The sequence below is a fragment of the Brachyhypopomus gauderio genome, chromosome 6, assembly GCF_052324685.1.
Source record: "Brachyhypopomus gauderio isolate BG-103 chromosome 6, BGAUD_0.2, whole genome shotgun sequence".
NCBI lineage: Eukaryota > Metazoa > Chordata > Actinopteri > Gymnotiformes > Hypopomidae > Brachyhypopomus > Brachyhypopomus gauderio.
The window spans coordinates 1,121,520-1,265,698 of record NC_135216.1 but is presented as its reverse complement, the minus strand read 5'-3'; the positions used below and the strand labels follow the sequence as shown (position 1 = coordinate 1,265,698).

Genomic DNA, 144,179 nt, shown 5'->3' with positions numbered 1-144,179 from the left:
TAGCTACTTCGACTTTGAGAGAAATGCTAGTCCTGCGAACGTAAGTTGTTGCCGGGGGGGGGGGGGGGGGGGGGGGGCGGCGAACGTAAAATGGACAAAAATTAAGTATTATATAGCGATCGATCGATCGCCAGTGTTTGCGCCAGAGCGAACTGGTAACTCATTGAATCATATATATATATATATATATATATATATATATATATATATATATATATATATATATATATATATATATATATATATAGAGGTAAATAAACTAGATTTTTTTTCGGCGTGAGAAATCGGATGTGTGGCGTGTGAGCGAAAAACCCCAAGTATCACATAATATTTGCTAGTTGCATGCCAATGAAGGTATACAAGTAAAATAAATCACTCCTAACATTCCAGAAACGTATGCTTACTCACTGAAAGCATCCTGACATTATGCAATTTTTGCTGATTTTTAATACAAAATAGCCTATGCCAGTAAACCAGTAGTTATATCTTCAGATTAAAATATCTTCAGGAGACAAGCTGTGTGTGTAAATGACAAAATTAATCCAAACTCCCTAAAAGAACAGGGAAAATGAGGCGTACTACTTCTATTTAAATACAACATGTGGTGTACATTATCGTTTAAAACTTGTCAAATGTTAGAGATTTGGCTAAAACAATTGAGAATCAATGGGCATATTTAACAAATAAACTCTTTATACAATGGATTATTACAATATACAAGCCCCTGAGCCTACGGCATGCATTGGAACTGCTGGTCTAGAACTGCAGTTGGCTGTCGTTAGCTACATTCCGAGCCACTAGGTGGCGCATGTCTAAAACTACCGCACGTCTAGAACTGCAGGTCTAAACCTGCAGGTCTAGAACTGCAGTTGGCTCTCCGGCTGTGCAATTGGATGCATCTCCAATTGTGTCTGCAAACGTGTGGACATTTCAGCCTACAAGAACTCAACATCAAATATGAGGAAACACGATGCAATAAGTTTGCTGTATGTATAATTTTGTGTAATGCTATATCTCTGAGGCATAATGTTTGTATGATGTAATTATTAAATGTAACGCAGTGCAATACTAAAACCCAGTTCTCACACTGATTGTACACACTAGCAATATAGGATGATTAAGTCTGCTACAAATTGATTCAGTTGGTGTCAAGTTGTATCTACACGTATTGGCTGACAGTCTCATCAGTTAGTGCCTTTGTGAAACACATTAAAGTTACACAGGCCTAATAATTAGGAACAAACAAAAATACACATTATTTATAATAAATAATTTATATATATATAATATTTATTTATAATACATTATTTGTATCATTAAAAGTCATTGTTTTCCGTAATTCAATTTCCTATGATGTAATTTACTGACACGAGACATGCATTTACTCACTACTTGAGTAGCTTTTAATCAAAGTACTTTTTAACTTTTACTCAAGTAAATTTTTGGGATGCATACTTTTACTTTTACTTGAGTAACATTTGGTTCAAGTAACTGTACTTTTACTTGAGTAAAATTGTTGAATACTCTACCCACCTCTGCTGGCGATCGATCGCGAAATACAATAACAACGTCCCCCCCCCCGCTCAACAACTTACTTTCGCCCCCCCCCCCCGCTCAACAACTTACGTTCGCCACCGACTGTCACACTCTGAAATGAATTCAAAACTTGAGAGCCCTGCTTAATTTGAATATTCCTAGCGATGCCTTTTAATTGCTAACATAAGTGCATTCTTTCTTGCTCGAAACTGACTTCTTACCTTTTATTAATGGTTTCAGAATGGGCAAGCTATGAATTGTAGGATCTGCTCCATGATTCAGTAGGGAATTGTGCCAGCGAAACTCAATGAACAAGATCTCCTGGCAGCATTGAAGAACTATCACCATACGATGGAAGAACTATCACCATACGATGGAAGAACTATCACCATACGATGGAAGAACTGACCACAGTGGCTGGTAGGCAAGGAGCTCACAGGGAGGGGCAGGAGAAAACGAGCCCAGAGGCCTCTGTGCCATGTTCTCTGGTGAGACAGATATCCTCTGCCTTTCAAAGAGATGTTGTGACTGCTGTGTAGTCTCACAACCATACCACAGCCAGCCAGCTGCCACACCGTCAAGTAGTGACGAACACGAGGCTGACAGAAGCTCAGAAGCTGTCCTGTGAATAATGAAGACAGGGCGACGTCCATTTTGGATGGTGAGCATTGAGAAAAAAGCTTGGTCAGATTATGAAGAATGCATTCTTATGAGAACTACTGTGGTGGCAGTGCAGGACAAACATCGCGTAGGATACCATTGCTGGCAGTTATTTCCTGCTCCACTGGAAAATTCAGAAGAGGCATTAAAGTGAGGGAGTGGTACACTGCCAAACTGCTCTCCTTGTATCAGATTCAGCCGTCACTGTGGGTTGCGTGGAACACCTGCATAAGCAAACTTTCCCCGTTGTATTGACTGAGCTAACTGCATAGGGTGTTTCATCTCTGTTATCATGATATGGCTGTTGCCAGGCACTGACTGCAGTTGAGGAAAGTGAGGAAAGCTGAATTAGCAAGCTTGTGTTAAGTCCAGCTTGAGTGAAGCCAGTCTTGTGTTAAGTCAGGTTTGTGTTAAGTAAGGCTTGTGTTAAGTCAGGTTTGTATTAAGTAAGGCTTGTGTTAAGTCAGGTTTGTGTTAAGTAAGGCTTGTGTTAAGTCAGTGTTATGTGAAGTCAGGGTCGTGTTAAGTTAGGCCATACAGATGTGGAGGCGAAAGGGCCTCAACCCTATGTCGTTATTCACCCATGTTGTTATTTTTAGCTTGTTCAAATTCAGGACATATATCATGGGGACCTGCCATTGATGGGTGCTGTGTTTGATGTGGGTGAGAGTGTAAAGGCAGCAGGTAGTGCAGGTTGAGATCTTGTAGTCATGACAGCAGGTGGTCTGTGGCCAGGGAAATAACATTACTGCCCTTACGCTGTTGTCAGACAGACGCAAACACCCAGCAGGGGCCAAGCTGTCCATGACCACCCACAATGAGCTTAGGAAAAGGGAGTTGCTATGATAGATCACTATATCAGCCCTGTTCAGTGGGACTGAGTGTGAGTGAATAGGGTAAACTCAAATAAGAAACACAGTCTTCATAGTATGTGGTGTAAGGTGCACTGCATTGACCGGGGTCAGATCTAGATCAGAACAGGCAATGCATTTCCAATCCTCTTGAGGCATTATAAGACATATGGACAAAATGGCAGGCACAGAGGAAGTGGCACTGGCAGGTTTCGTCATGCTCTCCAGTGGCCCATGGGTATCGACAGTCATCTTAGTCAAGAAGAAAGAAAACAACTGGCATTGTAGTGAAGGGGCTTATAAGAGTGACACATAGTATTGCATACTAGCTCTACTTGCTGGTGCACAAACCCATCTATATCTAAGACTACCTTGCATGTATTTTAATAGCAGGTGTGGTGGGTGGGGTTTAAAACTGAATTCAGCCAATTGCCACTCCCACCAGTAGCGGGCCAAGTTGCTCAGGGGTTGTGGTCAGTAGGATTTAACAGACCAAACACAATATGTTGAACCAATTATCTACTCTTAAGTGCACTGGTAAGCAGGGCTGTACACATAGAGAGTGTGAGGCTGCATTCCAAATATCTGTGTGAAGCTTTTATAACAGCTTAACACTCAGCACTGCCATGTCTTATGCCATAGACTTTATAACAGCCTTATGAAAACTTTACAGCAGACTTATATATACTTCATAATGGACTTATATAGACTTTGTAACAGATTTAGAGCGTTTATAACAGATTAACATTCAACACTGCCATGTCATAGACTTACCGTCCAGTTCACCATTATTGGCACCCATGAAGTTTAATAAATAATGTGGAATATCTCCTGGAAAAAATTAATCAAGCGTAACAGCTTTTTTCTATAGAGAACTTGTGTTTGATATAAAAGAGCAAATGATAAACAACATTTAAAACTACCAATGTTTTAACAATGGGAAAGAAAACATAAAAAAACCTAAAGCTTGCTTTGGCACTGGTATTGGCACTCTACAGTAAATCAGTATGGAAACACATTTTGACTCACCTGTGTGAGTGATAAATTGTCAGTGCCCATGTGACATTAATTACCCAATGAATGATGACTTCAGTGTTTTAAAAATCCCCCATTCCTTTGTCACAATGTTGACGACAAAGGAGCTGTCTGTGGACATCAGAAGTGCTATTATTAGCAAACACAAGATCTTCAAAGAGTATAATGCCATCTCCAAAAACCCTGGTATCCCTGTTTCAACAGTGCACATTGTTATTAAGAAGTTTGCTAAGCATGGAACAGTGAAGAACCTACCTGGACGTGTAGAACCTACCTGGGCGTGTAGGGAAGAGGAACATTGATGAGAGATGTCTTTGAAGGTTGATGTACAGTACTGTCAATGGTGGAAAAAACACCATGTGAAACATCCAAAGACCTGAAGGCCAGTCTGGGGTCAGAGTTTCAACATGTACCACACGGCGCACAATAAACCAAGCAGAGCTTCTTGGGGATTGGCCAAAAATACACAATTGCTGAAGAAAAGACAAAGAGGAATGACTCAGCTTTGCCAAAGAGTACCCGGACACACCACAATCCTTCTGGGAAAATGTTCTGTGGACAAATAAAGCAAAAATAGAGCTTTTTGGTAATGAACACCAACAGTTTGTTTACAGACAGTGCAATGAAGCGTATAAGGAAAAGAACACCCTATCTATAGATAAACGTGGTAGAGGATTGATAATGCTGTGGGGCTGTTTTGCTGCAACTGTTACTCTGGGCTTCATCCGTATCACAGGAATCATGAAATGCCCTACCTAATGTAAGAAAAAGTCAAAAATCATTTGAGTCCTCCAGCAATCAAAGACCCAAAGCACTTACCCAAAAGCACACAGGACTGGTTGAAAAGGAAGAAATTGACTGTTTTATATGCAGTATATTACTTTTTTATATTACTTTAGACCTCTAATTTAAAAAATCTTGACAATATAAATTTGGTACATTTCTATCTACAGTTGTGATCAAATTTATTCAACCCCCACTGAAATAAAGTGTTTTGGCCAGTTTGACATTGATTTTGATAATTTCAGTCATCTTATTTACAATTATATCAAAGAGGCACTTATAAATTAGACAAACATAACATAATATTTATGATGGAATAACCACAAATGTCTTTACTGTGCTCACATCATTATCAGTTTTATTCAACCCCCTAGTGACATTATTTTTTAGTACTTAGTACAACATCCTTTTCCAGTTATGACAGCTTTCAAGCGTGAAGCATAGCTTGACACAAGTGTCTTGCAGCGACCTATGGGTATCTTAGCCCATTCTTCATGGGCAAAAGCCTCCAGTTCAGTCACATTCTTAGGCTTGCGCACTGCAACTGCCTTCTTTAGGTCCCACCAGAGGTTCTCAATTGGATTTAAGTCTGGTGATTGCGATGGCCACTCTAGAATGTTCCAGCCTTTCATGTTCAACCATGCTCTAGTGGACTTGGATGTGTGCTTCGGATCATTGTCCTGTTGGAAGGTCCAACGTCTCCCAAGCCGCAGATTTGTGACTGACTCCATCACATTTTCCTCCAAGATCTCCTGGTACTGAAGGGAATTCATGGTACCCTGCACACGTTGAAGCTTTCCTGTACCATTAGAAGCAAAACAGCCCCAAAGCATAATTGACCCCCCGCCATGCTTCACAGTAGGCAAGGTGTTCTTTTGTTCATAAGCCTGGTTCTTCCTTCTCCAAACATAGCGCTGGTCCATTGTCCCAAACAGTTCTAATTTAGTTTCATCTGACCACAGTACACTGTCCCAAAACCTTTGTGGCTTGTCCACATGACTTTTGGCATACTGCAGTCGACTTTTCTTGTTCTTTGGAGTCAGCAAGGGGGTGCGTCTGGGCGTTCTGGCATGGAGGTCTTCGTTATGCAGTGCGCGCCTTATTGTCTGAGCTGAAACTTCAGTGCCCACATCTGACAGGTCTTTTTTCAGTTCCTTAGCAGTCACGCGGGGATTTTTCTCCACATTACGCTTCAGGTAGCGCACAGCAGTCGCAGTCAGGATCTTCTTTCTGCCACGACCAGGTAACGTTTCCACTGTGCCCTTTAACTTGAACTTGCGAATGATACTTCCGATAGTGTCTCTTGGAATATTTAACAACTTCGCAATCTTTTTATATCCATTGCCATTCTTGTGAAGAGCAATAACCGCTTCTCTTGTCTTCTGGGACCATTCTCTTGCCTTCACCATGCTTGGAAACACACCAGTAGATGTCTAGAAGGAGCTGAGTATCACAGTCCTTTTAAATCTGCCTAATTGGTGCTTATCATGCTTGATTGCTGCTCGTTGACATCCACAGATGTTTTCAATACCTGATGGAAAACACTGGAATGAACCTCTGTTCTTAGGAGTGGTAGTCGTAAAGGGGTTGAATAATTGTGTCAATGAAGAAATCACAAAAAGGCCATTTAATACTTTATGACAAAAAAAATTGATGCTATCTTAGTTGCATTGTAACGTGGCTCGCGCCACGGAGCGAGGAGACGGACACAAATACTGAGAGGAGCGAGATTTAATACAGGGAATACCATAATCGGAGTCGATGGAACAGGCAGGGGTCATAACGTGCAGGCTATCCAGACATGAAACGTAAACAGGCATGATAATAGACAAGGGAAACAACGAGGCGGGCGAACAACGGAAGGGCAGGCAAAACTCACGGAGGACGGGAAAACCAAAACGCAAACAACACGGCAGAACTCACGGCAAACAGGAACAAACCAACAGCATGAACAAACTGGAAAGACAAAACCACGGATACCAGACTGGGGCATGACGGGACTTAAATACAATGACATTAAACGAGGGGCAGGTGACGGTAATAACGAGGGCGTGGTAATAAACAAGGAATCACAAAGACAAACGAGCGGGGCGAGAGAAACAGGCACGGAAACACAGACACAAGGGAACCCAGAGTGACAGCTACGAGAGGGGGCGTTGCCCTACGTGACATGCATTTAGTTCTTTAACAAGTCCTTGTAAGATTTCATTATGAACACAATTACAAATGTGCACTGAATTCCATAAAACCCTTCGCAGCATTGGGGGTTGAATAAATTTGATCACAACTGTATTTCTGAAGATTGTATTCTATTTTACAGGTTATGCAAAATTTAGGAGTGCCTATAATGGTGAGCAGGACTGTATGCCAATTACATCTTGAAAATTAATATTAATTTTGTTTGCAAAATGATAAAATTGTATCAGATTTTTTCATGATGATCAGAGAACACCAACACATGCCTTCTGGAAAATAAAATTGACCATAAAAATATAATTACAGATATCTAATTTCCAAAAATTCCAGGCATAACTCACCACTGACATATCTCACAGGCTTAACTTACCTGGCAACTAAAGTTTTGAGGATCCTAGGTCCAAATGACAAGATGTCTACAGGAACTGTCATCCAGCAGTGAGCATCTGTATGCCAGTGTGACCTCTGTGCTGTGTCCCAATGCTGAAGACGTCTAATGAGTGCAGCTGGCTGGAGACCAGACCGGGACCTTGGAGCCACGAGGAGGCAGATCTGAAGGTAGCACAGTTGTGTCACTGGCTTCAGTGGGAGGAGAAGCCTGACTGGTCCACCCCCGTGTTGTATGTGCCAGCCCTATTTATGTGCTAGTACTATTAGATAAAACATTGTGGGTTTGACAATTATCCCAAGGCATATCATAAAATTATGCGAATATTCTTTTCGCTTGTTTTTGTGCTAGAAATTGATGTAATTGCAATATTCAATGTGCGCACCATATGCAGGTCCAACTGGTATCCTAGCTAGTAACTGGCTCAATATCCACGTTTGCTCACTCACCAAAAAATCCGGTTGCTTGTGTATTTTTTTTTTCTCAATACGCCCCTTAAACTGCGCACATTTCTCAAAAACCAACATACTATATGGGTCCTTTTTTGACCAATAGAAAGTCCTGATAGAATATAACTAGCAGCTTTCAAAATTAAAGGCTCCAAGAAATAACAATTCCACATTAAATCATCAAAACAAATAAGCACAAAATATTTCCAAACATCCTTTGTAATTTGGCTCTTACATTTCCAGCCCCTAACTGTAAGTCATAAAGACTGACAGTTACCTTTTTATTAACTCACAAAACCTAAGCAAATATTAGTTACCATGTTTCAAACTATACAGAATCTCTAGATCTATATAACCCAGTATTAGTATTGATATGGCACATGAAATGTATGCTCTCAGTCCTATAGATGTAATTGATTTGTATACATTTTTTTGAGGCCCCACTTATAAATAGGTGGTGTACACAGATGCTACAGCCTGGTGCTGTGAGATAAATCGTCCGGTCTCAACATGTGTTATGGGGACACATTCCTGGCTAAATAGAATACCTGGCTGTAACGCAGTCCCTGCTTTCTAACAAGGGAGTTTACTGTTGTTATAATCACAGGTATTTACATACCACCACAGGCTAATGCCAAGCTAGCCTTCAAAGAACTGCATGTTGCTATCAACAACCAGCTGAACATCCAGAGGGAGAGGTAATTGTAGCAGGATACTTTAATTATGCAAAACTGCAGGTAATACTGCCCAAATATCACAAAAATTAACTTTCCAGCCAGAGACAATCCTTCACTGAGGATCTTATAAACCTTACAGATATCCACACTTGATCTATCAGACCATGTTTGACTGGTACTGACCCTGTCCTTCAAACCCTGATATGCAGAACAAAACCAGTTATTAAACTGCTCAAGACTCCGTTAAAGCAGCCAGAGTCCTTACATCTACAGAATGCTACGTGATCTCCTGGATCAAGTAGTAAATTCTTCTTCTAACCTTCATGGACTTGCTCCTACCTATCACCCTGAGCTCATTCATTTATACTATATTCTGTACCTCTCACACCCTTTGACCCTTTTTACTGTTCCTCTCACACCCTTTCACCCTTTGGACCTTTTACAGTGCAACAAACTTTACTCACCATCATCAGTGGCAGATCCTTCAGTGTTGCTTGTCCTAAACATTGAAACTCTGCCACAATCTCTCCTTAACTGTTCTTTCTCTTTACTCCTGCTTAAACAGCCTGGTATGTATTTAGATAGGAGGTAGACATAAATGAATATACCTCATCTATCCTGGCCTACACTGACTTCTACAGTAGGATAGTAGTAACCACCAAAATCATAAAGGTGTATCCAAAGACCATGGCTGGATAAGAAAGGATGGTCTTTGCTTAAGGCACAGGAGGCTGCCTCCAGGACAGGTGACACGGAGGCGTACTGAAATGGCTATAAAAAACTAAAGAGGGGCATTAAAAAGCTGAAATGAATGTTCAAGCAGCACATGGAGGTGAACTTTGAAAGCAATAATCCCTGCAGCATGTTAAGAGGCATTAAAGCTATGACAGACTTCAATGGCAACTCCCTGACATCCCGAACAAGTTCTTCACACACTTTAGCAGTTAGAGCTTACATGATGTCACCCAAAGGGGAGCAAGCTCTCATCCTACAGTAATACCAGGAAAGATCTGAAAACAGATAACACCAAAGCAGCAGGACCAGAGAAGCTCTCAGGCTACACACTGCACTCATGTGTCAATCAACTGGCAGAGGTGTTCACCAGAGTTTTTACCATCTTCTTACAGTAAGCTACAGTTCCTACCTGCCTTAAATCTACCATAGATTGTCACTGTGTCCCCAAGTCAAGTCAGCAGCCAAATCCCTGAAATCTGCTTATGGAATTTAAGGAATTTTCTCATCAAAAGACTTCAAATGCAAGAATGGGCAAACGTGCCTCAACACTCATTCTGAGCACATCCAGTGCTCTTTGCTTAGCCCAGTCCTCTTCATTCACGATAGCACCACCATCCACTCTTCTAAGTCTAAACACTAAAGTCCAATTTAATACTGCATGAGGCCAAGTAAAATATTTACTCAGCCAACTAGGATCTTGGGGATAAAAAGTAAACATGAAAGCCATAATGCTTTTGTGTAATGTTTTAACCTGGGCTGTTGAGTAGAACTACCCAACAAACATTGGCACCAGGTAAATTCACTACAGGTGAATCTGTCCTGTAATGGCCCAGTGATGACCCAGTTCACAACCACTTGAGCAGCTTGTGCTTTCAATAAAGCCAGTTACTTCCTGTTTGAGCCAGTTGCTTTCGGTTTCTCTGTCCACTACATGGAGCTAGAAACATGGCTGATGCTACATATTTAGTTAGCCACACAGAAAATTAGGTAATAGTAATTACATTATAAGGCTATCCATTTAATCTACAGATAAACACATATTAGGCAGTAAAGCATTGGCAACATAAGTTAGAACAGGCATTCATTCGATTACATAAATCCTACTCTCTTTACATTGCACTGCCTTCCGGTTAAATATCAAATTGATTTTAAAATTCTTCTGTTGACCTCTAAAGTGTTAAATGGTTTTGCCCCACAATATCTGAGTGAACTCATTACATACTATAACCCATCTTGCTTGCTGCACTCTCATAGTGCAGGATTTCAAAAGCCTTTAATTAGGATGACCAAATGTCCGTATGTCCCGGGACATGTCCGTATTTCATGTCCTGTCCCGGATTTTTTTTTAAGTGAGGAAATGTCCTGGTTTGTAAATTACCTTCATTGGACCATTAAAATTTAAATGTTTTTAAAAATTTTAATGGATTCTTGGTTCATCTGTGTATTTTAGTCCTGTGTTTTGCCATTGTTTTTATTGGCCTGTATACATGTTTGCAAGTTGGTATGCTATATGCTTCTAGTGCTTTGCTCCTGCCTCTATAGATATTGTCATGCTCTATGTTGTTGTATTTCTAGTTAGTGTTTCTTGGTTTTCATCAGTTATAGCTTTTGGTTTGTCTTTGTTTGATGGTGCATGTGGTTGTAAGCAGGGCCGGAGTGGGACACTTTTTCAGCCCGGGAGTTTCATGCCAAAATCCGGCCCAAAATTATTTTCCCCTCCCAATCGGCCCAAACTAGAGATTGACATGAGCCGGCCCATCGGGAATCCTCCCGAATCTCCCGATTAGCCACTCCGGCTCTGGTTGTAAGTACTGTTTGTAAGTTGCATACCAAATCTGTATAGTTTGTGATTTGCTTCTTGATGTCTTAGGGTCTTCTTTGGCTTAAATGTGTCACTGTGTGATCACACTTCTTTGGCTTAAATGTGTCACTGTGTAAATGTGATCTATGTCTTGATGTTTTCTGTTAGTGCTATCTGTTGTTCATGGTTAGTGTTTGATTTGTCTTTGTTCTCTGTCAATGTACTGTCTGTAGCTTGGTTAGTATTGTCATTAAGTCTCTTAAACCCCTTTCTGCAGGAGTGCCCCTTGCTAGGCCCGCCATTTGACGTCAAATCATGTATTAGCTGTCCACAATTGCATCCAGCCTCCAATTCCCTATCGTTATGTGCCAATGCCACCAGTGGATGCACGTTAACTCCAGCGGATGTGCCCATGCCAACTCTGACCTGAGGCCCAACATCCACATTGGAGGGACTGCTCGGCAGAACTACAAATTTGGGCTTTAACTAGCTGGGCTGCCCAATGGGGCATGGGTACCCTTTTGCGTCTTCCCAAGGTTTCTTCCTAATCCCCTCCTATGAATATTTTCCTTGCCACTGTGTCCCTGGCTTGCTCTATAGGGATTTGGACCCATGCACTTGTAAAGCTGCTTTTGACATTTGTTGTAAAAAATTAGGTGTGACTAAGTATGTTATTTCAATCTGACTGAAAAGCCCAGTCAGCCCAGATTTCCTGCATGTCTCCATGCTGATATTGTCTAACCTTTCATTATGGATGAGATCACCAGTGCTTGTTGATGCTGGTGCATGCTTTCACCAGGTTCTTTGAGGCTATGTTCCCTTACAGTGGAAGCAAAATCTTAAAAAGCTATGATCTACAGTTAGCATAGATCAAGGTTCAAACTCCCCGTCTAAGGAATTAGCTGTGACAAAACCGTATGTTTACTCCTGAAAAACATGTAACGTTAGCACTTCATGTCAAATTCAATTTTTTCACCTCTGCAAAAACACACAACACAGTTTGAGTAAAGGAAAACCGTACTTTCTCAAGTCATCTAGAAATAAATCCATAAAGCAAACCCAGATGTCTCTGATTCCATATCATCTGTATTTAAAAATGGAAAAAGCTAGAAAAGAGAAATACAAACTGACCAGATTGCTGATTGCACTGATTGCAGAGGTAATATTTGGCACATTTTTATATTAGGTCTTGTGATGATTAGTGTCACACATTTTTACCAGGTTTTTTATTTATTTATTTTGTTGCTGTGGGTGGGGATGGAAATGAATTGTGAGGACTAAATGTTATGTATGTATAACAAATATTTTATGTAGGCTAGCTTTATATATACAATCACCGGCCACTTTATAAGGTACACCTTGCTAGTACCAGGTTGGTCCTTTTGCCGTCAGAACTGCCATAATTCTTCGTGGCAGATTCAACAAGGTACTGGAAACATTCCTCAGAGAGTCTGGTCCATATTGACATGATAGCATCACGCAGTTGCTGCAGATTTGTCGGCTGCACATCCATGATGTGAATTTCTCGTTCCACCACATCCCAAAGGTGCTCTATTGGATAGAGATCTGGTGACTGTGGAGGCCATTTGAGTACAGTACATTGTCATGTTCAAGAAACCAGTCTGAGATGATTCACACTTTATTACATGGCACATTATCCTGCTGGAAGTAGTCATCAGAAGATGGGTACACTGTGGTCATTAAAGGGATGGACATGGTCAGCAACAATACTCAGGTAGGCTGAGGCGTTGAGACGATTGGTACTAATGGGCCTAAAGTGTGCCAGGAAAATATCTCCCACACCATTGTACCACCAGCCTGAACTGATGATACAAGGCAGCATGGATGCCAAATTCTGACCCTACGCAGTCTTAATGCTTGGTTTGAACTGCAGCAGATTGTCATGGCCATGTCTATGTAGTAGTTTAACACTAGAACAGCGGCTGTTTTGATCTATCACTAATAGTGGCTTGCATCAATTGACACTCCACTGATGTGGAGTGCATCATGTACACAACACAACGGGGGGGGGGGGGGGGGGGGGGGGGGTCATACAGGCACGTGAAGGCCACACACACTACTGAGCATCATTTTAACTTGAGGAATTTCCACTGAAGTTGGATCAGCCTGTCATTTGATTTTCCACTTTGATTTCGAGTATGATTCCAAATCCAGATCTCCATAGGATACTCATTTTGATTTACATTGATCATTTTTGTTATTTTGTAATAACACATTACACTATGTAATAAATATTTTCAACTGGAATGTTTTATTCATTGAGATCTAGGATTTGTTATTTTTGTGTTCTCTTTATTTTTTGAGCAGCGTATATCCTTAAGGAACCATTTAGGAGACAAGAATCTTTCTCATGTTGAAATGCTCCCACCTATTCAGCCCCAACTAGAACCTTATAAATCTGAAACTCTTGTTTGATGTGTCATTATTGCAAATCTTTTTGTGAGATTATTTTGTGAGATTATAAGATTATATCTCTGGAAGAACCCTAAACATCTTTAAATGTCCTCTCTTGACAAAGGTGAGAAAAACACTTAGCATATTCATGGATGCTATCAAACCATAAGAGGTCTTCACTGTGATTGCAATTTTACAAAATCAGAACAAATCAGCCATTAAGAACTGAGCACTTAGCAATTAGGACACATAAAATCACATCCTGTGTCATCATCAGACAGCAGGAGTGTCCGTATAAGGGAATTCAGGTTTGCATCTGGATATTGTTGTTTTTTTCGTTAATGAAATACAGACACTATGTTTATGCTGCATTTTCTGCAATGCAACAATGATCAGAAATACAAAAATCTTGTATCTTATATCATCAATATCAAATAAAACTATCTAACTATAAATATATTTTTATTTCGCCTCAATGATGGCAACATATAATTTTACAATTTTTAAAATACATATTACTGTTTAATATATTAAAGAATGATAGACATTACATTCTCAAACCATGTTTCTTTATGTTGTATGGTAAATGTTATTTCAAAAACATTGTGGCAGAGGTTCTACAAGATACAATGGCTCTGATTCATGTCTTTTATAGCACATTTGCACACAGTCACTATTACTGTTTGCTAGGGTCACATAATAATAAATTGTCACAGTACAGACCCTGTCCCCTCCCTTCGGGTGTGTGTATATGTGGTCTGTGTCCGTTTATGTCCATATAGGTATTTCCTTTGGGTGTGGTTTTGTGTGTGTGTTAATCCATCACACCTGTTACTTTTCTCATTATCGATATGTGTTGCACTTGGTTCTTGTTGGCAACTAGCCAACATGAGACAAAATCCTTTAATATGCAAGAAGAACTGATAAGAAAGGTGCTAAAGCCCTGTGGCAGAAGTGAAATAACCCTCCAGCAATACAAAAGCTAGTGTAGTAGGTTCAGGGCCGGTGCTAGGAGGGGGGCATTGCCCCCCCAAATTGTGTCTTTGCCCCCCCAAGCACAATGCAAGCAACAACTATTTTTTTATTATCTCTGAACCAATCACAAAAATGCATTTTGCTTTACAGCGTGAAGATATTTCCTTGCTTATTCCTGATTGGCTCTTTGAGTCATATAAAAATCGTCAGACCGCCCCAAACAGTTCAGTTCAGCAGTATATGTTCTGTTAGTGTAGGTATGCTGACGAACCAACGTTCGATGCGAAAATTTCTGGCTCAGTAATGTGTTCCAAACTACGTTGTACTTTTGTAAGGGTGTCATATAACATCACTCCTCACCGCCTAGCAGATGTATGTTTTTTCCTGAATAATACTGTGAGTTCGTTAAGCACAACCCAGCCAGTCATCAGGCACTATTTATAGTCAACTCTGAGGCGATTTCAGGTCGGGAGACCAGCGATAAGATACTTTGTTGTTTTCAAGCGGTCTGTTTTCTTCATCAACGCTCCGGACACCATCGAAATATATGTGGACCTAAAAATACAGCTTTTATCTCAATACTGACCAAATTTAATCGAAATCCGTGCAGGCGAAAGTATTTTACTAGACCGCGGAAAATAAGTAGTCATGATTGACATTGGTGTATCGAACGTCACGGTAGCTAGCAACTTTAGGCTAAAAGCGGCGTCTCGGTTTAACTCGTTCCCACAGTGTTTTCTTGAAATCGGTACTGATACCAGTGTTGTGTAGTTTAATCTCATTGTTTTCTGATATAACTTGTTGTTAAATGGTAATATAGTTAACATCACTTTGAATTAGATTATGATTATGATTAATTAGAATTAAATTATGTGAATTTCAGTCACACGACTTCTATTGTAATTAATGTATTATATTTTAATGTGATACATGATATTATAAATATCATAACTTCATCAATTCTCAACCAATTTTCAAAATCCAGGTATCATTTTAAAGGTCTATTTCAGCTCTGTCGAGATACGTGATTCTTTTTAAGCTTGGGGCTGTTTGAAAATTTTGTCATCATACCTAGTTAGTGTGAGCGAAAAGCAGGTATAGCCTACTGGTAATATTAACTGTGGTTTATCGTTGCTTTAATGTTACTTACCTCTTACATAGGTGTTGCTTAAATTATTTTATTAGCCGTTAGCGGTTAGGCTAACTTGGTTCTCCTAAACCTGCGCGAACGGCGGAAGCGTTTAAATACTTGCCGCGTCGCATTGTTTGCAGTGTTGTCCGAAACGATATGTGGTAGTATAAAGAAACACCCCTCAAAAACAGGAAACAGGGGAAGGAACATTTACCTGATGAAATTTAATGTTGATTTGTGTTTCAGGTTTGAAAAGTGCTGGAATTTAAAAGCAAATTATTTCGAGTATATGTATAAATATTTAACTTAATTAAGTTTAACGTGCTGGGAAATATTGAAATGGACCTTGAAAGTGATGTACAAGTGCTTCAATTCCACCTTTTAAAGGTGTATGAACCCTGCAAACATGACTTTGTTCATTGTGCTGAAGCGCCACGTGAAGCTACAACATTCGAGAGGTGCACAACCTCGCGAATCGACAGCGCGCGAGGCCCTCGCGCACGGGCGGAGCCACCGGGATTACGTCATTTTCGCCGCGCGGACCCTCTCGACACGTCCCGGCTCATGGTCTAAACCAGGGGTGCCCAATATGTCGATCGCGAAGGAAGTGTGGGTAGATCGCACGACATTAAAAAGTAGTGGATGAATGACAGGCTATCGTCCATCTGCACTGACGGTTGTATTTTGATTAGTGGTGGGCCGTTAACGGCGGTCGTTAATTTGATACTCTTATCGGGCGATATAAAAATTATCGCCGTTAATCTATTCTTAAAGTTAGGTTGGAAACTGGGTCAAAATGGGTAAGCAAACTATGATGACTTTCACCTTGATAGTTTAGCTCGGCTGTATTCCTAACCAAATAGCACAGTAGGGGCGAGAACGAGTTTTCAAACCTGTGAATTACAAATCGTTCGTGTGTTTACACGGATGCAGCCACGAAGTCGCCAGGTTTGCTTCATGGAAAATTCATTTTTAGGAACGTAAAGTGTTACCGGAGCGGAGCTCGGAGCGGTCGTTTTCTGCATGGTCCTAGCGCTAGATTCGCCGCTATTTAAATATTTCTTTTTAACTGTTAAAACTGCAGAGGACCAAAACCGGATTTTGAAAAAGTCCCCCCCCCCCAAATTACATCCATGATGTTAAATGTACTAAATGTTGGCTTACATTTCAAATATCATGTTTAGCTAAATAAACATGTTATCAACCCCTTTTAATGTACAGTATGTAGGCTTACAAATTCATGTTTAACTGAATAAACCGTTGAACACGAGTAGCCTACATTTTATTGAGCATGTTTTTTTTTCAAGTATCAAAGTAGAACAGCTTTCTCAAGCAGTCATTGATGCATTTTGGAAACAGGAGATGAGCCCCTGGTCTAATGCACCCTCTGTATTAAGAAACCCTATCTCAAAGACTACTTACTTGGGTAGCACGCATATGAGCCATTTTAATATAGATTAATCTAGATTAATTTCAAGATTTCAGTGAGATTAATCTAGATTAAAAAAATTAATCTATGCCCACCCCTAATTTTGATTGACATACATGGTAGCCAATCTGACGTCTAGGGTTTGACACACGCCACCCCCCCCCCCTCCTTATTTTATGTACTTTCATATTTTTTTCTTTTTCAAAATAGAAATGTGACGAATACCCCCCCCCCCCCCCTTTTAATAAATATTCTCACTCATTCCTATTTCCACGTTTGAATATTTGTCAGCTTTGACTTAAATTTGTATTAAAGCCTTTCAAGAAATAGAGTTGTTAGTAATGGCAATTTAATTAAGGGGCGTATCGAAATGAAATACAATTAGATAATCTTTTTTCTCTATTTACTTAATCAACATGTATTTTTTAATCATTGGGTTTTAGGTTCGAAAACATGCATTTTTATTTCTTTACCTAATACATCACTTTAAGCCAGTATCAATAGTTTGGCTTTCATCATTCATGCACAAATCAAGCCTTGAATATATTTCTGGCTTCAAAAACATGACTATCAACATGCCCCCTCATTATGTTTTACTGCCCCCCCAAGCAAAGCAGTCCAGAACCGGTGCGGAGTAGGTTGTATAAAATTAAGCACCTAGGCATGCAGACTTTTATTTGTAAAATAATGGGTCACTCTCATGCCACCTGTGCAACAGATCCAGTTGTGAATTCATCGCTCTTAAATATTCTACAGTCAACTGTCAGCTGTATTATAGAAAATAGAAGTGTGTTGGAATGACAGCAACTCAGCCATAAAGTGGTAGGGCACGTAAAGTGACGGAGTGGGGTCAGCGGATGATGAAGCGCATAGTGCAAAGAGGTTGCCAACTTTCTGCAGAGTCAGTCACTACAGACATCCAAACTTCATGTGGCCTTCAGATTAGCTTAAGAACAGTGTGCACAACTTTGTGGGACCAGTTTGGAGCTGGCCCCTTCCTCTTCCAACATGACTGTGCTCCAGTGCACAAAACAAGGTCCGTAAAGACATGGATGGCAGAGTCTGGTGTGGATGAACTTGACTGGCCTGCACAGAGTCCTGATCTCAACCCGATAGAACACCTTTGGGATGAATTAGAGCAGAGACCTTCTCATCCAACATCAGTATTTGACCTCACTAATGTGCTTCTGGAAGAATGGTCTAAAATCCCCATAAATACACTCCTCAATCTTGTGGCCAGCCTTCCCAGAAGAGTTGAAGCAGTTCTAACTGCTTCAAGGGTGGACCAACATCAAATTAAACCCTATGGATTAGGAATGAGATGTCACTTAAGCTCATATGTGAGACAAGGAAGGTGAGCCAATACTTATATAGTGTATATGCGTGTGTGTTTGGGTTTGCTGTTAGCACGGAAGAAGACTATGGCTCACTGTTGGGGTCCCAAATAGATGTCTACTAACAGCAGCACCTGAATTACCTGATGAAAGGAGCTGCATGTGTATTTCTGAATGGAATTTCCCATATCTACTCACAACATATTATTTTCTGTAGTACATATGTACAGGTTGATACTTTTTAACAGGTTCTGTTATCTCAAGATTTTTACCATTCTGTCCAATGAATTCCATGAAATCTGCAGGAGGTAATGAGATACTGACCACCAAAGCACTTGCTTCCCCACAGAACAAGCCAAGCTTTTACAAAATGTGTTATCCTAATGAACTAGCACGGAGAATAGAGGCATAAAATACTGTTAATCTGACATAAGGACAGTTAACAGGAGCTTTTAAATGCTATAAGAGATTTTGTCAAATCTTTTAGCATATGGTCTTTTGAAGTCTTGATAGTAATCTAAGGATATCAATCCATAAATCAGTGTGCAGACCCCTCTGGTGAATAGGAGAGAGAAAGAGAGAGAGAGAGAGACAGAAAGAGAGGGGGAGCAAAAGCACAAAGTGCAAAAAAGAAAAGAAAAAAAGCCTTCCAGCGACTGCATCATGGTGATGACACATCCATGATTAGTTGTCCTTCCTCCCCATGCAGTTCTGGCCACTCGCACGCCCTGAGAGGATGACAGAGACGTGATCGTCTGGATCACAGGTGCACAGAGGTATATAATGACTCCGTTTCAATATGATGTTAATTATGATTAACGAGGGGAAAAGGCTGGAGTGAATGGCATCCAATAACAGGAAATTCAACACATTCAAGACACTGTAGTATGCTTAAGGCACAAGGATCAGAATAGCAATGAATGAGTCTTATAATTAGTTACACATTACTAACTTAACTTTAATGTTTACTGCTTAGCCAGAGCGGAAGTATGGTCAGAGCAGTAATCCACGAAGTGTAAATCCTTGACTGCTACAACTATTGATAATTAAAACTACAGTTCCTGTTTCTTAATAAGTTTTAATGTATGCTACATACATTGTAGAATTACAGCAAACATACAAGCTACTCTTTTTAGCCAAATGCAAGATCTTCAAGGTAACAAGCATGAAATCATAGCCAACACTATTAAAATTGGCTAAGACATTATATATATATGACATTAATGTTATGGTACGGCGGGCCCCCTACTGGTCGGCTCCGTATACAGCGGCAGTTGTCTCGTTGTTGTTGCGTTGTGTTCGTCCCTCAGGGGGGCGGGGCCTATGATCCTCACCACCTGAGGGTCGTTTGTTTGTCTGTATATGTCTTGTCTTTGTACCAGTTGACTGGGTTTTTGGTTTGTGCAAGTTTCTTCATTAAAACCTCCTTTTTCCCCCTGAGACTTGATGTGATCGCTTCCATTTTATTTCGCACTCCCTGCCCGTCACAATTAGAACACATAGCAGAGTAGATTGAATAAAATAGTACTTTATGCTAACTTTGTAAACAAGTACATTTTCTCAATTCATACCAGTCCACAGACTGTGTTAAGTTTGCCTCACTGCATCAGCACTAATGGATAAATTACTTTATTCCAAATGGTTGCGTTATAGACCATGGCACCTCACTACAATGCTAGCTTGAGATTCTGATGTAGCTCATTTACTACTGATACTACCACTGAAAGAAGACCTGCAGAGTTCATGAGACAAATCTCAGAATGGTTCAAAATGTCCTAATATATATATGTATACATGATGAGGAGGTGATTTTCCCAGGTATATTTTTATTATACTTTCACCACATTATTAGATTCAAATATTTTACAAATAGGTAAAAAACATCTGATTCACATGATGAAGAAGACTGAGAAGGGTTATAATGTGCATCATGTCTCTGGAAACTAATTCTGGAGTAAATCACAATATCAATAATGATTTTTTCCAGAAAATGTTGTTCAGTCTTGGAATATGTTACATTTGCTGGGAAATTGTTTTAAGCCCAGTCATCTCCAAAATGGTGGTCATTCCATCTGCTGTCTGATCCTCCCCTGTTGTTTGCCTCCAGGCAAGTGTGCTTCCAGTGAGATACGTGAAGCCAGCTATCACACCTTTTAAACTCCCACTCACAGCATTTACATCACAATTCTGCATATGTGAGGTGGCAGAGTGGTGGACACTCAGAGAGCCGTGCCATTTGATCAGTTGGGTTCTCTTTGATTCCCAAGCATGGATGTCTATGGCATTGCTGGGGTTTGATCTCGGGTCTTGGTAACTGGAAACAAACTTTGTAGTACAATACAATCTCAACCAATAATCTCTTACTGAAATAAGACTACTCCTTATAGGGAAACTGATGTTTACATACACAGACATGTCTGGACAATCACACACATTCACACATTAAATCATGCTGCTGCATTAACTTCCTAAGCACTTTTAGTTTTCATGCAAATGTCCCTGTCTTGCCAGCCAGGATGATTGCTGAGGATATGAGGTGGAGAAAAGGTTGTGAGTCATAAAAATGATCTTTCCATAGACAGCCATGTGTATCCCTGAAAGGTTGCATTTATGCTCTGTAGTAAAGGCATGTGGAGACTGAGGCCAGCAATATACTGACTCAGTACTCACTGTCAGTCACCAATTGAGCCAGTTTGTCAAAAGTAGGCTGTACGGCAGACAGTCAATTCAGCATTAATATATTTTTGATCCTATCACAAAAAAGTTCAGAGATAACTTTAAAATGTAAGCTTATATAATGTACAAATAAAAAAATCATCAAGGATGTTGACAGGGTATAGTCATGCCACAAATTCACTTTGTTTACATTAAACCACTCCTAAAGGTTTAGAGAAAAGGTGAATGATTGACACCTGAAATAGCAGATTAGATTTCAGGGAAAATACAATTTTCAGTGACTATGTTGGAATTGTGTGTTTGTTAGTTTTAATGGTCTGTGATTGTGTGTGTGTGTGTGTGTGTGTGTGTGTGTGTGTGTGTGTGTGTGTGTGTGTGTGTGTGTGTGTGTGTGTGTGTGTGTCTGTCACTGGCAGATGGTGCTTTAAGGAAAATTACTTTTCTCACACAGATGGAGGTCTAGGAAAAGAAGACCAGAAGAATGTTTTGAATATGAATTATACCATTTAGATATCCATCATTGGGCACCAATAAATTCTAAGTGCCGAAATCAATGTGATCATTCAATATGCATTGTCAAAATATGAACACAACTAAAGCACCAAAATATTTTATTCGAACATTGTCCTGGTGTTATGGATTGAACTTTATGAGTGACTGTTTCTGTTTATTTATCTAAATAAAAATACCATAACATTCCATAAAACCATTCTAAAATGATTTATGATCATTGATGCATATATTAATGTAAACTCTAACTTTGCCATTTATAGACCCCTCAACCTCTGATTCAACCTCTATTCCATTAGTATATTTATCCTTAAAAGCCGAATAAACAAGAAACACATGTAAGACTTACACAAATTGCATTGTATAGTTTCAGATATGTATGTTTGGATGGGTGGATGGTGGTTTTAGTTTCAGAAGTGTGTGTCTAGATGGGATCGTGGTGGTTTTGGGGGGAGCAGTTGTGTTGTGGCTGGTGGTTTTTGAGTGGGTGGTTGTTTTGGGTGGGTGGGGGTGCATGATGAAGCTGGAGTCTAGAAATATAAACAAAATGAAAACTATTTGATGCATTTGTGCAGATATGAATATATGAATATATGAATACAACATTGTGATGAAATTGGAAATCATGCTTTGCCTAGTCCTCAATTTTGCCTGCATCAATATCAGTTTGTACTGCCTCCCTCCAACATCATGTGGTGTCTGAATATTAACATCATCCACATAAAGATCATAAGGTTAAGATGCATGCAGCGTGGCTATCTAGGTTCAGAAGCAGGAGATTGTATCTTTGTCGTATCATCATTAAAGGTGTCTTTTAATTATCACTCTAGCTCACATTTCACTTTCCTTTCAAATGCTAGTAGTAGATTATCCAGGAATACAAGACAGGTATAAACTTTAGGAGCAATAATTCCATTTTAGGCCAAAAATCAAGTTCATTATAGCAGCAACTGTTACTTAGATAACTACATCATTCCAACTATTTATATCTATAGCTAGAAACCAGTAAAATTATACCCTATTATGCAGAAGCGCCCCCTAGTGGGCCCGCCGGCGGGCCCAGCTCCTTTACGGCGATATAAAACATATTAAACATTAATGAATCTCCGAACAAAAGCGCTTAAATCAAAATTTCCTATCCCATCTACATGCCTACCGAGTTTCAGCCGTCTACGTGCAGCCGATCGCGAGATATCCGGCTTTGAAGTTGACCACAAAAGTGCACCCCGCGAGGGGGTCTCCCGACATATCCGTTTACAAAACATATTTATGTTGTGAAATGTCTTAATGTTTTGTCACCTAAAAATCGTTTACTAATAAGGCTTTAATTTAAGACCTTAACAGCGTAGATCCGTTGTGGTTAAGTACCTTAAAAAGCTTGCTCACCTCACTGCAAAATTTTCCAAAATCCGCTTCCTGAATGAGACACTCCGACAAATCTGCCCCCTAAGCGTCACAGAAGCATTCTTAACGCTGATTTGACCCCTCATTACAAAGCTGCAGCGGTTTCTGCTTTGATTTTGAGTGGTTTTTATTGGTCTAAAGTGGGGTAGTGACTTTGAATGACAGGTTTTACAACCTCTCCCACGGCGAGGTGCGAAGGGGAGGGGGGGAGGGTGAACCAATAAGCCCACAGAGACAAGCTGGAGCCTCAGAAGTGATTGAAAGCTGTTCTAACCAATAGTGTACATCCTTCCGAAGCTAACCAGCCCTCATATGACATGATTGGTCAAGTATATTTTTAAATTGAGCCCTCGGAAACTGGCGCTTCATTTCCAATTTCGGCCGCTAGCATAGCAACATAAGCTAACCCTTTGCTAACCTAAGCTAAGCTCCCCAGAACACACTGTTCGGCGAAACTGAAGCAGCCATGGATTATTTTGTTCGTTTTTATGCGGATTGTGGATACTTTTGAACATAAACGGATTACTTTGTGTGGAATATATGAGCAATTTTCGGAATTTTCGCCAACCCGGAAGTGAGACGGTTACACCGGCTACGACGCGATTCTACGTACTGTGAGTAACAATGGATAATTTTTCATAAGCGATATTGTACAAAATATATATTCTAATACTAAACATTAACTAAGCGTTAGATTATAAACAGTTTTAGAGCGTTTGAGTGCTGCAGCACTCTGTATCGTGTCGGATGCTACCGGAGTTGGCTACGGTAACCTAGCTTATGCTGTCGGACTATATTGGACATAAATATGATATCATAACGTTCATATTTGGACATGAAATTTAGTCATTGGAATTTTCTGGTCTTGCTGTAATATGTGCAGCATTGTTGTTTGTCGTAGCTCCTCGGTTTCGTGTAAGGAATTTGTTGGCATGTTAGCTTAGTTGGCTAATGGTGTGTGTCGGGTGTGGCATATTTAGACATGGGTGTGGTGCACTTGACATACCTTGGATAAAGCTGAATAACTTTTCAATGCTTGCATGGATTTGCTCCATTTTTTCTGTGTTGTTAGAAAAGACCCTAGCGAAATTTATTGTAATTTCTGATACCACATTTGAATAACTATGTGAATATACATTCCAGTCATGTTCAAGTTCAAGTCAGCATTTGTGACATTCCTGGCATATTAGCATCTGCAATAGAGGCTCTAAAATAAACCAAATTATGTGAATATGATACTGAAGTGTATTAATATGTTCCCCCAACTGCCTACTTCAGTTTGAGCCATGAATGATAATTTTCCTATATGTACAACTTGAGATATCTAGTTTTAATGTGAACTATGTCAAAAATGTTTAAAAATGGCCACCGGGCGTGCGAATCTGCAGTATAAGGTTAATGCTGACAGATTATTCTCTCATCAAATTATATTTCATATATAATATGAAATATATTATATATAATATTTCATATATTTCTGAATCTTTATATTTAGTGTAATACCAACCAGGAAGTGTGTGTATGTGATTTGTAGATCTTATTCAGCACAATCTACTCCAACCATGAAAATGGATGCAGCCCACTTATCCATATATCAGTGGTGCTGCCTACATAAGACTGGGTTTTATGAATTTATGCTACATATTTTATCATTTTATTTCCAATATCCAGATTATTGCTAGGTATAGGAGTAGATTTACACAATATAACTCAGGAAGTAGCAAAAGTTCACTTTTTGCTCATAGAGAGAGAGAGAGAGAGAGAGGAGAGAGAGAGAGAGAGAGAGAGAGAGAGAGAGAGAGGAGAGAGAGAGAGAGAGAGAGAGAGAGAGAGAGAGAGAGAGAGAGAGAGAGAGAGAGAGAGAGAGAGAGAGAGAGAGAGAGAGAGAGAGAGAGAGAGAGAGAGAGAGAGAGAGGTGGATATTATGCCATGATGCTCTCACTGAGGGAACAGCCCCAGATCTTCAGCTGGATGGGCTAATCATGAAGCCTATCAGCCCTATTACTGCCGCAGTTACAGGTTCAAGGCCCTTGGGACAGTCTCTGACACAAAGATGTGAGTTGCTTTGACAAACATGGCAAAGCTAGCTTGGCCTTGGTTAAATATCCCGCTCCATTAGCACATTCTAATGCATTAGAGCACTCGACTGTGCTTATTCAGTCAGTGAATGTGAGTATTGATAATTACTTTATAATAAAGGTGATAAGTGCTTTTTTTCTTTTAGTGGAGTTGTGCTAGAACCATCCCTTTGTCTAAATATAACTGAAAATTGAAAGGTATGCTACAATACTGACATTATTTCATTAAATACCTAATTACGTCGCTTTAATAATGTGAACTTTTTCTAAAACCAACAGACAGCCACCAAGGCTGGAGCTCTTGATCTGTAGATTCAAGAAGCAATTGGGGAAACAATACAAACCCCTCCCTATAGATCCGGTGAAATTCTGATTCACCGTATTCACTTAGCAGCTCTGTCAGAGTCCCACAATCTCACCAAAACCTTCTTCTGCCAGTGGGAGGTCAGCTACCTTTCTCAAAATATTTTCATATTTCATTAAACTGTTAAGGACAATTCAGTTTAATAATGCAATATCAGTCTTCTTAATGCACCCTGCAATGCCTCAAAGACCAACAGCCCCCCCCCCCCCCCCCCCCCCCCCCTGTATTTCCAAGATTACGCCAAAGCCTAAAGAGCACTGCTAGCCCCAGGTCTCTGGAGCTAGCCATGCCAGAGACAGTGTTGCCAAATTAATGCTCTCAGTGTTCTAATGACTACAGCAAGACCACATTTTTTGTATATAAAAATTATAAATCAATCATATATCAAAAGTATAATGTACAGTCAGAAGGAGAAATAATTTAGTACACTTACCACACACTTTTTTTTTAAATACAATGGAAATGTCATATTTTTAACCCAGTATATTTGAACTATAGGGTTGCTATAGTAATGAGTGGAGGAGTGAGGCCGGATACATTTGCAGACACAAGTGGTGTTTATTGAGGACTATTCCATTCATTAGTCTTAGACCGGTCCATAGTCAAAGAACTCACAACCTGAAACATAACCTATGTGTATACATATCAAAACAGGAAACAAATTTAAAACCAAGAACAAGAAAACAAGACACAACAATGGGATCTAGAACAACAACACGACAAACAGAACCACATGGCATACAGTGCCAATGGGAACTGTGACACTCATGGCATGAAATAACCCATTATTACTGCAGTTTGGCTATTTTTAAATGTTTGCTTATTTATTGTGGTTATTGTTATCATTTTGACATCAGTCCACTCTACATTATAATGGTACTCTTTGGTATCTAAGGATGTAAAATACACCAATTGAACTGCAGTAAAATGTATGTATGATGCCTGTAATTTCTAATTATTGACTTGATATGCAGTAAACAATTAAGACATTTCAGTGCAATGTGATTTTGACTGTCTTAACACTGCTAAGTATTTGGACGGCCTTTGGTGAGTGTCCTCGGTGTGCTCCTGTTCAGGGTTTTTCAGTTTTCATAGTACTGATATTGGGTTCAAAGCTCAGTTCAGAGAGTTATGATTTTATATCACTATGAACTATGACACAAATTCACTATGAAAGAAATTCATCTGCAATTAGCTTGTTATTTCCAGTGCATCCATGCCACATGGGGTCAGTAAAGGGAAAGCTACACTATAGCTGTTTAAGTAAAGAATTCAGGAAGAGATATTTAAAGGAGAAAATGTATGAATTGTGCAGGTGACTAATAAATTAAATACAAAATACTTGTGACTATACACATATAGAATGTAGCATGCATGAGATCAGTAAAAATATATTCTGTTGCAGAATAATGTATGTATGTAACCTTTTCATTTTGTTCACTATTTAGTGTTCGACAGCATCATATAAAGCTTTGATAAAGAGCTTTAGCCTAAAACCTTCAAAGAGTTTTAGCTCTTCCCTGCTCTGAAACATAAGAACCCTCAGTGTTACTTAGTGATGTTCATCGATGGCGTGGACAGTAAGTGGGCCAGTCATGAAACTTTGAGACCAAAATATGTAAACATGCAGTGTAGCTCTTCATGTAAAATGGTGGTCAATATATAATTTACCCATAATGCTTGAAATTCTCATTCTGAGAAATTGTAAAAATACTACATAATGCTATATCTGATGTGTAATTATTTGAGGAAATTGTGTGTCCACGCCAGTTAGTGGTAAACCAACAAGCATATACAGCAGGAATGGCTGCAGTCACAGGTGAAGCCCTTATAGGCATTGCGATGTTGCTGCCAGATGACTGCAATACTTGAGAGAGGTAAATTGCACGAAGCCTTCTGTTTCCTAAACAGTACTGAACAAGTGCATTATCCCTGACACCTAACACATACAGCACAGGACTGTCCCCAGAACAGACTGAATTAGTCTGATCATACTTACTTGTTAGATGATCTTAACTAAGAAGAAAGTTTACACTCAGCCTCAACCAATCAGACAACTGCTTTCACTTATCAGAAAATACATTTGTAATACCCAGTGTATATTATCTAGGAAAGAGTTGGGCTGTACAGCTATAAGAGTCCACTCCAGCGTGGTGATTTCCCTGCTCACACTTGATCTCACTTCATCAGTTAATTAAGTTAATTACCCAATAATTGCATGAAATACACAGTTACAGGTTACAGTACAACAGTAAAAATGGTATTGTAAGCTTAATGGTACTATAAGCCTAGTTGTACTATAAACCTTATAGTACTATACGCCTAATGGGACTATATGCCTAATGTGTCTTCTCAAAGACATAAAAGCAACACAATAAAGGGGGTTTTCTGTAATGCATTGTAAGACCATACCATGAAGTGATTTACAGTGGTGTGGTGGTGGAATATCTGTTGTATCAAAGAGAGGTCAGTGCCCTGTCCTCTAATTTTCTGCAAGACTGTATAAACAGATGTGACAAAATCTGGGGTTTAAAATTAATTCATCTTATTTTTTACATTTGAAGTAAATGATTCCTATATATAAATGGTATTTATGCACAAACACCGACAGGAAAAAAAAAACACGAGGTATGCTATCCTTACTGAGAATGAATACACACGCCCACACACACGTGCATGCACAATACATACACTCCTCGTTTTTCTTTTCTCTCTCAAACACGGACACACGCACACGCACAGTTGTGAATGATTACCTCCAGATAAAGGCGGGCGCGTGCTGAGCGGGGTGTCGCGGCACACGCATCCTGCACCACTCTACACCCTGATGTCCAGCAGAGGACGAAATGACCGGCTGAGGGAGGAATACAATTGAACAAGATACGAATCCCCAAGTCTGTGATACTCACCTAGACAGCTCACCTGCGAGAACATAATTGCTGAGACTAAAGAATTGATACGCTACACAGAATTGTTTTTTAATACATTAGGCTGATGTCATCTTATGGCAGTGCGAATTTTGTCTACAATGAAACGGAATACTGAAAGATACTAGTATCCTCGAGGAACAGAAGCCATAGATAACAGAGGGGATGAAATTCTCTCTCTTTACGCTTTTACACAAGTTCTTCGCTCTTTCTTCTCAAGGAAGAGAAAGGAGCAGGTTAGCGGATGGACTTAAGAGGTCGTGGATCTGTTAGAGTTGCGATACATTTGGTGATTGCGTGCTGATACGCCGCGGTGGGACTGTATCGACTTCGTCGTTGAAAATATTCCACACCGACAAGTTTAGCATTCAACACGTGTCGCGGCAGTGATGAAGGGAGAGGGAGAAAGGTTGCTAGGTGACGGGGCGTATATACTGAATTTTAACAAAATAACTGGAGAGTGAGAGAGGGAGAGAGAGGGAGAGAGGGAGACGGCGAGAGAGGGAGGGAGGTAGTCAGCAACATGTAGGCAGGCTGAGTAAAGAAAGGTCGAGACTGTGTATACGTACAATATTTACCACAGACGTACCGGAGAAAACATCGTCAAAATGGACAGAAACGGGACGGACGTGCAGTGGATGAGGTGCCGCGGGAAGAACAGAGTATCTGGATCCTGAAACAGTGAGTATGGTGATTTTGTCGGTTGTGTTTTCGTAGTGTTTGTGAAGTGTTCCCGGCTTTGCCCTTCAAAACGGCGAAGCGTTACGCATGGAGATCGAAACATTTCTGCGTCGGCGACTGACGAGATTCCGCTTTGTGGTTTGGACAGACACATGATGGACAGGAGACACCCGGCCGGGGCTCCGGGGATTTGACCCTTCTGTCATTGATGCGCGTGTACTCGGTACAAGGACTCTGTTCCCTTGAGTGTCACCCAGACGGCCAGCACACACACGCACGCACACGCACGCACACGCACGCACACGCACGCACACACACACACACACACACACACACACACACACACACACACACATACCCTGTTGGCTTACACAGTGTCTGTAGTCTGGTGGGCTCCTAACTTTACCTCAGTGCTGGGGGTTTTAGGCTTCTCTTGAGAGTATGAGTATGCGTTCCGCCGTAGAAACAATATGACACAAGGTCAGCGAATTTTCCCCTTTTCTAAGATACAGTAAAAATATTAATCTTTTCAATTCACTCGCTGACAGCGGATTCCATTCTTTCTCTTCGTTTCTCCTTGAATATGCTACTGAGTATCATTGAAATGATTAATTAATCTTGTCATTTTGTATGTAGCAACCCGTTGCCTGACCGCAACAATGCGTCGGTGATATGTACAAGGTTTCTTACAGTGCTGGTGTTGTACAATAAGCAGAAGACATGACTCTAGCGAAATCCCTGCAAAATAAGTGTTTCAGGTAGAGCAGAATTGTCTTTATACAATGTTCTTGGTTAATAGCTATGATTTAATTATTTAAAAATCTAAAGTATCCTAGTGCTCAGGGTGAGGTTCCATTTGTCATTTGTTTGAAAACTAAAATCTGATAGCCTTTGTCTGCCACTTGTTACTGGGTAGTCAAGATCTTAAGGATCTTTATTTCTGAGGCTACATGCTAGCCTTTAATTTAAGGTTTTTTATGTAGCAATGTGAACCTGATTATATCAGATCAACGATATTATTATGTCAGCATATTTATTATCATTATTTTTGGTTCTCATACTTGAGACAGAGTCAAGATTTTATCAGAATCAATGACAGCATTAAACCCATTCTTACCCCACATTTTGAAGTACTAGTGAGGTCTTTGGCAACATGCCTTAGAAATTCATTAGTGGCCTGACAGTCCCAGAGAAGTCCCAGCGGGAGAGACAGTTCTGCCTGGGCCTACTGAGGGCTCGTCTGATGGGTGAGACCAGGGTGTGTGGCAGCTGTGGGGGGTGATGGGGGTTGGGGTACAGGCCTGGTTCTGGAACAGCTCCCCTTCAAAGCCCACCGCAGGATACAGCTGCCGAGAACGTGTGTGTGCCACCCAAAAACCCACACTTACTCGCCTCAGTAAATCATCTAACGTCGATGGAGGTGGAACCAGCTCAGCACGGGGTCATTTCAGGATTATAGACCTACAGGAAACAGGCTTTGAGGTCCCTAAAGGCATGGAGGGAGGCCACATCCTGTCCTGTTCTCCCCTGTGCGTTCGCAAATGTGCTCGCCACGATTTGAGGCTTGTCAGACCCCAGCTGCTCTGAGGAGTCACCTCCTACATCTAGCCCTGTCACTTAAAGGCCTGCATATCTGAGCCAAGTTACATCACTTGAGGCGCGGGAGGGAACAAGTGACTGATTGGCATTTTCCCCCCTTCAGCTCATCAGAGCTGCAAAAGCAGGCAGTGCTCTCTGTCTGGCTGGATTGTACATGAACCGTCCATGCACTTAGGCGCCGAGTCTAATTTCTTGCATTTTAGAACAATTTGGAGGGAATTTCCACAATTGCAGTAGTTTCTAAAAACTAGGGATGCACCGAAAATTCGGCCACCGAAAATTTTCGGCCGAAATGGCTTAAATTTGCATTTTCGGTTTTCGGCCGAAATACTTTCATCACCGAAACAACACGGCCGAAACAATGTGCTGTGATGACGCAAGCAAAAATCGCCTGCACGCGCTTATTTGGATAAAGCTAGCAAAAAAGTTTTCCAGTGATGGCGCCAAGGCAAAAGGACATTACACCAAAAATTATGGAACTCGTTGCCTTAGACGATCAGCCGTTCTCTGTCGTAGGGATTTCGTAGGCTAATAGAGCACATTGAGCCCCGTTATGTTTTGCCGAGCAGACGACATTTCTCAGAAGTGTGTTTACCTGAGCTGTTGTTGCAACTCACGTCACGTTTTTATGAGAGAATTTATATTTATCTTTCAGGCCAGTCAGTTATAATTAAATTTAACTCGTATAAAATACATATATTTATCCTCTCAGATAAAAACGGTCTGCAAGCGAGTTAAATTTAATTAGTGGTCGGCCGTTGTCAGCGGTATCGCCGTTAACGGCCCACCACTAACTTTACTTTATAATATGCATTACTGTAATGTCAGTGCTAAATAAATATTTTCAAATCAAATTTTGTAGTTGATTTATTCTTTGAATAGCAATGCCTTGATTTTAGTGAGGTTAGCCATAAATCCAATGTTACTAATAATTGGCATAATGTATTTCGGTGTTTCGGTTTTCGGCTTTCGGCCTTGGTTTCCTCATTTTCGGTTTTCGGTTTCGGCTAAGAATTTTCATTTCGGTGCATCCCTACTAAAAACTCATACACTCAATCTGCCTCCTTCAGATGCTTGTCATTTAGCTTACTACAGTAGCCAGTCATATAATAACAATAACCAAAAATGTGCTTGTGATTTTATGTACTTTGCCTTTAGTGGAAAGTTCATTGTTAGCTGTCACAGAAGGCAGTAAAGTAGCCTAAACCATCAGTAGCCTAAACCATCAGTTTTTCTGAGAATTTGAGATTGAAACATTACACTGTGTCACTCAGCTTTTGTTGCACTTTAAGTTTGACTTTCATCCCACTGCTGGCAGAATGTATGCACATTTCAGAGTCAAGCACATGGAGCACTTTCTGTTGCTAGGCAATTAAACAAACTCTCCTCCCAAAGCCTTGTAGTTAATAAGGACGTTATTTAGTTTGAGTTTTTCACTTCTGAAAGCACCAACATTTGCAACAGCGCACCAAATTGTACCATAGTACAAATCGTATTGTACTGAACATAAACATGTTTTTTGATAGATAACCAGTTCTGAGGCATTATGATGTATAGTCTACACAACTTACAGACAAATAGCATGTTTTTATTTGTAGATATATGTATATATTATGTTTAATAAGTGTGTTTATAATAGAGCCCATTTATACATGGTGAAACAAGAAGGCCAGGTTTTGACCTAAAGCTTTTGAGTAGAAAGCAATGATAGGTGATCATATGATTACTAGTTCTTCTTTGTGTAATGGAAATGAATGTGAAAACTGGAATTTAAAGGAAAACAAGTGAAAACGGCTAGGTTTACAAATAACTGGGCTCTTTTGATGGAGGATTTGTATGCTAGTACGCTAACATTTATCACACCAATGTTTCAAATGTGTGTGTGTGTGTGTGTGTGTGTGTGTGTGTGTGTGTGTGATTGTTTGGGGGAATGTCTTAATGGAACGGGATCAAAGGGACCTCCTGTGGAAAGTGAGAAGATGTTTCCTGCAGTAGTACACTGTTTCCATGGCTAGACTTACACGCTGACTGCTTACATGCTGTTATGTTAGAGCTTAGCTTCTTGTAGAATCTGTGCCACTGAGCTTCCAGCTCTCTGAGGTCTTTGTGGGTTTCATATTCTTTTGGCCTGTGATTTCCTCTGTACAGTGTATGACTGTTCAACTTAGAACTGATAAGAAGAACAAAAACCAAAATCAAATTCCTTTATTTAGGTTGAGAAGATACCTAAATCAAACTCGATATTGTCTTTATTTAATATGTCAGAGCCAATCAGCACAAATATTTGAACCATCAGGATTCAAAAGCATTCATTAAATTGTACTTGATATTGGATATGATTAAGATACCGTATTTAGTTAGACATTAATTGCAAGCACTTCAGTGCACTGTGGCAGACTGATAAGAATGCAGTTAAGGACAAAAACTGTATTCACAAATAGCCGTAGATATAAACTGCTGTCCACAATCATTATTTGAAAATGTTGATATCACCAATGCAAAATTGCTTACTAAAGCTAGAATTAAAACCAGATATGATTAATTTAATGATTACACTAACCTTACAGGACTACACTCATCCACCACACTCTTAGATACTGTAACTGACATGATGCAGGTTCCTGGTTACATTACTGGGCTCCAGATTAAACACAGCTTACCTAGACATTTCAGATCAGTGCTTGAAGGTTAATGACATTTGTTGGCATTCTTTATTTGTCCCAACATTCAAAAGCCTCATTATTTTTGTTATGTCCATCCCTTTATTGGTATGCTGCAGTAGTCAAGTCAAGTCAAGTCAAGTCAAATTTATTTATATAGCGCTTTTTACAACACATGTTGTCACAAAGCAGCTTTACAATCGTATGTGTCCAGATCCCTAATGAGCAAGCCAAAGGTGACAGTGGCAAGGAAAAACTCCCTATTATGGTGGAGATTAAGAAGAAACCTCGGGAGGACCAAGACTCAGAAGTCTGTGTTTGTAGTAGGGGTGACCTGCAATATTCGCTGATTCAACTATAGTCGACTATACTCCCTAGTCGACTATGAACGTCATAGTCGAATGTACCATTCTAACTGCATGGGGGTGCCCAAGGATGCTGCTAAGAATTAGCTGTTACGATATGTGCACTGCACACTGACGGTTAATGTTCTCTAACGTTTCATTAAAAAATAAGTAAACAAATAAAAGCTGAATAAAGCAAACCTACCATGTTTATTCATAACATGGTATATCCCCCCCGATTCGACTATTAGTCGACTAAAGGGAAAATCTGACGAATCAGATTCGACTATGAAAATCCTTAGTTGAATACACCTCTAGTGTGTGGTCCAAATGTAGTTCTATAGTTATAGTTGTGGTCCTTGTTCCACGGCCAAGTAGTCACAGTCCCTTCAGTGTAGATGGTGAGCCTCAGGTAGGAGCTAGCATTAGCACGTCCTCTTGCAGCAATAGCACATCCAACCCCAGCATCAGTACATCCACTGGCAAGCCAGACCATCTCCCAGGTGCTTGTATGGAATCATCTTAGGCAGTAGCATGTAAAAAAGCTATACATTACATGTTGATTATGTGGACATCAATTTAAACAACCATTGATTTAAACATACATAGCTCACATGCAAGTGATTAGCATGTGGCTCCGGCGGGCTAATCTACAGCAGCATAACTAAAGGGAGGGGTTCGGAGGTCACCACAGTCATTAGGGCTCACCCAAGTCATTGTCACAACTAGAGTGATGCCATTGACACAGCTGGATGACAGCATCAACATCTCAGATTACCAGAAGTCTCAACGTCTGGGGGCCCAGAGCCCCACACCTTACAAGTAGAATTTTAACTGAAGGCTTGATTAAATAGGTGAGTCTTAAGTCTAGATTTAAAGATTGTAACAGTCAGAATGTCTGATCAGAGCTGGAAGACTATTCCATAATTGCATAATATCAGTACCACACATCTTAAAGCAATTTTACATTTCTTCATATTTAAATGGTTTTGATGTAAACAATGTCATTAAGAGTGTTTTGGTGTAAAATGCACCTTCCAAGAGAAATTTACAAGGTCAGAATTGTTCATGGTTGTAATGCTAGGAACAAGATGTCCAAAGCATTTAATGGTTTTAAAAGCTGCATTCCATTAAGTCCTGAATATGCTGCTCGATGTCTGTGTTATGGTTCTTGTCTACTACCCCTCTTGTTTTGGTTTATATTTCCTGGATTCCCTTTGTGTACTCTTATTTTGAAATTCATTGAGTCTGGTTTCAGTGTTTTTCCGTTCCCTCCTCCTTGTTTGTAACCCTGCCCCTCATTAGTATTCCCAGGTGTTTGTACTTGATTTTCCTTGATTTCCCTTGTATTTAATCCCTGGTTTCTGTGTAGTCTGTGCTGGTCATTGTTGTTGTAACATCCCCGTGGTTCATAGTTCTGTCCAGAGGTTCTTGTGTGTAAGTCTGTTCTTGTTGGTTTTGTTTAGTTTTATTAAATATGAATGACTCTGTCCTGGATTTGACCCTTGCCTGTTTATATGACCCTGATTTTGGATTGCCCTTCAAAACACCTCGCTCTGCTTAGCACATGCGTCCACCTCATCACTTCCAGACGCCACGAATGTTACAGTCTGTGACATTGTTTTGTGACATTTTTGGCATTTGGGGTGAACATATGGCATCTTTTCCCCAGACAAATGTTGTCCAGGATTTGTCTACAAAGCTGAGAAGTTCCAGGATGTATTGACATATGCTTCCTACAGTCACAATAATCACAGTAGTCCGCCTTCTTGAAGGCCTTAAATAGTCGCTTATGTATATTCCCTACATGCAACCATCAGATTGCTTCTCAGCATGTGTGTAGTTTCTTCACAGACGCATATGGCCAGAGAGGATACATGAAGTTTATCTTCTGTCCTGTCTTTTGTATAATGCCTTAACAAGGCCTGATAATTTGGCTCATTGTGTCCGTGTACAGCATGTATGTAACAACATATTTTGACATAAAAAACTAGTCTCCCTATGCTCACATTCCACGACCTACACACCAATGACTCTTTAATAAAGCAGAAATTAAAATCAAATCTGACAACATTATAGACATGAAGTGGACAGAGTTTGTGTGGAAATCTATACTGGACTCAGTAGCGAACCGTGACCATTAAACCTGGGCCCGCTACACCCCCCCCACCCGAAAAATTTTTTTCCTCTCCTAATAAACTGCAATAAAGAATAAAGAAAAAACCGAGACGACAGTATAGCTTTAGAAACGCATGTAGTGCGTTCAAATAACATTTGTACTAGATAACTTGTTAAGCAAAATAAGTTTCCAAACAAAATAAGGTTTCACAGCTCCGTGGTTCTCGGAAGCGGAATATGTAAATGAGGACGTCAAAGGGACGAATCGAAACTAGCTAGCGGCGGTAGGCTAACGACAGCTAGCATCGCCACAGCGGGTGGAAATTATCATACAGTTAAGCCCGCCCACTAAGAGGGAAGATATGATTGGTCAGTTTTACTGTCATTTGAAACTGGTTTTGCGCTGAATTATAACTGCCAGGCCCTCTGTAAACGAACAGTGGGCATCACAGTCCTGATAGGGGGAGACACAGGCTCACAGGCTTCCACTTAACCCCTCACCTTCCAACACAGATTGAATAGACACGGTTGAATAATTTATTTGCTTATATTTTTGTAATTATTTAGATGTCGATTGTAAAACTGTAAGTAGATAAAATAAAATTGGATAATTATATATATAATGTTTTAAGAATATTTTAGGCCCTCTGAGAGGGCGTAGAGGGCCCTGACGGTTCCCCACTGACTGGACTAGATTCTCACATAGACTGAATTCCTGAACACATAGAATGAACGATGAGTATTTGTGAGGTGCTTAGAAAGTGCTCAGAAAAGTGAGATTTATTCAGGGCAAATGCGCAATCATTGTCATTTAAACGGTTCAAAGTCATAACTGGAGGGCGATCCGAAACAGAAAGGTAACCAACCTAGTGCTGGGCGAAAAAATTATTTCGATATGTTTAATGATAAACTCTTCCTCGATGAGGATGATAAGCTTTGGCAATCTAATTCAATAAACATATGTTTCCATTTCTATTTTAAGTAGCGCTGTCAATATAAGCAATCTGATGACATAGTACACTATCGTGCTGCGCGCTGAATTGCTACAGCAGCCCTGAAACCCATAGAGCTGCAAAAGCAAAACACGCTGCAAATACGCAAAGCAAATTCATCAAAATGACAAAGCGTGTGCTACATTTAGGAAACGCGCTGCAAAGTCACAACACACGTTGTGTTAAATGGAATTTTTATCATGGTTTTTAAGCCTTAGTTTCTGTCTAAAAACGTAGCTAGCTAGCTACATTTAAAGCGCATTTAGCTCTTTACCCGTGAAATGAAGTGATAAGCGAGTTTATTACGGGGGAGCTAAATGATGCAATATGCCTCAAAAAGATTCCACGAAATAGACTAAACATAACCTGGTAAGACAAAAGGAATAGCACTCTAGGTTTTTAACAAGAGTTGTGTTATACAGTAGCTATTTAATTAAGCCTGACAAGGTGTATGTATGTATGTATGTATGCCTTATTTTTCGTCTAATTACATAGCTAGCTACCGGTACATTTAAAGATCTGTACTCATGTATTTACGCCTTAAGTTGTTTAAGCCTTAGTTTTGTCTAAACAGCTAGTTATCTATCTAGTTATATTTAAAGAGCTTTACATATTTAGGGAATATTTGGCAAAAATCATATTAAAAAGTAAATGTTAGGTTGTATAAGATGTAAAGTTGTCAGTAATGATGAGGAGCTAATAAGTAGGAAGTAATGAAGTCCTGTGGTCAGAGGTGAACTTCAGTATAACAAGTATGTTACTGCTCCAAGCCTGAGAATTAAAATATATTAGTGCTGTCAATTCCAGGTGCCGCGATTAAAAGTCCTCACCAGGATTTTGCTCAGGCTTCCTGGATTGTGTTGATTCCACAAATTTTTCCTGGATTGCTAATTAGAAAATCTAGCAAGCTTAAGCAAAATCCTGTTGAGGACTTTTAATCGCGGCACCTGGAATTGACAGCACTAAAATATATGTAAAGTATTTCCATAACTCTTAGCATGAAAGGCACTCGATCTGCAAGAATGCTACGGTAACAATCAATCTTTGGTACATTACATTTTATTAAAAACATTTAACACCCACGAATCAGTGTCTTTGTTTGGATATAGATAATTCTGTGCCGTTTGCTATGATGGATAATTAAAGATTAGCTCTTATTTATGCATACAATTTATGAAACAATGAAAATCACGAATATCATCTATGTCTATATCATCTTTATGTGCATGCAAATGAGGGGAGTCGAATTCTGCCGAGGAGTCGGAATTCGGAACAGCGCCATTCACCGTCATAAGATACGGTATGTGAGGGGATTTATGATTCACTGTCTGTGACGCTCAATCAGAGCACTCTGACGTTTGGTTCATTTCCAACCTTTCATCTCTCTCTTCTTAATAAACTTTGGAACTCTTTCCCGGCACCCTTGAATTGGTTAACACACTGCGGATTGAACAAATTCATAATATTGTTTATGAACCCTGGTGGCTATGATCTATGTCTGAAGACAATATCAAAACCTTTAAGCCTGCTTTATACCTCCGGACACGGACGAATTTTGTCCGTCCGTACCAAACGTAGCCTCCGCAGGGGGCCACTATACCTCTTTCCGGTTCCAACGTTGTTATGATTTTTAAAAATACATCCTCTAGAGGGCAGTATAGTCAAATTTCCGGCACCGGTCTTCAGAAAAATGGCGTCGGTAAACAAGTTGGTTTTGCTGTGTCTTATTAATAGAAAAAGACAAAAGCAGAAAAAAACACGGTCTAGAGGTGAATGTAGCCTCTAACCAACTCGCAAAGTTTCTCTTCTAACTCGAGTGCCATTTTTAAAAGTCCAGTACTCTTCTTCATTGATTTTCCCGAATTGGTGTACTTCCGATGCTTCTGACTCTCTACTGCCCCCTGATTTCCGGTTTATATTGCTCCGTTACTACGGATTCGTAAGCGCTCTGGCAACGGACCCACTGACGGATGAAAGGACCCCCGGAACCGGACAAAAGGGTCCGTATCCGTAATTACCGTAGGGTGTGAATGGGCCTTTACACTGTATAACAACTCTTGTAAATAACAATCTGCAGGTTTTAGCCAGAAACAAGAGTTGTGTTTTAGTTGTGTTCACTTCTCACTTAAAGCATAAAGGAAATAGTGATTTGATTTATATCCTGATATATATTGATATCGACTGATATGAAAAAAAAAATTGTGATATGATTTTTTCCCATATCGCCCAGCCCTAAACCATCCCGAATGAAATGCAGTGATATAGTGGAAACACAAAGGTTATGCACAAGAACAGGCTAAAGTAAACATTTTGAGACATTTTTGAACCTCTTGTACTAGTACACTTTAACACTATCTCAAGTTGTAGCCTACATATAGGAAAATGATCATTTAGGGCTCAAACTGAAGTTGACAGTTGGGCCAACATACTGATTCACCTAAAGGCTTATATTTCCAGCTAAGCTAACCATGCTAGCTAAGACCCTATACCAGACATGGGCAAACTATGGGCCATATACGGCCCATTAGGCTTTTAAATCTGGCCCGGCAAATTTGTCCAAATTATAGTAAAAACCTCATTCATTTCCCCTTTTCACCCTTTCCCCTGCAGTTCACTCGTTTCCCCTATAGATAGCGCACTAGTCCAGACACATTGACCTCTGTTGGAGTGAAACTTTACCACTGCTGTCGGTAAAAATGAGCAGACCAAAGAAAAGAAAGGTGGACACAGAGTGCTGAGTGCTTAAAAAGTGTGTGGAGTGGGCAACAAAATATTTTTTTCAATGAGGTCCGATCAACGTCTGTATGTCTGATATGCCAAGAAACGGTTGCAGTTTTCAAAGAGTACAATATCAGCCGTCACTTTGCAATGAAGCTTGCAAACTACACTAGACAGCAGTCAACAGAAGGACAAGCGGCTACTGCTCAGATGTTGGCAGTTTCTCTACTGTGTTATGAAAAAATGCATATGGGAATTTTGGAGGAGCATCTTTTAATTAAGCGCAATATGCGCATTTACACACAGCAGGGGTTCAGTATTAAGGGGTACAGTAGCTTCATTAACACCCCGCACATCGTTCTCAGTTTAAAGAGCCCTTTCTAGTTTCTGCTGGTGGCAGGATATTTAATGCAGTCTGTCTCTCAGGACAATCCGTCCATGATTTTGCGAGGTTTAAAACAATTAGAAATTATTGAGCTTGAGTATTTCGTTAGGTAATATGTTTTGAATGTTGAAAGTGTTCCATTTATCTTTTCCCAGTAAGTGTTGATTTCATTAACTTTGCACCTTCAATTGTAAATGTAAAGAAATTTTAAATGTAAAGAAATAATATATTAAATTTATTATAATTTAGTAGTCCGAATGCTCTTGATCCGGCCCCTCTGTCAAATTTTAGAACACATTGTGGCCCGCAAGTCAAAAAGTTTGCCCACCCCTGCCCTACATAATGCAGAGGTAAAGTTTAGAGTATTTTAGAGTAGTTTAGAGTATTCAATTCTCTAATACTGTTTATCATCTAATATTAAGGTGATATTTAGTATGAATTCTCATATGCACAATTGTTTATTTGTACTCACAAACACAAACGAGTCATTCGTAGATACTACCCTTTATCTCATACTGCTTTGGCCTACTAAATAGGAGGGAAGTACGACATTTCGGACGGAGCCTCTGTTTGTTCCTAGTTTTCCCGTGTTGTGTATGCTACCTTGGTTCGTTAGATAATCCCAGTAATTGTTGCCTGTCCTCATCCCCATATTCTTTGTTATTGAGATTCATAGTAGCAGTGCGCATCCGTCAACATTTGTTGGTATTTCCCGTTGTGTATCGCCAATTCGCTGTCTTGTCGCTGTGTGTGTTTACCTATGTCTGGTTTCTTGTATTGTTTGGTTATTTGTTTAGTTTAAATAATAAACTCATCAACTCCTGCATTTGCGTCATGCCTGCCCTGTTCAAACGTAACATTGTGATAGTGTTTTCTATGTTAAGTTGCCATAATATCCGGAGGTAATATATAGTCAAGTAAGAACTAAGCCTTTGTTAACAGCTCATTAATTATAAAAGAAAGCATGAACTCGCCTAACTCGTATAGCCTAGAGCACTACTTATAAAATAATTATAGTGTAGACATCATGACTTCTTCCTAGTTATACAACTGCAAACAATTCTGACTCAGTACATTTCTCTAGAAATGTGCATTTCACATCAAAACTCTCAATGGTTTAGAAGTAAACAAAGTCATTAAAAGATGAAGACATTTTGTAAAATCAGTTAACTTAACCTTTTAACAAGGACTTCTGTTATAACATTTGCCTAAAACACTTTTGTCAAAGACTGTATATTTACCTAGCTTGTCTTTTGAGTTATATTCATTATAATATCTGAAAAGATTTTTCAACATTGTCTTTTGCAGACGTGCATCAACTGTTAGGCTGACCTCATGGCACATAATTAATTGTCCAACATTGAAAATTTTAACTATCAAGTAATTAGTTGAATTTAGCTTTGAAGTTGTATTTATAATTTAAATTGATGAAAGTGACCCCAAATCACACTACTTTGTCTTCTAAATAAAATGGTCTAAATTTGTGGTGACTTGAGAAGGGCAACTATAATTTGTGTACCATAGCTATCTGTGGTATCAGATTTAGATGAAAAAAAGTTGAGTATCATACAAGTATCATACATGGACTCCATATGTCTGTAGAATAGAGATGGTTAAATCACCATTTAGCTGGAAGATTATACCTGGCAAACTCACTGTAATGGGAGCGTATATTTCAGCGATTAAGGGAATCACCCTACTCAATATGCAGCACCTGGTATTCCCTGTGGTGTGGTTTGCACACCCTTTGTGCCTCCCTTACAAGTCTTCATGGATCAATGCTTGCAGGCATCGGTGTGGAATATACAAAGTGCATTAAAATCAAATCCTCTTGAGAGAATTGGACTGAGTGCTGTCTCTCACATACAGATGTATCTCCTATACACAGTGATCCTTAAAAAAACCTGACAGTGTAGCTTCCTTGCAGACAGCTAATGATCTTCATAGCCTTCCTTTCCTGCGTCTCCCCTCCATGGTGTGTTTAGGTCCGTGCTCTGTTGTCACCATCTGGAAGCAGTATCAGTGAAAGGAACAGCTATAGAAACAGCTAAAATTTTACATTTAAACCTTGTTTGTTGTATTTATATGTTGCTATGGAAGGTGACACGTTAAGCTGTGAGGCTGTAAATACGCTTTGGTGGCAGCTGAAGGTGTAGTGGGAATTATTTAAAATGAACAGTGCCAATTGGGCCTTTAATATATTCTTCTAGAGAGAACTTTGCATAATCTCAGGAGCTGAGAGAAAATCCAACATGTTTGCATTTGTTTCATGGGATACTACTAAACCATGGAAGTTCCTTGCTGCACAGCACCTGTTCTCATACTACAGTTATGAATCAGTAAAATTTGATATATTTTTGTGGGAAATCTGTATTGCTGCATTATCAAATTCTCCTGGAAGCCTTCCCTCAGGGAAAGCACGATTTAACGAACAGAACATCTTTTTAAATGGCAACTCTTGAAATATATAGACTGCACCTATTATTTTTTGCCTCTGCTCACAGACACCTGGCAGATAAATTCCCCAGGGTCTCTCAAAGCTGCCCACTCCTGTAGTATCTTCACCGAAAAACAATGGCTTTACTTTTCGATCCAGATTCCTGTCAAACTGACATGTCAGTCCATCCACAAGGTCATTCTCAAAGGCACACAGCAGGAAGCCAGCAGCGTGAAGGAGCACCACACCTTCAACACCACTTCTCCTGTGCAGTGCTCTCCGTGGCACACTGCTGATGGACACAACCCGAGCATCCTGGCTATCTGCTCAGACAAGTGCAGACAGTGTCTTTGCATAATTCAGACCTTTATTTATTAATTAATAAAATTGATTTTCAGTTCCTGAGATTTGCTTTTCTTTCTTTTTTTTTAACCAAATTCTATGCATAGCTAAATGTGTGTTGGCTACTGGGTTTATCTCCTACCTTCTGTAACTGATTTATCTAGGAGTGATGAGAAGCAGCAGGACCAGCAGCCTGATGCTGGTGACTCACTTATATGATATTTAAATTCTCACTCCCATCACACTGCCAGGTTCTGTGCAATGGCCCTCTCCTAGCTGGCTTGCAGCCTACATCAGTCACTACCGTTCACCATTTCTTTCCCCTCCCTCCACACCCTTGAAGAATTGTAAAATTGCACCCAGTTCTGGCACACTGTAGTTTCTGGGAATTAAACACACCCCCTCGATATCAACAAATGTTCATCTGCCAGGAATTTCTTGTTCAAAGTCATTGGCGGTGTTAGCTTTATTTGACGGCTTTGTGTAACCTTGGGTGCCCCCCCCCCCCCATTCTGTTGTTGTTTTCATGTGCATTTGCAGGCTTGGGCCAAAAGCAGCACAGCTCGCCTTAATAAGAGCATGGTGAGAAGATGTGAGGGTGAGACCCTGAGTGTGTTAACATCACCACTCTTAATCCCGCCATGAATTCCGTCTCACCCCCCCCGGCTATTGATCCTAAGTCCTCTTCTGTCCCAACGCAAATTGACATCTGAACGCTTTAGGTTTGCTGAAGTCAGCACCTAGATCAGTAAAGTCCAGGTCACCATCGGTGCCGAAAACTGGGAAAGTTCAACTTGTTCCAGGTACATATAAATATGAAGAGAAGTCACAAAAGGGGCGGGAGGCGGAGTACCAGAATTTCTAACTGTTTTATACCCTAAGCAAGAGAGACAGGACCTGGCTTCCTGTAAGCACCCAAAATTAAATCTCTGGGGATGCTGCAGATGTGATTTTTTTCACTTTAGAATAATATATCTCGCTGCTGTTGCTGTCACTTTTTTCTGTTTGGAATTCCTCCCCTTTTCTCACCTCCCACTGAGTCTGTGTAATTCACATTGAGCTGCTCTCCTTTAGATTTCACCCTACTGGAAGGTTTGCCAGCTTGGCTAACTGATTTGTTCTGTATTATTTCAGTTCACCTAACAAAAAAAAAAAACGGTCAGTTTACTGTAGAATGCATGTAATGCCTCTGGGTCTGGACTGCTCAGAACACAGAGGTTCATTGCAAAAAGCTATCAGGGTGATTCAGAAGGCCAAAGGGATCTTTGACAGGTCTGGCCGGATCTGGGGTCAGAATCAAGATGGCTTGTTTGCAGATGCTTAAAAGGATGCACACACAGAGAATCAGTGTCATGCTCTACCTCAGTTCTGTAGGTGGTCTGAGTTGGTGGTTGTGTATAGATGCTCAGAGGGTGATGCTGATGGAGTTCAGGAGTTGTGACCTCTGCAGGTTCAGCCACTGTGTAGTGGGCCATCTGAGAGAAAAAAACAAAATGAATTGCCCTTTTGAATTCTATGCAGTGTTTTCAGAATGGCCAGGAACGGAGGACATGTATTGAGCAGGTGATCTAAAACTGCTTAGACCCTGTCGTATCTGTTCCAAATCATTATGATTACATTTGGGTGGAGCCACTACTGCCCTAAGGAAACCTTTGTCATGATAGTGTAACAGCAACCTGGATGCTCAATCTAAGCAGATGTATAGCTCTCAATTATGCCAAGCTGGGAAATGCCCGTGAGATATTTCCTTTGAGATATTGACTTGATAAGTAGGTTACCACGCTACCACGCTGTCACGCTACAGCCCCTGACCCCTCCCCTTTGGGCGTGTGTTTATGTCGTCTACGTCTAGTCGTCTGCGTCTGTGGATCTTCGTGGGTGTGGTTGTGTCTGAGTGTGTTCATCCGTCTCACCTGTGGCTCGTCTCGTGATCACTCGGGGTTTATGTGGTTTGTCTATTTAATGTGCGTTCGCGCAGTGTCCTGTGCTCATCTTTGTCTGAGTCTTACACGTAAGTGTGTGTTTTGTTATATGTGCGCTATCTGCCCTATATTTGTGTATCTCAAAAAGTAACGTTGAGATTGCGTCGGACTTCGTGCCTCGTCCTTCTCCACGCACCCGACGTTACACAAACTACTAAAGCATTTATTAGGCAAAGCAAGACTAACTAAGTTTGAAAATGTGCTTATGTAAACTTATATATAGTATATATTAAATAATATTAATTTATAAATTATATATTGTAAGACTTTGAAAAGTGAAACACTTCGGGGACGAATTCCGTTTTTTCCTTAAACACACTCAGTTTGAACTTTGTGATTAATTTTGTTTTGAAAACTATTTATCTTTATTTATTTATACTAAAAATGAAATGTAACGATTCAAGGGGGCTGATGTGACGCAAATGCATGTATTAGTACAATTTATTAAACGACGCAAAAGCAGGACAAAACAAAGGAAAACAACTAAGCAAACGGACATGTACGCAACCGAAAACATGTGAACGATCATACAACTAACAGAATTATTTAGAGACAGAACTAAGAACAAACAGATGTGTAGAAAACCACATACCACTAATAAAGAAGAACCTAAACAAAGTAACTTAAAAAATGACAGAAGAGCTAAATGGGCATAAGGGATACAAACACACAGTGTGCTTAATACGGGGACAGCTAATAAACTAGACAGGAAACCTAAAACAGCTAATGACTTAGTAAGTATTAGACTAGGGTGAACACAGACTAGAAAACTACCAAACAACACAAAGCGACCAATGAACAAACTAAGGATCAACATAAACTAGGGAAGAGGGGGGAAAGAGCGCAAGGGAGGAGAAGACTATGTGAGATAATCGCAGCACAGGAGAAATGAGAGGAACCGACACACAGACAGAGAAACATAGTAGGAAAAATACAGGCACAGAATACATACAAGAACCAGGCTAAACCGAGATCCAATGGGCTTAATAATGCAGAGCAGGGAAAAGTATGGACGTACTCACAAAACACAATGACCGACAACGAGGGATAAAACAGAGGGGATTAAATACCTAAGACGGGGAAGTGAAACAAGGCACAGGTCTAAATACTAAGGACAGGGGCGTGACAGACAGAAGGAAAAACCATGGAAACGGGGAAACAAGGCGAGGCTAGGGCAGACTACACAAGATTGGGAAGGAGGGCGGAGCTGGACGTGACATTAAATGACATAGGAATCTTTGCGACACCCGCTGGCAGAAAAGACAATCTTGAAATGTAGGCGATGACGGCAAAATTACAGGGAAACGAGCGAAATCTATTTAAACTAGCCTGTACAGGGTTTCTTTTAAAAGGGATGCTATGTGAGGTGGACACCCAGCCTTATCTCATACAGCCTTGGTGGAGGGTATGGAAAAATGTAAACATGTTGCGAGACCATGTGACAACTGGCACTGGCAAGAAGTGTTTCAACATTGGAACTGATTATGAATCAGTAATAGGGCCCCCCACTTCTGATAAACTGTTATGAAGAAGAGGAGTAAGTACCACAGCATTATACCTGTGTATGCTGAAAATCCTGCCATTGCAGTCCGGACATGAAATGCCTGTGGATCATTATATTAGCTTTATATAAATAGCTTAATATATGAAGTGGTCTTAAAACAACAAGGTGTACTTTAAATATTAGAAGGAAGGAATTGTTTCTGAAATTTAAAGGCACGTCTAGGCATCTCCATAATTCTAACTGACCTCTCTTGTCACAGCACCAGCATATATCTCTTACATACTGTATTTCTCATACTCTACCATTAAAGTGGTTACATATCCAGGGACACACAGTATAACGACCAATAATTCTCTAGTTGAGGTGTCATTTTAGGACTATTAAACACCAAGAGAGACTGACAACAAATGCTAAGTAGTCATGTCTTTGAATGTTCACAGTTTTTGAATGTTCTAAGGTGTGATCATGTGACAAATTGAAGGTGAGCATGGATGCAGAATCAAAGATAAAGACAGCCCTGGGCTTTCTTATTTTTTAAAGGACATTGAAAGCCAACCAGTAACCTAAAACATTTTCCTGATTGCTAATAAAGTGTTTGTTCATGCGTAATGAAAGAAAGGGGTTCAGGTGTGTAGTGTGTTTTCCATTTATCATTCTCCATTTTATTACTAAGCTAATAATGCCCCAAGCTGTGACAGTATCCTTAGAACAGAGAATAACAATCACAGCCACATGTATCTACCGTGTTCATTACTCCACCAGCACCAAATCAAATGGTGGAAACAATGGTCTAGGTTTGTTTCTCAGTACACTGATGCCTTGTGGGAAGAATTTAACACAAAAGACATGAGCAGTTTTGAAGTCATAAATGGCCTAGAATATCTTACCATAGAATGCATACTGTAATACATACTAAAAATCCACGGTGTTAGAGAGAATGCCTGAGATATTAATTTCAAAGACATTAGTCGTCCCTGCAAGGAAAATCGCATACATTATGAAACTCTTGGTAAAAGTAAATATTAATGAGATTGGCAAGGTTAAGATTAAACTCAAACTGAAGTGCATTAATATTTGTGGTCTATTTGTAGGATGGTGACCAAGAAGAGAGGCTTTCTACAGAACATTCTAGGACTCTGCAAAGTGTTGTAGTGCAGTTCCTTTGGTCCAGATGTAAGCAGAAAAGATACTTCATAGCATTTTAGTCCTGGAGTTTGTATGTGTGGGGTTTGAATATGTGGGATTTATGTGTATATATTGGTAGTCTTACCAGCTGAAAATCAGAATTCCTTTGCTACAGGAATTTTGAGTAGGCCTATATGGGCTTTTATGTGGAATTTTTGGAGTACAGTACCTATACGCTCTATGGATCAAATGTTAAGGAGTCATTTCCCCTCCCCATTGCTGCACGTTTGCCCTCTGCTCTTCACTACCTCCATTCTGTTCTCTCATGTGTTTGATCCGTTTGGTGCTCACACTTCAAGCGAACTGCACCCAGTCCATGTGGAATCCAGTGGAGATGGACCTGTTCAAGGTCTCAGTCAGCGCATTTGGTGTGACCCAGAGTTCGAAAGCCAACTTTCTTACTTGAACTGTAGTAAAAGAACACAGGATTTGTTTTAATGGAACCAAAGCTCCCAAGTCTGAATGCACCATAAGAGTTACTGCAGTGTGTTTTCCTTTTGAGCTTCAGTAAAATTATGGAAAATAAAAAAAACATCGCGATTGTTTTCTGTGAAATGATTTATGTAGATTAAATTGTCCTCAGTTAAATAACCCATACGTGGTGCATGGGAAGTTCTTATCTTTTCTAATATTGGCTTGAAAGTGACAACAACCAGGCCCACTCACATATGTCAACTATAAGCATGGATATATATTTTTATCAATCCATTGGTGCTGTGTTTTCTGTATGTCATCAAAGGTGTCATTTCTTATACCAGCAAAGCCACTCACATCTGCAGATATCTCCAATTGTAGGCCTGTGTTGAAAAAATCGATTTGCATATGATGATCTGATTATCGATTCGTACGTCCAAAGATCGATTTTTTAGTGAACTTTTACCCCCGCCTCGTCACTGAATTCACGCAGGCGTGCTCGGTCTAACTAACTGTAAAACGACTTGGTGTCGGACAGTGCCGGTAACGACGATAGTCAAATCGGAAATGTAAAAACAGAAGGACAGTTTATCCAGTGTCAGTGACTATTTACAGTTAGTCCGTGTCACTGACCGTTTACCCAGTGTTTTTACAGTTTAAAAAAAGTTTAAAATGTTCTTGTAACGTTGGGCGCAAGGCGATGGACGAGACAGAATCCTTTGCACTTTCCAAATCGTTACGTTTATTACATTTACCGAAGCGCAGACAGCGCACATAAAACACATTTACATAGAACATGTGTGACTCAAACAACGACGAGCACAGGACGCTGCGCGCGCGCAAATTAAATAGACAAACCACATCAACCCCACGTGATTACGAGACGTTATAATTATATTCTCACTTTAAAGAAAAATACACGTTTACATTTTATACTTTCAGTTTATTAAGTGTGAGCACTTTAAAAATAAAAATGCATTTGGTAGCAACAGCTTTTGGGTGAATTCTTAATTATTTCAATCATAATAATAATGCACTGGTTAGTGTCCCAGTAGGAGCCCACTGTTGCAGATATAGACACCTCAAAGATGTCCTCTGTTTATTGTCCTGGATTACCTTTCTTGAAGGTAGATTTATGATGACCCTTTTCACCAGTCTTCCAGCCATCAGTAACTACCAACTACCAGTAACTATTTGCTGATTAATATCCATATAATACTAGTTTTAACATGTTGCTTCTGTACACAGTCAGGAAACAGCTCAAATACATTTTAAATAACACTAAACCCCGAATTGGATCGAATCGATTAAATCGGATTAAACCGTAAAAAATCGATTCTTAATCTTCAGAATCGGATCGATTCTTGGAATTTGAATCAATACCCAGCCCTATCCAATTGATCAACTAACTTGGAGAATAGCTAAAAAATGAATTGCAGTCCTATAATGGCATGGATTTACAGTGGAGTAGTTTGGTTCTTTTACAATCATCCACTTTTACTAAGTAGATTCTGTGAAGAAAATATTCATACTAGTGATCATTGTATTCATGGAATAGATGTGTTTGTATTATCATACTGTGGAATATATAAAACCACAGGATATAGCAGACATTTTATTTTGATGTATACATTTCAAATACAGTATCACAGGAACAACATTGGTTTAAAATGTATTTTTTTCTTTATTTTTTCAGATTTTGCTGTAAATTGCACCTGATAGCTCTGATCTAACAAACAAAAGGTTGAGGGAGGCATTTTCAGTCCCATGGCTAGAGGAGGTTGTGCTGTTGAATCAAGCAGGAGAGTGAACCTGCTCTCAGCAGCACTGTCTATCTTTGCAAAGCAACTACATTTATGTGGCACCTAAACCAGTAGGCAGGCACTGTACTGGTGCACATGTTCAACAGCTCTGATTAAATGGAAGATGTAAGTTGAATCTAAGATATAATATTAGGCTGAATACCTAATGGTATTTATCTGTACATGGACAATGAATACGAAAATAAAAACAAACATATTGTATGCATCAAGTCTAAACAGCGCCAGAGATCAGAAGTAAGCCTTTCTTCATTTATAGATCAGCCTGTGTGTAAAACTAACACTATATTTATACCTAATGGGACATACGGCAAGCTTCATCTTCAAAACCCCTCCTGTGTTCTGCTTATGTAAACATGTATATAGGAAAATAACAAAAACGTGATACATCCTATCTTATTACTTTTTCTGTTGCTCAGGTGTCCAGGTTATGTATGTCTGTGTATGTATGTCTGTGTATGTATGTCTGTGTATGTATGTCTGTGTATGTGTGTCTGTGTATGTATGTCTGTGTATGTGTGTCTGTGTATGTATGTCTGTGTATGTATGTCTGTGTATGTATGTCTGTGTATGTGTGTCTGTATGTCTGTGTATGTATGTCTGTGTATGTATGTCTGTGTATGTGTGTCTGTGTATGTGTGTCTGTGTATGTATGTCTGTGTATGTGTGTCTGTGTATGTGTGTCTGTGTATGTATGTCTGTGTATGTGTGTCTGTGTATGTATGTCTGTGTATGTGTGTCTGTGTATGTATGTCTGCCCCTTCCACCAAATTATGTGCATGTGTGCTCAATAAATTCCAACTTCTCTGACATATCGTTTTTGTTGAAACTGGGTCACAAATTCCATCTTGTGGTCATTGTAAGGCTATAGTTTTATGGTAGCTTTAACAGTTAAAAAATACAAATTAGATTTAATTTGGAACTACTGATTTTTTGCTGATGCACGTAATAATAATTTGTTAAACATCAGATCACATTTTATGAGGCCATCTAGTAAGGATTGGTGCAGGTGTGAAGGTGTGCAGGCGTGCAGATGCGCAGGTGTTTGGGTGTCCAGGTGTGAAGGTGTGCAGGTGTGCAGATGCGCAGGTGTGCAGGTGTTCAGGTGTTCAGGTGTGCAGATGCACAGGTGTTCAGGTGTGCAGGTATGCAGGTGTTCAGGTGTGCAGGTGTCCCAGGCTACTTCACGCTGTTGCCTATTATTTCTTTGACAGTTATTTTATAGCTAATACATATAAAATTGACAGTTAAGTTAAAATGACTCAGCCATGTTGTAACTGTGATTTAGTTTATGTATAACCTACTTCATAGGTTATCTTCATGTGGTGTTCCTATTTCCACTCTGTGTGTTCTAAATGGAAATCTGCTTGTAGGGCTACATAAAAGGAACAAACATAGAGACTAAAACTCTGCTAGATGTTGGAGGGGGAATATAGATCATTAAAATTGTTCTATTCTATAACACTTCTAAATTATTATTCACTTCCATGCTTTGACTTCTTTTTTCTAGTTTTGTTCCATTAATTATTCATAATTCACAATAGTTCTTAGAACAAACCAACTATCTTAATTCCCTGTTTAAAAGATAATTGAAGATTAGTTTGAGTCACTGTAGTTGCTGTATCACTGACTTAACCATATCTAACCATAACTTTTTAGACTGATTCTTTGCTTGAGTAATTAATTGTGTAGTTGGATGTAGAGAATGAATTCCTTTCTCAAGCTGTTTTCTATGTTCTGGCTCCTATGTATAGCCAACATGGCTTTTTTGTAAATTAATTGTGGATTGATTTCTCTAGAACCACATGACAGCAGGACTTGGCAATAAAACAGGATCACAATATAATTTATGTTCATAACAATGATTGTCTATTGCCATATACTGTATTTTTTTATCAGGATCGATGTATTATCCTATCACACAGAAGACAACAGTCAATGTACGCTACAATTTCCTTCCATAAAATACTGTTTGAGCTACCAGCCCAGACGAAAGCTCTGAAAACATTAAAAAACATAAGTGAAACCAGCCAAGGGGTGTGTGTCACGCTTGGCTCCGCCCTCCTCCTGTCCGCCACACGTTCTTTGTATTAATCCTGCCTTGATTTGCCTTCTCACCTGTTTCTTATTTGTTTCATTATTGTTCTGGTATTTAGTTCCTGGTTTTCTGTGTTCTCATTGTGGGTTATTGTGTGTGTTTGTGACCTGGTGGTTTAGTTCTTGTTACTCTGATTGTTAGCTCTAGTTTCATGTGTAAAAGCCTTGTATTTGCATTCGTTTTTGGTTAGTCTTGTCTCCTTGTCCGTTGGATGTTTTAGCTTTAGTTACTCCTAGTAGTGCATTCCCTGTTCATTCTTAATTTATCCTGGTGTTTGCTTTGTGATCTGTTACGTTGTCTTACTCTGTCTGTCTTAGCGTTTGTGTCTTCTTAGTCTAAGCTTCTGTGTTTTTGATTCTAGTCCCCGATGGTTTTCCCCTGTGTATAAGTATTAGTGGTCTGGTGTTATTGGTCGTTGTGGTTTTGTATATCTTGTTTACTTTAGTCTCTGCTGTTTCTCTGTACCTTGTATTATTTCAGAATTCCTATTTACATAAACGTATTTTCATTTCATAGTTGCTGTGATTCGTTGTATTCATTCGTTAGTGTTTCAGTTTAGTTTGGTATGCCTCGTAAGTCGCGCACTCTCCGTGTGGGCGCGGTTTCTTTAAAGGAGACTAGCTCCGCTAAGGTAGCAGTCCACTCTTCACCGCAAATGTGTCCAACCCCGACTCCCACCGCGTTACAGTGTGAAAGTGATGTCACTATATTCACCAAAGCTGAGGAGACTGACATCATTATGTCCGTTATATGGAAATGGGTTCTCTTTCTTAAAAGCAACGAAGCACAGATTCTTATTTGTTTGAAGTCTGTGCTGGTTAGTACCGAGCCCGGGAGGGGACATGAGTAAAAAATTAAAATTAAACGAGGGAACGTTTTCTGTAATTCGTGCGCACGAATTACAGAAAACGTTCCCTCGTTTAATTTAATTAAACGTTAATCGTTTTGTTTTAATCGTGCACACGTTTTCATTCATTCACTTGCAAACCCTACTGGCCTAAGCGCATACATTGCAGATACAAGGAGAGAGGCAGTAATGTAGTTATTATGTACATTTGCAATATCTACAGACCATTTAGCAATTAACTAAAACCTTTGTATAAACTTTAATGGTAAAACTCAGTTTACATGCTACTGTGAAACAGAACCCCCGCGTTCCATCATGTTTGAAAACGCTGGGAAGCTGGTGGGGTGGGCGTGGCTTGGTCCCAGAGGTGGTCTCAGAGCTCTGTGTCAGTCCGGAATCATTGACCAATGGAGATTGCAGAGGAACGCCTTCATCTAAGACCCTCCCACACGTGAAATGTGTTCCAAAAGTCAGAAGCAAAAAACGAAGCAGAAGCAAAGAGAGATTCCAGAAGCAAAAGACCTTACTGGGAAAATCCAAAAAAACAAAAACAATGGAACCAAAAACTTGTCAAAATGCAAACGAAAATAAGTTTCAAATAACCAATTATATTAAAAATATACTTTTGATATATATTTTTCTGTTTTGCATTCATAACATATACTTTCTGCTCTTGGATTTACTTTTGCTTTTGTGGAACTATTGAAACAAAAATCACTCCATACAATGAACAGATACGTTTATTAGGTCTTATTTGCTTATGCGTCATGAGGACTTTGTAGCTTTCCTTGCACAGCGGGGAATCCCAATCAGTAAACGGCATCTGAAGTGAATTCTAAGCCTTTTAATGAACATTTATGACGAATTTTAATGTTGCTTTGTGTTTCAGGTTTGAAAAGTAGGCCTACTTTAAACTGCTTGAAATTGTAACTACTTCGTTTCACAACAAATATCTGTCTAACTGAACAGTTCTCTTGTATTACGTTAACAAATACGAGCCTCGTAATTCCAGGACGAAACATGAGAGAACATGAAGATGTTAAGTTTGGGCGTTTTGAAAATAAACAACCATTAAATAATGTGATAAAAAGCAAATTATTTCGAATCATTTCAAGTATATATACAAATGTTTAACTTATTTAAGTTTATCGTGCTGGGAAATATTGAACTGGACCTTGAAAGTGATGTACAAGTGTTTGAATTCCATCTTATAAAGGTGTATGAACCCTGCAAATATGACTTTGTTCATTGCGCTGAGGCACGGCACGCGCGAAGTTACAAAATTCGAGAGGTGCACGACCTCGCGAATCGACAGCGTGCTAGACCCTAGCGCACGGGCAGAGCCACAGTGCGCGGACCCTCGCGCCGCTCGCGACGTGTCAAGTATAAACCAGGCTTGAGTCTGTGATCTCTACCAAGACGATATGCCATTAAGTCTTCCAGAACCTTGAAGCTGGTCAACAAAGTCAATAACTTCCTCTATGTTAGCTATGTTATAAACCAGGCTTTATACTTGACGCATCGTGAGTACTTTTCAAACCTGAAACACAAAGCAACATTAAAATTAGTCATAATTGTTCATTAAAAGACTTACAATTAGTTTCACATGCCGTTTACTGATTGTGATTCCCCGCTGTGCAAGGGAAGCTACAAAGTCCTCATGACACATAAACAAATAAAACCTAATAAACGTATCTCTGTTCATTGTGGCATAAATCTAAACAATCAAAGTATATACAGTTTCAGGGAACTGTTACTGCCTCTCTCCTTGTATCTGCAATGTATGCGCTTAGGCCAGTAGGGTTTGCAAGTGAATGAATGAAAACGTGCGCACGATTAAAACAAAACGTGCGCAATAAATCGTAAGCACGAATGACAGAAAACGTGCGCTCGAATGGTAAAATGTTCCCTCGTTTAATTTTTATTTTTAACCCATGTCCCCTCCCGGGCTCCGTAGGTTGGTGCAAACCAAGATAGAAAACACAGCGACCGAATCCACAGTGTGAAATGTTAGTTCATTTGTATTTTAACATTTGTATTTATGCTTACTATACTTAAATAATTGAGTCATATTTTTGCTGCCATTGCCACATACGAAAAGCTATTACAAAGGAGCAAGGATATAACAAAGTTTCATTGATGTAACAGGTACCTACACTAGATCAATATGGGAAAAAATATATTTTTGCTGTATCACCCAGCCCTGCATGGTAGATTTGTGGATCTTAGTGCATTGTCATGCAAAATCTTAATTTAAAGGATACACTTTGGCAATATCTAGCACTTCTTCATAAATGTAATTCTGGAGTAGCCTACTGTTCCCTTTTGATTCTAAAAGAACTCTGCACCACAGGATAGTTCATAGTGCATATTTTTGTTGTGCTGAGAGGCAGACAGAATGTTAACGTTGGTTAAATGTTCCATTTCCTCTGATGCTTTTAGTGAAACTGGAATTAGAAAATATAAATTAATGTTCCAATGTTTATTTTCCATACCAAAAATTTCTCATTCAGTCATCTGTTTTGCCTTCTGTACCTTAAGGCACTTAAAGATAAACACCTGATCTCCTAAAGTGCACAAATAAGCTCCAACCTTACTCCATCAAAACAAAGTGCAGATTGTTAAACCATTCTGCCCAGTTGAGTCACCGATAGTCTGTCTGTGTGTAGGACTGACAGCAGCAGGTAAGTTTGACTATCTGATCTGTTACCCCTCTCAAAAATGTCCAGCAACCACAATTAGAATGTGCTACACCATGTCTGCAGTGTGCCCCTGTGTTTGAATTGGTGGCTTGTGATTGTAATCTGGTGGTGTAGAAGTGTGTGAGCTCCATCTGCATAGTGGAGTGGACCCTGGAGACTCTGGCTGGCCTTCCATTAAGAATCCATGCCTGAGCCAACTAAATATCAACTCATTAGCTCAGGCAGATGGAACGGCTGCAAGAGAAAAGGTCCGAGTGAGAAGCAGCGAGTACACAAGAGGAGACTGAAGCACATTGCTGAGTGGGCTGACAGTTTTTCTCTAACTTGGAGCTAGTTGCTCTTGTCCTGTCTGTCCTTGTGTCTGCTCTTCATCTCTCACACTCTTTTCACTCCGCTCCTCCTCACTCCCTCTCCCTTCCTCACTCTCACTCCCCATATGTTCTGTTTTTTCTATGCTTCCTTTTCTCCATGGGCTGCTCCACTCTAACTCCATGTTCTCCTGTTCTCCCCCCACCTTCTCTTCCTCTTTCACCTTTCCACATTTCCTGGAATAATACACAATCATACTGTTGTTTGGCCCCAACCAACCCATCCTTCCTTCTTTTAAATCTAATTAAGTTAGGGATTGTTCAGAACGTTCAAAGCAAGGTCACTGTGATGCTTGTTGATTACTTTCCATATGCTGCTCAATATGTTAGGAACATGCAGTGTTTATGGGGATCTAAAACATTAGCTAGTGCATGCTAAGACAGGAAAATATTGCAGTAACCTCTCCTGGGTATTTCAAAGCCCACCTTATCCTCCAAAATGTGCTTCTCCGCATGTGCTAAATTGTTCCAGTGACCCGTGAACTGAATTATATAGTTTGGACGGGTCAGATGTATTTCTGCTGTTCATACAGTTTTGCGCCTTTTTTCTTGGCTGGCACAGTTGTGCACTGGTCTGGTGTCCAGCACAATGTGCCCAGCAGAAAATGACTCACATGCAAAGAATATTCATGAAACTGCATCTGCAGTGCTATAAACTGAAACACTCATTCATCCTGTTGGAGGAAGAGGAAGCTGCATTGTGGACCAAACGAAGACACCTGTTTATGAAATGACAAAACTGATTCTGCCACTTACGCATCTAATGGAGAAATGGCAGTTTGTGGCCAGTAGATAATGATGGTGGTTCTTTCAGGAAACAAATTGCAATGAAATGATTATGAGGCACTCTGAAGAGGACTCGTATGCTGAGCCCCAAGATACCACTGGATGAAAGTGTTATACTGGTATGTGATCCAGGAGCAGTATAGACTAATGCGAGGCAGCTCAGTTCAGACTGAGGGACACGTCTAGGCATGAATGAGAGGAAGTCGTCTTCTCTTGCCTGAAATTCTGTCACTCAGAGATATGAAGTACTCGGGGGAGGGGTTGATGTAGCATGGGCAGGTTCATGTTGACACAATGCACCCGTTTATGATTTCTGCTAGATATTTAGCTAAAAGCTTCTGCTTAGGAATTCTTCACATTTTTATTGTAGAAAATGGCACTCTTCTTTTTTTCCTTTTTCATTTTAATAGAGTAATTTAAGTGTGTGATGATATGGACGGAAATTTGTGAGGATAAATGATATGATATGTTGTGGTCTACACATGCTATATGATATGACATTAATAAGCTGGAAGACCACTGTGGCTTTTTTGCTGTTTTGCATCTTTGTACATTATCAGAGTTCTCAATAGAACTGCACTGTAAATGTGTGTGTCACCTCTGAGTGGTACGTATGTGGAGGCTTTTCTCATGGACCTCCCTGTGTTGCAGACATGCATAGGCAGACGCACAGGGATGCCTGGGGTAATTGTGCATTAGAAGTGGAAGGTCAGCCTGACTAAGGCTGCAGTGCAGTCATCGCTAGTTCCTCCATTATTTGAGGGAGAAGAGAAGCAGGATGTTGCAGGGAGGTTTTCATTATCAAACTCAGCATGAAATTGCCGTAGTCTTGCTCAAACACCTGATATAAAGTGTCACAGAATGAAGTCAATCAGACTAGGGTTTTCTGCACTGAAACAAGTTTGCCTGTCACTGATATAAGCAACCCATCTACTGGACAATACATGACAACAAAATGAAAGTAGTGGATGTCAAAATAAAGGCAATACATTACATCAAAATAAAACATTTTCAAAACATGTTGCAAGTTCACAGTGATGAAGAGTGCGCACCATGAGATGCCAAAGATTCCATGATGACTTGTTTCTGTACTGGTGCGGTAGATTATAGCACGTCAGAGCGGCGCTTTGATCTGCTCGTGTGCATAGAACTAGCTTGACTAGAAGATGGAGATGAGAGTGACCTACAGAGCCAGCAGCACTACAAGATCCAGCCAGCAACTGGAGCAGCCTTTCATACCGTGGGGCTTAAATCAATAGCCCGTGGGCATAGGAGGAGGCCAGAGGGCGTAAGGTGGCCCTTTCAGATGCTGATATATGCTAAATTGTGGCACGGGCTGCCCACATTAGCACTCTATGTGTGCGTGTGTATGGTATTTGTATGTATATGTGTATGTATATGTGTGTGTGTGTGTGTGTGTGTGTGTGTGTGTGTGTGTGTGTGTGTGTGTGTGTGTGTGTGTGTGTGTGTGTGTGTGTGTGTGTGTGTGTGTGTGTGTGTGTGTGTGTGTGTGTGTGTGTGTGTGTGTGTGTGTGTGTGTGTGTGTGTGTGTTTATTGAGTCATCTTGGATAAGTGGCCCTCTCTGGGGAACAATAGCCCACTGCAGACCTGTGATCTGAACAAGTGACCATCTGCTCATCTGTCCTTTCCTCCCAGACGCAGCCTGCCCCCACATTAAATACACATGCCAGTAAAAGAAACATACCCTCGCAGATGCGTTTGAGCAATGCAGTGTATTAATAGCCAGCACTGATTCGAGCTTGATTAGGGATTTTGATCACGATGCTTTGTAATGCTGTTATTTATTGACTGCCAGATTCTCCAAAGACACGTAGATTTGAGGCATCAGGGGGTCGTGTGTTTGTGTCAGACTGCAGAGCTGTGAGGGGTACTCAAGTTAATTCAGAGTCTAATCTTGAAGTTTTATAGAAGCAAATTTTGTCAGAGATGAGGGCACACAAGCCAAGTATTATTCCTCAGAGACAAAAAGTTCTGTTAAGCACTTAGTTTAGTTTAAAACGCTGAGAATAAAATGTTGTCATTTGCTGAAACTGAAACACAGTACGACTACATTTTGAGACACATTTTCCCTTTGGGAATTAATTCAAGGTAATTCGAGGGCCAAACAATGTGCATGTGAGCATTTGGAAAAGACATGCTATTATGGTCTACTTAATCGTGGATGTCCCTGGGAGCAGTCCTTTTTCTGTGTGAACAAGTAAATGGTACTATCAAAGGCTCCTCATGGGAATACCACACAGGGAAACCAATCTCTAGATGTAGAATGCCTTGGTAGAGGTCCCCTGAGCCAGCCAATCTCTTAAATGAGCCAGTAAGGGCCTTCAAAAATTCTGCTACAGACTTTAGCACCTCAGAATGAACCACCATGATGAGCTTCACAAGCAGCAAGTAGTTGTGGCAGGATTGCTGTTATCTTTTTTTAATTAGCAAGGCGGACACCACGATCTATTATGCTTAGTGTCACACACAAAGACCTGCAAGATGATACAAGAAAAGTGGCACCAACTAGCACCAATTAATTTGAATGGCACTTAAGACAGTGACTGCCAGTTCACATCACACACTGTGAATTGACAATAAACTATGGTATGTTGGACGAGTGTATGGTTACTACATATAAGCATGGCATGCAAAGTCAGGGTTTTTTGCCTCAGTTCTCCACAGACGCACCTGAATTTGCTTTCCAGCGATCGTCTAAAAAGCAGAATCTGACAGAAGCTCTTATTGACAGATAGCAAGAGTGAGCTTTCACCTGCAGGACCAGAGCCTGCTCGTTCAAGTTCATATCCCGCTGTAAGGTCGGGACCAGATGTACTTGTTATTCCCTTGCTCGCTATTCATTTGAGCTAATTCATGATTCAGCAGAACAGCCCATACCGTCCTCTGCATAATAACCATGAACATGGAGCGAATAATTCCAACAGAGCTATTGTGCTCCAGTGTATGTAATAGATCTGGGCCATTTGAGCGAGGGAGAGGCTTGGTCTCAGTCATCTGCTGCAGTCTGATGCTGTGTTTTTTCCCTGTACGCCGTGGGACAAACGGGGAACGACCATATGTGGATTTGAGCTTCCACAGCCCCATTTCCAGTCTAGCTATCGGGTGCAGATGTTCCTGTACTGCCTGCCCCCAGCAGGCTTTCTGTGGTTTGTGAACTTCAGAAAATTAGAGGCATTGCAGTGTTGCTGGAGAGTGACTGTGGTCTCCGTGGACCTTTTATTTACCTGAAATAAGCATCATATTTATCATGCATTTGATGCTATGCGGATTAAATCATCTGTGTTTTGAAATTAACAACCCCAAGACGTTTTGTGATGCAGTAACTGGCTCTCTGTTTGCATTTTGTATTCAGTCTACAGTGTCGGTTGGTGGATAAGGGTTAGCAGGAGATTCCTGTGTGTGTGTGTGTGTGTGTGTGTGTGTGTGTTACTTCTTACTGCAGTCTTTGCCCATAGGCCAACATGAGTGCAGTAATAATGCACTGAATAATGCATCAGTTCTCTGATAGGGTATTTTTTCTTTTCTTCAAGCGCCTTCATTTGAGCCTCTGTCCAGATCCTTTATTAAGCTTTCTTTTAAATAGTTGTACCCTTTGGCTTCAGTCCTGCTCCCTTTTCTTTCCTTCCCTGTCTAACTCTCTCATTCTCTCCCTCTAACTCTCTCTCCCTCTAACTCTATCCTTGTCTCCCCCTTTGCAATTTCTCTCTCTAGAACTTATTCCCTTCCTTTCTTATTCCCTTTTCTTTCCCTCCATCACTCCAGTTTTCTGTCTCCTTTCCTGCCTTATTCTCCTTTTCTCCCTCTCTCCTCCCTTTCATCTGTCTCTACTTACTTTCTTGGCTCTTTTACTTTATTTTTCTCTCCTCTCCTCCTCTGCATGCCTCTCACCTCCTAACTTTATTCCTCCCATCCATGGTCTCTCTTTCCTTCCCTCACCACATTCTCTCATGTTATTTTTCTCCTCTTTTTGCTACTTATTTTTTCCCCAGAAAATGAATCCATAGTGTAAAAAGATGATGGAATGAGCCAGTAAAATTAGGAGTGAGAGATGAGGGGGAATTTATGACGTCAGGTGCCTTCTGCTTGAAAGAAGAAACATTAGCATGTCCTGATAAACTGCCGGTATGATTAACAGACACAGACATGGTTATTTTTCTCTGTGTGTTGGTGTGTGCATGCATCAGAGCTCTGGATTTGAGTCTAAATGAATGTGCATGTGTGTGACTGAGGATGATTTGTGGGTATGGCTTTGCAGTATATCAGGATGTCTAGAGAAAATATATATGTGTGTGTGTGTGTGTGCGTGCGTCCGTGTGTGTGCCATTTTTGTGTGCGAGCACGCGGAGTCCATCTGTGTGCACGCGCGTTTAGTGGAAGGTTAATTAAAGAGAGTGCGTGCAGGGACCAGGAGTAGTAGCTGGTGCACAGAGTGACTCGAAAATGATTCATGAAGTTGCAAGTGCTTCACTTCGGTCGCCATTTATATCTGTGAGCTGTCTCCTGGCCCCTCCCCCTGTCTCCTCCCTGTACATCACTGTAGCAGCAGATCCAAAGGCACCAGCAGCCAGCCCAAGCTTGAATCCACCACTTGCTTTTGTTTTGCGTGTATTTGCTCGGTCTCCTTCATGCCTACCATGCCATAGATTGAAGGTTTATAGCCGACTGCTTACTGTGATTCGGGCTTCGTTTCTCCAGTGATGGAGCTAAACCATGAATCAGCGCTGGAGGTGGGCGCAATGAATTCTGATGTCCCTAAGGGAGTAGTGGGGTTCATGGTGGTGTGCTGCCTCTTTGGCCCGTGCTCTGGGACTCACGCTCTCCTGTCAGGTTGATCTATCTGTGTACAGCAGAATCTTAATTGGGATCCACTGACTTTGTCCTGACTGCTTCTGTCCCCCCACCTTTTATCTTAGTTCCATTTTTATGCTGCATCTCTCTCTCTCTCTCTCTCTCTCTCTCTCTCTGTCTCTCTACTGCTCTACACATTTCTTTTTATATGCGAGACTTCTTCTCTCATGCTGGTTTGATGACTTAACCTTTACCTTTCCTTACATGTTTGTTCCTTTTGCTCTAAGAACCTTTTTCCTTCACTTTCTTCCCTTCCATCAAGGTCATCCGCCTGAACAAAGCTTCCTGTGCCCCTACCATCGCTGCCCTCATCATGGCGGTGAGGCCCACCCTCTCATTCCTATTGGCTGTGCTGGCATGCACTGGGCCGGCCCGGCCGTCCCCCCCGCTGCTGCTCCGCCCCCGGGAGAGAGAGAGGGACTCGGGCGGGGCTTCGGGCGGTGTCAACATTGCTGTGGTCCACTCTGGCTCCTCCCACCTCCCGGAGACGAGCATAGGGGTGGGGGGCGCGGGTGGTGCCCCGGCAGCGGGCTCGGGTGTCGGACAGGGCGGCGGCAGCAGCGGCCCCGTGCCAGGCGGCCCGAGCGGCCGGGCGTGGTCTGGCCAGGTGGGCGAGAGCGTGATGACGCCGTGGGGGCCGGCTAACGTGATCTGGTTGGCGGTGAACGAGAGCAGCCCGGGCAGTCTGCTGCTGCAGCTGTGTGAGCTGCTGGCCACCACGCCGCTACAGGGCCTCGTGTTCGAGGAAGAGAAGCCACCGCCGCCCAACCGAGCACCACTGGCACCCATGCTGGAGTTCGTCTCCGCGCAGACCGGCGTGCCCGTCATGGCCGTGGGGGGAGGGGCCGGCCTCGGCAGAGAGCCCCAGGTAGGTGCTTTACTTTTAATGGCAATAAGTCACCAAAACATAGCGCACAGTAGAGCAGAGAGGTGCTGTCTATGCACTGAAACAAATCAAACACCACCGTGGGGGTTGGTGTGATTTCATGGAGACTTTATATGCAGCATGCTGCATTTTAATTGAAATTGATCAGGCTCCAGTCATTTCTGCCACTGCTTGCGGTTTGTTCTGGCTAGGAATGTTTCTGTTTCTCAGCTTAGATTTTGTGCCTTTTTTCTGCAGTGTTGCATTTTATATTTTAAATATCAGCTTGCAAGCCAGGGCCAAAGCATTATGTCAGCATTTTGATTTCAAACAAAATACTTAAATTCTGTTTGTTTTCTATTGTTATTTTTTTTTACTGTTATTTGTTATATGTTATCTGCTTTAGCTGTGAAAGTATATAATGTCCATTAACTTTAAAATCGCTGCCAAAGGCGACAGTGGCAAGGAAAAACTCCCTATGATGGTGGGGATTATGAGACTTGTATGTACACATATTAGAACACATTATTACTTACAAAAACATGTCTTACAAGTTTTTATGCCAGGTTGTTATAAAGTTTGAAACGTTAGCTAGAAAACAGTGAAATATTTTATAGGTTTTTGGAACAGGTCTCATGACTTGCAAGCATACCAGCAGAGGTTTGTGGGAGAGTGCTACTCAGTGGATAAATGTCCATGGTAAATACTGTGGAGGTCACTACATAATCAGTAGCATACAGCTGTCTGCCATGGGGGACATTATGTCCATTCAAGGTCTAAATTTAGCAAGACACTATCTACTTATTCAATTAATTTATGCAAATGTCCATTAGTCAATAACCTAGGTCATCTGGCCTGATGCTATTTACTGCCACCTGTGGCGAACTAGTGACCAGAGCAGCATTTTAAACACTGTAGAAATATATAGCATTAATGACATACACATTCATAAAGAGATCAGGTGACCAAAATACACAGACATATAGAGGAGAATACCAGGAAACATTAAGAATTCCATATAAGCAGAAACAGACAGATGGCTGAAACAATCCAGATAATGAAATGGCAAGACTTCACTACAAGCTAACAAAACCAGAAAAATAATAATTTTTGTATTGATTGTTGGAAATGAGCAATAATAGGGATGTGATGGTAGGGTTGTGCCTGACTCACACCCACACATACGTTCAGGAGTACTCCAGGAAAATGGCCCCAGTGCTTAGTGAACACCTCAGGCAGCAGAAATCCGAGGAGGATGAGAATGAGGTGGCTCAGGAGCTATCATGGAAAGATAAACCCCTGCACGGTATGTACCACCAGCAAATAGTGGAAGAGACAGATATGGACAAATCCTACCGATGGCTGGAAAAACTCTGAAAGACAGCACAGGTGCGCTAATCATGGGAGCACAGGAAAAGTTAATCAACAGAGGCTGGGATCTACCACATTAGGCAGGAGCCCAGGTGCAGGCTGTCCACAGATGCCCCTGAGAGAGTCCAGCACATAACAGAGGGAAGCTTAACAGACAGAGGATACACAGAAGTGGCATAGTATACAGAAACATCTAAGCCAAGTTTGGGCAAAGTGGCATGGACCCCTGAGAATGGTGGAGAGTGAGCAAGCTAAGATCTTCTAGATCTTCTTCTAGACTTCTAGGTACAGACTGACAAATAAAAACCATAATAGACAAACAGTAACAGCCAAACATAAACAGAGGGTCATAGCAATAGAGGAACAATCTGAAATGATAGCAGCATTGGAAACACGAGACAAGAAAAGCTCAAGAAATGCCAAGAGAGAAGACCTGGGAAAGATGTGAAAGGTGAAGTGTGGAACAGTGGTTCGTGTGGTTATCAGAGCACTGGGGGCTGGCAGAATAGCTCCAGCAGAATAGCTTGAGTGTTGTGGATTGTCAGGAGAGGGTGGGTGATCAGCAAAGGAGTTAACACAAGCAGGGCAGGGCACCTCTCCAGAGATTCATGGGCCACCAAAACAAAGTGCTTCTGATTATATATATCAATTTTATATCTCTACTTATCTGCTTATCTTGCCTAAGTACACTGCAGTTACTTATCTCGATGTTGATACATGTGTGTGTATAGTGCAGCATTTCCAATATACATTCACAGTCACAACAGGTATTATGTTTCAGTGGGACCAGTTAGGTCAGTTGCTTGAAAGCAAACCTCAGTGTACTCGTACATTGCCAGTAAACGCTAAACATTTTTTGACGTCTGATCTTTCTACTGTATTTCACACTTGTTTGCCACTCTGCACAAGTACAGCATGGCTCATCTGTAAGAATTCTTCTGTGAGTGTTGAATAATTCATCTTTTGCCTTCCTGCCTCATGGCATTGTTTTCTGCTGCATGCTGTTTAATACAATTTCAGCCAATCTGAGATGACCAGTTAAATGCAAATATGTGTCCAACCACCTGTCTGGTTTTATCTGGAGCAAACTGTAGGCTTTAGTTAACTCTACAGGGAGGAACACTGCTCTATTGTGGATTGTCAGGAGAAGGTGGGTGTTCAGCAGAGGAGTTAACACAAGCAGGGCAGGGCACCTCTCCAGAGATTCATGGGCCATCAACCAGGGCACGGAGGGGTTGTTTAATTGTGATAATTAATGAAATCATGTGGTTAAATACTGTTGTGCAATGATAGGATGGTGGATTAGTCATCTGAGCAAGTAAAGGCAGGACATCATCTGTGTTATGGAATAAAGGTATGGGGTAAAGTTGTGGAGTACAGTCATAGAGTAGAGATATGGAGCACATTTATTGAGTAGAGTTATGGAGTAGAAGGTCTGTTTATGTTAGAGTAGGCTCTGACATAAACAGAAATTGTAGCTGAGATTTATCTTTGTCACTTCAGTGCATGAACAGCTGTAAAGATTAAACCAGGGCTTTTTTCTATCGATTAACTTTAAGAATTTATGTAATGTCCTTAAAACATCTGTGTACAGATTGCTTTTGTTCCATCTGGACTTCAGTGTGGTTCACAATTGTGTTTCAGCAGGCTATATCTCAGCAGCACAAGGCTATCAATCACAAAGCTTCTGGTTCAAGTCTGGTGCAATGTATTTTTTAACCAGAGGGTCTGCTAACACAATTATGGTGTAGAGCTTTAATGGCTTCTACACCTGTTTCCAAATCACTATCTTGGAGTCTGAGGGTTGCCAGCACCTTTTCAATTGCAAAGTGAAGTACTACTGAGTGCTTGGAGTAAACAGACTACATGATGGGAGCTTATGATTATGGCAGCCTCATCAAAGGCAGGATGTCAACCCTGGGGGCCCCTTCTCATACTTGCATTTGATCATCAGCTTTCATCAGCCTACGAAACAGGTTTCAAACCTATGATATATATATATCTATATATATATATATATATATATATATATATATGCCCCTCCATTGATCACCATGGTGGTGGTTTGCGTGCCTGCGGGATCCTAGGAGCTAGGTTGTCGGGTAAGGTCTCCCAAGGCAAATTGGTCCTAGGTGATGGGCCAGACCAAGAGTGACCCGAAAAAACCCCTATGGAATAAAAAAACAGGATCCAGATACCCTTGCCCGAATCAGGGTTACCGGGGCCTCACCCTGTGAGGCTGTACAGGAGGTACAAACCCAATGGCACACACCTTGGGTAAGGGAGGCTGTACAGGAGGTACAAACCCAATGGTACACACCTTGGGTAAGGGAGGCTGTACAGGAGGTACAAACCCAATGGCACACACCTTGGGTAAGGGAGGCTGTACAGGAGGTACAAACCCAATGGTACACACCTTGGGTAAGGGAGGCTGTACAGGAGGTACAAACCCAATGGTACACACCTTGGGTAAGGGAGGCTGTACAGGAGGTACAAACCCAATGGTACACACCTTGGGTAAGGGAGGCTGTACAGGAGGTACAAACCCAATGGTACACACCTTGGGTAAGGTAAGATTGCGGTCAAAGCCGTCACAGAGGCAAAAACTCGGGTGTGGGAAGAGTTCGGTGAGACTATGGAAAGTGACTTTCGATCGGCTCCAAGAAGATTCTGGCAAACCGTCAGGAAACTCTATAAGATGTGGCTGGGAAGAGGGAAACCTGGGCCACTTTGCTTCTAGTAGTTTCTACAGCAGTTTTCTGGAGGCATGTGTCATGCTCTAGTAGCTAGCAGTCTGATGGACAAATCTAGGTGGATCCCAGGAATGCACTACCTACTGGAACATATAGTGCCAACAGTAAAGTTTTGTAAAGTAAGTTTGGTGGAGGTGTGATAATGGTTTAACTGAATAGCCATTACTTTTTTTGGATTAAATAAAAAATTTGTTCTTGAGGTTATCTTCTCTCTTCCTTGGGGACTGTCAGTTTTACAGTGACCAGGTCATGCATTGTACAATGTTTCATTTATTGTGTTATGACCTTTTAATTTTCTTTATAGTAAATCTGTCTATGCACAGGAAACTCCCCCTATTGTTTGAGAAAATGAATGTGCTTGAACCTAAAAGAGTGTGTAAACTGTGAAGCGCGGGCAGGGCGAAGGACGAGACACGGGAATCCTTGCTTTGCGAAGCAGACGTCACTTTTAATAACAAATATTGCGCAATAGCGCACGGAGAACATCAAACAGACACTTGTAACGTGTAAACTCTAGACAACGACGAGCACAAGACACTGCGTGAGACAAGACACTGCGACGATGGGCGGATCCGACGCGCCCAGTCCTGCGTCTGGGAGGTGATCGCCCTTGGCGAAGCGTCCTTCACGAATCGCCTAGCACACCCTCCCTGGGAAGACCGGGGAAAAAACGTTAGACCCTTCTCTGGGTTCCGATGGTAGAAGTGTTGAAAGACCCTTCTCTGGGACTTCTAGTGTTAAACGGAACTGACACGAATACACACACGGGTACATTAACACATAGAGGAACGAGAGGGAAAAAGGGGTTTGGAACACAAACGGGCAGACTTACGAACACAGGCACACACAAACACGACACAGGCGCCAGGCTGCGCGCCAGGAGTAGGGCGATAAGGGGAGAGAGATCGGGAGCTGCAGGTGCTGCAGCGAACGGTCCTCCTCCAGCCTTTGCTGCAAAGCCTCTGCCCGGTGCAGGGCGGCTGGCGGACGCGCCGGGTGCAGCACGACTGGCGGACGCGCCGGGTGCAGCGCGGCTGGCGGGCTCTCCCCCCAGCTGGCCGTTTGGTACGCCCATCTCGCCTCGCGACCGCCCTCTGGAGTCGACCGTGGGCACCTCCACTTCCATCTCCTCCGCCTCGCTGCCCCGGCTCCAACTCATGGGCTGCTCCGGGCTGCCACCCCGGGAGCAGTCCATCCTCTCTCCTCCGGAGCGATCGGAGGACAAACTCCACCTCCCCTTCACAGTCCCAACAGAACACTCAGAGGGGGGCGGACTGCCCTCTTCCTCCGAGTAAAGTTCATTGTCCGTGCACTCGGAAATGCCCGAGCGCACGGACAGAGGACGATCCTCCTCCTCAGGCCCTTCCTCTTCCTCACCGCAGTCCGCGGGGTATGCGGAGCGCTCCGACAGCGGGTATTCTTCGTCGTCGTCCTCCTCCCCCTCTTCTACGATGGAAGAGGGACCTACGGGCGGAGGGAGGTAGTCCTCTTCCTCTGACTCCTCCTCCTCCTCTTCCCCGTAGTCAATCGTGGACGCGTCGTCCATCGACGGAGGGTAGGCCTCCTCCCCCTCCCCACCGTAGTTAACGGTGGAGGCATCGCATAGCAACGGAGGGTATGCCTCCTCCTCTTCGCCTTGCTCCTCCTCCTCGGAGTCCCCCTCCCCAAACTCGCTCTCTGGGGTGGACCCGGTAGCTCCGCAGACGCAGGAGCCCACCCTCAGAGGCGAGAGAGCGCGGGATGGAGGAGAGTGTCGCTCCCTCTAAATCCTTGCCGCGCCCTGGCGGAGGGTCTCTGCCAGCTCGGGGTCCCTCTCCTCTAGCCGCCGGGCTGAGGCCAGCTGGAAGGTGCACACCGGGTCTTCTTCCAGTTGCGCCAGCGTCGGTGGGTTCTCCTCCTCTCCAAGCTTGCCCTCTGGTGGCGTGCCTGCCTCGTAGAGCTCAGGGACGCTTACCCTTATGGGCGAGCTCTCCCGGGAAGGAGCGGGGTGCCTCTCCTCCCACACCCGCGCCGCTGTCCAGCGGTATTCCTCCGCCAACTCTGGTACGGAGGTCTCCTGTGCCGCGCACAGCAGGTAAGAACACTCTGGGTCCTTCATCAGCTGCGCCAGAGTTGGCGGGGTTTTGCGGCGAGGGGGAGAGGAGGAAGAGCGGTGGTGCCGCTTGCTGGGGCGAAGTGCATTCTTAGGCCGAGTGGCGTAGCCTGGCATGATTCTTGTGTCTCTTGTGTTCTGTAACGCGCGGGCAGGGCGAAGGACGAGACACAGGAATCCTTGCTTTGCGAAGCAGACGTCACTTTTAATAACAAATATTGCGCAATAGCGCACGGAGAACATCAAACAGACACTTGTAACGTGTAAACTCTAGACAACGACGAGCACAGGACACTGCGCGAGCGCACATTAAATAGACAAACCACATTAGCCCCACGTGATTACGAGATGATTCACAGGTGAGACACATTATCACATGACATAGCCATAACCACGGAGATCCACAGACGCAGACAAAGCACGTGGACCACGTATTCACACGCCCAAAGGGGAGGGGCCGGGGTCCTCAACATGACAAACATAGACTCCCAGACACAACCAGACCCCCACCCCATTTTTTAGTACCCCAAAGCAGTTTAGAAACTGCAATTAAAAGGCATAGAAAAATGTTTGAAATTAGTTTTATAAGAACTTGAAGTTTATCCATGAGAAAAAATAATTACAAAAAGAGACATCACTTGTTTCAATTTATTTCCTAAGATCAAAGTCTTTTTTTATTCGTTGGTTGTCAAGCCATGCCATGTCAGAAGTCTGCCAATGACTTTGACAAGTCATTGCAAAGGCCCATCAGAAAGGGTCAGCACTGAAGTGGGCAGCAAGGCTACCTTCCTTCTCCTAGAACATCTATCGACAGCTCGGTTTGTTATGGTGTAATTGTTAACCTCCTAAGCTGAGTCTTGGGCTAACTAATCAAGTAAACCAAATTTGACCAAGTCTAAACACAGGTCAACAACAAGTTCAGACCGAAGGACCTGTCAAAGTAATGCAGGGTATAATTACTCTGACCATATGCAGAGTTGATGCCCTTGATTACCTGTAATTCTTTTAATCAGAATAAGATTAGGGGGTTCTTTCATTCCTATATTTGCTGATTCATCACTCCCCATTGATTCCCACTCATGTGAGTGGCTTTTTTAGCTGATTCACCATGAATCATTTTGGTTCATTTTTGTTTTAGCTCCATTTTTAGTGAATTTGTTCACCTATGCCTAATTTGATTCATAATTCAATGCATTATTTCACCCTATTTATTGCTGATCAATTAATAGGCCTAAACATTATATTAGTTGTGAAGCTTGTGTTTCATGGGTGGTGTTTCAAATTTTTGTTAGGTGATCAATGACAATGTTAGAGTGTAATGCTGCAGAGTTAGAAAACGAACATAATTGCTACAGAGAACTACATTTATTTTGTTCAGGGGCAGGACTAACTCTCGAGACCTTGAGCGTGCCAACACGTAAGGTGCGGTTTCGGTGTGGCATTTTGACCAGACACTTACACAGAACTGACAACCATATTAATTCAGGCAGGACCACAATGAAGGAAACACAAAATCAGAACGTAATTCGTACGGAGAACTGACTAACACTACAAGGACTGAATTGAATATACAATAATTACATCGAACACACCAAGACAAACCAAACCAGTAAATAAGCGATAGCTATTACAAAGAAAACCAAGCTGAGAGCACAGACAAACTTCAACAAATCGAAGGCATAAATAAACACGGAAAACCCAGAAATAGAAGCGTCAGGGAGACGGTTCTGTGAACACACAGAATATATCCCAAACTAATCTCAACCCAATAAACTTGAAATAGCTGATATGAATAACCTTTATTCCTATATGAATATGGATATGAATTCCTACCTTTATTCATTCCACTTAGGAAAGTTAATACTATTATTAATCCCCTTAGGGAAGTTCATATCATTATTAATCCCCTTAAGGATGTTTATGCCATTATTAATCACCTTAGGGAATTTCATACCATTTTAAGCACTTTGAATGACCGTTGTGTATGAAAGGTTCTATATAAATAAACTTGCCTTGCCTTTTGATCCCCTTAGGAAAGTTAATACTATTATAAATCCCCTTTAGGGAAGTTAAAACCACTATTAATCCCCTTAGAGAAGTTCATACCGTTATTAATCCCCTTAAGGATGTTTATGCCATTATTAATCACCTTAGGGAAGTTCAAACTATTATTAATCCCCTTAGGGAAGTTCATACCATTATTCATTTCTGCATTTAACCCATCCAGATTGAACATGCACACAGAGCAGTAACCAGCCTGCTGATCAAGGACCTTGAACCACCAACCTTAGGGACCCAAGCCCAAGGGACCACAATTTGACATTATTTGACAGTAGTGCCATTTCACATTGTTTTAATAAACAGTTTAAATTCCCTGTGATTGGAGAAGATCATCTGGGGATGGCAATGAACAATTCAGGGCTTTAGGCTTGGAAGGCCCACTACTAATGGTTTGGGCTAAGATCTTTATTTCCTGATTAATGTTAATATGTTAATGCTACATGTCTGCATTCCTGTGGACAAAGTGAGAAAGTCCAGTGGCCATCACAGAGCTCTGAACTCACCTCCACCTCCAAGTTTGAGAAGTAGAACGTGGGCTGCTGCTTTCCAACATCATTCCATGACCTCACGCTGTTTTGACTGAATGGTGCACAGTTCCTGAAATCCAACAGTCACACTCTAAACTCCTGTGGGAAGCCTTCCTCAGAGATGTTGTTAGAGGTTGTTATAGTTGTAAAGATGGGGCCAACTCCATATTAATGGCCATGGCTTTTGAGAGGGATGTCCCTAAAGTGTACAAATACACACACACACACACACACACACACACACACACACACACTATATGTAGCTTTATGGCTTTATTCCTAACATTATTCTAATCTACACACATCAGTTTACAGTAACATCTGATCTATTTTAGTTGTACATCTTTACAAGATGTAGCACTGCTGTAAGCTTGGGGAGATTTTTATGCTAAGTAGATTTTGATTTAAATGTAGAGGAGAGGTGAGGCATTAAGGATCTGTTAATGATACACTGCAGGCACAAGATTTTCCTCTCGGAGTTGGAGGCACTTTGATTGAGTTGGTATTTGAAATAGACAAATTGATCGCCTTGGTTCATGTCTATGCCACACCCTGTCTTCACTCATGTAAGGTCGTAAGGCAGTGTTTGTGTGATCTTCATGCGATGACTGCTAAACAGATTTTGTGTTGTGACATTTAGAATTTATGTATGTAGCATCCAAAAAGGGTGTTAGAGTGGTTAAAATGGGTGAAGCAGGTCCTTGTCTAATTTGATTTTAAATCAGACAATACACGATAGGATTCTGACAATGATAAAATGGCATGAGTCATATTAAGGGTAATACAGGAAGTTGTTGAGGCAATTAGCTTATCTCTTGTAGGTGTGTAATCTGTAGATAAGATAAACTCTTTATTCATAGTCTCATTGATTTGATGATCACCTTTCTCTCTCATCAAAGCATTTGCTAAAATATTTTGTTTCAGCTGCTTTGCTTTGCAGACATGCTGTTTCAGGATAATGATCTTCTATAGCTTTCAAGAACTCATGTGTAAAAAAAAAGGTTGCACTTAGAAAATACAGCCGCTAATTGTGTTTGTGGTTAGTAGGGTAACCTGCCAGTAGGCAAGCATTCTTCTGCAGTCATGGTGAATCTGCTGATGGATGTACGCATTTTACATTACGAGGTGTCAAGGCAAGCACTGCTGTTTTTCACCATCAAACATACAGACTTTGTGTCAGAGTAATAAATCTCCTCCATTACGTACCAGAACAGTCACCTTCCTTCACAACCCCAAGCTGAACTGTCCTTGAACCAGGCAAAGCCACATAATGTCACCTGAAACCTGGACTAATGAACTGCTGTAAATACCTTGTGTCACAGTGTTTGGGCATTAAGAATGGCTGTACTAAGTTCAATAAGTCGGAGGGGATAAGAATGAACATAAGAGAGCGTAAGAGTGAGGAATAAAGTGAGAAGAAGGCAATGAGGGAGATAGCAATTCAAGTAGAGAAAGAACAACAGAAAGTAATAGGACCTGAAATAAAGAGAAAAGCTAGGTGGCTAATAACAAAAAGTGCAAACTAGACCTGGCATGCTTCATCTTCAACAGACAGCATCCTTTGTACTGTTTTTGTTTACAGAGGCATAAGAAACACTTATAAAGTTTTCATGAAGCTCTAACATATGCTTCTGATGTTCTCTGCCCATCCTCAGGAGAGCGGCTCTGTCTACCTGCAGTTCTCCTGCTCCACGGCTCTGCAGTTGGAGGTCATCTTTGAGGTGCTGGAGGAGTTCGACTGGACAGCCTTCTCTGTGGTTACCACCCGTCACCATGGCTATGAGGACTTCTTGGACATGGTGGAGGGCATAACGGACGGTTCCTTCATTGGGTGGGAGAGGAAGAACACAGTGATGCTCAACATCACGGATGACCCTGGTGGAGCACGCACACGCAGGCTGCTAAAGGAGAATGAGGCTCAGGTGAGGAGGATACAGGAGCAGGTGAGGAGAATTAGGCTCAGTCGAGGAGAATACAGGAGTAGGTGAGAAGAATGAGGATTAGGTGAGGAGAACATAGGAGCTCATGACCCATTTACCTGTTGTGCTTTTTTTAAATACTGGTGTTGACCCTTTTATTTGTGTCTTTTTATAAAGACAGTTACTACTGTCTCTCTCCCACTTACCCTATTTACGTCAGGTTGCTGTGGCTTCACAATTAACAATTGCTTTGTCAAACTGGTCATTGTTACTAATTGAAATCTGAATGTGAGAATGAAAAGGTAATAACCCTGCTGCTGTAATGACACTATGCCTGTTTAACACCATCATTTTCTATATTAATTAATGTCAGATCATTGGTGCCAGACTGCAGTCTTTCAAAAGTTTCCTCTATATGCTGCTTCCATAACTCTCCCTCTCTCTGTCCAGTGAGTGTAAACTTGTTCACGTCTTTCTTTAATGACCTTTTCCATCGTCTCATGTTTCCGTACTCTTTGTACTTCTCTGTGTTATCAGCTGAGGTTGTATCGTTGTATCAAAATCATTTCCCACCCCCCATCCTATTTTTCCTCCAGCTGGTTCCTTTTTTTTACTCTTTTTCTGACTTCCTTTCTTTCCCTCCCCATGTCTTTCTCTGAACTCAAACTGTGGCCTTTATGTGAAGGCTTCAGAAGAGATGGGAAGATGGCATCTGTAATGTTACTGAGCAATGTGACATTAAATGACACTTCCCATCTGACCCAAAGGTGGCCAACTCAATTCTCCACCGGCTGGTGGCACAGGCGGGCATTTTCTGCATTCAGTGACTTGACTGATTAATTCTCCCCAGTGTCCAGGCACCTGGACTTTCAAGACCCTAATCAGTGTTTAATTTGGGGAACAAACCAAACTGCAAGTCACTGTGTCTCCTATGTAGTCAAACAGATTTGCAAAAAATTACAGTGGCAGGTTATTAAAGATTGAGGTCCAAATTGGGGTCAGTGCTGGGTGAATTACGAGTGTGATGGAAAGAGGGAACTTACAATACTGCTGTTACCCTGTTTAAAATCATCTATGACAACAACATTTTTATTCCAAAATTTTATCTTGGATGACAATACCAAGGGCTGTTCTTAGTACTGTAGTTCTAAATGTGATGATTTTCTTCTTTTAGGAAAGATTAATATAGCATCTTAATACAGAAACAAATAAATGTTTTGAATGACATGATGCTATTCTCACATTTGTTCAAAAGGCACTGCTCTGTATGATGGTAGAAGTGTAAACATCAGTTCTGCTACAGGTTAACCTCTTTATATATAAAGTATTCTTTTAAACAAAGATTATTCACATTCATTCAAATTAAAAAAATCATATTAATGTAATCCATTTAATCTAAATGCTGCTTTAAAACCATTGTAAGTGGTCCATGTTCAACTAAAGTTTGGCTTTTTGTATTGCTTTCCATCAACTAAGAACTATTTTGAAAGTACCATAGTAAGTACATTTTTATACATCTATACCTTTCAGGATAATATGTTTGAGTGCTTCTGTTTCTGGGAACTTTATTGTGACCCACTTCCATTTTAAGACACCAATCTCACTTTATAGTCTGCTACATTTGAACTGTTTTGACTAATTTGTTCAATCCATCAAAGTATGTATATTATACAAACCTAAAAGGCCTTTTATAGACTTATTTTTCTTTCTCTTTGGATAGGATACTGAAGTATATATATATATATATATATATATATATATATATATATATATATATATATATATATATATATATATAAATACAGTCACTGTGGTACTCTAATGTGAGTAAATGTTACAGGTTCACTTTGAAGTAAAAAATGTCCATCATTATTTGTATATTCTAGCCACTGAGCACTTCTTAAGACTCAATAAAGTCTTATGTGATCTCTTATTAAACTAATGATGCATGTTGATAATCCTTGCTTTTGGTTACTATGGGCTGGTTTCCCAGACATGGATTAAGGTTGCAGCGCACTGCAATACAAATGGCGAATCACCATCAGAAGTTCTATTTAGTCTAGGTTGAGACTTAATCTGGGTCTGGGAAACTGGATGTGTAGAAAGCCTTTTATTCATGCAATTATTCTGAGAAAAGCAAGTTGAGTTGATAGATTACTATATTGTATTTTTTGAAGATCTTCTTTGTGTATATTTCCATATTTGTAGAAAGAACACCTTTTCTTTTTGATTCTTCATTGTTGCCCTTCAATTCCAACATTGCCTGTAACACTGTACTCAACATAAGCAAATCACTTTCCTCTCAATAGGTGGTTTGTTAGAAACCTAAGGTTTTATGTCTGCAACACTGATAATCAGCCATTATATTGAAGAACTACTCTGCTTCTTATTGAATCCTCTGGATGGAGGTTCTTCAAGATTTTCCTTTTCTGTCTGAGAAGGCAGTGAGCATAGAAACCTACACAGACCTCTGTGAAGCAGTTTCCCACTACAGATTGAAGAAGGCGTCTTAAAGGACGTTCACAGCTCATCTTACTTGTCAAATGCATGATGAGACCTGAATTTTCTGAGTAGCTTTGGCCTTGTAGATGTGTATAACAGCAAACAGTTCGAGATAATTAAGTTCAGTTCTGATGAACACTTGCTAACGCCATGTAACACCCGCCATCTTGTTTTACCGTTGTTTTGTAGGTTCGGCTCCTGTACTGCTCGCATGAAGAGGCGGAGCAGATTTTTAAGGCGGCATGGCTGTCAGGGCAGGCCACTCCCTCACACATGTGGTTTGCCGTGGGGCCAGCTCTGTCGGGACTGGGAGTGGAGGGTCTGCCTAAGGCTCTGTTTACCGTTCGACCGCAGGGATGGCGAGACGAGCCCCGCCGCCGAATTGCTAAGGGCGTGTCGGTACTGACACATGGTGCCATGGCCCTACGCAAGGAGTACGGGGGGGCCAGAGGGACAAGCTTTGCTGGGAACTGCATGACGGATGGCAACCAGACACAGAGGGTGCCAGACAGGATCAGGTAAAGTGGGAATAGATGGTTTAAGGATGTGAGCTTCACATGCCATTGTCAGCCAGTCCTTGTTGTTAGGAGAGTGGAATGCATTGTAATGCACATGATCACACTTCATTATCATTAGCTAATAAATGTAATCATCTGTGAGTGAACAAGGACAGTGGTAAACTGTATGACGTTGTGTGATAGCCCTCAGGACTTGGGTGAAGAACCACTGGTAAATATCCACAGATTAAAATAATATGCTTTGGATGCCTCATATGTTGTGTGTAATGGCATCTTGATGCATCAGACGCCCCAAGGGTCCAGCCTGACAATGCAGAGGGAACTATTGAAAGGACCCGAGATGCTGTTTTCACATGCTAAATTACACATAAACTGACTGATATTACCCTACTTAAATATGAAATAAAGTAGGTCAACCGTGACAGAAAATCAAAATCAACTTCTGGATTAATATTGGAATGCATTGAAAACCTATTCAGGATGAACATATCAAACAGTGCCAGAATATCTTTTATGTTCAGCATTTATCAAGCTAGATATTGATCTGCTATAGGAAACATGAAAAAATTCAGCCCAACTCGATCAGCCCAGAAAAGAATTTCTTGGCTTCAAGAACTCGATTGTTCTATTTTAGAATGAGGTTGATCATGCTGATTGATTTTGTTTGTTTTTTTTTTGGGGGGGGGGGGGGTGAGTGGGGGGATCTTGCCTTGAAATTTCCTAAATGACATTTAGGTTTGATAAATGATATGGAAAATAAAATGGTGGAGGGAAGCATTACATTGCTCTAAAATCAAACACTGCTTTGACTAATGGCTTGAACTGATTTCCACCAAGTTGCAACCTCCTTTGTTACCATAGGTTCCTGAAGGACACTCCTCTTTCAGGGTTCTTCTGCCTTCCTCCATCTCTCTTCCTCCCTTTGTCTCACACAAACAAGTTCATTGATTTGCATTTGACAGCAGGTACTGCAGGAATTACTGCTCTTTCTGCTTGTCAGTCACAGTTCTTGTAAATCATTCTATTCCAGCAAAGAAAATGAGGGGCATTAAGTCAGAGCTCTTGCTGGTCTTTTAATGGGGAAGAGCTGTTATGGTAGCATTTCTGTCACTCAGTCCTAAACTGAAAGGATCATAACTGGTCTCAAAAGCCAGTCACTTTAGCACATCACTGGGAGACGCTGAGCTAGTCAACGGAAGGTTCTAGAACAGCACAGCAACTTCCCCACTTTAATATGAGAGTTATTCATTCTTGTTCTTTATCAGACAAACTGTCTTTTGTCAAATCAATAGCCTTTTCTTTTTTTATGGTTACTCTCATTGACTGCAATCCCATAGTCCACACACTTGCTACAAAAATATCTTCATTTGAGTCATAGGCATTTACACTACTCTGATGTTACTGTGCCCTTTACTGTTGGAACACCTTATTTGGGTCAGGTTTAACTGATTGTCTCATTATTTAAGACAAGTCCAGCTGTGAAGAGAGTCATTAGACACAGACAGCACTGTGTATAAGAGGAAGAAAGCTGGTGAGTGGAGTGGGGCTAATGCTACAGACTTGTTGCCCTCTACTGCTGGCTCTGTGCTACTGCAGAAGGTAATGGAGTGTAATAAATGCTAACCTGCTGCCTCTCTTGCATCTCTCTGGCCAGATTACTGCTGTTATTCACACTCTGTTGTCTGTCTTCTCTGAACTCCCTCTCTCTCTCTTCTACGTATGTGTTGACATGTTGCCATTTTATCTCTTTTTTCTCACCCTGTGCTTGATTTGATATTTTGATGTCTGAATCTGTCACTATTTCTTTGTCACTGTTTCATTCACTGCTCTCACCTCATCTCGGTCTCTCTCCCACATGTCTTGCTCATTTCTCTTTTAATCTGTACATTCCTTCATCCTATTACCATCTTCACCTCCCCACCCCACCGCCACGTCGCTGCCTCATCTTTGATCTTGTCTCTTTCTCTCTCTCCTGGCTCCATGTCTCCTTCAAGCTCTCCTCTTTTGTCAGTTCCGAGTTCCGTCTCATCCCCCTGTTTCTCCTCCTCTCACGTGTCCCCCATGGGTGACTATAAAGAGGTGTGCATTCAGTGTCGTTTTGCATGTAAATAGGATAATTGGTGACGGTGGCAGAGTGCATTGGGAAATATCGCAGGCTGTCACCAGCAGAGCATAGATCTTCCTAACCGTCTGAGACGTGACATCACATATGCACATGTGCAGAAATTTTATATTTCTCCCACTAAAAAGGGAGGCAAGTTCCTGTTTTATTAACTACCTGTCATGCATTAGCATAAGGTGGCTTAGCATGCTGGATGCCTCCATGCTGGTATATAGTTTTCATGGTGAAGGTGAGAGGGACCATGTCACGCTTTTCTCCCAGTGAAAGCAGGACCATGTGCACTGGCAGAGACCCAAAGCCAGAACAGCACATAGTGCACGTGGGATTCAAACCTGTTGTTGTTTAGTAATGGTCCTGGTTAGACCACTTGTTGGTTGTAGTCGGGGGTAGGATGGCAGTTTGTGATACTGAAATGCACAGTGAAGTACAGTTTGTTTAATCAATAAAGGTGTATGCTTATACACCCCCCTCCAACACACACACACACACGCTCACACATACACACACACGCTCACACACACACACACACACACACACGCACACACTCACAGTCACAATGAGTTATTACTAATGTAAACATACAGTAATACTGGAGTAAGCAAGTGATGCAGATCAGCAAGCCTCCCCCTCTCTCTCTCTCTCTCTCTCTCTCTCTCTCTGTCTCTCTCTCTGTCTCTCTCTCTCACTCTCTCTCTCTCTTTCTCTTTCTCTCTCCCTCTCTTTCCCTCTCTCTGTCTCTCTCTCTCTCTGTCTCTCTTTCTCTTTCTGTCTCTCTCTCTTTCTCTCTCACTCCCTCTCTCTCTCTCTCTCTCTCTCTCTCTCTCTCTCTCTCTCTCTCTTCTCCCACACTCACATAGCAGCAGAGGGACTGCTGCTCATCACCATACTAATGCTGCCTTAATTGAGACATTAAATTGCCTCAGTGTTTCTGATGTTTAAATACTCCACCCTGCCTCTTCCTTACCACCCCCCACTGATCCATCTATACCCCCCTCCTCCAACATTTGTCTGCTATCTCCGCCATGCCACTGCCTTGTTATGGGCTGTCTTCGCCCATACTTCCTGTAAATTTGTCACTGCTGTTCCTTAAAGTGATTGTGCCAATGTAAGTGCCAGGTGGGCGGGGCCTGTGAACACACACACACACACACACACACACACACACACACACACACACACGCACAAAGACCAATAGCTGGATAACTGCTGGCCCATGGTGCAGCCAATGGGGCTGAGCTGGTCCTGTCGAGGCGCCAGTCACTATCTTTATTTCTTCATATCCTCTGGCACTAGGCCATGTCTCCTTGTGGTCTCTTATCACCTCTTCCTCGCGCTGCAGTTTTCTCCGGCTCCTCACCACTCTTGCGTCTTCGTGCCTTGTCTCTGTATCCCTTTCTTTCGTTTCCCTTAACCGAAGGACATTTCATGTGTCAGTCCATCTATTCCTCGGCCCCTGGCCCAGGTCCCCTCCTTCCCTGCACTGTCTGCTTGCACACATTCACTCAGTGCCATTGTGATCGAATGACTGACACCTGTATTCTGATAGGACCTCTGTATTCTGTATTCTGATAGGACCTCTGTATTCTGTATTCTGATAGGACCTCTGTATTCTGTATTCTGATAGGACCTCTGTATTCTGTATTCTGATAGGACCTCTGTATTCTGTATTCTGATAGGACCTCTGCTTCAGGCTGTTTCTGCAGCCCACAGTGTAAGGCATTAGCAGAAAACATGTAATGTCAATGGCTGTGTCACTATGACAACATTGCAGGGGGCGAGAGGGAATCTGAGCGAATGAGACGGAGATACAGGGGTTACAGACAGTGTCACAAGCTTCTTGCTCATTGTAAATGCATGCAGGCCAGATAACGTACTGTAATTATTTTATTGTTTCATGTTCTGTTGCTGCGATCTGTCTGATGCTGGTGTGGGTGAGGGGCAACGCAGACATATGTGGTTGTGTGTGACTGCACAAATCTGTATGTGTGCGTGTTTGTATGTGTGTGTGTGTGTATGTATGTATGTGTATGCGTGTGTGTGTGTGTGTGTGTGTGTGTGTGTGTGTATGTATGTATGTGTATGCATGTGTGTGTGTGTGTATGTATGTATGTGTGTGTGTGTGTGTGTGTGTGTGTGTGTGTGTGTGTGTGTGTGTATGCATGTGTGTGTATGTGTGTGTGTGTGTGTGTGTGTGTGTGTGTGTGTGTGTGTGTGTGTGTGTGTGTGTGTGTGTGTGTGTGTGTAAGGATGGGATTTGGTGTGCTTGAGAGGCTGTGATAGTACATTTCTTCACACAGGGCGAATAAAGAATGTGTGACATTAACAATGTTATTCATCACCTCTTTGTCATCTCCACAGCCCTCTAACCATATCAACTGTGATGAATGGGAGTTCTTTCAATAGTAATACCATTGGTTTCCCATCCCATTAAATGGGCATTAAACCAACAGCTGACTTCACCAGTCATCCTGACCAATCCATTGGAATGAATGTAATCTCTCGTATGGGACCTCCTGAATTATGGATCATGTCTCAATGAAGAGTGCAATTTCTTGCAAGGATCTGAGTAAGACTTAAGACACAAATCTCATTAAAAACAGGGGGCAAGCATCCAATAATATTATGGGCTAAAATAAAAATGAGAAGCTACCAAAAGAGTCTTCATCTGGCACAAAGTGTCTCCAGCCCCATTTGTGGCGGGGAGCAGAAAATGACCATTTTCTACTTTTTCCCTTCTTCTCAGCCCCCTCCTCCTCCCCTTCCCCCTCTCCTTTCAATGTTTCGGCATGGATCTTGGACGCTCAGTTGTCATGGAGACTCATGAGAACATCTCAGCAGCATCCTAAGAGCCCTAAACACTGGAATAATGAAAGCACTGGCAAGGTGACGGGTGTGGCTGTCGATTGCGTGATGCGAACCCCAGGCAGAGTGATCCTTCCAGCCCTCCTGGGCAGGTCACTCTGGTTTCTCTTCCAAAGAAGAGCTTGTTTACTGTTTGAGTTAGCCAGCATGATAATGTTTTCATTCATTCTGTCATACATTCATCCATTGAAATATACCATGATTCGTTTCAGCGTACGTGATCTTTCACCTTAGGCCTGAGCTAATTTTCTCCTTTCCTTCCTACTACATGTGATTCAGCTCCACATTCATGCATTCATATTCATTGGGAATCCAGGACTGCCTCACTAGTTTTCAATGGCAGCATTGTCAAAAGGTTTATATAAAGGTCCCTGAAGCATTCAGCACAAAACACACACAATATCCAGAGTGGGAAGGTGACTAATGACACTCCTATCTATCTCTCCGTCTATATCTCTCTCTCAATCTCTGCCAGCTCTACTTCTCCCTTTCTTCATTATCCTCCCTCTACCTCTGTCCTTCACATTCCCTCTTTCCCCCTCTTTATCACCTTTCTTATCCTTAATTTGTTCCTTCACTCACCCTTTCTCTCTTCCTCTCTCTGTCTGTCTTCCTCTTTGTTTTTACTGCTTTGTACCTTGTGCAGGTTCTTCAGTAACATAACACTATCAGGGCGAGACTACTCCTTTAATGATGATGGCTATTTGGCCAATCCCCTAGTGGATGTCATCTCCTACATGGCTGGACGTGGCTGGGAAGAGGTGAGGGTGAGAGCCTTGGTCTTGAACATTCATTCATTCATTCATTTGTTCACTGGATTAACACATTAAATTCACAAGTGTAATGTAATGTGGCACTAGTGCAGTCCAATAAATACAAACTATCCTCCTTTTAAATCCTCCTTTTTTAATCAGTTACATTTTTCAGATTTTTTGTGAAGTAGATTAGCCCTGCTGTTAATAGCATTTGTGAGTTATGGGGCTTTAATAATGTATGAGTGATGTGTCCCGTTATGAAGGTGGGCTGGTGGGAGAATGGCGTGCTACGTCTGCGATACCCACCCTGGTCCCGCTACGGCCCTTTCCTCAAGCCTCTCGATGACAGCCAGCACCTGCGGGTGGTCACGCTGGAGGAGAGGCCCTTCGTCATCGTGGAGCCAGCCGACCCTGGCACAGGCTCCTGCATCCGTGACTCGGTGCCCTGCCGACTGCCCCTCAACAACAGGTCTGAGCTTGACTTTAAGTTGGACGTTCCTGTCAGATAACTGTCAGACCACATTTTATATATATATATATATATTAGGGGTGGGACGCGATTAAAAAAAATAATCGAATTAATTTGAAGAGTTGTAATTAATTAATCGAAATTAATCGCATTGTAATCGCATTTCAATATTTAACATGAGAAATATTAATTTAAGTTTGAATGATGAATGAATCAATGAAAATAAGCATAAACTTCAACATCTTGTTTATTTTTCCACCAGTCTACTACACAGACCAATAGATGAGTACAGAAAACAGAGCAATCAGTTTTCAGAACACTGGAAATTCTGACCAAAAATGTTGTTTAATTTTGGGAGTTTTGCTCAGGATATTGGAAGAATTGAAGTAAAACAGAAGATGTTTTTAATACCATTTTAGATGGTATATTTTTCTTTAATTCCCCAGGCCTCTGCCACAGGCATCTCCATAGTGCCTAGAAGTGGTCTTCTGCATGGTCAAAGCAAATGACAGGATCTTTCATTTATCATCTATAATATGAGCTGTCACACCAAGATAATTCTTGTTGCTAACAGAGGTCCAGTGATCCCCAGTCAGAGCCACATTTGTGGCGCTCTTCACAATAACCTGTTTTACTTCCCTTTCCTCATCACACCGCTGCTGGATTTTCTTCGACATTGTCTTTCTGGACGGCAGTTCGTAACTTGCATCAGCTGACGCAATTTGCAGCACTTCTACATAAACCGTAGCGCTTGACTCCGCAAACGGCGGATGTGTTTAAACTCGCCGCATCTTACTTAAGCCTTCGACTACAGAAAGCGGTCTACAGTCCAGTGATCCATCTGAATTGGTCAATTTGTCCGACGTGGACTTTGACATTTTGTTTCTTAATTTGAACCCCGACATGTGGTCGAGTGTTGACTGGCGACACTGTTTGCTCGTACTAGTAATACATTTAGCAGTTATCATTACTGACCTGCGCATTAGCACCAACATGTTTTGCGTTGAGGTGGTAATGAAGGGTGGAAGTGCTCCTGTGATAAGCGAACTCCTTCCTACATAAAGTGCAAATAACACTATTTGTGTTTGTACTTTTCCCATCCACCAGCGTAGCCTCTTCAGTCATCTCCATCATGATCTTATTGTGCGTCCATATAATCTGTATGTCTGGAACTCGTGCACCGAGAAACATTCCATGGTGCAAAAGTGTCTCATGTGTTAAATGCGTTAAAATGTGTTAATTTTTTTAGTTCGTTAATTTCCCTGTAATTAATTAATCGAAATTAATGCATTAAAATCCCACCACTAATATATATATATATATATATATATATATATATATATATATATATATATATATATATATATATATATACAGATTCTCTAGAGATATTATGTCTTAAGAGCCAGCTTCAGTAACCTATGCCAAAGCCCCCACCTTCTGCCTCCACTCGATCCATGGGAGAGTGAACCCACGTGTCTTCTTTAGTCCGTGCCTGATTGGGCCCCATGGGTAGAAACCCGGTCACCAGGCATTCACCAAGGAGCTCTTTCCCCAGGCCTGGCTCCAGGGTGAGGCCCCGGTAACCCTGATCCTGTTATTTGTAAATTCCATAGGGGTTTTTGGATTACTCTTTGTCTGGCCCATCACCTAGGACCAATTTTACTTACTTTACTACTTTACTTTACTTTACTTTACTAGGACCAATTTGTCTTTGGAGACCCTAGTCGGACAAGGGTGGAGTGCCCTCTCTGGGTCGTGAGTGAGTCCTTGCCCCAAGTGGAGGAGTTCAAGTATCTCGGGTTCTTGTTCACGAGTAAGGGAAGGATGGAGCGAGGGATTGACAGGCGGATCGGTGCTGTGGCTGCAGTATTGCGGGTGCTGCACCGGACCATTGTGGTGAAGAGAGTGCTGAGCCAAATAGCAAAGCTCTCGATTTACTGGTCAATCTATGTTTCGAGTCTTCCCTATGGTCACGAGCTCTGGGTAGTGACCGAAAGAATGAGATCGCAAATACAAGCGGCTAAAATGTCCGGGCTCTGCCTTAGAGATAAGGTATGGAGCACGGTTATCTGGGAGAGGCTCGGAGAAGAGTCGCTGCTCCTCCATGTAGAGAGGAGCCAGTTGAGGTGGTTCAGGCATCTGGTCCGGATGCCACCTGGGTGCCTCCAACTGGGTGGAGACCTCGGGGAAGACCCAGGATAAGCTGGAGAGATTATATCTCTCGGCTGTCTTGAGAACGCCTCAGTATCCCCCCAGAAGAGCTAGAAGAGGTGGCTGGGGAGAGGGAAACCTGGGCATCTTTGCTTAGGCTACTGTCCCCGCGACCCGGATAAGCGGATGAGAATGGATGGATGGATGGATGGAGACCTTATGCACTTCACTGCTTCACTTCAATGCTGTCACAGTTTAACCACAGTGATGCAGGGACTCAATTTTCATAAAAACAAAGCTTCTCTCCCTTGCCCTCTCTTTTTCCCTCTTTTTTAACAGTGTGGTTGTGGAAGGCATACAGTCCATGAAGCACTGCTGCAAAGGTTTCTGCATCGATGTTCTCAAGCGACTGGCTAAAATAGTGGGCTTCACCTATGACCTCTATCTGGTGACCAATGGCAGACATGGGAAAAACATAGACGGACAGTGGAATGGAATGGTTGGGGAGGTCAGACAGTCATTATTATTTTAGATTGTCTTGTTGACATGCATCACATACTCCTCTGAAATGGGCGTGACAGCCGTCTTACAGATGACTGAGCTCATCCCCTTTTAACAGTAATTATACCTTTTTTCAGTAAGTGTTTGAAGTGTATTACACAAGGTACTTATCACCCAAAAATAACTTTTGTCAAGACAAGACTTTCACATGTGCTTTTATTTAGTCAACTTTTGATAGCATAAACTGTGGCAGCGCCTGTGTAAATGCGAGTGCTTTTGAGTGTGAGTGGAATGAATTTGAGCAGTTTGAATGTGAATGGTTTGAATGTTCTTTTTTCCACCTATTTGTCCTTTTGACCAGGTGGTATCCAAGCGAGCTGACATGGCCATTGGCTCTCTGACCATCAATGAAGAGAGATCTGAGGTTGTGGAGTTCTCTGTTCCTTTCGTGGAGACAGGCATCAGCGTGATGGTCTCTCGTAGCAACGGCACTGTGTCTCCTTCTGCGTTCCTTGGTGAGAGAGGCAGACATTACTGTCACGGGGCTTCAGATTTCTGTACTGAGTTCTCAATATGATGCTGGAGAAAGGATCCCAGAAATGTCACAAGTGGTGCAGCCTACAATGTGAGAAACCAGCCTAATCACATAGTCAATTCAGTGCTGATGATAGATTGCCTTTTTTCCTCCTGTCTATTTGTCTTGCTGTCTGGCAGTTTTCTGTATTGCTTACAGGGGAACATGAATGCAGGTCCTTATTTCCCAGTGAGATTAGTCTGCACATGTTGCACCACCATGGAGCAATGAGTGGGGGGGGGGGGGGGGGGGGGGGGGGGGGGGGGGGGGGGGGGGGGGGGGGGGGGGGGGGGGCTGGGGTTGTTCAAACACAAGTCAGTCATGTTCTTCTAGTCAATCAAATAACCGCAGAACTCCAATGACACAAATTTACTTCTATCAGCCAATCCCTTTAATTTTGCTGTTTTGATGGTGAAGGCCATCAGACTGAGTTATCCAATACACTGTGATACTGCCTAATTAAAACATCTTTGATGAGCTCAAGATGACTGAAAACTGGTTGAATAAGAATTTTTTGAGTGTTTTAGAATCTTTAATTACTTTTTTGCTTACATAAAAATTAAATTTTCTTTAATTAGACTATATAAATATTAATATATCAACTCCTTTAAAGTACATAAATCCTTAAAAAAGTACATACAGAGAGTGAAAATTGGATTCATCACACTCCACAACTTCATGGATACATTATGTATAGGTTATCATATTATCACTTAACAGATACAGTGTTGACATGAGCACAGTAGCTGACTAAATATAACTAGTTTACAGCAGTACACATAGACAGAAAGACACCATGATAAAAAATGTAAATAAATTAAAATCAGGATTGATTCAAATATGTGCAAAGCAGATGGCCATTCTGTAGCTTTATATATATATATATATATATATATATATATATCAGGGTGGCCGCGGGTCCTTAAAAAGTCTTAAATGGTATTAAATTTCATTTTTGTCAAATAAGGCCTTGAAAAGTCTTATTTTGTCTTAAATTTTCAACCGAAATGTCTTAAATTTGCGGAGCTAAATTTAGTGAGGAATAATTCCGTTCTGTGTTGAACCTCGGGGGCGGAAATCGGTAGCCATGCAGGGCACAACCTTCGCAGTATTGCTCGGTATGGTTGTTGGACTGGCAGGATGTGTGTAGGTTAACGTCTGTTCGGAGAGATGGGGAAATGCAAATTTAGCCAGGGGAAGACCCGATATATTCTTGGTGGCTCAGAGCTGTCAGATACCATCAAGGCTCGTCAGCAGCAGCCTGCAATATTAACGTTTTGCCCTGCTGCTGATGTACCCTGGTTGTTACTTTCGCGAGTGACCGTGACCGACTCTGCCCACTTCGTGCGAACCTCCGCGAACGGCGGAAGCGTTCATACTTGATGCGTCATGTTCTGTGCAGTGTTGTCCGTAACAATATGTGTTAGTATAAAGAAACACCCCTCAAAAACAGGGGAAGGAACATTTACCTGACCAATTTTAATGTTGCTTTGTGTTCCAGGTGTGAAAAGTGGTGTAATTTAAAGAGCTAAAGTAGCCTACTTGAAAATGCTTGAAATTGTAACTACTTCGTTTCACATCAAATATCTGTCTGACTGAACAGTTCCCTTGTATTACGTTAACCAGGGTTGCCAACTCTCACGCATTGAGCGTGAGACACACGCATTTGACCGTCTTCACACGCTCTCACGCCACACTTCCGATATCTCACGGCGAAAAAAAAATCCAGTTTATTTACCTCTGATCCACATCTATGATTCAATGATGATTCAATGAGTTACTAGTTCGCTCTGGCACCAACCACCGGCGATCGACAGATCGCGATATAATACTTAATTTGTGTTCATTTTACGTTCGCTACGTTACGTTACCCCCCCCCCCCCCCCCCCGCTCAACAACTTACATTCGCCGCCACCCCCGCTTGACAATTTACACTCGCCACCTTAAAATCTCACTCCAAGCGAACGTCAAAAGTTGGCAACCTTGCGTTAACAAATATGAGCCTCTTGTAATTCCAGGACGAAACATGAGAGAACGTGAAGACGTTAAGATAGGGTGTTTTGAAAAGAAACAACCATTAAATAATGTGATGAAAAAGCGAATCATTTCGAGTATATGTATAAATATTTAACTTAATTAAGTTTAACGTGCTGGGAAATATAGAAATGGACCTTGAAAGTTACGTACAAGTGCTTTAATTCCACCTTGTAAAGGTGCATAAACCCTGCAAATATGACTTGTTACATTGCGCAGAAGCGCGGCGCGCGCGAAGTTACAAAATTTGGGAGGTGCACGACCTCGCGAAGCGACAGCGCGAGAGCCCCTCGTGCACGGACGGAGCCACCGCGATTGCGTCATTTTCGCCGCGCGGACCCTCGCATTTTAAGTGTTCAAGCAGCTAGATAAATAATGTAAATAATCAGTTGGTTTTTGTGCTTTATTTGAACGTGTATGATCTTCCGAGTTGGTCTTAATTTTATTTGGAAAAGGGTATTAAAAAGTCTTAAAATGTCTTAATTTTCACTTGGTCAAACCTGTAGACACCCTGTATATATTAGGGGTGGGACGCAATTAAAAAATTAATAGAATTAATTGGAAGCTTTGTAATTAATTAATCGAAATTAATCGAAATTAATTTTAATTGCATTTCAGTATTTAACATGAGAAATATTAATTTAAGTTTGAATGATGAATGAATCAATGAACATAATCATAAACTTCAACATCTTGTTTATTTTTCCACCAGTCTACTACACAGATGAGTGCAGAAAACAGTTCAGAACACTGGAAATTCTGACCAAAAATGTTGTTTAATTTTGGGAGTTTTGCTCATGATATTGGAAGAATTGAAGTAAATCAGAAGATGTTTTTTAATACCATTTTAGATGGTATATTTTTCTTAAATTTCCCAGGCCTCTGCCACAGGCATCTCCATAGTGCCTAGAAGTGGTCTTCTGCATGCTCAAAGCAAATGACTGGATCTTCATCTATAGATTCATCATCTATAATATGAGCTGTCACACCAAGATGATTCTTGTTGCTAACAGAGGTCCAGTGATCCCCAGTCAGAGCCACATTTGTGGCGCTGTCTGAAAGGGATGTTCCGGTGCTAACTGATTGTGCTGATTGTATCCAAAAAACATAAAACCACTGCTGCCCAAATCACGACAGAATTAAACGTGCACCTCAACTCTCCTGTTTCCACCAAAACTATACACGGTCTGCTGCTATAGCCAAACCTTTGGTCACTTGTGCCAATGCCAAATTTCAGTTTCAATGGTGCAAGGAGTGCAAATCTTGGGCTGTAGACAGTATGAAACATGTATTGTTCTCTGATGAGTCCACCTTTACTGTTTTCCCACATCCGGGAGAGTTACGGTGTGGAGAAGCCCTAAAGAAGCGTACCACCCAGACTGTTGCCCAGAGTGAAGCATGGGGGTGGATCAGTGATGGTTTGGGCTGCCATATCATGACATTCCCTTGGCCCAATACTTGTGCTAGATGGGCGCGTCACTGCCAAGGACTACCAAACCATTCTGGAGGACCATGTGCATCCAATGGTTCAAACATTGTATCCTGAAGGCGGTGTCGTGTATCAGTATGACTGCACCAATACACACAGCAAGACTGGTGAAAGATTGGTTTGATGAACATGAAAGTGAAGTTGAACATCTCCCATGGCCTGTACAGTCACCAGATCTAAACATTATTGAGCCACTTTGGGGTGTTTTGGAGGAGTGAGTCAGGAAACGTTTTCCTCCATCAGCATCATGTAGTGACCTGGCCACTGTCCTGTAAGAAGAATGGCTTAAAATCCCTCTGACCAAAGTGCAGGACTTGTATATGTCATTCCCAAGACATTATATATTTATATAAATAAATAAATAAATAAATAAATAAGAAAGGTACAGAATGGTCATCTGCTTTGCACATATCTAAATCAATCCTTATCTGTATGTGTATATATTAGGGGTGGGCATAGATTAATTTTTTTTATCTAGATTAATCTCACTGAAATCTTGAAATTAATCTAGATTAATCTATATTAAAATGGCTCATATGCATGCTACCCAAGTAATCACTAAAAGTCAGTTTTTGAGATAGGGTTTCTTAATACAGAGGGTTTATTTACAGATTTGAAAACTCGTTCTCGCCCCTACTGTGCAATTTGGTTAGGAATACAGCCGAGCTAAACTATCAAGTTGAAAGTCATCATAGTTTGCTTACCCATTTTGACCCAGTTCCCAACCCAACTTTAAGAATAGATTAACGGCGATAATTTTTATATCGCCCGATAAGAGTATCAAATTAACGAACGCCGTTAACGCCGTTAACGGCCCACCACTAGTATATATACAGACAAATATGTGTATACAGTAAACAGTCCCAGTATCAGCCTCCACCATAATTGCATTCATGCTGCCACCAGTAATTTGTACTGCCTTTCAAACTGTGCACCCTGCCAATGAGCAGCTTGACCTGATGGAACCAAGAGCTTACTGGGTTCTGGTGAGCTCACAGACACCAGGACTGACATTTACATTGCTTACCTTAGGAAGAGAAGGGTTTTGTCATGCAAAGAACAGTCTACATACAGAAAGAGAAAGAGGCATGTCATACATAGAACAGTTCACATACAGAAAGAGGAAGAGAAGAGTCTTGTCTTACAGTATACAGCCCACGCATAGGCAGCATGCTCGATCCTTGAGAAACACACTCAGAGCCTAATGGTAGACTTTCATTATATACCATAGCACCAAGACCAGATGAACTTTTCTTATTGGATGTGCTTCTCTCTTATTTCACTCTGTGATCCAGACTGTTTTGTGGTTTGGGGGATATTTTACTGGCACACTTTAGGCCCAGTAGTATCAATTGAGCATCATGTCAAAGTCACAGCCTACCTGAGTATTGTTGCTGACCATGTCAATCTGTTTATGACCACAATTTACATTTACAAAATCCAAAAATTATAAAAACTCTGTACATTTGCTTTTGGTACTTAAGGAAGGATATCACAGGTTGCACAAGCCCAGCACAAGCTGTACTGTTTACCTACTTTATGTGTGTTGCTTTATAATTCTGCCATAACTCATTTAAAAAATGCAGATGTATTGGGATGAGCTGTTTTGTGGATCTTTACATTTGCCTTTTGACCCAGCTCTTGTCTCCTGTGTTTCAGAGCCATATAGTCCTGCAGTGTGGGTGATGATGTTTGTCATGTGTCTGTCAGTGGTGGCTGTAACTGTGTTCATCTTTGAGTTTTTCAGTCCTGTTGGATACAACAGAAGTCTACAAAGTGGGAAAAGTAAGTTGACGTTTCTTGCTGTGGGCACATGTAAAATACATTCAGCGTTGCAAAGCTTTGATGATCGCCAAGCTGCAATGTGAAGTTTTTATTATGATAATCCAATTCAGCAGCCTGTGAACACTCAAATGCTCCTGCATTTTGTTCAGTCTGTTTTCTTCTCTCCCTCCAGTCCCGAAATTTCTATATCAACCTCTATCTCTTTCTGTTTCAGAGGCGGGAGGATCTAAGTTCACCATAGGGAAGTCTGTCTGGTTGTTATGGGCTCTGGTCTTTAATAACTCAGTTCCTGTGGAGAACCCTAGAGGAACTACCAGTAAGATCATGGTACTGGTCTGGGCTTTCTTCGCTGTCATCTTCTTGGCAAGCTACACTGCTAATCTTGCTGCCTTCATGATCCAAGAGGAATACATTGACACAGTGTCTGGTCTGAGTGACAAAAAGGTAATTGATGCATTTTGTATCATACGACAATTATGAGTAGGGCTGCCTAGCAACACTAGTCATGAACTGATGTATTATGTTCTGTTCTCCATAATATTCTCTCAAACCAGGTTAGATGATTTAAAGGCTAGTGATGTGATTATCACCGAAGATATCTTAGGGGCTGATCCTTTGGGATGATAGTGTTATCATACTTTCCAACAGAGATGCAAAGCGCCCGTGAACTGTATTTGGCATAACTCGAAACGTTTGGTCAGTAATCTGATCAGCAGTTTGCAGGACTCCCCTTCCTTTCCCACCTTCAGTTCCAGCAGCCCACAGAGCAGTACCCACCCCTCCGCTTTGGTACTGTACCTAACGGCAGCACCGAGGAGAACATTCGGAGCAACTACCCCAACATGCATCAGTACATGGTGCGTAATAACCAGAGAGGAGTGGAGGAAGCCATCGATAATCTCAAGACTGGGTGAGTGGACGACATCGGTAACTGAAGAGCATATTTTTTCCGAGCTACTATGATCGTAAAGGACAGATTTCTTCATAATTAACCCTTCGGTTTTGTTGACCTCACGTTTTTTACTTTAGTGTTCCCGGTCTTCAGAGACCGGTCTGTTTTAACACACAAAAAACCCTTGCAAACACCACCTTGCAAACACCGGCATAACGTGTGTGTGTCTGTGTCTGTAGGTGTGTGTGTAGGTGTGTCTTTGTGTCTGTGTGTGTGTCTGTGTGTGTGTGTGAGTGTCTGTGTGTGTTTAGGTGTGTGTGTGTGTGTGTTTAGGTGTGTGTGTAGGTGTGTGTGTGAATGAGTGAGTGAGTGAGTGTGTGTGTGTGTGTGTTTAGGTGTATGTGTGTAGGTGTGTGTGTGAATGAGTGAGTGAGTGAGTGAGTGTGTGTGTGTGTGTGTGTGTGTGTGTGTGTGTGCACGCGCGCATGTAAATTCATGCACATGAGTGGCATGTCACACTCAGATCACAGTGTGCCTTGCAAACATAGGCATAACATGTGTCTGTGTCTGTAGGTGTGTGTGTGTGTGTCTGTGTGTGTAGGTGTGTGTGTGTGTGTCTGTGTGTTTAGGTGTGTGTGTAGGTGTGTGAGTGAGTGAGTGAGTGTGTGTGTGTGTGTGTGTGTGTGTGTGTGTGTGTGTGTGTGTGTGTGTGCGTGTGTGTGAATTCATGCACATGAGTGGCATGTCACACTCAGATCAGAGGGGCCTTGCAAACATAGGCATAACGTGTGTGTGTGTGTGTCTGTGTGTGTAGGTGTGTGTGTGTGTCTGTGTGTGTGTGAGTCTGTGTGTGTTTAGGTGTGTGTAGGTGTGTGAGTGAGTGAGTGAGTGAGTGTGTGTGTGTGTGTGAATTCATGCACATGAGTGGCATGTCACACTCAGATCAGAGGGGCCTTGCAAACATAGGCACAACATGTGTGTGTGTGTGTCTGTGTCTGTGTGTGTAGGTGTGTCTGTATGTGTGTGTGTCTGTGTGTGTAGGTGTGTGTGTGAGCGAGTGAGTGAGTGAGCGAGTGAGTGAGTGTCTGTGTGTGTGTAGGTGTGTGTGTGTGTGTGTAAGTGTGTGTGTCTGTGTGTGTGTAGGTGTGTGTGTGTGTGTGTTTAGGTGTGTGTGTTTAGGTGTGTGTGTGTGTGTGTGAGAGAGAGCGAGTGTGTGTGTGTGTGGTGTGTGTGTAGGTGTGTGTCTGTGTGTGTAGGTGTGTGTGTGAGTGAGTGTGTGTGTGTGTGTGTCTGTGTGTAGGTGTGTGTGTGTCTGAGTGTGTGTGTGTGTGTGTGTGTGTGTGTAGGTGTGTGTCTGTGTGTGTAGCTGTGTATAGGTATATGTGTGTGTGTGTGAGTGTGTATGGGGATGTTTTCTGTCTGATAGATGAATATATTCTGAATACCCATTCATTTCCTGTGATGGTCACGCTTGACCGGCAACAACACAGATGTAAAACGTTGGTTTAAAACACTCAAAATTCAATGAAAAAGATGATCATCACTTTTATATGTTCCAGTGCATAGTGTGGAGGATGGCATAAGGCCTTGCAGCAATCAGATGTAAAACACAATATTTATGAGTGGTTTAAGTTGTAAATCGGTCAGATTTGACCCGAACACGACAGGAGGGTTAAGAACAAAGACCATTTTTCACCTCAAACTGAGACACCTCCTGAAGAGCGTCAGCAAGAGCACCTGAAATAGCTCTAGTGTACATCATGGTCTAGTGTACATCATGGTCTAGTGTACATCAAACTGCAGTGTAAATGAACAATAATAGCAGTATGGTCACTTTGGAGCAGAGAAATCTTAAGTGCTGTTACTAACATCTGATGTTAACCTCCACTTCTCTGCAATAATCTTATTTTTCTGGTTTGCGTATAATGTTGCACTGATTCTGTACAGACCTTGAAAAACATATAATCTCAACCAATCGTTTTTTACACGTCAAGGCTATGATAATTCCCTCTGTTGTGCATTTAAAATATCCTTTCATTTTCTCAGAAATCGACAGTGCGCCTTTTAATCCGGTGCACCTTATGTATTAATTCTGGTTGTGCTTACTGACCTTGAATCGGTTTTATGTGGTACATGGCACTCAAAATATGTAGTATTATAGGAAATAGATATTTGATTTTGTATTTTGATGACAGCTATGCCACCCATGTTGCTTTTCCATCATTCAGGAAGACATTCTTACATATGCAGAGTACTTGTAGAGGGATGAAATAAAGTTATGAAATTAAATTCTTTGCTGATGGTGCATTTAAAATTTAATGAAACTGAATTTTAGGCTGTAGCAGTACTTATTGTCCTTACAGTCCTTGCTTTATATTATTTTCCCCTTACAGCAAGCTGGATGCATTCATCTATGATGCAGCTGTGCTCAACTATATGGCACGGAAAGATGAAGGTTGCAAAGTGATGACAATTGGTTCAGGAAAGGTATTTGCCACAACAGGATATGGCATCGCCCTGCACAAGAACTCCCGCTGGAAAAGGCCACTGGATCTTGCTTTGCTGCAGCTGGTGGGAGATGGTGAGCAGACTATTGTTCAAAAAAGTTGTAATGAGCACATAAAAAGAGTCAGTGGCTATGTACTTCTGCTTCAGGCTGTAACAATATGACATGGGTCACATACAGTATTATATTGTTTATTTTAATGCTACATTTCGGTTAACATGCACTCTTGATTCTCATTTCATACCCCTTGAAAAGAAGGAGTATGCACTCCTTGAAAAGAAACTCGTAAGAACATTGTGAAAATGAGCCAATGTGTTCACAGCACACATTACAATCTGAACAATTTATTATTTCGTTATCTGCTGAATAGCAACAAATGAAACAATTACTAAAACAATGCACCCTGTAAGCATCACTGCACCATAACCAGCAAAAGAAATAGATGGTGACTTAGCCATGAAGTCTATACTTATTCACCAAACCAAGGAGAGGATGTGAGGTTGTGGAAACAAAAGGGTTAATGACAGAGCCAGACAGATGCTACTGTTAATGAGTAACAGGGATGCAGTCACACCTGAATTGGGCACATAGCTTCCTTGTATAATGTTGCAGATGTTGTCTAGGCAGAAGCTGCAGAAGTTCACCCTGTTGGGGCTGGAGTAGGCTCATTCTGATATCACAAATAGTGAACCTCAGTAAATGGATGATGATGGCATCCAGGTACGTTTCTGCTAATCAATGGTAGGATTATATGGCCATGTCTACCAGCTGCTTGAACATAGTGGGAGCCCCTGAAAGTCCACAGTGAAGAACTCTATATGGCCTGTGTGTATTGGGTGTGGAGAAGGTGGTCTTGGAGTCAGGCTTCGGGAGTAAGGGTTTCCATTATCCATTAATGTATCCAGTATCCATTAATGAGGTTGAAAATCAACATGAACCTGGCCCTACCTAACTGATCAATGAGTTAGTAAATTCAGGGTTACTAGTTAAACTGGAAGTCATTGCAGAACCATCATGAATTAAAATTCCTAGTGGATGACCTGAGTGTAGCTATGGTGGAAGTTACAGATCTGTATACTGGTCAATGTCCTCTTCTAGTTTCTGCTATTGGCCAGTTGAAAACTTCTGAGATTTTTGTCAACCTGCTCTTACAAACAGTTTTTTATTATCCAACTTTGGAATCATAAGAAAATGAGGAATGCCATGGAAATGAGGACAAGGACATATGGAACTTTCATGGCTGGGCTAGTTGACCTTCGGCATCTGACTGAACCTTTTAATGAGCCCATCTATCTGCTGGTATCACAGAGGTGTAGACATGTTTTTTTACCTTAAAGAGTCTGCAGTGGTCTGCCATGAAGCAGGAGATGTGATGTTCGTGGGGATTCTCTCATGGTTGCAAAGGAGGAACAGCTTGTGTGTGGCCTTGGATGTATAGGAACACTTCTAGACACCAGGTCACAAAATCCACAGTGACAAGTACTTGGGCAGTGTCTCCAATGTGTCCATTTCCATTCCCTTAAAGGAGACATTGTCAGGGGTGATGGTGGGAAAAATTCCTGAGCCTGAACTTTTTCTGAGCTTGGGGGGGAGTGTTAGTGTAAATTGATTAATAATTAATAAGTCAGGTAATCCTTATAGTGAAATAAAAAACTAATTTCTATTAATATTCTGAGAAAATGCTGTAACCTAAAGATTTAGATTAGACACAATATGTTAAAAACAGGCATGATTAATTATTTATTCATTACTGTTAGTAAATTATAGGATACCAGACAACTAAAAGAAATTATGCAAATAAAGTTTAAAAGAATCACAAGTATTGTGATTATAGTTAGTTTTTATATATAAAATTTAATAAATATTTTGTGTTGGTTTTTTAGGACATACATTTTGTGCTTTTGTTCATGTATTACACCTTACGCCGTAAGGCGGCCAGGATGAACCAGATCATCTGACCACCTGTACCGGCTCAAAAAAAAACACTCTTATAGTTCTGATAAAAATGTAACTTAATCAGAATAAAGATAAAATACTGAATTTATCTTGTATCTACCTCTGAAGCTCTTCCGATGTCTGAAATACAGGCGGGTTACGACGTAAATCGGAACATACGTACATACTGTACATAAATAACGTACTATACGCAGTTATCCTAAACTAAAGCTAACCTTTTGACTCATAAGGATCATATTTCGGCCTCAAAACAGATAGCATGCGCGCGTGTGTGGTTTATCATTATGATTTGATGGATTTTTCCCCCCCTCAAGTTTTTTTTTTCTTGTGGACATGTCGGTACGCCGGAATTCCGGCGTAGCGCCTGAAAACTATCAGGCCTGCATTGTGAGAGGAACGAAGTGCACCAGAGGACAACTGGCATTTCCTCCTTACATGTTTATTTACTGGTGATCAAGGGCCAATGTAACTGTGCACATATATGGGATAGGGCAGACATGGGCAAACTATGGCCCGCGGGCCCATTAGGCTTTTTAATCCGGCCTGCCGAATTTGTCCACATTATAGTAAAAACCTCATTCATTTGCCCTTTTCACCTTTTCCCCTGCAATACCCTCGTTTCCCCAATAGATAGCGCACTAGTCGAGACACATTGACCTCTGTTGGAATGTAACTTTCCCGCTGCCGTAAAAATGAGTGGACCAAAGAAAAGAAAGGTGGACACTGAGTGACGAGTGTTTAAAAGTGTGTGGAGTGGACAACAAAATATTTTTTTCAATGAGGTCCGATCAACGTCTGTATGTCTGATATGCCAAGAAACGGTTGCAGTTTTCAAAGAGTACAATATCAGCCGTCACTTTGCTATGCAGCATGCAAACTAGGCTAGCAAGCAGTCAACAGAATGACGAGCGGCTCCTGCTCAGAAATTGGCATGTTCTCTACTGTGTTATGAAAAAAATGCATATGGAAAGTTTGGAGGAGTGTCTTTTGAATAAGGGTATTTATTTATTTATTTATTTATTTATTTATTTATTTATTCACATTTTTTTGAGCACAGTTTAAAACATTTTTTCTTGTAATTCATTTGGTTATGTGAAAAGGTACACCCTAGGAAGCTAGAAAGCTTTTAAGTGGGGACCATACATAGAATAGGTAACACGTAGTCCATTCTGTAATGTTTGCATTTACGCACAGCAGGGATTCAGTAGCTTAATTAACACTTCACACATCGTTCTCAATTTAAAGAGCCCTTTCTAGTTTCTGCTGGTGGCAGGATATTTAATGCAGTCTATCGCAGGACAATCCTGGTTTTGCAGGGTTTAAAACAATTAGAAATTATTGAGCTTGAGTATATCGTTGAGGAAATATGTTTTGAATGTTGAAAGTGTTCCATTTATCTTTTTCCAGTAAGTGTTGATTTCAAAGTCAAAGTCAAATTTATTTATATAGCGCTTTTCACAACACATGTTGTCACAAAGCAGCTTTACAATCGTATGGGTCCAGATCCCTAATGAGCAAGCCAAAGGCGACAGTGGCGAGGAAAAACTCCCTACGATGGTGGGGATTAGGAATAAACCTCGGGAGGACCAAGACTCAAAAGGGAACCCATCCTCCATTGGGTGGCCCGTTAGCACAAGTCCGTGGTGCAGTCATGGTCTGGTGATTGGGAACTGGTCTTGTGACCGGAGGGTCGTGGGTTGGATTCCCAGACCTGAGGCCATGACTGAGGTGCCCTTGAGCAAGGCACCTAACCCTAACTGCTCCCCAAGCACCGGGCTAGGGCTGCCCACCGCTCTGGGCACGTGTGATCCACAGCCCCCTAGTAATCACTAGAGTGTGTGTTTGTGTGTGTGTTCTAACTGCACAGATGGGGAAAAAGCGGAGGACAAATTTCGATTGCGGTGACAAAATCACAATTGACAAATATGACACATTTACATTTACATTTGGTGCGCAGGATGTTTCTACAGATAAAGTTAAGGTCTTTGTTCCCCGGCCAAGTAGTCACAGTGCCTTCGGTGTAGATGGTGAGCCTCAGGTAGGAGCTAGCATCAGCACGTCCTCTTGCGGAAATGGCACATCCAACCACGGCATCAGTACATCCACTGGCAAGCCAGACCATCTCCCAGGTGCTTGTAGGTGCGTCTACGTCTTGGGTAGAAGCATGCAAAAAGATACACAATATAGACTGAGTGTGTGGACATCAATTTAAACCATCATTGATTTAAACGTACATAGCTCACGTGCCGGCGATAAGCATGTGGCTCCGGCAGGCTAATCTATAGCAGCATAACTAAAGGGAGGGGGTCAGAGGTGACTGCAGTCATGAGGGCTCACTGAGACATTGCTTTCCAGTCAAGTCATTGTCACAACTGAGTGATGCCATGACACAGCTGGATGACAGCATCAACATCTCAGAAATCTGAGACGAGACCAGAAATCTCAATGTCTGGGGGCCCCCGAGCCCCACACCTTACAAGGGGAATATTAGCTGAAGGCTTGATTAAATACGTGAGTCTTAAGTCTAGATTTAAAGACTAGAACTGTGTCAGAATCTCGGATTGGAGCTGGAAGGCTATTCCATAATTGAGGGGCTTTAAAGGAGAAAGCTCTGCCTCCGGGTGTAGTCTTACAAATTTTTGGAACTAGGAGAAATCCAACATTTTGGGAGCGCAAAGGGCGAGATGGGTTGTAGTAAGCAATTAATCCACTCAGGTATTGTGGGGCAAGACCATTTAACGCCTTTTAGGTTAACAGAAGAATTTTAAATTCAATTCAATATTTAATCGGAAGCCAGTGTAATGCCGCAAAAGTGGGACTAATATCAAATTTTCTAGTCTTAGTTAGGACTCTAGCTGCAGCATTTTGAACAAGTTGTAGCTTTTTTATGGACTGTTTAGAGCATCCAATTAGAAGACTATTACAGTAGTCCAATCTTGACAAGACAAAAGCATGGACCAGCTTCTCTCCATCAGCTAATGAAAGTAAGTGTCTTAGCTTGGCGATATTACATAAATGGAAAAAGGCAGCCTTAGTGACATTTAGGGCTGCCATGATTAGTCGACTAGTCACGATTATGTCGACTATTAAAATAGTCAAAGACAAATTTAATAATTGATTCGTCATTTTTTTTTCTTTACTTTTTTCTCTACAAACTGCTGCGGCAGTTTCCACTGACGCACATGTGCAGTGGTGTGCAGTAGTGGAAACGACATCCCAGGACGTTATACAGACAGGCTCTGGTATCATTGCTACCCGGCTACAGAAATCAAAATGCAATATCTGCAAGGCAGAACTTACCCTCCGCGGCAGCACAACCGCGATGCACGAGCACCTGAAGCACGTTGTGGCTGATTGTGACAATGATGAAGAGGGACTGTCATCTCGGTAATTTAAATTGCTAGTTAGCTGCTAAAATTAGCATGAACGGAGCGTTAACTTAATACTTACTCATCGTGATTGTAAAAGTTAACATTAGCGATGGTGATTTGTTTCATTAGCCTTAGCATGCATTCATGTTTATTTTTCTGAATAATTCCTTAGTTTCAGGTACCTACCTAATTTTATTTAAATGTAGCTAAGTTTAATGCCAGAGACAAATGAAAGAAAGAAAATCCTAAAAAATAATTTCTTTATTAATGTATTTATTTTTGTGTTGTTTAAGCCAGTGCCTTATCCTTATTTTAATAATTGTTTGTTGCAACAAGCTGCATATTTCATTAAAGGTTTAATGAACTATGATATAAATAGTTTTAATTTTTAGTTAGCATATAGCTGAAATCTAATGATGGTTATATAATAGCGATAAGCTGTATGTTTTATATTCAAATAATATATGATCCGATTAGTCAACTAATCATAAAAATTAATTGGTGATTAGTCAACTATAAAAATAATCGTTTGTGGCAGCCAAGGACGGATTAAGGATAGTCTGGGCCCCTGGGCAAAGGGTTGCACAGCCCTTTCACACACACGCAATTAAAGATTTTTTTTAAACGCGCACTTTTTTTTTCACACACGCATTTTAAATTTTTTTTTTCACATGCGCACGCTCACACGCGCATTTTTTTCACACACGCATGTTATTATTATTTTTTGTTTCACACGCGCACGCTCACGCGCAATTTTTTTTATTTTTTCACACGCAAACTTTTTTCACATACATTTTTTTATTCTTTTTTCACAGCCATTTTTTATATATTTTTTTCACACGCGCACTTTTATATATATTTTTCACACGCGAACTTTCTTCCACATGCTCACGCGCATTAAAATTTTTTTTCACACGCGCATTTTATTATTTTTTGTTTCACACGTGCAATTTTATTTATTTTTTTATACACGCACTTTTTTTCATACACATTTTTTTTTTCACACATGCATGCTCACACGCGCAATTTTATTTATTTATTTTCACACGCGCACTTTTTTTACTATTATAAAGCTTACACTTCTACTATTATCAATAATGTAATATGCAAATAACAATAAACTTTTTAAAAAGCTGTGAGTTGCTAGTTAGCAACGTTACACTAGCCTTGAAAAAGGCTGTGAACCTTTCAAAGTTTAATATAGTTGTAACGTTCGGGCACAGCCAAGGACGAGACACGGAATCCCCGCTTACGTAGCAAACGTTACGTTTTATAACAACAGATATTGCGCAATGGCGCACGAGAACACTGAAGCACATACACTCAACGTGCAGACTTTAGACAACGACGAGCACAAGACACTGCGCGAACACACATTAAATAGACAGACCACATCAACCCCACGTGATGATGAGACGAGCCACAGGTGAGACAGATAACTACAAGACACACCCGCACCCACGGAGATACACTGACACAGACGAATAGACGCAGACAACGTTAACACACGCCCCAAAGGAAGGGTTCGGGGACCGTAACGTGACAATAGTAAATATAGTAATGTAATATTATATCATGTAATGTAATATAATATATAAGCCTTTGAAAAGACTATAAAAAGAAGGTAACAGAATATATGCAATATAGTATAGTATAATATAATATAAAAATATTTATATATATTATAAAATAATATACTGCAGTATAAAGGTCAATGAGCCTTTAAAAAGGCTGTTGGTTGCTGATCTGGTAATAGCAAGGTAAAAGTTGTAGTAAAAGCATAGAGCAAGTTCACAAGCTGAACTGTCTGAATGTGAGGAGTTTTGATACTGGCAGGGGGTTTTATATAGAACTTGCATATTCACTTGGAAGTTCTCGCAACACCTGATTGGCTCAGCCCCCGTCTTGATCTTGCATATTCACTTGGAAGTTCTCGCAACACCTGATTGGCTCAGCCCCCGTGGGAATTTATGGCAATGTAACAATTTTTCACCACTGAGTGAGAGGGTGGGAGAGGGGTAGCGTGTATGTGTGTGTGTGTGAGAGAGAGAGACAGAAAGAGAGGGGGGGGGGGGCATGGAGAGGGAGACAGGGGAAAGGTTTTGAGTATATTAAAAATGCTGTGTTAATGATATTAAATCAAGTTTCATTATTGTCAAGACCCCTTCACACTGCCTTGAAGCATGTCAAGTCATGTCAAACTGTCATTGAATGGTCATTAAATAAGAAGCTGAATAAAATATATTTTCCAATAAATAATCCTCAAACTAAATATCAGGGTTACACGCATACGCAGCCACAGCAACTACAACAAAACCACTTGCTGTTTCATCTGTCACCAAACCAAAATTGTGCTACTCAGTAAAATTAGCTTGCAGTTCTGTTGTATGAAAAGGCACTTTTCCTTTCGTGCATTCCTTCAGAACTAGAGTGACCACTGGTCTCTTTACTGTTGTTTATTAAAGGGGAAACATGAAACTAGTCAAATGGCTTGTTGTTTTCACATAAGTGAAATCACACCCTTGGCCAAATTCACTCAAATTAATCAGTGTCAAAGATAGCATTCATCAGACAAATTGCTTGTCTTAAATTTAAATAATTGCAAAATTGCTAAATTAATTTGTGTCTCTGCGCTTAAGAGAAATTTAACATAATAATTTTGAAACAATACAAATTCAGAAGCATTAAGTAAGGGCCTGAGTTTGTAGGTCCCTAGAAAGTCAAGGAGCCATGGTAAATGACTTCTATGGAAGTCAAGGGCCCCGTAGCAGGGGCCCTCGTGATCAAGGGCCCTCTAATGGTATGCCCTGCTCTTCTCTAGGGCCCCCTGGTAGGGGCTCTCATAACCAGTGCCCTCTAAAAATATGCCCCCCTCTTTCCTAGGACCCCTAATAGCCATAAGTCGAAGTCAGAGCAGTGCCACAACTCCTCATCCATTTTCCTAAGGGGCCCAAAAGCATGGCTAGGGCACAAAAGCATGACTAGGGCTCTCCAAAGCATGGCTAGGGCCCAAAAGCATGGCTAGGGCCCCCAAAAGCATGGCTAGGGCCCCCAAGAGGCCCTGGGGTCAAAGTCCTTAATAGTCAGAGGATCCTTAAAATGGAGGGCCCTCGGAAATAAAAATATATTGTACCATAAATGTTGATAGGCATCGCAAAAAGTTTTCGGCCAGGGCCCCCTTAACCTCAAGGGCCCCTGGGCGCTGGCCCCACTGGCCCGGTCAGTAATCCAGCCATGGTGGCAGCCCTAGTGACATTGCATATATGTGTGTCAAATGAAAGATACAAATCAATAGTAACACCCAAGCTTTTTGCGGTAGATTTAGGTGTTACTGAAAAACCATCTAGGGTAAGGGGAATATCAGCCCAAGAATCAGCACCTCAGTCTTATCGGAATTTAGTTGAAGAAAATTAGACGCCATCCAGTTTTTTATGTCCTGGACGCAGTTCTCAATCTTGAGAGTAGTAGTGATATCATCCGGATTGGAAGATAAATACAACTGAGTATCGTCTGTGTAGCGGAGACAGCCAAAGACATTGCAATATCACAAAGTGGATTACTTTCACCTTGGATGGCAAGAGACTAACCCATCCACAGCTCTTTAATTGTATGTAAAGATAAACACTGGCCCTTCGCTCGGTAATAAGCACCAAGGAATTCATACTCCTAATGGCTCTCTTCTCCCAAAAGCTTAAGAAGACTTAACTTATCTGATTGTCTGAGAGTAAAACAAAGACCCTTAACGTGCTCTGGCCAGGATCAACCCTTCTCAGGAGGACACAGAGTATAGAGCTAGGGAAAGGTCTACACTCATAAACCTAAATTACCGGCCTATCTGATTCCCCAAGGTTTAACCTCAGTTTATAACACCTTGGAATTCTTGTGTTAGAATCCAGAACTAAAGATGCAATATTTCAGAAATCCTTGTAACTCCAAATCTGAACTGTACACGGAATTGGAATTCAGCCTACTGGAACCAGCTCGGCAAACACAGTCTAGAGACACCGAAATTGACTACATTTCAACCAAGGAAAGGATAATTATGCGGGATAATTATCCCTTATGGAACCAGGACAAAGTACCTCTGAATTGAAAATTATGTGATCTGTGGTTGATATAGACACAAATAATGATCTTTCATGTATTCAGCATTAAGTAATGTTATCAGAATATCTGTTATTATATAATCACCCCACATTGATACATATCCATTTAATACTATGGCTTCAGTATTTAGATATACTTATCTTTGTAGCTTTGAACTGTATTGTGAAGGCATGCACGCATATATATATATTCTTGTGTGTTATGCTGTTTAGATATGCATGCTCACTAAGTTCTGTGTGTTAAGGTCATAGAGACCTGCATATTCTCATATTCATGTGCTGCATTATTTGAGATCTATCAATACACTTGTAGTCCAGTGTAATGTCTAATTAAGATTTATATATGTAACCGAGTATCAACACGTAATGTGCTATAGTAGGCATATATATACACTACCGTTCAAAAGTTTGGGGTCACTTAGAAATGTTCTCATTTTTGAAAGAAAAGCAATTTATTTTTTTTTTGCTAACATTAATGTTTGTTGGGTTCCAAGGCACTCTTCACGATGGACTGAATAAAAGGGCTATATTGGAACTTACAGTTCTGTTTTTCAGTTTTTTTGCAAGCGCCACTCAGCTATCCTGCAACACAGCCATAGATAAAGCCGATTTATAAGGACTTGCGCTAGCAAATTTGTAGGAACAGATAGTTGGGCCATGGCCGGAATACTCAACTGCTCATCTTGACAGTGGAAGAACTACCTGTGAAAATGGTCTAGGAAGGTAAAAAGTAAAGAATAGCACGTAAATAGTTATTATAATTTAGAAAAACAATAGCATTAGATTAAATTAGAAAGAAACACTCTACAGCAGCGTCAGCAGGAAGATCTGTCAAGTATTATTCAGGTAGCTGCTCAGAGATTCTTAGCTGCTATATACATTCCCCAAAAATGCAAGCTTCCAGAGTGTTGTGGCAAAGTCAGTTGATCTGAGCATTAAAGAATGGGTCACATCCATGAAATCTGCTTTCAGTGTCATGGAGATTGCAGTGAGCTGGCCAAACATCAGTTAAAGGGCTAGGCAAAGACAGCTGTGAAATTTATGCTGAAAACAGAGGATATTGACGTAATTTTATTATCAGAGACAGATGTCAAGGGAGGGGGGGTGGCGAACATAAATTGTTAACAGGGCGGTGTAAAATGGACACAAATTAAGTATTATATCACGATAGATCGGCAGTGGTTGGCGCCAGAGCGAACTAGTAACTCATTGAATCATAGATATGGATCAGAGGTAAATAAACTAGATTTTTTTTTTTCGGCATGAGAAATCGGAAGTGTGGCGTGAGAGCGTGTGAAGACGGTCAAATGCGTGTGTCTCACGCTTAATGCGTGAGAGTTGGCAACCCTGCATCTCTGAATGATGTTGAATAGAGATATGTTTGTTAACTAAATGGAGAGGCCTGGAGGTGACCACAGTCATGAGGGCTCACTGAGCCATTGCTTTCTACGTCACAACTAGAGTGAGCCTTAAGCTGGGCGTACACTGTACGATATTTTAAATCATGTACTCGGCTCCAGCTCAAACTGTACAACTAAATCGCAGGGAGAGTTGGCTCGTGGAGCTGCTTCAACAGTGCGATACTCTCACAAGAAGTGATTTGAATTTCAAGCATGTTTGATATTCTTGCGACGCTGCGATTTCTGATCGGGAGTTGGTCGTGAGGTGTGAATCGCTCCTCGTTTACCTGTGTAAACTATACGATGCACGACACACGATTGAGCTGAAACTCGGCCCGATCGCAAAGATAGTCGAACGAGTGAAAAATCGGCTGAAAATGAATAAATCAGAAATAAATCTGAATAAATAGTGACTCCTAAGATTTTTGTGGTGGATTTAGGTGTTACTGAAAAGCCGTCTAGGGTAAGAGGAATATCAGACCAATTGCTTCTAGCAGCTTTTTGTCCAAGAAGCAACACCTCAGTCTTATCAGAATATAGAAGTAGAAAATTAGATACCATCCAATTTTTTTTATGGCCTGGACGCAGTTTTCATTTTTGGGAGTAGTAAGTAAGTAAAGTAAAATTTATTTATATAGCACTTATCTTAGACAGCAGTCACAAAGTGCTTTACACAAAACAGTTCATAAAACAGCAGCAAGACAATAAAATGAAATACAATTACAGCAAATTATCCAAAAGCCAACTTAAAAAGGTAGGTTTTTAATTGCCTTTTAAATGACTCAACTGACTCAGCATCTCTTAGGAACTTTGGCAAAGAGTTCCATAGCCTTGGTGCAGTAACTACAAATGCTCGATCACCACGAGTTTTTAAACGGGAGCGAGGAACCGACAACAAACCTAAGTTGGTTGACCTAAGACAACGTGTGGCTACATGTGGCTTAACTAACTTGGATAGATACAGTGGAGCCTGGTCATGCAGCGCTCTGTAAGTAAGAGTGAGAATTTTAAAATGTATACGTTGTTTGACCGGGAGCCAGTGCAGGGATGATAATAGTGGAGCAATATGGGATTGTTTATTTGATCGAGTAAGCAGTCTAGCGGCAGCATTTTGTATTGCCTGCAAGCGATTCAAAGCAGACACACTAAGTGAAGTAAATAGGGAATTGCAGTAATCAATGCGAGATGAAATAAAAGCATGAATAAGCTTCTCGAGCTCTGAATTTGAGACTACAGATCTAAGTTTGCCAATGTTTCTCAAATGGAAGAAACAAGATTTTGTCAGCTGTTTAACATGTCTATCTAACAACGACTGATCAAATATAACACAGAGGTTACGCAGCGTCGTCTGGGTGACTGGGGAAAGAAAATCAAGCGATTGTTTGATCACTGGAGTCACCTTACTAGGAGCAACAATCAAAACTTCTGTCTTTTCTGAATTTAGCTGTAGGAAGTTATTTGACAACCAGTTCCTAATGGCTTCCAAACAGTCAAGTAGCCTATGTAGACTCTGAATTTCGTTCGGTTTAAAGGAGAAGTAAAGCTGAATATCGTCAGCAAACAGATGATAAGTAATATTAAAACCATCGATTATCTGGCCCAAGGGAAGCATGTAGAGAGAAAATAACAGGGCCCAGGACCGAACCCTGCGGAACACCACAGCACAAAGAACAGAGTCAAAGACATAATGTTCCATAGTAACAGCAAAGTCTTTCAGTTAAATAAGATGTAAACCATTTCACTGCTGTACCGGATAAACCTACACAATCTCTTAGTCTCTCAATTAAGATCTGATGGTCTACAGTATCGAATGCAGAACTGAGGTCAAGCAATACTAAAACTGAACAATCGCCTACATCAGAAGACATAAGCAGGTCATTAGAAACCCTCAGCAGAGCCGTTTCTGTAGAATGACGTTTACGAAAGCCAGACTGGTACTTATCATATAAATTATATTTCTCCAGAGCAGCAGTGAGTTGATTGGCTACCACCTTCTCTAAGATTTTAGACAAAAATGAAAGTTTAGATATTGGTCTATAATTTTTAAGCTCTGCAGGATCAAGGTTCGGTTTTTTAATCACTGGCTGGACAGATGCATGTTTAAAGTAAGTAGGAACACAACCTCTCAACAACGAAGAATTTATAAGAGCTAAGACTACAGAGCCTATATCTGGTAAAACTTTAAAAAATAGTTAAGGTGGAATTATATCCAAAGAACTAAATGAAGGTTTAGTTTTCGCGATAATGTCCATCTCCTAAGCTAATGGTTTGAAATGACTCCATAATTATTAAAGAATGTTGTGGAGGAGTGCTAATTGTACACTTCACAGGCTGGATATTAGATCTGAATGTTCGTTACCTTATCCACAAAGAAAGATAAAAACCTATTACAATCATCGACTGAGAGGTCATGTTAGGAGGGGCAACTATTCGATTTACAGTATCAAATAAAATCCTAGGATTTCTCTTGGAGGATAAAATTACATTAGCGAAATAGGTCGTTCTGGCTTCTTGTACTAGCACATTAAAAGTAGAACGATGCTCTAAGATTCAGGCAGTGAACTTCCAACATAGTAGTTTTCCATAATCTCTCAGCCCTTCAACAGACCTGCCTGTAGGTATGAACCTCCTGTGTTAACCATGGTTCAGTGTTATGGATAGATTTAGACCTGAGCTTTAAGGGTGCAACTTTATCCATGATATTTGAGCATAGTAGTATTGATATCATTCGATTTAGAAGATATATACAACTGAGTATCATGTGCGTAGCAATGAAATTTAATACCATGCCTACGAAGGATTGTGCCCAGCGGTAGTGTATACAATGAGAATAATATGGGGCCCAATACAGATCCTTGTGGGACACTATATTTTACCTTTGTACATTCTGAACATTCATTATTTACAAGTACAAATTAGTAACAATCTGTCAGGTAAGATTTGAACCAGGAGAGTGCTTGACCTCTTATGCCAATGAGTGTCTCCAGGCAATTCAGTAGAATGTTGTGATCAATGGTGTCAAAGCAGCACTAAGGTCTAACAGTATAAGAAAAGAAATGTGTCCTTTATCAGAGGATATTAAGAGATCACTTTAGGCAGTGCAGTTTTAGTGTTGTGGTGGGGTTGAAAGCTGAAATAACTCTAGGACAGGGGTGGCCAACACATCAGAGACCAAGAGCCACTTTTCTTTACTGCATTATAGCAAAGAACCACATCATACACTTGGGCACACTTGAACACCACCCATCCCTTCCTCACAAACAAACACACACACACACACACACACACAGATAGAAAGAGAGAGATCTGCTCAGCCAGATTTATTGTAAATGTCACACACTAAAATAATTTTCAACAATGAACAATGTGTGCACTGTTGCACACATATATAAACTCTCAGTTCAAGTACACAAACAAAAATATAATAATTTATTAGTTTTTCTTTTACTGGGAATATTGCTCAGTGGGACTTCTGGCATTCCTTGCCTTGACCAATCCTCTTCAAATCTGGTTGGTATTCCTTTATTGTAACTCGAAGCAATTCTCTCACATGGATGTCAGTCAGAACAGATCGATGCTTTGAAATCACATGTTTCAGGGTAGAAAACACAAGACTCCCAGACGTATGTTGACCCAAACATTGACAGTATCTTAAGCACAGCCCGTTTGACATTGGGGTATTTTTCCACTGGCACACTTTTCCAGAATTCTATGGTCCCTTTCCTTAAAGCAGGTTTCAGTTGTTCTTCCTCACAAAGATCGATCATCTCCAACTCAGCCGAAGCCTCATCTGTGACTAGTGGGGTTTTCAAACAGTCCGTCTGCGCATTAAATGGGTTGACGAGGAGCGTAATCTGTGGTATTTTCAGTTGTAGATTATGGAACCAGGTCACAAAGCTTTCATGCAGGTTTTCAATCAGTAATGCATATCTGGCTCTTTGCTTATTCAGGACAGTGCTGGTGACTTGCCTGCTGGCATTTAGCAGAATGGGAAAATGCATTAAATCTCCTTTTTTAGTATGCGCGTTGAACAGCTTCAGTTTGTTGAAAAACGAAAACACACTTTGCACCAGGTCAGGCAGGATTTTTAACTTACCCTGCAGGGTCAGGTTCAGTCTGTCCAAGTGACCCAGCATGTCAACCAAAAAGGCCAGATTCATAAACCATGCGGGGTCCGAGAGCTCAGGATAGTCCTTGTCCTTCCATTAACAGTTTCACAATAGAGGTGTGCCAAAAAATCGATTCATATATCAAAAATCGATTCTCATTTACTACGATTCAGAATCGATTTTAAATGTCCCAAAATCGATTCTAAGTCGTGGTGAAGTCTCGCGTTACGTAATTACAAAATTACGCGAGACTTTACGCAGCATGTTCTGGGACACACTCATGCGCGGAAAAGGTTCAAAACACATGGAGGAAAGAGATATTCAACCTGTCCGGTCTTCATTTAAGGCAAAAATATGGGTTCATTTTGGTTTTTACCGAATGCCGGGGAAGACCGAACTGGACACAATGTAGCTCGTGTGCAAGGCTTGTGTAACGCGGTGAGCACGGGAGCGTTAATATAGAGAAGGGTGAGAAATAATATAGAGAAGGATGGACCCAAGTGCCGGCTCGCAAGAGCAAGACGTTTGACACTCGTCAAATGTATTAGCGAGAGGGAAACGCGCACAGCGACCCAGAACGAACAAACAAAACAACACGGAAGACTCAACGCGCAAGAAAATCGAAAGCAAAACCGTGAGGGCACGGAGTAAATAGGCCCTGCATATTTGTGCCTGACACAACTGCTGACACTACCACTGGGGAGCATCAAGGATTACCATGTTCTTGAAGGTGAAGTTGCTGGTGTAGAAAAAAATATGCAAGCAAGTTATTAAAAAAGAGAACAGTATGATCTCAAAATATGATCTTTCTAAAGAAAGCATTGGCCCCCTTCTTCTGCTCATGTACATCAAAGACAAGACCTTGAGCCACCCTCCTGTTCTCCTGGGAGATTCATAATTTTTACAGTGCTGTGTCAAAGCTGAGGTGATGAACACAGGTACAGGCAATGGAAAGAGGTGCAGCAACTCCTATTCGTCAGACATTAGCACACACAATAGACATACAGTAGGTTTATTGTAAGGCCTGCCTGTCCTGTCAAAGCTTCACTGTTAAACCTTAGTGGAATTCTTCCTGCTTCTCTGTGGTGGGAGAAATTCTTCTGCACTTGGACACTGGTTCTGTGTTTCAGGGCAGAGAATCCCATAAGCACATTATGGAACTCTGTAGCTTCCCTCATCTCCTTTGGTTGCTCCTTGTTCTGCATCCAGAGCATCAGGTTGGAATCATCTTTTTGTGAGGCGGATCATGGGATCACCTGTTGGCACTGTGGTATGTGGGCCTTATACTGTGAGGGTGGGGGAATTTGGACGCGAAATCCTCCACAGAGTTTTGATGGTAATTGAAACCAAGCGCCAGTCCGTGTAAAAAAGAAACTAACTCACATACAACACGATAAACGGGAGAGAAACCAAAATACTCGCGGAAAACATTCAACGTGGAAAACGGGAAAACTGAAAGTGTCGCGGAAAATATTCAACGGATAAACAGGGTAAAACAAACTGAAGATGCCAGGGAATAAGTTGGCTCTCTCACAAAAGAGGATAGGAACAAAAGGAAAAAATAACCCAATTCAAATAATTTCCTGATGGTGAAAAATAAAGCAGAGGAGCCAGTGAGAGTGGCGCAGGATTGCAATCACTCAAACAGAGTAAATCAGAAAATCTCCCAACAGAGACAAGGTGGCAAGACACCCAACACAGCACAAAACCGAGGATAACAGGCTGAAGGTTGGCAGCAACGAACACAGACAACTCAGCAGTGAGACACTGTCTCAGTTTCCTTAAGGAACAATGAAGACAGGTGCAGGTCATCACTTCTGATTGCGCGGCGGTGTGGCTCGTGAGCTCCTCTTGGTTGTGACAGAAGGACCGGCCCTGGAACCAGCCCAGATATATACAGCAAGCAGTAATATTCAGTGACAGGACCCAGTTCCATGTGAACCAGGTTTTCCTCCTTCGTCACCAAATATTATTGCTGGTAGTAGGGAGAGGTAGGCTAGTCAGGCCTCACCTTGGATCCCTTCCCACTGTTCCCATCTCAGACCTCCCACTCCATTATGAATTATGCCTCATGTTGAGACAGAAATAAACATGAACAAGGACAGAACCCTACAATGTAAAAAAAAAAAAGTTCAGCAAACAAAAAAAAAATTGTCAACTTATTACAAGTGATTTTTTGAGTAAATTGAACTTTTCACTCAAAAGTCTGCCCAACTCAAAATATAAAGTTATATTATGAGTTCACTTAACTTTAATTCTACGGACAAAATATTTTATTACAGGACAAAGCAGTGTTAGTTGGGAGAACAAAAGCTATCACAACTTATAAAAATCAGTCCAGTCAACTTAATATTTTAAAACAAAGGCAATATAGTATTTTTATAGCAATAAATAACACAATTCAAAAAGATGAACATTAATAAAACATTTATTAAAGAGTATTACAAAATTTCACATTTCATTACAATAACCATAGACAGACATACAATATAAAAAATATCAATGATGAGAGAACTGCTTAAATATTTACATATTACAGTGTCACGGAAACGTTCATATCGAAACACACAGCAGGACACTAAAGCCTAAAGTGAAGAACATTCACTCAGAATTCATTATGTGTTAATTTAAGTGGCGTGGGGCCTCTTTTCCACTGCCAGTGGTTGCTAGCTAGCCTGCTAGCTAAAGTCACAAATGTGAGGCCGTCTACGGTTTATTTTTCCATTTGCTTTGTTGCTACATCAGAATTAGGACGTTTACAACATCTTGAAATGATTGTTTGACAGTAATGTCCTTTACTTATACACTACCAGGCTAAGAACGTCTGCATACATTTAGGACTATGCTAACACTGCTACACCTTAACTGCATTGGTTTGTAGTTGAAACAAGACCATTAACACACATTAAAACTTTGTTGAAAGTGACTTATTTGAAAATAACATTTTCTATACCTGTTTATACAAGACAACTGGGCATATAGTCATATATAAGTGTTATTTGGCTTATTATATTGAAATATTTGATTTTAACCTCAAGAATTACTTTGACCCTTTAAGTATACAAAGGGTCACATAGAAATGTGAAAATAATGTAAATTTATCTGCAACATGACTTACTACTGAAAATGTACTCCATACCTCGTGCGGTTGCGGTAGCTAAAGGACTTACAAACGTGCATAAGCTCCTGCACAGCCAGGAAACCCCGTAGCAAATGCTACTAACTTGAAGTGCGCATGTGTTCATTAAACAAGTTAGTACAGTGGACAAGAAACGTAAAATAGTAAGTTACATCAACAAAGGAAAATAAGTTAGGAATACGTTGGAGCTGAATTTGTTGAAATTACTTAAGATGATATGTGAACCTCACCAACTTTTTCTTTTTAGTTCAAATTACATTCTTACTTTAGTTTCAAGAACTAAACAAAAATTGGATTTTATACAGTGTAATAGCTGTTTGAATTTCTCTGAATGTATCCATTTATTTTGTCATGTATGTTATTATTTATGGCCAGTTCATTGTTCATGTAATTATTTATGGCCAGCTCATTGGCCAGTTGCCTGCATTCTGGTGTGTCAAGTCAACTTACAATTGGATGACAACTTACAACAAACAGATGATTTATCACATTTTAATCCTACAGACAGCCTCTGTTGATGTGTTTGGATGATTGAGTATGGAATAACACCTGTCATGTAGCAATTTGAACAGAATGCCTTAAAATGATGATGCAGCAGTGTAATACTGTGATAATGATCAGTGAACAATATAGTGTGCAGTACTAGGCATGGCCTTCGGTGACATCACACCACACAGATGTACTACTCATCATTACATCAGAATGACTGGAACTTCCTCATCACCACCTTCCCTTCTAGTAACTGGACATGTTCATAATTGCAATTCACTGAAGTGCCTGTTTTCTGAGGTTTGAATGAGAGCATGCAAACTTTTTTTTAATGAATGACAGAATATGGTTCTTTTAATTTCCTTTTCTGGCAAGGAAAGTAACTAGCATTGTTCTAGGTTTCATTGTCCATTGTTTTTGCATTCTCTCTGCATTGTGACGGGCAAGGTGAGCGAAACAAAAAGGAAGCGATCACGCCAAGTCTCAGGGAAAATTGATGGTCTAATGAAGAAAGTGCGCAAACCAAAAACCCGTGACTCAATCAAAATTAAAGATATAATGACCAGTGGTCAACTGATACAAAGACAAGACATATATAGACAAACAAACAACCTTCAGGTGAGACAGATTGCAGGCCCCACCCACCTGAGGGACAAACACAACACAACAACAACAACAGGACAACTGCCGCTGTGGACGGAGGCGACCAGTAGGGGGCCCACCGCACCGTGACAAGATTATCTATTTGACATTGAAACATGACAGTTTAGTCATGCTTTCAATGTCACTGCTGTTCAGACATGAATTGTTAATTTCTAATTCAATAGTTTTGCATAGTATAGCATAGGGGTTAAGTAATAGTTTTCTGAACCGATTTGTATGTAAATGACACAGTTTTCATGACTTTTTATTTACCTTCAGTTAAGTTCCACCATACGTTGGATTCTCAATATAAATTCTATTTGAATTAATGTGTACTTTTATTGAATTCAGTTGACTTCTGCTCTGGACTGCTTGTTCCTACATAAAATATTCAGCACCACTATATTAAGGGTTAATGTCAGCTAAAAGGCTTAATTTTGTCTGAAATACAGAGTGGAAAAGGACACTGGCTTTTAAATAACAATGTGATTATCACAAGCTTAAAACACAACAAACAGTCTTTACTGGCAATGTTGATATAGGGTAGAGAGTTAGACTGCCATGACTGGCTTCACCAGGTATCCTTTCATCTAGCAAAACTCAATAGATTCTGATACTGTTTAACAAGATGAGATCTGAGAAGCACAGCAGTGTTCTAGGTGGGCTGCTGCTTTCGCTTAGTCCCCTACCGGCAGCTGATCCCTAATGATGATAATGATCGGAATACAACTATTTATTAAAGCTGCCTTAGTTTAGGGAAAGGGAATAGATAACAGGTAAAAGGATTGGGATATGTACCGGCACATGTGCACTCTCTTAAGCCATTAACATGTCCATCAGGAGGCTAAAAGAGAAACTATATAATAAACTGTGCTGCTGAAGACTAATTGCAAAGCAAAATAAAACAGAAAAACATTTTCTATGTGTATGTATTGAAGTGAAATATGACTCAGAAGCAGATAACAGAATGGAAGTGTGAAAGAAGAGAAAAATGTCTGTGAATGGACTCAGAATGTTTTAGCATTCTGTCACAATGCTAAAACACTCCTGACAGAGTAATCAGTTGATAATATCCAGGAACAAATCCATTAAATAAAGTGTGAGGCACATTAGACATACTTAGATCAACACGTTTATTTGTTGTAGTTGTTGTAGTATTGGTCATGAAACAAACATACATTTTTGCCTGCAAAGACACATCCTTATGGAAAGAATACCAGAGCATGTTATGTATAAAGCTAATGCATATGTGAGATTTATATTAATGTAAAAGGTTGGACAAAACATACTTCATGATGTGCTATTCAAATATGTTATCCTGTTTTTCTATGTTGTTTCCACACTCTCTCTCTGGCTATGCTGGATGATTTTAATTAGGAAGACGTTGAGCCAGCTGTCATGCTGAACACTGAAAATGAAAAGAATCTGGAAGAGGCTCAGTGAAACTTGATAAATGAAATTTGAGAAAATCTTAAAGTTATTGAACACAATAATTAATAGCCAAAGGGTCAGGGTAGCAAACATTGCACTAGTCAAACTGGCAATTTTGACATGTATTTGAGTGTGGATTGTCAATAAGGCTAATTTCCTAGTTTCAGTAAATGTTTTGTGATTTCAGTTCACATTACAATATATTTGGTATTACCCAAGATACATTTCTTGGATGGATTTTCATAAATTGATAAATTCTCATTTATTGTTAGGATTCTGGGTAACACTGTTTCTCCTGTGGGGGGCTGGTGTTCAAACCACATCTGGGCACTGTGTTATACTAATGAGTTTCCTTGGATAAAATATTTATGGGATTAAATAGCTGAAAGGCCAAAAGGACTGAAGCCTGGTCCATAGATACTAAACCCTACTGCTACTCCATTGAGTGATATGAGCTCCAATGGCCAGTAAGGAGCTCTACAGCTGTTACGTGTTTATGTTGTTTTCTCCAATGCTATGATCTCCATTGAATTTCTTGCCTCAAGCCACATTAAAAAGGTCAACAGAGGCACTAAGCCACACCCTTAGATTTGCACACAATCTGGAAAACTGCTAACATTCACCCCCTTAGATTTTTTGCTTATTTGTATATTTTTATATATGTATATTTACTTTTCTTGTATTTTGGTCTCCACCAAACTGACTTCAAAATGTTCCCAATACTCTGAAACTCAATATAATAATAATAATAATAATAATAAAAATAATAATAATAATGTCAAAAACATTTTGACTGTCGTATGTCAAACAATCTGGCTGTCATGTCAATCGACAGTTCAGAAATAGTTTCTGCTACTACTACTGATGTGATTTAAAAAAACAAGCAAAATGTTTGCTTGGTTTATCTTAGGGACATGGAATTCAGTTCATATTATGAACTAAAGAGAGACTGAAAGCTTTTGCATGTGTTGTAATAAACTGAACTGCCTTTTTTGCTATTACTGATTGTATTACAAGATACACTTTAAGAACTACTCCTATGGTTTTCATTCGACCACAACAAAACTGGTCTTCCAATAATCTTCAGAGTCTGAAACTAAATAATTATAATAATTAAGTTCACTTGTTGAATTATGGGTCTGTCCCAAAACCTAGTGAGATGTCTAAGTTGGTATTGTTTACATACACATCTGTTTAAGTACGCAGCTTTCAAAAAAATGTGTTTGACACTTGTTGGCCATCAGAAGGCATTAGTGCATTAGTGTTTACAGTGTAGAGACAAATAAGTGTTAAATGACCTGAACAGGGGTGGGTTTCCCGAAACGTTCGTAGCACTAAGTACTTCGTAACCTCGTATGAAACGTATGAGGTTAAGAAGTACTTAGTGCTAAGAACATTTCGGGAATCTCACCCCAGGTTTGTAAATCTGATTTATATAATCATGTCATGGTCTGGTGGTAGGGAACTGGTCTTGTGACCGGAGGGTCATGGGTTCGATTCCCAGGCCTGAGGCAATGACTGAGGTGCCCTTGAGCAAGGCACCTAACCCCAACTGCTCCCTGAGTGCTGGGCTGGGGCTGCCCACCGCTCCGGGCACGTGTGCACCACAGCCCCCATAGTAATCACTGGTGTGTGTGTCAGTGGGGAACCGTCAGGGCCCTCTACGCCCTCTCAGAGGGCCTAAAAATATTCTTAAAACATAAATATATATAATACAATTTATCCAATTTTATTTTATCTACTTACAGTTTGACAATCGACATCCAAACAATTACAAAAATATAAGCAAATAAATTATTCAACCGTTTATTCAATCTGTGTTTGAAGGTGAGGGGTTAAGGTAAGTGAAAGCCTGTGAGCCCGTGTCTCCCCCTATCAGGACTGTGATGCCCGCTGTTCGTTTACAGAGGGCCTGGCAGTTATAATTCAGCGCAATACCAGTTTCAAATGACAGTAAAATTGACCAATCATATCTTCCCTCTTAGTGGGCGGGCTTAACTGTATGATAATTTCCGCCCGCTGTGGCGACGCTAGCTGTCGTTAGCGTACCACCACTAGCTAGTTTCGATTCATTTCTTTGATGCCCTCGTGCGTGTTGTTTACATATTCCGCTCCCGAGGAACATGGAGCTGTGGACCTTATTTTGTTGGAACCTTATTTTGCTTAAGAAGTTATCTAGTACAGATAATTGTAACGCAGCACGCGCTGTGGAGTGAGGAGGCAGACACAAACGCTGAGGAGAGCAGAGCGAGATTTAATAAAGGGAATACCAAAATCTGGGTCGAATAAGAAGGCGGAGGTCAGATCAGTGAGGGAGTCCGAACATGAAACACTGAGCGACATGACTGAATACTGAATACACGGTTCGCTACTGGTGTGTGTGTTCTAACTGCACAGATGGGTAAAAAGTGGAGGAAAAATTTTGATTGCGGTAAAAAATCATAATTGACAAATATGGCACATTTGCATTTGTCAAAAACTGTACAGCTTTACAGGTTTTATGATTTGTTTAACAAAAGTTTCAAACATCAACGAAGAAAGTGCCTGACAAATTCATACCTAAATCCATACAAATACAGAGACGTTAACAACATACATGTGTGACACAATAAGCTAACAAAGAAAAAGAACAGATGAAATGAGAAACACGCAAACACTGACAAACATACACACACACAGACACAGGTGAGTGAGTCAGGGGTGGACCGTGACAGCTTTCAATTCATGACAAAGGTAGAAATGTCAATATGTGCAAAATAGGTAGGTATAGTCTTTCAAGCCTTCCTCAAATTCCAGTACAGATTACTTTTACCAATTTTGACCAGTGTTATCCAAATATATCAGAAAAAAAGAAATATTCATAATGATACAATATGTCTGGGAATTAGACTATGCTACCATCATATGTTAATAAAATCAAATAATTGATCTTGCATGCTTGAACAGCAATCAATTGGCATGAAGCTTTACAAACTTCTCCAGTTTTGGAAAACCACCTTGAGGTCTTTATTATGAAGTCCTTGAGTAGTTATTGTGAAATGTGACAGGGCCATTCAGTTGGGGTCTTGCGAGTAGCCTGTGAAATGTAGTGCAGTGCGTTCCTGTTAACGGGGTAACATATGAACATTTAGGACAAACAGGTTGATGTTTGTATTTTCTTGTGAATGCATCAGTGTTGTGCAGTGTTATAGGCCTCAGTCTCATGTGAAACGTGAACAGTGAACTCGTTTCAATATCAGCTCAACTGCTGAAGTGCAAACGTCTTTACAGTCGTGTTTGGACCCTTTATTGCCTCTTGCAGATATATTTTATGCTTTGTTTTCATTGAGGGAATTCGTTTGTCCTAAATAGAAATAAGCCATCTAAAACCATGTAATGTGTTCACTGTCAGTGTTCTAGCCTTGCCTTTATGTTCACAGTGGTGAAATATTTCCTCTGATAAATGTATTAATGGGTATTGTTGAGCGGTAAGTCCAGAGCTTTCATCTCCAAACCACTTTGGGCCTGTCTTCTCACAAATACTAGTGCATTTCAGACCTCTGTCAAATCTGTTATTATCTATCTGTCTTCTTTGTTTCTTTTCATTTTTCTTACTTTTGCAAGATGGGTTAGGGTTAGGGACTCCCCTGTCTTTTTCATTTTTCATCCCTCTATATCACAAATAATAATATAAACCAGAAGGAAATCATTGTCTTAAAACAGTTAATTTCCAAATTAATCATAGGTTTTATCCTATTAATTTATCTTTCTTTTCTGATCCAATGCTATTGAATTCTCCTTATCTGTTATGGGCCAATTTATTTTCTAAACCTTTGCCCCTCCTGTCATCTTTTTTCAGATGAAATTGATATGCTTGAGCGTCTCTGGCTGTCTGGGATCTGCCATAATGATAAAATTGAGGTAATGAGCTCCAAGCTGGACATAGACAACATGGCAGGAGTGTTCTATATGCTTCTGGTGGCCATGGGCCTGAGCCTTCTGGTCTTCGCCTGGGAGCACCTGGTTTACTGGAAGCTCCGTCACTGTTTGGGTCATTCAAAAGGACTGGATTTCCTGTTGGCCTTCAGTCGGGTTTGTATCTTCCCTTAATTAATAAAAGGTTTTATCCTTTATATAAGGTTTTATCCTTTATATGAAAAAAAGGTTTTTATTTTTATATAATTACACACAGCATATAATGAATTCTATGTGCATTTCTTCTGTGAGGAGTACAAATCTACCTAAAAAAAATTTTTAATTTTGGATATTTTTGTGTAACATATAAGGCATTAAAGTAAGCTCAAGATCTCAAATTTAGAATTAAATTGTCTACATAAAGGTTACCTGAGCCTGCAGTACATGGTGTCTTGCAGAATCAAAGTACTGAATGTATTTGCATTGTATTGTATTATATATTTTTTTGCTAATATTTCAAGTATATTGTTTTATTTAAGTATTTCCTGTCTATGCATTAGTAGGACTGGTAGAGCTCCTGCTTCAGTTATTTTTTATATTTTATAGGGCATGTATAGCTGCTGCAGTTTTGAAGACGAAACAGCTTCTGGAGGTCCTCAAAGCACTCTTCCACAATACCATCATGTCTCCTCTATACCCCCTCCTCCAACACCTCATGTGGTAACCACTGCTGTAGCCAACCCTTCTATCACTATGGCACAACAACAGCAACAGCAGAAACACCACCAGCAACAACTACAACAACAACCTGTGTTCAACGCTCTTCTTCCTGGGTCTCTACCAACAGCTGGGCTTTCAGGCATGGCGCTTGGCCCTTCAAACAGCCCAATTCTTGGAGCACCCATGCCATGCTCTACATTTTTACCTCGTCATGATCGACGATTGGCTGTGGTGGATCGTTGGACACGTCCAAAAACTGGGTCTGAAAAAGTGAGTGGTGTCAGCAGCGGCATCACAGATGTCACACAGTACCCACAGGCTATGCCTCCTCACTGGGCATCATTGGGAGCAGGCGAGGGAGGTCTGGATGAATATAAGAGATACTATGGCCCAATTGATCCAGAAGGCCTAGGGGTCTCTGCAGACCCACAAACTGTAGGTTCCCAAACTCCAAAAGCCACACATCGAACAAAATCCTCTGGAAACCCGAGGGTACCACCAAAAAGTCACCCTTCTGGCCTCTTACCCATAAACCCAGCTTTGCCTCATCCTTCTCCACCACAGCAGTCACTCTGGAGAAGAAGCAGTCTCTCAAAGAGGAAGAGCTCAGGGGGGCCACTTTATGAAAATATCCTTCCATTGGGGCGGAGAGGTGGGGGCAGGTATGGAGGGAGGGATGGGGGAGGCAGAAGAGGCCATCATCCTCCTCCTCCATTGCCTCTTCCTATACCTGTTCCCTTCTCCCCCACTCAAACTCCTCCTTCACCCTCACCTTCTGTGCACTTCACATCCAGCTCCTCTAGTACCTCCAGCTCCTCTTCCACTTCCTCTTCTTTATCGGTGTCACGAAGCAATTCCCCTTCTTACTCGTCCACCTCTTACTCATCATCACAGAGTTTCAAATACAGGTCAGGTACAAGAGACATGTATGAGGAGTTTGACACAGACGAGCTCACAGAGGAGTCTAGCCTTCTCTTAGGTAGAAGAAAAAGTCGTTCACGCATGTCGTCTCGGTCCCTGCCTTGCAGCCCTCCACCTCCACCTGTACCACCTCGCAAACCTCGCCCACAGAAGGTACAGATGAGAGACAGAGCTGGCAGTCAGCTGGCACAACTTCAGGAGTGGTGGGCATCATGGGGTGAAAAAGAGAGAGTTAAAAGGGCAGGAAGTGGCAGAGGCAAGGGTAAGGAGGAGAAGTGGCATCACAAAGAGAGAGAAAGGGAGAGGAAGAGGAGAAAAAAGGGCCGAAAGAAAAAGAAGAGGGAGGAACGTGAGCGGGAGAGAGAGCGTAAGAGGCGTAAAGTGAAAAAGAAGAAAAAAAAAGATGAGAGATCCAGACGAAGGGAGGGGGATAAGCAGCCTGGACAGGGTGATGGTGATACAGAGAGGAAGGAAGGATTTGAAAAAGGGATTGAGCAAGATTTCACCCCCTATCCTGCACTGAGGTGTAGCTCTTTCCGGAAGAAAAGCGAAAGCTCCAACCGGAGTTTTGAGTGGGACATATCAACAGAGGGAGGAAGAAGGGAGAGAGATGATCAAGTGGGTGATGACGTTGAAGGAGGTAGAGGTCCTCAATCCCATCACCATTCCAGGCCAAGATCTAGCAGTAAGCGTTGTCCTACATCAAGTAAACACTCAACATCTGTTAAATTTTGGGGTAGTGAAAACCCTAATACTGAGTCTCCATCATCATTTCTACCCCTGCTTCCTCCTAACTATAAGAGAAGGCAGTCTTTTGGGTCTGAGAGAGAGGAACGTGGAAAAGGAGGTGAGAATCAACCCCTTTTAGGAAAGAATGGAAAAGGTAAGTCCCGCTCAAGGGAAGGCTTGTCATTCCATGAATGGGATTCAGAGGAGGAAGAATCAGAAGAGACAAGGGACAGAACTGTGGAGCGAGGAAGAAAAAGAGAGATCAGAGGGATGGAATCAGAGTCTGAAAGAGAGAGAGACAAAACTGTCGAGATTTACACAGATGATGATGGTTCGTCAGGAGAATTTGGTAAGTTTGAGAGATATTGGGAGGGACATGAAGGAAGGGCCATAGGAGGCATTGGGGGAGGGGGCTGGTTTTTTGGCACCTATCCTGCTAGGGAGAGAGGGGGCAGTGTAAACAGTAGAGATGACTTCTTTTTGGGATTGGGAGGTGGAGAATGTAGTTGGGGTTTTGGAGGGGGATCAGGATGGGGCTCTGGAGGTTTGGGATCAAATCAATGTCCACCACCACCTTTAACTCCTCCACCTCCACGAAGATACTGGTCAGTTGATAAATTACCTGTAAAGACTGAAAAGAAGTCCAAAAGCAGATCCCACGACAAGAATCGAGGACATACTGCCTGCTCCTGCCAGTCACCCCACCACTCTAAGTGGAGCCGGGTGACATCTCGAAGTCAAGAGGAGCTAATGCCTCACTGCCAAAGTTTTAGCAGCACCACCAGGGTCAAACAGCAATCCTCCAAGCTGGACCGGGCTCAAAGTCAAATGAAATCTGGAAGTCAGTCCAGCCTCAGTGTTCAGAGATCACAACGTTCCGAAAGGTCCAGAGAGCCAGCATCACCTCCTCAGACTCTGTCATCATCTCTGCCACCCCCTATAGTTCCAGCTCTCCCTGCACCTCCAACATCCACTCATCCAATTCATGTTCCTCCACCTACGTCCTCTTCCTCTGTATCATCTCCATCAGCAATTTCTTCAACACCTGGTGCACCCCAGCCCTCCTCCATGTCTTCTTCCAGTGCCAAGCTCCAGTACCAGAGACTGCGTTCAGTGCCCCAGCCTCAAAGGTATCAATCCCCACATCTTCCCCTCAAAACCAAGAGTTTGTGCTCACGTCGAGGTTCTGCCCACTTCTCCAGTGTGGAGAGTGAGGTCTGAGGCAATTCACAGAAGAAGAGACTTCAGTAAACAGTTTGGGGACAGTTCAGTTGCTTGCTCTAAAGCGTAATTCATAATGGCTCAAAACAGTGGGCAGGGGCCTCTTCATTTCTTGCACAAAGCTCTGCTGTGCTTCTTACAGAAAGTTGGATTGGGCTGTTGCACACATTATGGCTTTGCTTTTTTACTGCATAAGAATGGTTCGGTCTTGCTAACAACCCTTATTTTTGTTAGATGGGAAATGCGAAAATGCAACTGGATTTTCTTCTCTCAGTTCTCTGGGTCAGGGGTCAAATATTATGGATACATTTGGATGGTGTGTATTTGAGTGTTGTGATGTTCATGGACTTGTCATGAGCCATAGCAGAAGTGGCAGAAACCATTTTACCAACCCTGTCCATCCTTTTTCCTCCAGCTGTTTGAGCTTGGAATTCAGACATAAACATTGTGTGTATTTGTATCTGAAGGGATATGTTCACTAAGAAAAGTAGCAGTTTACTTTTTGTCCCCCTAAGAACATATCTCCCCTACCTCTAAAGACTCACATCTAGCATTATGTATGTGTATGTCAGCGTGTTTGTATTCTTAACAACAGGGTAAGTCAACCATGACTGATCTAATATTGGCTCACTGAAGCTGAGTGCCAAACTTAAATGGAGCTTTCACACACTTAAATCAGATTTAAATCTCATTTTCCTCCCTTGAGCAATACATAATTATCTACAATGACATATTCTATACACATGTTTTATAGTCACAAATTTATATATAATAATACAGAGGCAGCAAAAATTGCAATGACATGCAGGTTTCCAGAGAGACAGAGAGCACATTTTCATACCCAGGTCCTTCATCAGCTGTGCAAGTCAAGTACTTCTTTCACTTTGCTTGCTGATGAAGGACATCCGTCCTCTTTTTCTGGAAACTTTGTATATTACACTACAATTTTTACTACATTTACATCCTTACCCACAGGGCACTGCAGTTCCTCTCCGTAATTTTCTTCATAATCTGATTCAAGGGTGTTGAGTCATTAAGAACAGAAGCACTGTGCTATATAACATGGGGGCACATTAAATGTTTCAACTACCTAAATAGTAAGTGGCAGCCCTTCACATCTGAATGTACATGTTGCCATTATAACACAGTGTGCTGCAACCATGAAGACACTTCATAAGATCGTAGCTTTTGGGGGGATTGTCTTCAAGTCTATATCAAGTTTTGGATGTCTAAAAATTGCTTAAATAGCAAAGATCACAGAGCTAGCCATATTGCAGCGCTGTACCCTCAATCAGATGTCAATGTTAGATTTAATGTATGTATTAAAACTTGCATATATTCAGAGAGCGATAAGCAGGAGAGCACTGTTTACAGTTAAGCACTGTGTTTTTACACCTTTTTTTACTAACTGCTCTGCTCTGTTACTTTACTAGTTGGTGTAATATCTGTACTTGTGTAGTTTGCACAGGTCGCAGCAAAAGTGAACACTAATCAAATAAACTCATTAGATAGGACGGTAAAATGATTATGTTAAGGGAAGATCCAGCAAATGCTTTTTGGTCCTTTATAGAAAGACTATGACTGATGATCAGATCTGATGATCAGGAAGATCTTTTCAATGATTTGCTTATACCATTAGTGCTAGCATTTGAAGTGATTGATGACTGATTGTGAACAATGCTAAGGGCACCCGCATGTTGGCACCAGGCCTGAGTCAAATATGTATTTTAAGAGTTAATTATTATTAATTTAATTATTTTTATTTAGTTTGATCACTTCTTTAGATTTTTCTTTTTCTTTCTGATATAACTTTTATTTAAAATAGTTTTTTTTTCAACACCTCCCCTAAAAAAAAAAAGACTCCTGGCATATTTGACCCAGTTCTAAGCACAGACCAACAGGCTGATTCTGTTTGTGTGCTTGTGACTGCACCTGAGCCATATTAAGCTTACCTGCTGTGCTGAGCTTTTTAAAAATAGTACTAATTAATTGGAGTATATATTGTTGTCAATGGTCTGAACAATAATGTCAAGATACTGTGCACTAACACTAATGACTGTGATGTACAAAATAAAGGGCACTTAATTTTATTTTCCATCCTTAAGAAGCTAAAATGACAAATTGCTTCACTGTCACAGATGTTGTACACTCAAGGAGGCATTGTTTATCTTGACATTACAATTTAGCATTTGGCAGCTTATATATGCATCCTTTTATTCTGGTTTTTATTGTTGTGCAATACTTGTCTGGATTACTTTATATATGGATGTACCTCATATATGTGTTTGTGAAGTTTAGATAGCAATAGAGAAATAGCTGTTCAGCAAGCCAACCTAGCTGAAGACAAAAGTAATGTTTTCATTTCTATTACCAGATCTAATAATTAAGATGTGCTACATATAATACCTGCAAGTAATGATTTTAAATTCTCATTTGTCCATTTTGCATTCTTATCAGTTCGGCAAAGACTTTAGCCATTTAGCTATTATAAGATTTTTGGGAAGATGCTTTATTTATTTTACAAGTATGTGAAAAACTAAAGATGGGCATATTATCATCTAGCTAACCCCACCACCAATCCATATTTAAATGGCCACTCTTTCTATATCTGTCTCTTTGTGTTGATAGTGTCTACTTTTTTACTATGTGGTGAATAAGTCTGTTATCTAAATAGCAGCATATTTATAAATATATTTCAGATTTTATATATATATATATATATATATATATATATATATATATATATATATATATATATATGTTTACCTACTACATTTATTCTATATTAATTGGTCTTTTTGTCTCTTTGTCTGTCCTCACTTGTCTCACACCCACTGATATCAGAGACCAGTGTTCTACTGTGTTAATTAGTCACATGGCCGGCCATCGACCACTATGAGTTCAAGTCACTGTTGCTGTGACTGGTGTGTGTGTGTGTGTGTGTGTGTGTGTGTGTGTGTGTGTGTGTGTGTGTGTCCAAAAGACCGCGTCACTGTAGTAAGAGTTTGGGCCATGGTGGTGGTATTTTTTTGGAAGTTATTAAAAATTCAGTGGAAATGGACTTCTCCATGAGTGTCCAGTGTGAGCCACGTTTGTGTGTTCAGCAGAGTACTGCCCTCTGTTGGACAGAATACTGCCCACTGTTGGACAGAATACTGCCCACTGTTGGACAGAATACTGCCCACTGTTGGACAAAATACTGCCCTCTGGTGGACAGAATACTGCCCACTGTTGGACAGAATACTGCCCTCTGTTGGACAGAATACTGCCCTCTGTTGCCGAGCCACAAGCTTCACATTATGCAGAATGTCGCACATGGATGTGGCTTTGAAAGTCATATTTGTTTGTGTGTGTGTGTGTGTGTGTGTGTGTGTGTGTGTGTAGGTGTGTGCTCTGTCTGTGCCAAGCTACAATGCATTTTACTGAAAACACCCACACACTCACACACACACACACACACACACACACATGCACATACACCAATGCACACATGCACATCCGTGCATACACACACACACATACATGCGCACACCATGCTGCTCTGTATACTCTATGGTGATGTAGTGGAGCAGAGCCAGTTGTGTTATATGCCACTCTGTGCCAGGACGGCAGGGCCACCGTGCCACTGTGATGGGCCCCTGTGGCGTACTCTGCTCTACAGGGAGCTACACGGGGGGCCATGCGCATGGCCACTCCATCATGAGAGCATATACTGCACTGCAAGCAGAACAGAATAAAAGACTTTTAATATGACAACTGGCTGCTGTTTTTTTTCTGCTTCTTTGGTTATATGTTTTTATGTTTGATGATGAGGGAGAGAAATATTTTACATGAACACCCAGCAGGTTTTATAATATTTTATACCTCAGTGGTTAATTTGAGATCATAACTAAACCGTTATGTACACTATATTGCCAAAAATATTTGCACAGCCATACAAATGATCAGAATCACGTGATCCAATCACTTCCATGGCCACAGGTGTATAAAATTACGCACCTAGGCATGCAGTCTGTTTTTACAAACACTTGTGAAAAAATGGGTCACTCTCAGGAGCTCAGTGAACTGTGATAGGATGCCACCTGTGCAACAAATCCAGTTGTGAAATGTTTTCGCTCCTAAATATTCCACAGAGAACTGTCAGCTGTATTATAAGAAAATAGAAGTGTTTGGGAACGACAGCAACTAGCCACGAAGTGGTAGTCAGCGGGGTCAGCGGATGCTAATGAGGATGCCAACATTCTGCAGAGTCAATCCAAACTTCAGACATCCAAACTTAAGATTAGCTCAAGAACAGTGCGCAGAGAGCTTTATGGAATGGGTTTCTATGGTTGAGTAGCTGCAACCAAGCCATACATCACCAAGTGCAATGCAAAGCATCAGATGCAGTGGTGTAAAGCATGCCGCCACTGGAATCTAAGAAGATTCACTTGCACAGAGTCTTGACCTAAACCTGATGGATCATAGAGACCTCATGTTTGTGCAGTTTTAACTGCATTTAGTCAGGATTCCCAACAGTAGTATAACAAAACATAACATACTTGCGTCAAACCATATCCATATCTGATCAACCATGATTGGTTAAATTGTAAAAACATTTTACTAACAATAAAAACATTTAAATAATGTTGATATTTGACATTTCTGTTCACTTCCTTCAAATTCCATCCCATTCGGGACACAGTAAAAACCCATACCAGCTATTACTACCATTACGGGGGCAGGAAAATTGGACATCATGCAAAACAGAATCACAAAAGAAGCCTTTTCACTTTGAAGGTGGAGGTTTTTTTTTTATAGAAAGCTAGAAGTATATAAGATAATAGACCTACTCTGGCTTCACTTTGAACCAAAACGTAATCTGTAAATACACAGTCATTGTCCTTTTTCAAATTCATCATATACAAATTATGTAAGATGTCCCTTTAAACAATGTTTTTTCAAAAGTTAGGTTTGGGAGGATCACCTTTATGAAAAGGAAGAGACATACATGGGCATATACTTGTAGCTCTTTTAAACATGGGTAACTGATTAATTATGAGTTATGAAATGGGGCACAATCCCAATTGCTCAGGAAAATATGGTCAGTTACACTGTCTATTGGAACTTACTTATTGAATATTCATCACCTCTGTTGCAAAAAGGTTTTTTTCTTAAGAGAAGGGGGGGGGGGGGGGGGGGGGGTAGTGATGAAATCACAGGATTTCCCCAGGTCCAGATAATGACAAGTTGACTAGGCAGAAAGAGTAACATATGTTTCTCTGACAAAGAAAATCCCCTACTCCTAAATTAGCCTAATTAAGTATTAGTTTGGTTCCTTATCATTCTAAACCAGGGGTGTCAAACTCATTTTCACCACAGGCCACATCACCATAATAATTGCTGGCCACAGAGGAATGTAACTTCTCATTAATGTTAAATAACTGAATGTATTACTTGTACAAGTTACAAATATTGTTGCTCTATTATTATAACAGAAATAATTTTTTTATTTGTTAGGTTATGAAACCCACATTACTCCATCAATCAAAGATGAAACTATCCAAGTTAGTTATCCATACGATAGGGATATAGTGAGATATCGCCTACAGAAAGTCTATACGGTGGGGATACTGCGATATCGCCCACACGGGATAGGACTTAGCCTAGCGCCCGTTAGTCTGGCCAGAGATCCAGCTGGGCAGAAGCGCACTGATTAGACGTAATACAGTGTTGGCTAGCTCTGGAGCGGCAGAGATATCCGATAGGGGCGGGAGGAACTGTTGCTAAGTTTTTTTGAGGACCTTTATTGACGTGTTTAATTGATTTGGGATCTTTACATGTGGGTTTTTGGGCCCGATTATTATTATCTTATTTACTTTACTTTTTTATTATATTGTTTACTTTACTTTTTTACATTTTTTGTTATTTTAATATTTTATCTTTAATTTCGTTAACATTTTCTTTTTGTCTCATCTCCTTTTTATGTCTCTTTTATTTATACTGTAAAGCACTTTGAGTTGCATGTATGTATGAAAGTGTGACGTTCGGGCTGTCACGAAGGATGAGACACGGAATCCTCTGGACTGACGTCACTTCGTTTATTGACATAGATTGCGCAATGGCGCACGAGCAACAAACACGTCTTACACACACACACAAACGTGTAAACTTAGACAACGACGAGCACAGGACACTGCGCGAGCGCACATTAAATAGACAAACCACATTAGCCCCATGTGATCACGAGACGATTCACAGGTGAGACTTATTAATCACACGACATAACCCCAACCACGAATATCCACTGACGCAGACAAAGCACGTGGACAACGTTGACACACGCCCAAAAGGGAGGGGCCGGGGTCCTCAACGTGACAGAAAGGTGCTATACAAATAAAGATTATTATTATTATTATAAGTGAATAAAGAAAAATTACATCAAAGATATCACATTTACTTTGTTCAAAACCTGAAATATCAAATAACTAAAAATAGCAATTGTGCTTCAAAAACGCCCCCTCTGAAAAAGACTTTGAAACGCAAATTATTTCTTCAGCCACAACAAAGCTAGCTTTTATTGCCGCATTGTTTGTGGTTGAGACCGTTTGCCTTTTAATTCTTTGTTTTCAAGTTTTTCTTGATGCCTAATTTTGGCATACTTAGCTTCATGTTTGGTCTCAAAATGCCAAGTTTGAGTTGGTTGTACTATTTGACAACTGCCACCGCTTCATAACAAAAGACATACCGGTTTTTCTCCTTGAAGCACAAATGTATTCACTTTTCCATCTTTCTTGAAACACTCTTCCATCAATATTTCTCTTTCTGCTCATTATTATCATTATTATAAATTACTCTTAGCCTATTGGGAAAATTGCATCGATGTGGAAACACTGTCTAGATGCCGTCACTTTGCGGGTAACATAATTGTGGGACACATTTGGCCCGCAGGCCTTGAGTATGACATCCCTGTCATAAACAATGAGCCATCCTTGATTTATACTTTTAGACGATGAATGACACACGTGAATCTGAGGTAGCACACAAGAATACATGGATATGCCTACATCCACGCATTTGGATATATACAGTCCCTGACATAAGTTCTGTCGCTTATCCATGTTGTGGAAACAAAAGCTTATAACCTGACTAAATTCATTGATTGGTTTTAGAAATGACTCATATGAAAGCTGAAACCCTCCCAAATGAGATTTAATTTACGAAAATAAATGAGCTTTACTGCAAAAATATTTATCATTTAATGAACACAGAAAGGTCAGATGTTGGCAAGACAAAGGTTTTGTCGCCCACAGAAAGTAAGGTGAAAATCAAACAAATAATTCACTTTATATACAAATATATGCTTCATAACACTGGTGAATGACGTTGTGGTGCTATTGGAGCCATATTTAGTATTTTGTGTGACTTCCACAAAGTTGAAGGACTGCATCCATGCGGTTCGACAATGATTCATACAATTTATTGTACGAAGTCATCAGGAATAGCAAAGAATGCAGTCTTACATGCCTCCCAGAGATTTGAAGAGATTATACTGGCCTCGCCGAACGTAGCTTCCAGCTATCCAGTTAGCTAAACACCCTTATTCAATGATCCTCGGAACCACGACATAGTGTTGAAAATCCTTTATCGAATGAAAGGTGTAAAACTACAATCACAAGCAAAACAAATATGTCACATAAACATAAGGTTTAAATCATACATCAACAATCAATAAAATACTAACACTCACAGGGAATGCCTGATGAACAAGCAGTAAGAGCGGAATGCATCGGCTGTACATGCTCCTCTTCTCTGCTATAAGATGGGAGACACTTCCTGGACCCGTATGTAAGGGTAGCTAAACTGCCAGCAGATTTACTGGACTGGCCAGAACACTCCCCGCCTGGTATCTGTAAGATACCACGACTAACTATACTGGGGAGAATAGGAGGACCAGATCAGAGATGGGCCTGTAGAAAATCTTTACTGCGCCTTGCTGCACAACCTTTATCTCTGCTTTCCTTATAAGTCCATCTTTACTAGGCACACCCTTCACCACAACACCCATAGGCCACTCGTTTCTTCTCACTTGTTTCCCTTTAAGGAGGACCACGTCGCCATCCTTTATGTCCTTTCTTTCCTGTTGCCATTTCTGTCGAAATTGCAAGGTGACGAGATACTCTTTACGCCACCTACCCCAGAATTCTTCGGCCAGAAGCTGAACACGCTTCCACTGATGCTTCAGCACTTCCCCTTGACCTAGATCACCGTGCTGGGGAGGAGGCAGGCAGGCCTTTTGTGTCAGCAGCATGGAAGGTGTGAGGATGTAAGGATGCTCCGGGTCGGATGATACGGGCACTAGAGGCCGCGCGTTGATAATGGCAGTGACTTCTGCCAGAAGTGTGGTTAGGACTTTGTGAGTGAGTCGAACTCGAGCAACCCGCATCAACATGGAATCTAATATGCGCCGGACCACTCCTATCATCCTTTCCCACACTCCACCCATATGAGATGAATGAGGTGGGTTGAAGAGCCACGTGCAATTCTGATCCTGCAAATATACGTCTATCCTTTCTTTCTCTGGTGTGTTTATTCCCAATTCTCTGCAAGCACCGATGAAGTTGCTACCACTATCTGAACGCAGTTGCTTTGCTGGACCACGTAGTGCGAAAAAATGCCTTAATGCGTTTATAAAACTTGAAGAGCTCATCTCTTCGACCACCTCTATGTGAACTGCCCTAGTACATAGGCAGGTAAACAATACTTCCCACCTCTTGGCATTCGCTTGGCCTCCTCTGGTGCGCCTTGCAGACACTTCCCATGGGCCGAACAAGTCCATGCTCACATAGGAGAATGGGGGCTCGGCTTGAAGCCGATCTCTTGGAAGGTCACACATTTTCTGTTCCTGCACTCTACCTCTGAGTCTCTTGCAGGTGACACAACCACTGAGTACTTTACCTATACATCGCTTTGCTCCAATCAGCCACAGTCCGCTTGCTCTGACAGCGCCTTCAGTAAAATGCCTTCCTTGGTGATGGATTTTTATGTGGTGGTGTCTTACGAGAAGGGTTGCGACACAGTGGCTGCCAGGAATGATAACAGGATTAGTTTCTTTCAGGTCAAGGCCGGAGTGTTTAATGCGTCCGCCGATCCGGAGCAGATCCTTACTGTCAAGGATAGGGTTCATCTTTATGAGTGGGCTTTGTGGAGAAAGATCGCGCTTCTCCTTGATGCGCTTGATTTCCTCTGAATACGCTTCGCGTTGTACACTCCTGATGATGAGGTCCTCGGCCCCTTTCAGCGCATCTGATGAAAGGCTTCTCTTGCAGATATGCCAACCAGAACAACCTACTTCATCACTTGGGTTGGCAAAACAATGTACAATGTGGCGGAGACGTGCTATGGCTCTGACCAGTGATTTCCATTCCGAGAATCGTCCCCATCGTGTCGAGCTCAAATAGCTCTCGGAAATATGAGTGGACAGGGGTTTCACCTCAGGACGTACCTCGACATCGGTCTCTGGATCAACGAGCTTGAACCTGAACGGTCGTTCTGGTGGCTGCTGCGATGGGTCGTGGAGGAAAGAAGGTACTTTAATCCATGTGGTGTTACTGAGACTGGAAGCAGAGACTGAGCGTGAACCATGATCGGCAGGGTTTTGGTTTGTTGACACGTAATGCCACTGCTCAGGATCAGACGACTGCCTAATGCGCTGCACTCTGTTATTCACATAGACATAGAAACGTTGTGACTGGTTATGGATATAACCCAGGTTACTGCATCGAGTTTTATGTCTATCTCCTCTTTTATTACGTCTGCAATTTCAACAGCCATCACTGCTGCGCACAACTCCAGCCTGGGAACGGTGAGTTCAGGTTGAGGAGCGAGTCTAGCTTTACCAAGCACAAACCCAACTTCTGATTCCCCACTGTTGATAACCTTGAGATATGCGACAGCGGCAATAGCCTTAACTGAGGCATCAGAGAACACACATAGTTCTCTGTATTGAGCTCTGTCATGGGGGTTGGTGGAATATGTGCGGGATACCTGGATATCTCTGAGGTGCTGTAATGAATTTTGCCACTCTATCCATTTTGCCCTCATGTGTTCAGGTAAGACCGAATCCCAGTCATTGATCTGCACGGAGAGCTCTCTCAGCAAGAGTCGGCCCTGAATGGTCACTGGGGATAGGATGCCCAGTGGGTCAAAGATGCTGTTGACTACCGACAGCACCCCTCTGCGTGTGTACGGTTTTTCATTTTCAGGCACATGAAATGTGAGGAGGTCTGACATGATACTCCACCTTATTCCAAGGCTTCGTTGGACTGGTAGCTCGTCCACGAGCAGGTTGAGATTTTGAAGATCTTTCGCCCTGTCCTCTGTTGGGAGTGCGTCCAGCACCTCCACCTTGTTGGAAGCCACTTTGTGGAGTGAGGTTTGAGGCTGCTAACATCTCCTGAGTTCTCCTTAGGAGATCAACAGCTTCCTCCACAGTAGGAACAGACTTCAATACATCGTCCATATAGAACTCTCTTTCCACCAGGCGACGTACATCTGCCCCATATTCCTTTTCTGATTGTTGAGCAGCTCGCCTCAGTCCGAAAATTGCTACAGCAGGCGATGGGCTGTTTCCGAACACATGCACCCTCATTCTGTAATCGACAGCCTCTTTATTCAAGTCGTTGTCTTGATGCCATAGGAAACGCAAAACATCTCTACAATCTTCTCGTACTAGAAAACAGTGGAACATCTGTTGGATGTCGGCTGTGAAGGCCACTGGGTTCTTCCTGAATCTCATGAGCACACCCAACAGGCTATTGTTCATGTCAGGGCCGGAAAGCAGCACATCATTGAGAGACACCCCATCAAACTGAGCACTGGAGTCAAAGACCACGCGTATCTGGGTGGGTTTATGTGGGTGATATACTCCGAACGACGGCAAATACCAGTACTCCTTGCCTTCCTGCACTGGAGGTGCGGGTTCTGCATGGTTGCTCTCTAGCACTTTTTGCATGAATTCTACAAAGTGAGATTTCATCTCCGGGTGTCTGTCAAGGGTACGGCGTAGAGACCTGAAGCGACTCAAGGCATATTGTCGGTTATTGGGTAGGTGCACTCGTGGTTTGCGAAGTGGCAGGGGGGCTACCCAACTGTTCGTGGAATCTTGAAAGAATTCGTTTTCCATCATGCTGAGAAACACCTGGTCCTCCATGGAGCGAGCAATTTTATTATCGTCTTTGGTCTGACTGAATACTGTAGAGCCTAACTCCTCGCCGTGCTCTACAGCACTGTTTAGGTATCCTGCAACATGGTTTTGACTGAGAGGCTGATGCGAATTTTGCGAGACTACTTTTTCTTTAACCAGTAGGTGATTCTCACATTGCTGAAAGTGAGTTGGCCTGCCATTCTCAAGAACAAACGTTTTCATGCTAGTGACATCTCGTGGTCTATAGACGCTACCTAGGCACACGTCACCGACTATCACCCAGCCCAAATCTAGCTTTTGCGCATAGGCTGCATCATGCGGGCCATTTATCTGCCTTCGAACTTTATGCACCCTCAAAATGTCTCTCCCTAACAGCAACAGAATCTCTGCTTCTGGGTCTAAAGGTGGAATTTCGTCCGCTATTGTTTCAAGATGAGAGTGGCTTAGTGCAACCCTCGGAGTGGGGATTTCATCTCTGTTGTCGGGAATCATATTGCACTCTAATAGCGTGGGTAAGGGAAGAGCCACAGTGCCATCCTCTGACTCTATTATGTAGCCAGGTGCGCGTCTGCCAGCTGTTTCGGCTGTTCCAGAACATGTTTTTAATGTGTATGGGGATGTGGCACTGTCTATGTTGAATATTTCAAAAAACTCAGACCGAGCTAGTGACCTGTTGCTCTGGTCATCAAGCATGGCGTACATCCTTCTGCTTTCGCCCTGACGTCCAGCCGGATAAACTTTCACGAGACATATTTTTGAGCATGACTTTCCTCCGAAGCCTTCTCCACAAACCTCTGTGCATTTAGATGTGACATCAGCATCTGGCAACTCTTCTCTCTCCCCGCCATGCTGTGAGGGGGAAGGAGGGGGCTTTGGAAGCCACGGTGCTGGGCCTGGGTGGAGAGCAGTTGGGTGCCCTTCACTGTTACACTCGGAGCACTGAACGGCTGCCTCACATCTGCGAGCTATGTGAGTGCTCGCTGCGCAACATTTGAAACAAATATTATGTAGTTTTAATATTCTTTTCCTCTCTTCAAGGGGCATCTCTCTGAAGCCTCTGCATTTTCGTAACGGATGTGGCTTGTGGTGTAAGGGGCACTGTTTGTCTGGATCACTGCCGGGGCTAGGAGACATAGACAGGGTCGAAACATCTGTTTTGTGTACGGAGACCGGCTTGTGAAAAACATTGGGATTATCAGTGAACCTATCTCTTCTGTATGTAGTGCTCGGGTATGAGGACAGGTTAAAGCTGGGGTCGTTACGTGCTTTAGCTTGTTTATACACAAACTCTGCAAAGAGAGAGAATGGAGGAAACGCAACTTTGTGTTCGTGCTTATAGCGGGAGCCCTCCATCATCCACTTCTCCTGAAGCCCATACGGGAGCTTCTCGACTATTGGATTAACGCCCCTAGCGGTGTCAAGATATGACAGTCCCGGGAGGTGTCCTTCTCGTTTCGCTGCCTCAACTTCAAACAGTAAATCACTTAGCTCTCTGAGCCTCTGATGATCTCTGGGAGCTATTTTGGGAAATTTCTCCACTTTTGCGAATAAAGCACTCTCAATGGCTTCCGCCGACCCATACATCTCTTCTAGCCTGTCCCAGATTAAGCCTAGCCCAGCGGGCGGGTTCCTTACATGCACTGACTTAATACGGCGTGCTTGCTTTGCAGAGTCTCTCCCTAGCCATTTGATTAATAAATCTATCTCTTCCCCAGCATTAAGATCTAAGCTATCGATGGCGTTGAGAAACGATGACTTCCAGGATAAATAGTTCTCAGGTTTGTCATCGAATCTAGTGAGACCTGTCGACACTATTTGGCTTTGTGGCAAGTATTTTGCTAGATCTAACGACAGCGCATCTCTAGAACAGCAGGTCTCAGTGTTCCCGTGAGGGAAACGAGAGCCGGACTGGGGTGACTTGGCGTTTGGCCCTGCAACATGAGTTCGGCTAATCGGAGGGCTGGGGCAGCTCCGTCGCACTTCGAGGTTTTGATTTACTTTCGTGTTGGTTTGGGTTTGATGTTGGGGAGATAACTGCCTTATTTGTGTAGGAGGTTTAACTTCAACCTCTTCGCTCGCTGCTAGGTTGCGCGAATGAATTTGCGGGGTACCGGCATCAATTCGGCTTTTATCTCCGAGCGACTGGGCGATGGCACTGTAATGAATATGTCCGTTTACAAAATCTTCCGAACGCTGATGTGCGCTTTGTATTGGCGCAAGTGTTGTCCTTTGATCATTCTCCGCGGCTTCGAAGTTTACAGCAGCGGCTTCCATCGCAGCTGCTTCGGCTAGGGCAGCCTCTGCTTCTCGTTCTCGTTCTAGAGCATCTAGGGTGGCTTCTAAGCGGGCTTTTTCTATCTTTATTTCGATCTCCCTTTTTGAAGATGCGGCTCGTGCTTGAGCAGCCTCGGCTTTAGCGCGCGCTCTGGCGGCGGCTACGCTAATGCTCGACACGACGGAGGACCTGTTTGAGCTTGACGCAATAGACCGGACTTCTAGCTCTTCGTTTTCTACGTTTAATCTGGCTTCCGAAAACCGTTCTGAAAGCGTTGTACCTGCGTCATTTGTGGGGTCCATCACTGCGAATTTAACAGCCTGGTCGTCCCTTCGGGTGGTGTAATTTCCCTGTTGCTTCGTTCGTCGGTCCCCCTTTTTACTATACTGGCCTCGCCGAACGTAGCTTCCAGCTATCCAGTTAGCTAAACACCCCCATTCAATGATCCTCGGAACCACGACGTAGTGTTGAAAATCCTTTATCGAATGAAAGGTGTAAAACTACAATCACAAGCAAAACAAATATGTCACATAAACATAAGGTTTAAATCATACATCAACAATCAATAAAATACTAACACTCACAGGGAATGCCTGATGAACAAGCAGTAAGAGCGGAATGCATCGGCTGTACATGCTCCTCTTCTCTGCTATAAGATGGGAGACACTTCCTGGACCCGTATGTAAGGGTAGCTAAACTGCCAGCAGATTTACTGGACTGGCCAGAACAGAGATTGGAGATGTTTTTGACAAGCCCAGGTCCGGCAGACCCCATAAGTCAACTGCTCGGGGGGAACGTTTGTTGGTTAGAAAATCCAAAGCCCTTCCCTCTTCCACTGCAACAGAGCTCCACCAGGCCTGGTCACCTCAAGTCCCTGTGTCAACTAGAACAGTTTGTAGGATTCTGGCTCGAAATTGCCAATTCCAATTTGAGATGCTCTCTATAAACGTAATTAATCTGTCTACAAATAAAAACACATTTTCCATGACTAATGTGTACAGAACACCACAGCCTTACTCAAAGTCAAAGTCGAATTTATATAGCGCTTTTTACGACACATGTTGTCACAAAGCAGCTTTACAATCGTATGGGTCCAGATCCCTAATGAGCAAGCCAAAGGTGACAGTGGCAAGGAAAAACTCCCTATGATGGCAGGAATTAGGAAGAAACTTCAGGAGGACCAAGACTCAAAAGGAAACCCATCCTCCATTGGGCAGCCCGTTAGCACAAGTCCGTATTTGTGGACAAAAGGTGGTTCTACAGTTATAGTTAGGTTCTTGTTCCACGGCCAAGTAGTCACAGTCCCTTTGGTGCAGATGGTGAGCCTCAGGTAGGAGCTAGCATCAGCACGTCCTCTTGCGACAATGACACATCCAACCCTGGATGTACCTCCAAGCCAGACCATCTGCCAGGTGCTTGTAGGTAATTGCATGCAATCTTGCATGCGATCTACTAAGCTGGAAGTATTCCACTGTGCCTGGAAGGATAGCATTATTGAATACAAAAGGGCACTGACTAAAGCACGCTCCCCATACTTAACCTCACTGATTGAGAATAATATAAACAATCCTAGATTTCTTTTTAGTAGTATCTCTAAACTTACAAAGAATCAAGCAGGCACTGAACCTCAGATTCCAGGTAACCTCACTCATAATATCTTTATTGATTTCTTTGATAATAAATTAGAGAATATTAGACAAAATTTAAAACCTCTTATAAGTAATCCAACTGGTATGTCATCTGGTTTGGTCGATACTGAACTAAATTTTGCATTAGGAGAAACGCTTGAAGCTTTTCATCTACTCCCACACTCAGAATTGGAGAAAATAATTTTGTCATTAAATTGTACTACCTGCACATTAGATTTGGTTCCCTCAAAAGTACTAAAAGAGGTATTACCCAGTTGTGACTGAACCTCTTCTAACAGTTGTTAACTCATCCATTACGTCACATGCCCAAATCCTGTAAATTAGCAGTTATTAAACCTCTGATCAAAAAACCAAATCTCAATCCGACTGTATTATGTAATTATAGACCCATTTCAAACATATAATTTATATCCAAGATCATAGAAAAAGCTGTAGCCCAGCAATTATGCTTATATCTGCATAGGAATGTCAAATTTGAGAAGTTCCAATCTGGATTTAGGCCCCACCACAGTACTGAAACAGCCCCAGTTAAAGTAACAAATTATCTCCTTCTTGCATCAGATCAAGGCTATGTATATCTGCTAGTGCTTCTGGATCTTAGTGCAGCTTTCGACACAGTAGATCACAGGATCTTGCTAGAATGATTAGAAAGCTGGGTTGGAATCTCAGGTACAGCCCTTTCATGGTTTAATTCCTACTTACCTAATCACTATCAGTTTGTAGAGCTCAATAATATTCTGTCCAAATGCACAAACGTGAAATATGGAGTCCCACAAAGCTCCATCTTAGGACCACTATTATTTACATTATATATGCTACTGTAACGAACCAACCAGGCAAACAAGGATCCAATTGCGGAATATGGTTGTCTTTATTTGTAACGTAAATACAGAGCACTCTAATAGATGAATAACTCTGCTGTTCGTGTATTGTGTATGGGTGCTGTAGTCGAGGTCAGTACGGTCCAGGGTCACGCCGGGTAGACAGAGGGCTGAAGGTACACGAGGGCTAGGCTGGGAACGAGGTCTGGAACGAGAGCAGAGGTCAGTACACAGGAGATCAATCACGGAGAGATATTGCTTGGTAAGTGGCCAACAATACTTCGCAACCAGGAAGTGAGAGGGGGAAGCTTAAGTATTCGTGAAATGGTGAGATAACGAGCAGCAGGTGTAGAGAATGATCCGGGAGGTCACGTGCTGTTCCTAACAGTACCCCCTCTCTACGACGAGCGGCACTAGCCGCAATCGGACGAACAGACAGGGGCGACCACGGTGACGAGGAGCAGGGAAGTTCGGATGGGCAGCGTGGAAGTCCGCAATCAGCGGGATCAAAGACGTCCCGCACGGAGACCCAAGCTCTCTCCTCGGGTCCATAACCCTCCCACTCAATGAGGTACTGAAGCCACCCCCCCCCCCCCAACATCGCTGGGACTCCAGAATGTCTTTGATAAGGTAAGTGGGGGGCCTGTCGAGCTCCAGCGGTTCAGGCGGCTTGGCAAGCGACGGCGCAGCAGACATGGGGCTGTAGAACACTGGCTTAAGCAGAGAGACATGGAAAACCGGTTTCCATGGCAGTAGGTAACTTAGGGAAAGGAATCAAGCGACACATCTTGGAAAACCTATCGACTACTACTAAAATAACAGTATTGTGCTCGGACCTCGGCAGGTCATTGATGAAATCCATTGCGATGTGTGACCAGGGTCAGCAAGGAATAGAGAGTGGAAGCAGTTTTCCTACAGGGAGAATTTGAGGGGTCTGACTCGTCGCACAGATGCTACAAGCTAAAATGTAATCTCGAACGTCGTCCTTCAGAGAAGCCCACCAATAGAGTCGTGATATGAGATGTATGGTACGTGTAATCCCCGGGTGACCAGTACCCGCAGTATCGTGAGCCAGTTGCAAGAGACATCCTCTTAAAGACACGGGGATGTACTGTTTCCCTGCCGGGCAATCATCAGGACTCGGGTCTGTACGTAGTGCATCTTCTATTTCGCCTTGTAGATTCCACCGAACGGCGGCTAGGAAACAGGTGCGTGGCAATATGTCCTCAGGTTCCTTGTCTACGGGGTCTTTATCGTGAATGCGTGAGAGGGCATCAGCTTTTGTGTTTTTTGAGCCGGGTCTATAAGAGACAGAAAAGCAGAACCGGGAGAAGAACAATGCCCACCTGGCCTGGCGAGGATTAAGTCACCTGGCCTTAAAAAATTAAGTTTTCGTGCCGTTCGCACTACAAGACTGGTTGTGCTGTAATCGCGAGTCTTTCAGTTGTTGTGGCTTTCACACTACATGACTGATTGGCGACACGGGCTCACGAATTACACGACTGGGGAATCGCCGACTCATCTGGCTGCCGTCCAAAAACACGAGAACACAAAAACAAAACTCTCGCGAGAACCAGCAACACCACGTAGAAGAAAAAAACAATGTACATGTACTCCACATTTTCGTTATTTTTTTTTTTACCGTTTAAACACTCCATAGTCCCAAGTTGCCAGAATTATTTAATCTCTCCAATGCAGTGATATAATCAATCGCACTATTTCTCCAGTGCTGTCACAATAACTTAAACACAGTGTTGTAGTAAAGTTGTAAGAAAGGTGAGGATTTTGTGTGTTTGCTGGGTTACTGTTTTGAAAGCATTCTTGAAAGTTTTTTACATTCTTCAGAGATATCTTCAGCGGTGCCGCGGTTCTCTCTCCGCGTTCCCATTGGCTGTAGCTAGACGCTGTTCCCATTGGCTGTAGCTAGACGCTGCTGCTGACTCTCAGTCGCCGACTGGGCTAGATATTAAACATGCTAGATATCTGCCGGTCGTCTGCGACCACTCGGCGAGCGTCTTTCAGCAGTTCACACTACAAGACTGAGCGAGCGCCGAGTGATCACCGATTTGCCTCCAACCACAGTTTCTGTCGGCGACTGAAAAACCAGCCTAAAATTGTGTAGTGTGAACCTGAACTTATTTCTCGCATATTAATGTTGATGGGCCCCCTAGCTAAATTCGCCTTGAGCCCCCAAATTGCTAAGTCCGCCACTGAGGATGGGTGCTGAGGTGAACGCTCCCTTGAGCAACGAAAACGCCCGGTCGGCCTCAGCTGTCCAGTTGAGGCGTAGATACTGCCCGCCCCGCAGGAGATTCGTCAGTGGAGTGGCCACGGAAGCAAAACCTCTGATAAAGCGACGGTAAAAGTTGGCGAATCCCAGGAATTGCTGTAGCTCTTTCCTTGTTTGTGGCACAGGCCACTGTGAGACTGCTGACACCTTGTCCATGTTCATGGAGATTCCCCCAGGAGACCCCTTTCACCCCAGGAAATTCATGGAAACTCGCATTTCTCTGCTTTGGCGTAGAGGTGATGCTGCCGTTAATGGGCTAGTACTGCGGTGACGTGCCGGGCGTGGTCTGCAGCTGATGAGGAATATACAAGAATATCGTCTATGTAAACGATGACGTACTGTCCTATCATGTCTCGGAATATCTCATCCATAAACGCCTGGAAAACTGAGGGGCTGTTTGCTAGTCCATACGGCATTACAAGATATTCATAATGACCTCGTGCAGTGATGAAAGCAGTTTTCCACTCGTCTCCCTCTCGAATGCGAATGAGATTGTAGGCACTCCGCAAGTCCAATTTCGTGAAGATGCATGTCCCTCTAAGACGCTCCTGTGACGCAGAGATGAACGGAAGGGGATAAATAAATTTAGATGTGACGGCATTGAGAGGGCAATAGTCTATACAAGGACATAGTCCCCCCCTTTTTTCTCCACAAAGAAGAACCCAGCTGCTATGGGCAATGTGGACGGACGGATGAACCCCTTCTGGAGAGCCTCGTCAACGTACTGTTCCATAGCCAAGTCCTCCGGACGGGACAAGGGGTAAGGTTTAGTACGACGTGGGAGAGGAGACCCGGGCAGTAGCTCAATCACACAATCCCATGGTCTGCGCAGCGGCAGGTGACTGGCGTTGTCCTTACTGAAGACATCGGCATATTTCTGATATTGCACGGGATAAGTGGTTTCGAGAGGAGAGTCTGGGCTTTCTACAGATGTGGATCGGAGAGGTAAGTGTATACAACCATTGAGACAGTGAGAACCCCATTTCGTGATTTCTCTAGTCTTCCAGGAAATAGTGAGATTATGCAACAACCGGATCGCGGGGTGACGGCAGGAGAAAGAACTGGATATTTTCGGTATGGAACAGCCACACCTGGAGTGTAACAGGTACAGTACACTGAGTAATTAGCCCCTCACCAATAGGCTGGCTGTTCAGAGCATTAACACGCAACAGAGGACAGACAGATGTCGTAGGGATGTGCAACCTGCGTGCCAGATCAACATCAAGGATGTTTCCTGCAGCCCCAGAGTCTAAAAGTGCCGACAGGTGAGTGGACATGCCTCCCCACGTGACTTGTACAGGCAAGTTAAGCTGGTTATTATGGCCTAAACAAAACACAGGGTTGCTTACTCGTTTGTTCGTTGTCTCCTCCCCAGTGCGAGTAGGGCGAACAGGGCAGCGATCGCGGAAGTGACCTCTCTCTCCGCAGTACAGGCACAAGCCCTCTCGCAGACGCCGTGACTTCTCGTGCAAGGACAGGGGTGTTCTACCCAGTTGCATGGGCTCCGCACCTTCTCGCGATGTATCAAATGGCAGTTGGTTCTGATGACTCGAAGCAGCAGAGGCAGAGCTTCTCCACAATGTCGGATGGTGGGTGAGCAACAGCTTGTCTACATTTACAGCTGTTTGGATAAATTCTGACAGCGATTTGCCCTCACCATGGCAGGCGAGCTCTACCTGAAGATCTTGCCTTAGCCCTCTACGGAACACTGTCTTTAAGGCGGTTTCACTCCATCCGCTACCGGCAGCCAGGGTACGGAACTCCCGAGCGTAATCCGCAGCACTACGTTGTCCTTGGTGAATCTCACATAACATGGTGCCCATGTCTCTTCCTGCAGGCGGGTGATCAAACACAGATTTGAACAACATGGAGAACTGTGCTTCGGATTCGAGTGCTGGGTCTTTGCTGGTCCAAAGGGCTGTACCCCAGGCACAGGTGCCAGGTGTAATGGGGTAGTCTGCGAGATCAAGCATTAGATCTGGAATTTTCTGTCTTGCGGCCTTAGGGCCCAGAAGGAGAACTTCTGTTTTGTCCTCATTAAGTTGGAGGATGTTTAGAGACATCCAGCATTTAACATCTCTTACACAGGCCTCAATTTTTCCTAAACTGAGTTTGTCATCAGGTTTGGCTGATATTTAAAGTTGAGTGTCATCTGCATAGCAAAATTGACACCATGTTTGTTTATAACTATGCCCAATGGTAGCATATATAATGTAAATAATAGTGGTCCTAAGATGGAGCCTTGTGGAACTCCATATTTCACTTTTGTATGTTTGGATGGAATATTATTGAGCTCTACAAACTGATTAGTTAAGTAAGAGTAAAACCATGAAAGGGCTGTGCCTGAGATTCCAACCCAGCATTCTAACCATTCTAGCAAGATCCTGTGATCTATTGTGTCGAAAGCTACACTAAGATCAAGAAGCACTAACAGAGATACATAGCCTTCATCTGAAGCAAGGAGGAGATCATTCGTTACTTTTACTAGTGCTTTTTCAGTACTGTGATGGGGCCTAAATCCAGATTGGAACTTTTCAAATATATTATTCTTATGCAGATATAGGCATAATTGCTGGGCTACAGCTTTTTCTATGATCTTGGATATAATTGATATGTTCGAAATGGGTCTATAATTAGATAATACAGTCGGATTGATATTTGGTTTTTTGATCAGAGGTTTAATAACTGCTAATTTACAGTTTTAAACTAGGATTACCAAACAACTGCCATTTGGCAGATATGCATACCGTTTTAACGTGTCGCGTTTTATCTCGCGAGATCATCCTTTTTTTTTCTCGAGCACCGCCACTTGGCTGGGGTGATCAGTTAAGCATGTGTGACCTATGGTCCACGTCCCCGTCCCAGTCACGACAGACACCAGGTTGCGGATGACAGGCTTCTCTTTAATGTCGTTTTGCAGCAGTAAATGGTCTGTAAACGAACATGGAGTATGACCACACCTAGTATTGTCTCATAGCGCGCAGTTATAGCCTTTCTCGCAGCAGTGTATGGTCTATTCTGCCATGAATTTTAATGTATAATACTTAATATACATCCGCTTAATAGCGTGATGCAGTGAGCTCTCAAATTGCATCATCCAAGCAATTACATTAATAACAACATTGCAGTAGACACAATCATCCTGTCTTATAGTTCAACTTGAGGATTACCGCGACGGCATATTTTATTCTGAAATAATTGCTAACACTTAGCGGTCAATTCCCTTGTCATAAAACAAAATAAAATGAACACGACAAAGTTAAACCAAGAATATTTGCTCACCTGTAAACGAACATGGAGTATGACCACACCTAGTATTGTCTCATAGCGCGCAGTTATAGCCTTTCCTGCCCGCATGGGAAGATTAAGCATTAGCGAACTATACTAGCATCTGGACATTCTGGTTATAAACCGCCTGTGAAATGCCCATCCGTGACCATAGCTCTGTTTATGATTATATATAGCCTATATATATATAGGCGGGAGACGTGGTCTAGGGGGCAAGCAGAGTTCGCTACACAGGCAGACAGACCGGAATAAAGGCTTGGTACGCGACAACATGGAGGCAATACTTCGCAACCAGGAAGTGTAGTTCTGGTGCTTAAGTATGTATGGAATGTGGGCGTGGTGGTGAAGCAGGTGAACTTTATTATGTCATCGGCCATTCCTGACACATAGCTCTGTTTATGATTATATATGTTTATTAAAAATACTGCTATAAACTTATTAGCATAAATTCATCATTATAATCAGCTTGTAATTTTTTATTTGCTTTGGCGGAGCAGGTCTATTCTGCCGCGAATGTTCCAGAAACCTTAGTTTTAGCGGGACTGCACAGCGCTGACATCAAGTAGGTGGTGCCAAAACTCCCTT

At 41.6% G+C, this 144,179-nt stretch overlaps 1 protein-coding gene across 3 annotated transcripts; it reads left to right on the top strand.

Annotated features, from left to right (window-relative positions):
• The first annotated feature begins 28,198 nt into the window (after window positions 1–28,198).
• Window positions 28,199–125,820, top strand: grin2da (glutamate receptor, ionotropic, N-methyl D-aspartate 2D, a). 3 transcript variants are annotated; one of them, XM_077008028.1, is made up of 15 exons: window positions 28,199–29,036; window positions 61,470–62,075; window positions 72,532–72,798; window positions 75,487–75,815; window positions 81,446–81,566; window positions 81,818–82,023; window positions 84,517–84,685; window positions 85,040–85,193; window positions 90,435–90,560; window positions 90,775–91,004; window positions 91,310–91,470; window positions 93,846–94,033; window positions 118,440–118,672; window positions 119,102–120,821; window positions 120,938–121,111. In XM_077008028.1, the coding sequence occupies exons 2-15, from the start codon at window positions 61,521–61,523 to the stop codon at window positions 120,958–120,960; spliced, it is 4,482 nt and encodes a 1,493-aa protein (XP_076864143.1). In that variant the 5' UTR covers window positions 28,199–29,036; window positions 61,470–61,520; the 3' UTR covers window positions 120,961–121,111. The 3 variants fall into 3 exon arrangements, with proteins under 3 accessions (XP_076864143.1, XP_076864142.1, XP_076864141.1); XM_077008027.1 differs by having other exon boundaries at window positions 28,202–29,036; window positions 81,446–81,560; window positions 119,102–125,820; XM_077008026.1 differs by having other exon boundaries at window positions 28,202–29,036; window positions 119,102–125,820.
• The last annotated feature ends 18,359 nt before the right edge of the window (window positions 125,821–144,179 follow it).

Excerpts from the sequence above, each read along its gene's own strand:
- grin2da (XM_077008026.1), top strand. The coding sequence starts at position 61,521 with ATGGCGGTGAGGCCCACCCTCTCATTCCTATTGGCTGTGCTGGCATGC. Across the intron at positions 75,816-81,445 it reads AGGGTGCCAGACAGGATCAG|GTTCTTCAGTAACATAACAC; the intron begins GTAAAGTGGGAA and ends TACCTTGTGCAG. Across the intron at positions 84,686-85,039 it reads GGAATGGAATGGTTGGGGAG|GTGGTATCCAAGCGAGCTGA; the intron begins GTCAGACAGTCA and ends CCTTTTGACCAG.